This window comes from Erythranthe guttata, chromosome 2 (genome assembly GCF_056151865.1).
Source record: "Erythranthe guttata isolate IM_541 chromosome 2, IM_541, whole genome shotgun sequence".
NCBI lineage: Eukaryota > Viridiplantae > Streptophyta > Magnoliopsida > Lamiales > Phrymaceae > Erythranthe > Erythranthe guttata.
Window position 1 is genome coordinate 2,137,822 of NC_142534.1, and position 133,990 is coordinate 2,271,811.

The 133,990-nt window shown below is 34.7% G+C and overlaps 24 protein-coding genes, 2 long non-coding RNA genes and 3 other non-coding genes across 34 annotated transcripts; 13 read left to right on the forward strand and 16 right to left on the reverse strand.

Annotated features, from left to right (window-relative positions):
• The first annotated feature begins 5,454 nt into the window (after window positions 1-5,454).
• LOC105957402 (transcription factor bHLH84) lies at window positions 5,455-7,313 on the forward strand. Its single transcript, XM_012981323.2, has 5 exons — window positions 5,455-6,077; window positions 6,169-6,405; window positions 6,509-6,574; window positions 6,674-6,739; window positions 6,893-7,313. The coding sequence occupies exons 1-5, from the start codon at window positions 5,547-5,549 to the stop codon at window positions 6,992-6,994; spliced, it is 1,002 nt and encodes a 333-aa protein (XP_012836777.1). The 5' UTR covers window positions 5,455-5,546; the 3' UTR covers window positions 6,995-7,313.
• A 2,267-nt stretch (window positions 7,314-9,580) lies between these two features.
• Window positions 9,581-15,320, reverse strand: LOC105957476 (vacuolar-sorting receptor 3). The gene is made up of 12 exons (XM_012981398.2): window positions 14,666-15,320; window positions 13,233-13,925; window positions 13,061-13,149; window positions 12,913-12,982; window positions 12,742-12,825; window positions 12,587-12,663; window positions 12,425-12,506; window positions 11,191-11,273; window positions 11,031-11,100; window positions 10,662-10,790; window positions 10,457-10,566; window positions 9,581-10,247 (listed from the first exon to the last, which is right to left on the reverse strand). The coding sequence occupies exons 1-12, from the start codon at window positions 14,973-14,975 to the stop codon at window positions 10,149-10,151; spliced, it is 1,896 nt and encodes a 631-aa protein (XP_012836852.2). The 5' UTR covers window positions 14,976-15,320; the 3' UTR covers window positions 9,581-10,148.
• Window positions 15,321-16,282: 962 nt separating this feature from the next.
• LOC105957341 (protein CORTICAL MICROTUBULE DISORDERING 6) lies at window positions 16,283-18,615 on the reverse strand. Its single transcript, XM_088814896.1, has 4 exons — window positions 17,788-18,615; window positions 17,423-17,692; window positions 17,243-17,334; window positions 16,283-17,164 (listed from the first exon to the last, which is right to left on the reverse strand). The coding sequence occupies exons 1-4, from the start codon at window positions 18,568-18,570 to the stop codon at window positions 16,357-16,359; spliced, it is 1,953 nt and encodes a 650-aa protein (XP_088671022.1). The 5' UTR covers window positions 18,571-18,615; the 3' UTR covers window positions 16,283-16,356.
• Window positions 18,616-23,063: 4,448 nt separating this feature from the next.
• Window positions 23,064-26,717, forward strand: LOC105957475 (Radical SAM superfamily protein). Of its 3 annotated transcripts, none has more exons than XM_012981397.2 (8): window positions 23,064-23,420; window positions 23,625-23,735; window positions 23,857-23,991; window positions 24,328-24,432; window positions 24,530-24,699; window positions 24,805-24,904; window positions 24,990-25,240; window positions 25,374-25,615. In XM_012981397.2, exons 1-7 carry the CDS (start codon window positions 23,163-23,165, stop codon window positions 25,230-25,232), a joined length of 1,122 nt encoding a protein of 373 aa, XP_012836851.1. In that variant the 5' UTR covers window positions 23,064-23,162; the 3' UTR covers window positions 25,233-25,240; window positions 25,374-25,615. The 3 variants fall into 3 exon arrangements, with proteins under 3 accessions (XP_012836851.1, XP_012836849.1, XP_012836850.1); XM_012981396.2 differs by lacking the exon at window positions 25,374-25,615 and adding an exon at window positions 26,458-26,717 and having other exon boundaries at window positions 23,070-23,420; XM_012981395.2 differs by having other exon boundaries at window positions 24,990-25,615.
• A 2,480-nt stretch (window positions 26,718-29,197) lies between these two features.
• Window positions 29,198-30,638, forward strand: LOC148772099 (uncharacterized). Its single transcript, XR_016030048.1, has 3 exons — window positions 29,198-29,635; window positions 29,719-29,754; window positions 30,260-30,638. It is a non-coding gene; the product is annotated as an uncharacterized LOC148772099 (long non-coding RNA).
• Window positions 30,639-34,255: 3,617 nt separating this feature from the next.
• On the reverse strand, window positions 34,256-38,115 carry LOC105975399 (DNA/RNA polymerases superfamily protein). Of its 2 annotated transcripts, XM_013000599.2 has the most exons (14): window positions 37,915-38,114; window positions 37,599-37,771; window positions 37,124-37,297; window positions 36,906-37,029; window positions 36,718-36,818; window positions 36,485-36,571; window positions 36,226-36,321; window positions 35,991-36,111; window positions 35,673-35,801; window positions 35,491-35,582; window positions 35,298-35,409; window positions 34,971-35,209; window positions 34,669-34,877; window positions 34,256-34,592 (listed from the first exon to the last, which is right to left on the reverse strand). In XM_013000599.2, exons 1-14 carry the CDS (start codon window positions 38,000-38,002, stop codon window positions 34,472-34,474), a joined length of 1,866 nt encoding a protein of 621 aa, XP_012856053.1. In that variant the 5' UTR covers window positions 38,003-38,114; the 3' UTR covers window positions 34,256-34,471. The 2 variants fall into 2 exon arrangements, with proteins under 2 accessions (XP_012856053.1, XP_012856052.1); XM_013000598.2 differs by having other exon boundaries at window positions 36,718-37,029; window positions 37,915-38,115.
• Window positions 38,116-38,220: 105 nt separating this feature from the next.
• TRNAP-UGG (transfer RNA proline (anticodon UGG)) lies at window positions 38,221-38,292 on the reverse strand. The gene has a single exon. It is a non-coding gene; the product is annotated as a tRNA-Pro (tRNA).
• Window positions 38,293-38,370: 78 nt separating this feature from the next.
• On the reverse strand, window positions 38,371-38,442 carry TRNAP-CGG (transfer RNA proline (anticodon CGG)). The gene has a single exon. It is a non-coding gene; the product is annotated as a tRNA-Pro (tRNA).
• Window positions 38,443-38,520: 78 nt separating this feature from the next.
• On the reverse strand, window positions 38,521-38,592 carry TRNAP-UGG (transfer RNA proline (anticodon UGG)). The gene has a single exon. It is a non-coding gene; the product is annotated as a tRNA-Pro (tRNA).
• Window positions 38,593-39,000: 408 nt separating this feature from the next.
• On the reverse strand, window positions 39,001-43,496 carry MEE13 (myosin heavy chain-like protein). Its single transcript, XM_088823864.1, has 18 exons — window positions 43,361-43,496; window positions 42,998-43,060; window positions 42,682-42,775; window positions 42,462-42,570; window positions 42,329-42,367; window positions 42,049-42,132; window positions 41,895-41,956; window positions 41,564-41,666; window positions 41,269-41,418; window positions 41,087-41,155; window positions 40,949-41,005; window positions 40,584-40,853; window positions 40,406-40,489; window positions 40,213-40,323; window positions 39,979-40,049; window positions 39,711-39,872; window positions 39,537-39,630; window positions 39,001-39,432 (listed from the first exon to the last, which is right to left on the reverse strand). Exons 2-18 carry the CDS (start codon window positions 43,056-43,058, stop codon window positions 39,202-39,204), a joined length of 1,851 nt encoding a protein of 616 aa, XP_088679990.1. The 5' UTR covers window positions 43,059-43,060; window positions 43,361-43,496; the 3' UTR covers window positions 39,001-39,201.
• Window positions 43,497-43,953: 457 nt separating this feature from the next.
• Window positions 43,954-48,073, reverse strand: TRB1 (telomere repeat binding factor 1). Its single transcript, XM_012981394.2, has 7 exons — window positions 47,933-48,073; window positions 47,201-47,401; window positions 46,897-47,114; window positions 46,427-46,511; window positions 45,528-45,611; window positions 45,071-45,415; window positions 43,954-44,546 (listed from the first exon to the last, which is right to left on the reverse strand). Exons 2-7 carry the CDS (start codon window positions 47,348-47,350, stop codon window positions 44,523-44,525), a joined length of 906 nt encoding a protein of 301 aa, XP_012836848.2. The 5' UTR covers window positions 47,351-47,401; window positions 47,933-48,073; the 3' UTR covers window positions 43,954-44,522.
• Window positions 48,074-51,088: 3,015 nt separating this feature from the next.
• Window positions 51,089-52,235, reverse strand: LOC105957400 (uncharacterized). Its single transcript, XM_012981322.2, has 3 exons — window positions 51,991-52,235; window positions 51,693-51,876; window positions 51,089-51,430 (listed from the first exon to the last, which is right to left on the reverse strand). Exons 1-3 carry the CDS (start codon window positions 52,040-52,042, stop codon window positions 51,385-51,387), a joined length of 282 nt encoding a protein of 93 aa, XP_012836776.1. The 5' UTR covers window positions 52,043-52,235; the 3' UTR covers window positions 51,089-51,384.
• A 2,610-nt stretch (window positions 52,236-54,845) lies between these two features.
• LOC105957473 (Xanthine/uracil permease family protein) lies at window positions 54,846-58,332 on the forward strand. Its single transcript, XM_012981393.2, has 14 exons — window positions 54,846-55,073; window positions 55,268-55,365; window positions 55,496-55,672; window positions 55,767-55,867; window positions 55,963-56,038; window positions 56,220-56,279; window positions 56,400-56,584; window positions 56,776-56,872; window positions 56,997-57,083; window positions 57,190-57,248; window positions 57,392-57,483; window positions 57,592-57,669; window positions 57,810-57,970; window positions 58,068-58,332. The coding sequence occupies exons 1-14, from the start codon at window positions 54,965-54,967 to the stop codon at window positions 58,284-58,286; spliced, it is 1,599 nt and encodes a 532-aa protein (XP_012836847.2). The 5' UTR covers window positions 54,846-54,964; the 3' UTR covers window positions 58,287-58,332.
• Window positions 58,333-59,093: 761 nt separating this feature from the next.
• On the forward strand, window positions 59,094-60,845 carry LOC105957399 (cyclin-D1-1). Its single transcript, XM_012981321.2, has 4 exons — window positions 59,094-59,558; window positions 59,671-60,049; window positions 60,142-60,251; window positions 60,370-60,845. The coding sequence occupies exons 1-4, from the start codon at window positions 59,319-59,321 to the stop codon at window positions 60,619-60,621; spliced, it is 981 nt and encodes a 326-aa protein (XP_012836775.2). The 5' UTR covers window positions 59,094-59,318; the 3' UTR covers window positions 60,622-60,845.
• A 9,245-nt stretch (window positions 60,846-70,090) lies between these two features.
• Window positions 70,091-71,360, forward strand: LOC105957398 (hypothetical protein). Its single transcript, XM_012981320.2, has 4 exons — window positions 70,091-70,699; window positions 70,799-70,876; window positions 70,992-71,047; window positions 71,136-71,360. The coding sequence occupies exons 1-4, from the start codon at window positions 70,217-70,219 to the stop codon at window positions 71,149-71,151; spliced, it is 633 nt and encodes a 210-aa protein (XP_012836774.1). The 5' UTR covers window positions 70,091-70,216; the 3' UTR covers window positions 71,152-71,360.
• Window positions 71,361-75,606: 4,246 nt separating this feature from the next.
• LOC105957470 (serine carboxypeptidase-like 18) lies at window positions 75,607-79,420 on the reverse strand. Of its 3 annotated transcripts, none has more exons than XM_088823891.1 (15): window positions 79,270-79,420; window positions 79,020-79,165; window positions 78,539-78,615; window positions 78,328-78,450; window positions 78,084-78,186; window positions 77,941-77,978; window positions 77,757-77,858; window positions 77,571-77,657; window positions 77,328-77,483; window positions 77,173-77,244; window positions 76,939-77,057; window positions 76,684-76,797; window positions 76,517-76,571; window positions 76,296-76,392; window positions 75,607-75,625 (listed from the first exon to the last, which is right to left on the reverse strand). In XM_088823891.1, the coding sequence occupies exons 1-14, from the start codon at window positions 79,383-79,385 to the stop codon at window positions 76,309-76,311; spliced, it is 1,392 nt and encodes a 463-aa protein (XP_088680017.1). In that variant the 5' UTR covers window positions 79,386-79,420; the 3' UTR covers window positions 75,607-75,625; window positions 76,296-76,308. The 3 variants fall into 3 exon arrangements, with proteins under 3 accessions (XP_088680017.1, XP_088680015.1, XP_012836843.1); XM_088823889.1 differs by lacking the exon at window positions 75,607-75,625 and adding an exon at window positions 75,774-75,854; XM_012981389.2 differs by lacking the exon at window positions 75,607-75,625 and having other exon boundaries at window positions 76,127-76,392.
• A 3,617-nt stretch (window positions 79,421-83,037) lies between these two features.
• On the reverse strand, window positions 83,038-86,298 carry LOC105957469 (serine carboxypeptidase-like 18). The gene is made up of 14 exons (XM_012981388.2): window positions 86,068-86,298; window positions 85,818-85,963; window positions 85,337-85,413; window positions 85,126-85,248; window positions 84,869-84,971; window positions 84,733-84,770; window positions 84,543-84,644; window positions 84,357-84,443; window positions 84,112-84,267; window positions 83,957-84,028; window positions 83,720-83,838; window positions 83,466-83,579; window positions 83,324-83,378; window positions 83,038-83,226 (listed from the first exon to the last, which is right to left on the reverse strand). Exons 1-14 carry the CDS (start codon window positions 86,250-86,252, stop codon window positions 83,143-83,145), a joined length of 1,461 nt encoding a protein of 486 aa, XP_012836842.2. The 5' UTR covers window positions 86,253-86,298; the 3' UTR covers window positions 83,038-83,142.
• Window positions 86,299-88,431: 2,133 nt separating this feature from the next.
• LOC105957472 (uncharacterized) lies at window positions 88,432-89,063 on the reverse strand. Its single transcript, XM_012981392.2, has one exon. It carries the CDS (start codon window positions 88,800-88,802, stop codon window positions 88,602-88,604), a length of 201 nt encoding a protein of 66 aa, XP_012836846.1. The 5' UTR covers window positions 88,803-89,063; the 3' UTR covers window positions 88,432-88,601.
• Window positions 89,064-91,665: 2,602 nt separating this feature from the next.
• Window positions 91,666-95,567, reverse strand: LOC105957471 (methyltransferase). Its single transcript, XM_012981391.2, has 9 exons — window positions 95,188-95,567; window positions 95,007-95,080; window positions 94,196-94,338; window positions 94,052-94,098; window positions 93,848-93,956; window positions 93,688-93,749; window positions 93,414-93,528; window positions 92,680-92,842; window positions 91,666-91,852 (listed from the first exon to the last, which is right to left on the reverse strand). The coding sequence occupies exons 1-8, from the start codon at window positions 95,374-95,376 to the stop codon at window positions 92,691-92,693; spliced, it is 891 nt and encodes a 296-aa protein (XP_012836845.1). The 5' UTR covers window positions 95,377-95,567; the 3' UTR covers window positions 91,666-91,852; window positions 92,680-92,690.
• Window positions 95,568-96,069: 502 nt separating this feature from the next.
• Window positions 96,070-97,085, reverse strand: LOC105957397 (thymocyte nuclear-like protein). The gene has a single exon (XM_012981319.2). The coding sequence runs from the start codon at window positions 96,971-96,973 to the stop codon at window positions 96,512-96,514; it is 462 nt and encodes a 153-aa protein (XP_012836773.2). The 5' UTR covers window positions 96,974-97,085; the 3' UTR covers window positions 96,070-96,511.
• A 1,031-nt stretch (window positions 97,086-98,116) lies between these two features.
• Window positions 98,117-101,229, reverse strand: EGY3 (ethylene-dependent gravitropism-deficient and yellow-green-like 3). The gene is made up of 6 exons (XM_012981387.2): window positions 100,520-101,229; window positions 100,219-100,416; window positions 99,425-99,649; window positions 99,090-99,328; window positions 98,847-99,001; window positions 98,117-98,584 (listed from the first exon to the last, which is right to left on the reverse strand). Exons 1-6 carry the CDS (start codon window positions 101,015-101,017, stop codon window positions 98,229-98,231), a joined length of 1,671 nt encoding a protein of 556 aa, XP_012836841.1. The 5' UTR covers window positions 101,018-101,229; the 3' UTR covers window positions 98,117-98,228.
• Window positions 101,230-101,691: 462 nt separating this feature from the next.
• Window positions 101,692-111,722, forward strand: LOC105957466 (F-box protein SKIP22). Its single transcript, XM_012981386.2, has 2 exons — window positions 101,692-103,156; window positions 111,701-111,722. Exon 1 carries the CDS (start codon window positions 101,741-101,743, stop codon window positions 103,154-103,156), a length of 1,416 nt encoding a protein of 471 aa, XP_012836840.2. The 5' UTR covers window positions 101,692-101,740; the 3' UTR covers window positions 111,701-111,722.
• Window positions 111,723-118,304: 6,582 nt separating this feature from the next.
• LOC148772103 (uncharacterized) lies at window positions 118,305-118,816 on the reverse strand. Its single transcript, XR_016030049.1, has 2 exons — window positions 118,598-118,816; window positions 118,305-118,497 (listed from the first exon to the last, which is right to left on the reverse strand). It is a non-coding gene; the product is annotated as an uncharacterized LOC148772103 (long non-coding RNA).
• A 183-nt stretch (window positions 118,817-118,999) lies between these two features.
• Window positions 119,000-120,728, forward strand: LOC148772104 (uncharacterized). The gene has a single exon (XM_088814897.1). It carries the CDS (start codon window positions 119,181-119,183, stop codon window positions 120,591-120,593), a length of 1,413 nt encoding a protein of 470 aa, XP_088671023.1. The 5' UTR covers window positions 119,000-119,180; the 3' UTR covers window positions 120,594-120,728.
• A 2,863-nt stretch (window positions 120,729-123,591) lies between these two features.
• Window positions 123,592-124,918, forward strand: LOC105957339 (F-box protein At1g70360). Its single transcript, XM_088823920.1, has one exon. It carries the CDS (start codon window positions 123,828-123,830, stop codon window positions 124,782-124,784), a length of 957 nt encoding a protein of 318 aa, XP_088680046.1. The 5' UTR covers window positions 123,592-123,827; the 3' UTR covers window positions 124,785-124,918.
• Window positions 124,919-125,413: 495 nt separating this feature from the next.
• LOC105957337 (F-box protein SKIP22) lies at window positions 125,414-127,056 on the forward strand. The gene has a single exon (XM_012981264.2). It carries the CDS (start codon window positions 125,884-125,886, stop codon window positions 126,919-126,921), a length of 1,038 nt encoding a protein of 345 aa, XP_012836718.2. The 5' UTR covers window positions 125,414-125,883; the 3' UTR covers window positions 126,922-127,056.
• Window positions 127,057-127,830: 774 nt separating this feature from the next.
• On the forward strand, window positions 127,831-128,989 carry LOC105957336 (F-box protein SKIP22). Its single transcript, XM_012981263.2, has one exon. The coding sequence runs from the start codon at window positions 127,909-127,911 to the stop codon at window positions 128,893-128,895; it is 987 nt and encodes a 328-aa protein (XP_012836717.2). The 5' UTR covers window positions 127,831-127,908; the 3' UTR covers window positions 128,896-128,989.
• A 401-nt stretch (window positions 128,990-129,390) lies between these two features.
• On the forward strand, window positions 129,391-129,951 carry LOC148772105 (F-box protein SKIP22-like). The gene has a single exon (XM_088814855.1). It carries the CDS (start codon window positions 129,391-129,393, stop codon window positions 129,949-129,951), a length of 561 nt encoding a protein of 186 aa, XP_088670981.1.
• A 604-nt stretch (window positions 129,952-130,555) lies between these two features.
• On the forward strand, window positions 130,556-133,170 carry LOC105957465 (uncharacterized). The gene is made up of 4 exons (XM_012981385.2): window positions 130,556-130,835; window positions 130,933-131,172; window positions 131,996-132,061; window positions 132,720-133,170. Exons 1-4 carry the CDS (start codon window positions 130,695-130,697, stop codon window positions 132,867-132,869), a joined length of 597 nt encoding a protein of 198 aa, XP_012836839.2. The 5' UTR covers window positions 130,556-130,694; the 3' UTR covers window positions 132,870-133,170.
• The last annotated feature ends 820 nt before the right edge of the window (window positions 133,171-133,990 follow it).

The window sequence follows — 133,990 nt, forward strand, 5'->3', positions numbered from 1 at the left end:
AAATAAATTGCAAGGGAATGAGATCATCCAACTCACGGAGCAATGCAGTGAAATTCTTGTACGACCACTTCCACAAAAACTCGGCGATCCAGGTAAGTTCACTATCCCTTGCACTATTGGAGGTAGAAATTTTCGGTCACTCATTGATTTAGGTGCTAGCATTAATCTTATGCCTTATTCCATTTACAAAAATCTTGGGTTAGGTGAGATTGAACCAACGGCTATAACTCTTCAATTAGCCGATAGGTCTCTAGTTTACCCAAAAGGTATTCTAGAGAACGTGCTAGTGAAAGTGAATAAATTTATTTTCCCTGTGGATTTCGTTATACTTGATATAGATGAAGATAGGGAGATACCTCTTATTCTAGGAAGGCCGTTTTTAGCCACGTCGAAAACTCTAATTGATTGTGCTAGTGGTGATCTTTCAATGACAGTGCACGATCAAACGATCAAATTTAACGTTTTTAGCGCTAATAAAAATCCATGTGATGATAATGATTGTTATGCTATTGATCTTGTGGATTTTACGAATCATGACGATTTTGACGTTTTGATCTTAGACCATGGGAAAGGATCTTTGAGTGCAGGAGATGGTGGCGGAAAAGATAGTCGGACGGAGCAAGTTTATTGTGCGAGCCCAATTTTAACTCCGCCGAGAGACAGTCAAAAGAGTTGGGATGATAACAATGATGAACGTGCAAAGTGGATGTGGCCACCTAACGAACCAAACGAGCATTATCATGGAGGGGAATGCAATCGCCAAGTGACTTCGGTCACGTTAGCTTGAACAAAGAAGCAGACAAAGTCCGGCTGAAGACTGTAAACTTAGCGCTTCTCGGGAGGCAACCCGAGCTTTTTTTTTTTATTTTATGTTATTTTAAATTTTTAGTTTGGCTTTTATTTTATTTTATTTTTCAAAAAAAAAAAAAAAAAAAAAAAAAAGTTTTGGGGGCACTAATAGGAAGTTTTTATTTTGCAGGGACCTAGATGCAATTATTCACACGGCCGTGCAAGAAAAAGGGAGGAAATTCACACGGCCGTGTGAATTTCGGGGATGCTACTGTATAAAATCCGGAAATGGGACGGCCGTGCGGATTTTTCCCTTAAAAATCGCACGGCCGTCCAAAAATTGAAACAACCACTGCCCAAATATGCAAAATGGCACGGCCGTGCAGATTTAAGGCCAAAATTCCGCACGGCCGTGCGAAAAAAAAAAAAATAAAAAAAAAAAAAAAAAAAAAAAAAAAATTCGGACATATTAAATAGGGGTTTTCCAAACCCCAATTTTCACAATTCCAATCCCCACTTCTCTCCTAATTCGAACCCTAACCCCATCTTTTCAAAATTTTCGACTTTCTTGAACAATTTCACCGAAAATTCACCAACTACGACACACATATTGTTGCTTATCTCGGTTGTTTGTTGCTGATTTGTGCAAGGAGGGTTCAAGAAAGTGGGGAAACGAGGACGTGACGGGGAGGGCACCTCACAAGGCGAATGCACTTCAAAGAGCAAAGGGAAGGGCAAGAAAACCGATAAAAATCCAACAACCCGACGATGGTCCCGACGCTTAAAAACAGGTGTTTTCTATCCTTAAACTCCGGGCGAATCACATTGAGGGCAATGTGAATTTTAAGTTTGGGGGTGGTTAACTACTTGTTTTATTTTATGTGCGCCTTATTTGTGTTTTTTTTTATTTTATTTTATTTTGCATGCTTTAGTTTTTGTTTTAGTTGCCGTTTTATTATTTTCGTTTTTATTATGAAAAAAAAAAACAAAAAAAAAAAAAAAAAAAAAAAAAAAAAAAAAAACAAAAACAAAAAAAAAAAAATTGTTCGATGCATCGATGAATTACGATGATGGTAGATGGTCAATGTTTGATGATGAAACTACTTGTTTTATGTTGATAAGGAGTATGTATTTGTCTAGCTTTCGATTCAACGGAACGTAGAAGTGAATTATTGCTAGGAATCACACCTTGTGCTTTGCTTTGGTTGAATGTTTTGCATTTTAAATTTGGAATTTATTTGTGCTCAATCATGCTTTGTTCGGTTTTAAATCTCACCTTAGGACATTTATGAAACGAAGTGTTGGGTAATGAGTGATTTGGGATATGATTTGGGCCTTCTTTGAACCGTTTGAGCCTTTCAAGCCTACCTTTAAATTTTTATCCTTAGAACCTTGATTTGAGCCTCGGAGAAAAAAGGTGTTCTTTCTTTTAGCTAATATGTAGAAGGTGGAAAAGTGGAGATTTTTGAATAATTATCCCTTGGAGTTCGGTCGAAATGTTTTATTAGATCTTTCTTCTTCTTCTAAAAAAAAAAAAAAAAAAAAAAAAAAAAAAAAAAAAAAAAAAAAAAAAAAGAGAAAAAGAAAAAGGATAGATATATATGTGCATCTTCATATATATATATATATATATATATCTAAATCCTTCGATTCGAAAAAAAAAAAAAAAAAAAAAAAAAAAAAAAAAAAAAAAATAAAAAGAAGAAGAAGAATAGATTAGAAGGGAGAAATAAGGACTAGTTGTTGAGTTGTGTTGAAAACTCGATCCATTGCCTCAAGGCAAAAGTGCTGACGTGTGAATTTTGGAGAATCGAGTTTATTTAAGTCCCTAGAGGTGAATTCATTGTTTCAAACGCCTATTTTTCAAATTTTGGCGTAATCACCTCAATTCAAGAAAATTAGCCACATATACCCATATTACCTACCTCGGACCAAAGAGCCTAACAATTGAAAGCCACAAAGTCCCAATGATCCCAATAGCTTATTGTTCAATATTAGTTGAGTAAAATAATTTGGTGAGTATTTGGAGTCAAATATATGCATGTAAGTATAAATTCTTTCTATCTTTAACTTGCAAATATTGGATACTTGAAGCAATTGTATGATTTGTGGTTTTTGGTAATAGTGAGTGACTAAGTGCCGTTGAATGTTAAGCTTGCGAATACCTATGAATTGTCATCATAATTGCAAATTCTGAAAACGCTAAGTTGACCCATCGATCTATGTAATGAGATGCATGGTTTTGGTTTGTGTTCTTGATTTGATTTTACTTGAGGACAAGCAAAAGTTCAAGTTTGGGGGTGTGTTAAGTGTATATTTATACACTTAATTATACCTTTTAATTGGAGCTTTTGGTGTGTTTTTACGATAATTGGTGCTTAATTTGGTTATTATTTGTATTTTAGGTGCAAATTGAAGAATTGACAACTTTTGGGGTGAAAACTGCAAATTCAGAGAAAAAGTGGGCCAAAAGTGAAAAAAGCAGATTTCTGAAGAATTAAAAGACCGCACGGCCGTGCGGATTTTAGTTCAAAATCTCACACGGCCGTCCGGGTGGACGTGAAGGCGCAGTGAAGGAATTTTAATTACACAAGGAAACCCGCCCTATTATATTTTTGCACCCTATTTAAAGGCCAAGAGCACACAATTAGATCTATCTTTTATCCATCTATCTTTATTTTTAGTTTTTAGCTTTCATCTTTCGACACGCAATCAAGGAGCAAGAGAACGAAGACGAAGACTTGACGACTCTTCATCCTAGTTTTCCTTTTTCCTTTTCTTTTCTGATTTTTATGAATTTTCGTATTTTTATTATGCTTTTCGTTACGAACATGAGTAGCTAAGTTTTTATTCTAGGATTTTATTGGAACCCTATGTGGTGATTCGAACCTCTTTTTCGACTTTTATGCAAGTTTAATTCTTCGATTATTTCTTCTATCTTGATCTTATTTAGTGCATGAGCGTAGCTAACTTATGTTGCTATTTGTTATTGTTAGAATTGATTGACAGATCGTTTTAATAATTAGAACAGAGATAGAAGAGCCTTCGAGTAGTTTTTCACCGAATGCGTGTGTTGATTGCATGTATTATCGTAGACATACAGATAATACCTTAGGTAGCCGTTGTCGAGACTTGTTATTTAATGCTTTATTTATACTAGGTTTGCATAGACATATAGTGAATCTTTTATGAATAATAGGTTTATAGCGCAGCGACAGCTGGTTATGAATAATTTCGTGTCTTGGGTTAATAATCGGGAATCGTAACTTGCATGATAGGAGATTAATTGGGTGAAGAATTATCGCATAGGGGGAAGATAAAATCCTAGATCCATTTTATATTGATATTTTCTCGTGTTTAATTGCTTTCTTAATTAGTTTAATTTATTTAGTTAATTAATTTGACAAACTTGCGTAGGCTGGATAAAAATCGTAATTGTTAAAATTTGGTACTTAGGATTAAATAATTTGCGTATTCCCTGTGGGATCGACATCCGACTCTCACGAGTCTACTTTACTACTTGTTTGCGATACGTACACTTGCGTGTTGGTATTTAGCACCCAACAAATACCATTGTATATATTCTAAGTGCTGGTTGACGATTAAAACCGAATCCTCTCCGAAAATTTTACCGTCGTATTTAAGTTGTATATAGCTACTAAAATGGGAATCGTCTCGGAGTTTGATGTTTTGATGTAATTTGTGCGTACCCTTCTCGTTCTTGGACAAAGATCTGATGCATGTACCAATTTTTGCAGATTGTTTTCCCGGAGGTTTTCGATTTCCACGGCACAACTTATCAGAGTAAAAAAAAAGACTGTTTTAAAGATTCATATTAACAGAATCATTATTTGCCAATCATTGCATATATCCTCGATTTCCGATGATTAGGCCGATTGCCAATGATTATTAATGAAAAGGGAATGTTTTATAGCTCACAGCCTGTTCGACAGGGTAAATGTTTTCATTTTTCAATCATTTATAAGAATTTCTCGAGATTCACCGGGATTTATATGCTGGCTACATGATTTAGTAAATTCCTCATCTTAAAAATTCAAGAAAACGAAGATCGACGAACTCCTCGTAAAATCCCCTGTTGTCTGACAAATTTAATTTATTTGAACTTTCGGTTTGGAGGATTAAAGACAGGAGCTAAGCTGGAAAAGATTATGTCTGCTGTATAGTTTCGAAATAATTTTTTTAGAATATCGACTCAATTCCACGACCATTCTTTCCTATAGATGAAGTCATCCTCCTTCAAATAATTATCGTATTATTTTAATGTTTCGAAAAGGACCCCCACGTTCTGTAGATTGCCAGGTGTCATTCCTTACCCCCCCTCCGAACCCCGTTTCCGAACACTAGGCGATGGCAGTTAATGCAATATGCAATATTACGGGTTTGATCGAATGAGTGGATTCGTATTATAATATTCACAATCATTTGAATATTGGGCTTAATGTGTCTTTTAGAGTTTGAAAGGTTGCATAATTCAGCATATGATTGAGTGAACTCGGTCTTCTGTGAGTTGTACACAGAATCGGGACCCCATTTGCGTAATATTTTATCGGCATTGACATTAATAATATGTTTTTTCCCCAGCTTGTCAATCAGTTAAACTATTCTTTATTCGAGCTAAGAGTATAAATATGTCTTCGTTTTCGCAAACCTAAGGCAACTCAGAGCTTCGATACCGAAAAAAGAAAACCTTTTTTCTTTCGTCTCTCCTAAATCCTAAAAAAAAAAAAAAATTAAACATGGAACACATCGGAGCTATTTCTGAAAGAGAATGGACCTCGTTAAACGGAATGTGCTCCGAAGAAGCCGAGTTCATGTCCCAGTTTCTCGGGAATTGTTCGTCATATCCGAACGAGGTAACGGGTTTTTCTAACTTTCCAGTTTCTTGTGCATTTTGGCCCTCTCAAGAGTCGACGAATGAGAGTGCAATGTACTCGTCGGACGAAACGAATACGAGCGTGTACTCCTTTTCGCAAGGGAGTGGCTATAGTGGCGGCATTGTTTTTCCGTTTTCGAGCAACGAAAGCTACCACCACCACCACCACCCTAGTGGGCCCCACCAAGTTTTCTTGACTAACAGCAATTTGATGACGATGGATTACTGTACGACGGAGAGTAAGGAAAAGGACAGTGACGATTTCCTTAACCATGATGTCAGCAACGACAGCGTCGAGTCCATGTCTGAAGCGATTCAGATGCCTGATTTAAAGAAGGAAGAAAAATATATCGCCCCTTTAGAGTCGAAGAAAAGATCTCGTGTCAGTAGCGAAGTAAGCAAAAAAAAAAAAAATCTTGTTCGTCACCTTTTTTGTTTTTTGACTTTTTTTAAAATTTCTTACGATTATTTTATGCGAAATTCAGGTCCAAAGGAACAAGAGGAGCACGAAAACGAAGAAGTGTGCGAAGATTGACGACAATGAAGAGGATAATTGTAGGAGTATTAAGAGGCAGAACTCGAGCAGCTGTTTTTCAGAAGACGAGTCGAATGTTTCGCATGAAATGAATTCGAGTTCGAAGCTAAGTGGGGCCCTCAACTTGGACGGAAAAACACGAGCAAGTAGGGGTTCGGCTACCGATCCACAGAGCCTCTATGCAAGGGTATTTATTTTCAAGAATTCGATTAATTAACGAGTCGTTACTTGGATTATCTAATCCATGCACGTTTCGCTAATGATGTGTTTTTTTTTTCCTAATATTGTAGAAACGAAGAGAGAGAATAAACGAGAGGTTGAGAATCCTGCAGAACCTCGTCCCGAACGGAACTAAGGTAAAAACATCATCGAATAAAAGTCCGATCGTAATATTGTACTGCATTTTTTGGAAGATTTAATCTGAAAAAGAAAAAAACATTTATTTATGATGATAGGTTGACATCAGCACAATGCTTGAAGAGGCTGTTGAGTATGTAAAGTTCTTACAACTTCAGATTAAGGTAATATTTGTTTATTATTATTTTTCTTTCCGTGTATATTTCGTAGCTATTATGGCAAAGTTGGTCGTACGAAACTCTTGGTTCGATTTTCAAAATAATATTATTTTATGGCATATCTAATATTATTTTTTTATACGTTTTATTACGATGCAGCTATTGAGCTCCGATGACCTATGGATGTATTCTCCGATTGCATATAATGGAATGGACATTGGTCTTGATTTAAGAATTGCCACTCCGAAACCGCAATCTTGATCGAAGATGACGGTGTCATTTTCTGTGAATAAAACACAGTTGCCATATTTATATTGGCATTTGTTTTTATTTTTTTATTTTTTTATTTTTCGAACGAGAACGTAACTCGAAACAACGGCTATATACATCTCTTTGATGAGGACTGATCACACTCTTTGTTTATAATCCAATCACTAAATAAATAAGCTTCTCTCTCTGGCTGTAATCTGAACCTGATGAACAATATTGTATCTATTTTTATTTTATTTTTAATTGTTTTTTCTGGCTATTCTGAGTGGAGCCATGAGATTAAATGTATAAATGATGATCCCATTTTATTGCATCGTTGTTTTGTGTAATGATAATTTGACTGTATATTTGTGTTTTTTTTATATCATGTGGTTGTAAGTAATGTGTGTAATGATCTTTAAATTTATGTAATTTGTTAGAGACATATGCAATAAAAATAATATTTTTACTATTATAGTTTTATTTTATTGGCCACGTTAAACTTAAAGATAAAAGATTAATATTTTTATTATACAAAAAGGTATATTCCTGTGAAAACTTTAATTTAAGGTGATGAATGGTTATGGACTAGTTGTGGTTGAACCCTAAATTTGTGATTGAACCCTAAATTTGACCTAGATCTAGATCTCAATAAATAATACAATCCGGATCGGATCCGAATCCATATTTTAAAAGTGATTTTCGAGATTTGAATTTGACTCGAATCCGATTTGTATAAAATTCCGGATCCGGATCCTGATTCGGATTCGGATTCAGATTGAGATCCGGTTTCGGTTTCAGTTTCGGATTCGGATTCGGATTCGGATCCGGTTTCAGTTTCGGATTCGGATTCAGAATGAGATCCGAATTCAGTTTCGGATTCCAAATTGAGATCCGAATTTGGTTTCGGATTTAGATTGAGATCCGAATTCGTAAAGTAAACATCCCTTATTCACAAGTGATTCGGAAACGAGTTGTATGTTATTTTGAATCCGGATTCAAAGTCGGATCCAAATTCGTAAAGTGAGTTTTGAGATCCGAATTCCACTCGAAGCTAAATTTGAATATAATTTGAGCTACGTTCATATTCATATTCATATTCATATTCATATTCATATTCATATTTCATACTCAGATCTAAATTCATGAAATTAATTTAATTCGAACACGACTCCAGATTCATCCATACAAATTATTCAAAAAAAAAAAAATGTTTTTGAGTTAATATTTGAAAATATGATCCAGCTAATCAAGATTTAATTTAATTTAAAAGTAAATAGAATTAAATCATTCCAACTTGACCAACTCTTGGATCTGACAAAAGTAATAGAACTCAATTTAATTTGTGATTATAATTTTTAATTAAAACCAGATTAAATATATGTTGGATGTCTGTACATTATCCATCCAACTAATTTATGTATTCACATTAGATCCAATTGACCGAAGTTTAACATAGACCCGATAATAGTTCAGATTCAGATTAGGATCCAGATCCTCATTCTTATCTTAATCCAGATCGATACGAACCGGGTTCGGGTCAATGTTGAAACTAAGTCCGGATTTTTTGATGGATCTGACCGTTTCCTTTCCGGGTTCGGATTTGGACAAACGTGGATCTACATTTAGCCACATGCACCAAATAATTCGTATATTTCGGATCCGACTGGTAACCCGATTCATTAACTTTCATTATTCATATTTTAGACCCGCATCCAAATGCATACATATAACCAAATCACATTTGCAATGAAATGCTGTAAAACATAATAATCAATAGACCATTACACACACACACACACACACACACACACACACACACACACACACACACACACACACACAAAAGAAAAAAAGAAAAAAAAAACAATGGATAAATAGCACTTACCCCCTTTGGTTTGCACTTTGTGCACATGACCCCCTTATACTTTTTATATAGCACAAAACCCCCCTCGTATTTTAATATAAGCACATAACCCCCTTGTACTTTCAAAAATTTCCTCTTCCTAAAAAACATGACTATTTATTTACCAAGTGGAATATCAAAGGGAGGTTATGTGCTTATATTAAAAGTACAAGGGGGTTGGTTATGTGCACAAAGTAGAAACTATAAGGGGTCATGTGCACAAAACTCACACCACAGGGGGTTAAATGCTATTTACCCAAAAAAAATTACAGTTCAATCATAAAATCCTCATTACACAAAAAATTCCTGTTCTATCATCGAATTAGATGTAATAATATCTACATTTCACATTATGACATCGAAAAACGCATAACCGAAATCGAGCATTTCAATAGGAATAAAATAAAACCCTAATGTCAAGAGGGATCAACAAAACATGCATGGAAGTGAATCATAAATCAATGTCCTAATCATTTAAATACTGCAGACTACTTACACACAAGACATACATAATTCAAATATTGAGATTATTAAAACCACTTCTAATTAACATATATTTTTACTTATTATATAATCTGCTCAGCAGATCTATATACTCCAGTAATAAGTCCTCAAAGCCACATTCTGTGTCAGTAATTCTTGAGATCTATGCAATCAATGTTCAAACAAGTGCTACGAAAACAATCACACAAAAAAAAAAAAAAGACATTATCTTTGCATGTTCCGAAAACGAAAATACAACCATTACTCTTCCTAAATTACACATTATTAAAAAAAAAAAAACACCATGATGACGACATTTGAACATCATTCCACGAGGAACAAAACCATTAAATAACGGTACATAATTTCTAACAACTAATAATAATGTTTGACTGTCCCTTCATCAAGAAAACATGCAATCACGACGAAGATACATTTCTAAACATAAATAAAAATAAAAATAAAAATAAAAATAAACAACGCACCTCATTACACGCTCTTCGATTAAATTAGGGAGGCATCACCTGTCACATGATACAACATACATGTATCGACCCCTAATCAAATTTTTTTATTTTTTTTTTGTGTTTCTTAAGTGCCCCGAAAACACGGTTCTGACTCCGACATGTTTGTATATTTAACACCTACATTTCCAACAAATCATTTCATAATTATTGAATTTCTACCTCAAAAAACCTTCTGTTGGATATAGAAAGGTAAGTACAACGAGTCACCGCATCACCCCCCTAGGAGAAGAATAATGATTGAGCGTCATTTTCAAGCACGTTCGTCGTTTACGTGATTTTGAACCTCATTTTGGCTGTCTAGAGGCATATATTGCGCCATTATAGCCCTGATCTCCGAATCCATATATGACTGAAAAAACATTGAAACGACAGAAAAAATAAAATATGTGATAAATATCCAATTATGAATCAATGATCCAAAGGGTTAATCAAGAATCTCACTATTGATCAGAAAAAAAAAAAATCAATCTTCACAAAAGTACGTGTACCACTCACTAAATTTAAATATATAGAAAGAATCAAAATACGTAACATTCAAATGTCGAACGGAAAACTTACCCTTAACCTATGTTTGTACACGAGATAAGCACCACCGGCAGCCATACCCAATCCGAGCAAAATAATCCAAACAGCAGTCCAAGCAGACTTCACCTCACTAGCCCTTTTACCTATACAACGAAAAGGTGTAGAAATAAATTGAGGATTTAAGCGCACACCTTATTCAGATACATATACAGTAACTAACGAAGGAAAATGAACTAACTTATGCATGTATCGTGGTCCCTAATATATAACAAGTCCCCTCCACAAGTGCACTCGTAACTTCCCCAAGTATTTTTGCAGCTGCAATCTGGGCACTGACAGGCTTTCTTCTCCTTACATTCGTCAATATCTGTAAATTATTTAATTAAAAAAAACGAAGGCAGATGTTAAACAAGCGAATTTCACCAAAAAATCCTTGATCATTTAATGCATTTTGCATTTTAGCAAAATCCTGATAGGCTTACGAATACTTTTTTCTCTGCGATTTTAGTATCACATATTTGTATTATAACAAATCGACATGTAACATAATGCAGATTGTACTGGAACAACTCGAGGTCATAAGAATGTTATACAGAGAGTTATTTACCTTCGCAACTTTTAGCACCATCATCACCTTTAAATCCTGGAGGACATTGGCATTTCCCTTCCTCGTTATCCTGTTAACAAAATATCTGACAATTTCAATCCAATCTAACATTTACCTCAAGATTAAGATATTAATCGTTAAATAAAAAGGAGGCACTAACCACACAAGCAGAGAAAGTTATCCCATCTTTTGTTTCATGCCAACAGCCTCCGTTACTTATTTTGCATCGCCCGGGCCCGCTTGCTGCATATGGAAATATTTACTTGAGTAATAGTCTACTCAGAATAGCTTAACATGTTTCGAAGAAATGAACAACTTTACTAACATAATAGAGTTAGTAATTTCGTTCAAGATTACTGACATATATGTTGAAGCAAGAAATCTTATTCAATCTGTTGGTTATTTAATGTCTCTCGTTGTTTACCGCAACTTGAAAAAACCAAATCATGAAAATCATTGTTAATTACATGCACCAAGACAAATGGATATTAATAATTTGGTTCACATCTGAACCAAATTGCCATGTTGCCATCAAATAGACACTATGAAGCCTTGTCAATTATGCCCAACAAGTATCAAGATGTGCATAAAATGCAACTTTAAGAAAAATCGATTTTACAAAAAGGTCACAATTACTGTGACCCGAAAAGGATAACTAAATTATATTTCTAATTACCTAGTTTTATGGTTATTGAAGGATCAACGAGGCATATCAGATAATCAGAATCTTCAAAACCATTCTTGGATTCTTAATGATGTTAACCTGATAAATACCATATGCTTTTCCGAGATGAATCCTTGTTTGTGATAAATCACATTCAAGAATACTTCTGTTAAATCCTTTTAATCCCAATCTAACACAGAATCAAAACTCGTTTTAATTCTTGTCTCCCTTAATCATTGGTGAGTATGGCTAATGATATTTCTATCACAAATTGTGCGATGCTATGGATGAACTATAACTACCCATTTGCTAAATGCAGCTATACTTGTTTAACCAAACTGAAGAGGTGACTCAAGACAGGAGTGGGCTGTCTCCCTTTTATAGTTTTTATTAAAATGAAATAATCTTATATTACACAGAAAATAAAAAATAACTGAATAAGAAAAACAAGAGGATATTTTCGTGTTCATATTAACCTTTTGAATTCATACGAGTATTTGATGATTTTTAAGTAGTTTAAGGGGTGTTTGATGCATATGATATAATCTAGGAGGGTATTTGATGATTTTAAAAGTTTAGGTGGCATTTGAGGCAGAGGGTATAGTTCAGTGGTGCAAAGTGCATTTAAGCCAAAAAACAAAGAGCTGTTTGTGGACTACTAGTGGGCATTTCCTAAAATATTAATAGAAACTATTTTCAAAAAACAAACAAATAAAACCAATTTACATACCAACACAAGATCTGTAACCATCTCCTTTAAACTGCACACCGTTAAGCACAGGGCATTCACAAACTCTTCCTCGAAAAGTGTCCTAAATGTTGCACACAAAATTGTTAAGAATATGAAAAAGGTTCAAAATAAAACTTCAAAAAAAAATCATATCAAAGAAACCTTGCAAGCCGTAATATTAGTTGTCTTGTCTTCCCAGCACCCACCATTATTGTCCAAACACTCATTCGTTTCTACATCTGTAGCAAGAAATTATCAGGTCTATGTTCGTTTTTTCATACCGTACAGCATTTCAATTAACTCCGAAAATAACATACCACCACTCAAACAAACTGATGGCTCGGTAGTTTCCTCAAAACCAGCACATATCGCCTTCAAAACAGAACCTTTCTCCAATTTCCCTGCCCAAAAAAAATTTAAAATGAAGACGCATCAGAGAAGATGAACTTTAAGTTGATCGATATAACTACTACATAGATTCAACAGACCTCGATATTGATGACTATTCACAACGAGTGTAGGTAAAATGGTTACATCACCACGTGTTCCTTTTCCAATCTACAGAATTTCCACTTCTCAGGCATCTTATATGATGATTATTTATAAAAATGCGCAAAAAAATAAATAAATACTGACTTGGGCATCCTGCTCTTCTTTCAAAACAGGATTTTCCACATCGGCATCGGGGTCACCCATGCATTTTTCAATTTTTTTCAGATCAAGTCCTGATAAAAAAATGCAAAGCAACCTATTATCACAAAGTTAAAAAGACTTGTCTATGACAAAAGAATATAAACATTTTATTTACCCAAAGACTTAATAACACCCTCAGCACAATCCTTATTATACTTCTTCTCCTTCATGGGGCATCTAATTTGGAAATCCGTAACGTAATCCCACCACACCCACGGCTTCTGCGTCTCGTTCGCCACTCTAAAAACACACAACTGTCTCAAATTCTCAAGAACCACGTCTTTCCCATCATAACCAGAGCTAAAATCCTCTTCAGGATCCGGCGCACAATATCTACCATGGTTAAGGCACTGAGACTTGCACTGTTTGCTAACAGTGAACGCCTGAGGGCAATACCAAGTTATATAGTGAGGCGTAAACTGGGTGTAACCGCCTTTTTCGAGAACTTGTGCAGCACCTTTGAAATCCTTCAAGAAATTCATCAACATATCGCATTTAACTCCACACTCGTCGTTGCTGTTAGTCCACAGCTCGTATTCCACTCGGTCGTCGGGGTGGGGTACAGCTTCTCTCCAGTCAAGATTTACGTTGACCATTTCGCCATCGGTGACTGCTTTCTTCAGCTTTTCGCCGAAGCTTTTATCAATTAGTGCAGATGGGATTGTTATGTTTGCGATGTATTTTGCAGATGCACCGCTCTCTTCGGGTGTGTCCATTGTTATCAGTGCTTCATCGAGGTTGTCTGCCACTAGTACTGCAGCTGCACCGGCGTTTTGGGCATTCCATACCTTCAATGCGAAAAAGCAATCTGCAGCACACGTGCAAGTTGTCAAATAATTTATACAATTAACCTAAAATAACTCAAACCAAAAGGATCCCTTTTCTACAATCACACGTGTGAGCAAAAATGTGGCACAAACAAAGAAATCATTACAAGAGTGATTCCAATCCAACCTAAGTTATAGGCAATACATGGATCAAGAGAAAATTAATCAAGATTCAACAAAAGGTGGAGAATCATGATTTTCTAAAAATCGACTGATAGCTAAGTTTTACAAGTAATCATAATTCAGTTCAACCCCGTGAGACAACATGTTCAATTAAACCAAAATTCCACCACCATAGGATTACCTTAACAGTCTTAAAAACCTCAAAAGGAAAAACTACAAATGTAAGACAATATTAATCCCTCGAAATTCGAAGAGTTCTCCGACCATATAATATAGCTAAAAAAATGTGTATCCTACGGTTAACGATTAGCTTGAGAAACGCAATTTCCCAAGTGCTAACCTAACTAACACACGAAAATGAAATTACAATCTGAACTAATTAAAAGAGTAGGCCTAAAAATCAAACAAAAAGACCTAAAACAAGCCAAGCCGCTGAACTAAAATTAAAGAAAGCAAGTTCAAATTCCAACCCCAAATTAGCAAATTAACTAGGTCGATTATTAAATTGAAGCCACAAAAGGGGGAACAGTACTAAGAACTTAACTAAACCAGTAAATTTGGGGGAAAAAAATAAAAAAATAAATAAATAAAGATGTACCTCCACGATCAACAAGAACAAAATTAGGCAAAGCACCAGCCTTAGCCTTGAACGAAATCCCAAAATCATCAAAATTTTTGCATCCCTTCTTATTATCCTTCGGGTACAACACGGTGCCGGACATACTTCCCCCATACTGAGGAATTCCGAAGTTTCCAATGGCACTATCGTGATTTCCCTTAATACTCTCCGGCGAAATCACCCTCAAGCTGTTCTTCTCCACCACAAACCGACACGCCGCTAATTCCGCCAGAATTAGCAGCGAAAACCCAAGCAAAACTGCTGCTTTTGATCTCTCGGAGCACCCCATTTTCCTAATTTTTTTTCTGTTTTTGCTTGGACTTCCCGAAGAAGCAAGAGAAGTCCGGATTCGCTGTTTAGATTTTTGGGGGATTTTTTTTTTGAACGTTTTTTCCTTAATTTTCTGGGGGTTTTGTGAATGTATACTGAAACACGCGAAATGTGTGTGTGTTTCTGTGTGTGTGAGTGTGTGTGAGAGAGAGAGAGAGAGAGAGACTTTGGGTCTGTGTGTGAGACTTGAAAAAGACGGATATCTCTGTAAATTATATAATCTTTATTTTAAAAAATTAAAAAATGTAAATTATATAATTTAGTGATTTTTTTAGTAAGGGGAATTGAATTTTAGTACATATTTGACAATTTTATAATTGGGACTTGTCTGTTTTATGTCGTGAAAAAAATTAATATTATTATTTAGTTGCTTAATATATAAAATATAGAAAATTAAAAAATAGGCACTTTATCCAAGAAATAAATAGTAATGTATGGGATAGAGTATCGAATATGATATTTTATTGAGAGAAGATGAATTTATGGTTTTGCAGATGCTATACCCGATGAAATATATCGAGTGATCCTGAACCATTAATTTACACATAATAATACAAAAACTAATATAAATATATGAGTGTCTTTAATTGTATTTATCTATGGCGCAGAATCATTCGATGTTTTTCATCAGGTGTAACGTCTCGTAGACCTTGAATTGACATATGAATTAGGTGCAAAATAAACTGTGATCTTCTTGGTCCCTCTTCAGTCTTCATTGACCTCTCAATTTTTTGGAGGATGAAAAGAAAAGTAAAATGTAAGTGTAAATTTCAATACTATTTTTTATTCATTAAACTTTTTATATTATAAATAATTTATCATGAAATAAAATATTAATATTATGTATAAAAAAATTAAAAATTAAAAAGAAATAAAAGAATAAGAGCTGAGCTCGACAAGCTCCACGAGTTCACCAACTTTTCCTTGAGCTCGAGTTTGAAAAGTTTGGCGAGTTCAGCTCATTTACACTAATCTAAGAATTTGATGGGCTCAAGCTCATAATTAAAGCCCAAATTCACTAAAAATTCAAAAGTCTATATATGAAATTTGAATTACTTGTGGGTTTTCTTTAATTTATATGTGGGCCTCTAAGCCATTATTAAATTAATCAAACCAACGAATAGGTTATTGTTAGTCAAATTAAATTAATTCACTTTTAATTATAATAATTCTTGTGTACTTTAAAATTTTATTTTTTTAATTTAAATAATTGTTATTCAAGAAAATGTGTGATATCCAAAAAAAAAAAAAAAGGCCACGTCACTGATCGAATTACACGTCACTAATATTTATTTACATAATATTTTTTGATTACATATAAGACGACTCGTTTAATTAATTTAATCACGTTCGAAAGCCATAGCAGCGTTCCTCTCAACATGGCTCAACAAAATCCCATAAATCTTATCCCGCACCCTCCCACAGGCGATCCCACCTTCCGATTCTCCGAAATTGCTATTGCCACACCCCGAACCTCTATTGGCAGCAAAGACACTCAACCAATCACTCACCATCTTCACTTTATACATCATCACCGCCACCTCACGCTCATTATCACAACCAATCAGCGCGCTCCTCTTGTCCACCTCATCAAGGTACTTCTCCACGTAGCTCAAAAACAGCTTCCTATATTCCTCCTGCAACGACCCAGCCAGCTCAGCAGCCGGGCCCATCGTGCTCCCCTTACTCCACTCCACCTTATTATTATCCTTTTCCGAAGAAGCCAATATTAATCGAATATTATTATTATTATTAGTATTCGTATTATTATCTGCATTAACACTCCTCTTATTCTTTTTAACTGCGCATACGACCTTCGGTTTCGACGGGCTCTTTTTGGTGGGGCCCGCAGGGGTGATGATTGTGGGCCCCACTTGAGCAGGGCCCGGTTGGAGATCGAGGGCTACTGCGGATTTTATCCATTTGATTGCGTTTTTCTTGCGCTCGAGCGCTAGATTTAGGGTTTCCTTGACGGAATTAGTGGTGGTGCAATTCGATTCCGTTTCTTCGTTATTTCTAAACGGGGTTATGCTTGTTAGTGACTGCATTATCAATCTCGTTCGAGCTAAATCTTCTTGAAGGTCGAAGAATTTGTCCACATGTGGCTGAAGATCGTCTCCTTCCGCCAAAGGAAACTGCGATAACGTGCTGCGAAATTCGATAAAACAATTGTAATTAAGATCAATAATTACCCAATATATATAAGTTTAATTAAACAATAATTACCTTAAGGAGTTGAGCAATCTCTCCGAAGCACAAGCCTCTTGCAGAGCATCGGCTGCAGCCAATAGGGCAACGTCTCGTTGCCTTACGACCTCCTACATTATTACATTTCGACGAAAAACGTGACTAATTAATTAATTAATTACTCGTTTTGTTTTTTATTGCAAAATAAATTATACATACCTTGCCAAATTTCACTAAATTGGATGGAAGTGAGCTCCACGAAATTCCAATTTCGGCCCCTTTTCTTTCGTACACTAAACTCGTGCACAACGAATTCGAAACCGGCTCATTGTTCGCCTTTGGTGCATTATTATTATTATTATTCTCTTGGCAAATTTTGTTGGAATTTTTAATTAATCTCTTTGGCGAACCGCTACTTAATCTTCTTCTCGATATCGTACTCGAATTGTCATCCGAGCTGTCGTACCTCACCGAACGAACTGGCGAAGCCTATACATTATTAATTCACAAACCAATAATCAACAACAATTAATAATAAATAAACACTTTCACAAAATAAATATATGAACAAATAAAAACCCGACATTTGCGCTACGGCTGCGAGGTGGAAGCTTAATCTCGTGTTTAACAACCGAAGAATCGAAAATCTCCTTAGCACCGACGATTTCCAATTCGTTCCAGCTCCGTCTCTTCGTCAAATGATGAGTTTTCGAAGCCACAACATCAACATCGCTATCATTATCGACGGTACTAACAGGCCTACTTTTTGCCGAAATTACCCCCGCATCTTTACAAGAATTAATTTTCTCAAAATCTCGTGCCCTAATTTCTCCCCGGCGAGATTTCGAGACGACGCCCTTCAATCCCTCAATTCCTCTACCGCAATACGACGACGTTTCGGAATCGGAAGAGTTACGATGCGCCGATTTGGATCCCGAGATTTTATTCTCCAGGATGACGCCCTTTTCGACGACGGCGGAAGCTTCTAGAAGCTTCGATAGGTTCGACTGAGAGACGATGTCTTCGGGGTTTCCTTCGCAGCGACGCCGCCCGGGGATGGGGGTGACGCCTCTGAGCAAGGGTACGGGGTGGGAATTCTCTAATTTTGACACGTGTATGAGTTGGCCGAGTTTGAGTTTGTTGGAGAGGATCAACTCGTTCTGTTCGTCGGAGAGAGACGCGTAGAGCGCGTGAGATGAATCGGAGACTTGGAGGAAGAAGCCTCTGTTGGGAAACAGATCGCCTTCTTCTAGAACGGGTATTATGCTTCGGATCTGTAATATTAGGGGCTCGTCGGCCGTTCTGGTTTCGCCGCCGCCGCCGCCGGCGAGGAGCTGTAAGAGAACACCTTCTTTTAAAGAATGCATTTTTATTTAGCAATTAAAAAAAAAAACCAATTTGATTATGGGTTTGGAAATTATGAAGGGAAAAAAATAATTAAAAAAAAAAAACCCCACTGAAAATAAGGAAAATATGAGGCGGTGAAAGATCAAAAACCCAGTAATTTTCCGTTTTAGTAGCGATTGCAGATGAAATTATCCGTTGGTTTTTTATGCATTATTTTTTTATTTTTTTTAATAACTCTGCAAGAGACGAGGACAGGTGGCTAAGTTAGGGTTTCTTAGGTTAGGATTATACGTGCATGTGCATGGAGTTCACAGAATCACGACTAATTTAGGGTTTCTTAGATTACGGACATTGACTACAACTAAGTATAGATTCACAGATTTATCAAATAAAAAAATAAAATAAAAAATAAAGAGAGAGAGTACATATTCATACTTAAAAAAAAAAGAGTACATATTCATAGCATTTGATTAAATTAGTATAAATTAGACTCTTGGGATTTATAAAAATATAATTTAAATTTTATATCAAATTACCTAATTGTAATTCCCAAACATTGTTTAAATTATATTACAAAATCTTCTGGACTCAATTAGTAAAATAATTGGTAAGAAGTTCGAACGTAGATCAATTAGCACAGACTCACTTGTTCCAATCGCTAGGTCATTCCTTGTTGGACGATCTGCTATATATACTGAATTTACTATATATATGTAATATGATTATAATCTTCTGAATTCCATTTTAGCAAATTAATTATGATAATATTGTATTGTATAGTATTTGTAATCTACTCACTGTTGTTTCAGAAAAGAAAAAAAATAAGACTTAGAGGGTGTTTGGCTAAGCTTATTTTAAACACCTGATAAGCTCTTATGTCTGATAAGATGTTTTTAGAGCTGATAAGCTGTTACATCTTATTTTTAGGATTAATTTTTAGAGTGTTTGGATAATCAGCTTATTTCATTTTTTTACTCATTATAAGATCTTAAATAAAAAGGTGGGGTAGAGGTACTTATTTAAAAAGATCTTATTTCCTCTCCAACAGCTTATTTTAAAAAAAAATAAGATCTTTCTTTAAAAATTTACCAAACACTTTGGAATAACTTATAAGCTCTAAAACATCTTATAAGCTCTTTTTAACATCTTATAAGCTTAGCCAAACACCCTCTTAGTATTAGATTTATTGAATGTCGAAAATACTCTGTAATTTTTTTGGATTAATTAGTCATTAGCATTATTTCTTAAAATATGACCATACATGGTAACTATTATAGGCATATGAGAATCAAAATTAAGATTAAGTATGTTTGGATTAACTATCATGCATATATAACAAAATAAATAAATGTTATTTATTTATTTGGATTATATATATATATATTGATTGGATGGTAAGTTGGTAACTATTAGAACCAAACTAGGATTCTATCAATAACGAAAAACTGAATTTTTTTATTTCTGTTTTTACAACCTGGTTTTATGAACTGTGACAATACATTACGCAACAGTAAAGAAAAATTAAATCTGACATAAATAATTAAAATTTACACGAAATAAATTGAATTGTTTAATTTGCAAATAGCTTCGGATCGGATAGAGTATGCGTGAACGGTATAGTAGGGGTTGATTGCTCAATGTCAACAGTTGGATCGTGTGATAAATATTGTTACGGAGCGAGCATATGTAAAGAGTTATGTCGCCTCTTATTGCACTATGGATTGAACATAACGTCAAATCTTGTAGATGCTTCCATTATTGTGAATTTAATTTTGTTACGTTTCAAAATAAATCAATTTATTTAATTTTGCTTTGTTTCGAAAAATTAAAATAGTATGAGGACGAGTAACAATGAGATAAATGAGACTTTCGACCAACTGTCAACATCACGCTAATCTGTAGGACAATAGGCCCATTACACGCTAATCCGTGGGATAGTTAAAGTCAACAACCTCGACTTTTTTGCAATTTTACCAATTTCACCCAAACAGCCCTCTACCTTTTCAGAAACTTATACGCAATCGGAGGATAAAAATGTCATTACGCATAATTTTATTTATGTTGGCAAAACGAGGCCTTGAAAAGGTATTGGGCCGACTTTCATAACAGTCCAGCCTTAAAAAGGTATATGGGCTTATACTTATCCATATCATTACAAAATACAGTAAATAGCACTTAACCCCCTGTAGTTTGAGTTTTGTGAATATGATCCCCTAATACTTTCAATATAAGCACATGACCCCCTTATAGTTCAAACTTTGAGCACACAACCTTCTTATACTTTTAATATAATCACATAAACCCCCTATAGTATTCCACTTTGTAAATAATCATGTTCATTAGGAAAATAATTTTTTTGAAAGAAGGGAGTTACGTGCTTAAATCAAAATACAAGGGAGGCTTATATGTACTGTATTGAAAGTATAAGGGGTCATGTGCACAAAATTCAAACTAAATGGAGATAAGTGCTATTTACCTATAATTTTATTTACAAAAATCTCACAAATAGATCTATGTAAGATTTTTAGGAAATAAATAATAATTAGTTTTAATGACTTTATCAGTATATAATCACTGCCACAAGCACCAATCATTACAAATAATTTCCACATCACAAATGGGAAAGCTTCTGTATTCAATTTTGGGTCTCCTACTCCTCTCCACTCTAATATCTGGTACATGAATTTTAGTTTTCATTTCATTCAGCTACTTATATTGTATTTTAATTTATATTTCAACAAAAAAAAAGTCAATTAATTGTTGATTATTTGATTTTTTTAATTAAAAAAACATATGTAGTTGCATTATAATAAAAATTGATAGTTTTGAATTTAATTGTTTACACTTGACAGATAGTCTAGGGGATAGAAATGTATGTGTGAATAATATAGTAGGAGTGGAATGTTACGTGTCGATAAAGGGATCGTGCGATGGACTATGCGGTGGAGCTTACAGAGGAAACTACATAGGCGGCGATTGCATAATTGACCAATATAACGTCCGCTCTTGTAGATGTTCCTATTATTGTTGACCCCAAATGCAATTTTATTTAATTGAAATTTACTTTAGGGGCTCCAATAAAATAATTGCGAAATTTCATTTTTCTTTCCGCTTCCTTTTTCTAATTAATCAATAAAATTATAGATTCTCTGTTATAAGATAATATTTAATTGATTTTTTTAATTAAATTTTTTTCGTGTGCGATGCGCGGGATAACATTTCAACACTAAAATTCAGAGATTTAATAGAGAAAAAAAAAATAAAAAATAATTTGACTTCAATTTAAAACAACGAGTTAACAGCTAGATTCCACCCATTAACAAAGAAGATGCTGGTGAGAAGCTACATTTCAAATTTTCAAATTTGTCTTCTGTTATGTTAATTACTTAATTGAGGTTTCGTTTCAAACTAAGCATCTTCCTAATAGTGCTCAATTGGTGCACTTCAAATTAAGTCAAATTTTAAAACGTGGTGGTCAACGCCAGCTGTGATAACGAGCATGTGTTTTATTTTTTAATTTGATTATGAAAATATAGCCGCCGCATAATTGTTGGATTACTATGCAAATTGCAAAAGGTCAAAATCAATTCATGAAAAGCGGTCAAAATCAGCCAATTCTTATCTGCGAGCTAATCTGTGGATGAGCTTTGACAATTAAAGTCAACAATTTTGACTTTTTGGCAATTTTCCAATCGAATTTTACCCAAAACAGACCCCTACCTTTTTCAGAAAATTATATTCAATCGGAGGGTACAAAAGTCATTAAGCATATCCACTACCCCTGGTTTCCCATCGTTTTCAGCTAAGCTGACCAAAAAAACCAGTATATAAATTCATATCGGCCTTCTGTAAGTTTAACAAATCACATTTTATCTACTTCAATTAGCAAAGCACTTAAGAAATCTAAATCACCCGCCGCCGCCGCCGCCGCCACCCGTTGCTTGAAAATGGAAGGCTTGATACCGTTCCTCCTCCGCGCCGTGAAGAAGCAGAAGCCGCAAAATGCTTACCGCTCCCTGTCGGAGAACTCCATCGGCCGAAGCTACCACCTCCTCCTCGCCGGAGATTCCGTCGACGGATCCTCCCACCGCCGCACCCGATCCGATTTCCAGCCGCCGCAGACCTCAGCCGGTTACTTGTCTTCGGCTTCCCCGCCGCTGAGTGCCGAAAATGGCTTGAGGCAGAGGGGTTTTGCTTCTGCCAAGCATTACCAAGTTTCCGCTAAATAGAAATGAAATTATAAAATATGGAATATTTTGTTGAATAATTAGATTGTGCTATTTATTATTATTTTGTGTGTTAAAATTAAACAAGTGTAAATTCTTCAATTTCCAGCATAATGTATACATTTAATTAATTACTAGTGATTCTTTGAAAGTGTTGTGTTTGTTTAAGTATGAGTCTTTAAATTACTATTCTAATTAAATTAGGCACAAAATAAAATAAAATAAAAAAATAAAAAAACCAAAAAAAAGATGTTATTAGAGGGTAAAACAGTAAATATCTATATTTTCAGAGACCAACAACCGGTTAACTGAGAAAAAAGGAAAAAGAAAAAAAAAAAAGAAAACCCTAACAAATTCGAACTGCGAATTTTTAACGAACTCCGGCGATGGCGTACAAATCAGTATTCGACGCTTCCGCCATTAAATCGGAATTCGAGAGCGCGGGCCTAAACCCTAATTTCGTGCCCGTAATCTGGAAGCACATCTTGAAGAACCCTAATTGTCGCCGATGGGACGAAATCCCGTCTTTGCCCTCAGCAGCTTACTCTCTCCTCGAATCCAAGTTCAAAATCTGCACTTCCACTCTCCACTCCGCCGTGAATTCCTCCGACCAGGTCACCACCAAGCTCATCATCAAATTGAAGGTATATAATAAACTCGCGTTTTGTTTTTCGGCTTAATTTTGTTTTGTTTATAGCTGAAAGCTTCCATCTGAATGAAATGAAATTAACTTGAACTTTAAATGTCTTTATATACACATAATGCGTACAACGGATGTATATATGTTGATGGTTGTTATCGGGTAATATGTGGACTATAATACCCTTGGCTCCATTTTTCGTTGCTAGAATGGAGAATTTGTTGAGGCTGTGATAATGCGATATGATTCGCGATTGGGTATATGTGACGGAAAGCCTCGTTCCGGTGGTCCGAGGTCAACTTTGTGCGTATCTTCTCAGGTACTCGATAAAAAAATGTGTTGGTCAAATGGCATTATTGTTAATTTAAGTGTTGAGATGACTTGCTCTGTGTTCTGTCTGAATACTACTGGTTTAACACTTTATTTTTTTCCGAATTTAGGTCGGGTGCAAAATGGGTTGCAATTTCTGTGCAACGGGAACCATGGGATTCAAGAACCACCTTTCAACCGGAGAAATTGTCGAACAATTAGTACATGCTTCTCGGATATCTGTTATTCGGAATATTGTTTTTATGGTACCGTCCTCCCTACTTCACTATGTTAATGTAATTATTTCGGAATTTATTGGTTGTTAAGTAGGAACTGAATTATTTTGAGAATGTTGTTGAAGTAACGAACTTTTCATGTGTTTTTAATCTGCACTTGGAGTTTTTGTCGTAGCCGTAGGTAGGTATTATAAATGTGGTTGATCATACGTCTAAATTTAGCCAAAAAACGAACCATGTTTGATGAAACAACTGCTTCAAATGTTTTTGCTTATCCTCAAAATCGAAACAAGATTGTCTCGTTTGGTAATTGCTGTGCGGATTTGTGGTTGATAATTAATCTTTTCGTGATTATTTGTTCGACAGGGAATGGGAGAGCCACTGAATAACTACTCTAACGTGGTGGAAGCGATAAGAGTTATGACAGCTCCTCCATTTCAGCTGTCACCGAGGAAAATTACTCTCTCGACGGTGCGATACAATATCTCGTTTTCTTTGCTAGATACTTATTTTTTTCGTTTTATTTTTATTTTTCATATAGCATACTTATACCATCTTAAATATTCAGGTCGGCATAATCCATGCCATTAGCAAGCTGCACAAAGACTTACCAGGAATTAATCTAGCAGTTTCGTTGCACGCACCGTTACAAGAAATCCGCTGTCAAATAATGCCAGCTGCTAGGGCGTTCCCTTTGGAAAAATTAATGAATACTTTGCGAGAATATCAAACTAACAGGTTTTTTTTTTACTATTTTATTTTATATTCTTTAAGCTGCAATCTCATTATTTTGCCTAGATTACAATTTCCCCAAAATATTTATTCATTCGGTTTCTTCTGTAGTCAGCAGAAAATATTTATTGAGTATATAATGCTCGATGGAGTGAACGACGAAGAGCAGCACGCCCACCAGCTCGGAAAATTGCTGGAGAATTTGGAATCTGTAAGCTTTTTTTTTACACAACAAATTCTGCTCTACATTCCATAGACAAAATCCTAATTTCGATTTACGCTTGAATTTCCGACAGGTTATAAATTTGATTCCTTTTAATCCGATTGGTTCTTTGAGTTCCTACAAAACTAGCATTGATATGAAAGTCACGAAATTCCAGAAGATTCTAAGAGGCACTTACAACATCCGAACAACAGTTCGGAAGCAAATGGGCCAAGATATAAGTGGTGCATGCGGTCAACTAGTGGTCAATCTTGCGGATAAGATATCGTTGAACAGTGCAAATCTCTTGCCCGACATTGAAGATCTCCGTATTTGATATCTCAGGTTATACGTGCACACCGTTTTATTAGGTCATAAAACAATGTATCATTTTTTTTAAGTGTTTTCAAAATCCGTTTTGGCTTGCGGTATTCGATTTTGCTCTAATTTGGTGTGCTTGAAATTATAAATTATATAGGATTGCAGAAGAGCGAAATGGAGTTTGTCATTTTTTACGAGAGTCTGCATAAAAACACGACAATGGATAAATTATATCGATGCCATTGAATTGTGGACTAGAATCTTCGACGTTTAAATTCCCAAGTTAACGAGGAAAATATGTCAAGTAGCCTTTTGCTAGGTCATAATGCATTTTGACCTAATTTTGTAACATCAGCTGTTTTATGGATTGTGCTAAGAAAATTTGCTCTGTTCTTCCAAGTTGTTTTGATAGATGCATAGATTTGAAGTGAAGTTTAATTTGATAGACAATAGCAGTTCCCCTGTTCGAACTTTGTGCACATGACCCCCTTGTACTTTCAATATATCAGACGACCCCCTTGTATTTTCATACAAGCATTTAACCCGTTTGTATTTTAAAAATATTCTTCTTCCTATTTAGCATGATTATTTACGAAGTGGAATACAATAGGGGGTGATGTGTTTATATTAAAAGTACAAGGGCGTCGTGTGCATAAAGTTCAAACAACAGGGGTTAATTGCTATTTACCCAAAGAAATATGTGCAATTTACCTACCCAATATTCAAAAATATATTTTAGTATTCTTTTGGTTTGACACTCCGAGTGTGGCAAATCAGCATCAAATACTTTTTTCCAAAATAATAAACCATATATATTTTTATGTATCCTGGATCCTGATTGGCAAAGATTTTTAAATCCTCATAAACCATATATTACTTATTTGATTTGTAATTGGCAATATGTTTAGGAATAATTGCACTATAAAAAACAATTGACAAACTGCAATTTCAAATTCAGAATAAGCAATATAAAACTAATTAGCTAATTTCATCGCAATACAATGGCAAAGCTCTTGGAATTATTTCTGTTTGTCACAGTCTTCATTACACTCCTCTCCGGTAATTCCTCAAACAATTTTATTTTTATTTCAACCGTTAATTCTATGCTATATTCAATGAATTTCATACATGCGTATGTTTTTCATCAGATGTAGCATCTCAAGGATCAAAAACAAGTCGGATAATTTTCCAACTTAAACTTGATATTATTCAGTTTTTTTTATTTATTTTTTATTTTGTAGGTACTTTGGGTTATGGAAAACTATGTCCAGTGGATTTGATTGGATTTGACTGTGTACTGGGGGTAGAAGGGTCATGTGACTCAGTTTGTGCAATCAATTTTGGTGGTTCAAGAATTTCTAACACCGAATGCAGAATGGGTAGAAGAGTCCCATTCTGTAGATGTTATTTGAAGTGTTAATTATTTCTTTAAAATAAATGTCACCCTTTAATTTTGCAAGGGGATTATTATTAATCAATAAAATCATTCGAAATTACAAAATTATTTAGTTAGTAGAGAATTGATACAAATCCAGCCTAGGTTGTTTGGTTGCCAATATAACATTAATCAAGATAAAATTGAATAATTTAATTAAACTCAATTATTTTATTAGATTTGGCGACGTCCAACAAAGAAAACTCCATAGAAAATAAGATAAGGCAAGATAAGCAATGATAATGTAATTTTGACGAGTCGACCCGATAATTAATTGGGAATATTAAATATCAAACAAAGTCTTATTATTTAGTTAATCATGGTTAATCTCCCAAACCAAGCAACACCGTCTAACTAATTAATTTGTAGATACTTAATGAAGTGCACTAGGTAAGCCACGCTCACGTACAATAAAATAATTAGGGTAAATTACACATACACACTCTTGAGATATGCTAAAATTACTTTAATGTCCTTATGATATCGGTAATTATAATCACCCCTGAGACATTGTTAGAGTTCTAACGGATTATTAATTTCAAGAAATGGTAGAGATAATACAGAGTTAGGGGTTAAGAAATGTTGTGGGAGCCATGTCATCCACTAGGGGGTGATTGTAATTACCGATATCATAAGAACCTTAAAGTTATTTTAACATATTTCAGGGATGTAAGTATAATTTACCCAATTAATTAGGTGTAATGAAGGTTCGAATTCTCTTACTAAAAATGGTTCTTGGTTCTCAATATCCGAATGAAATAACAAAAATGTAATTGACCAATCCTTACCAAAGAAAAAAAAAAAAGCAAACCAATAATAAATTATGTTGCAGTTTATTAAATTAATCTAATTAGCATAACATAATCTTTAATTTCCAGTATCTCCTGATTAGCAATGATTAATAATGTGAGTTACCAAATTATATTATTTAAAAATATTATAAATTCTAATTTGCAGACCAATACCAACAAATTAAGACTATTCCCAGGACCATAAATAAAATGGCAAAGCTCTTGCAATCATTTTTGTTTGTCACAATCTTCATTTCTTTTTTCTCAGGTATATATATATACACCAAAAATTGTTACTGAATTTTATAATCTTTCGATGAAGTTCGGTTCGAATTTCGACAGAAAAAATCGATAACCGACTCTCGATAGAGGAATTGGTACATGATCTCAAGTAACAGGCATCCAAATTAAATCACGAGATGTGATGATTCATTGATTTAAATTCGTACATAATTTTCACCTAATTAATAGTAAGGGCAAATTATACGGTCACTCCTTAGATATGGTCAAATTACGAAAAAACTCTTTTGTTTGGGTAATTACAGTCAACCCCTCATTTTAAATATGTTTACATAATTTCTGTAATTTGGTTATTTACTGAACCTAATCGTATATTTAGTTCAGTAAACGGTACGAAATGTTGGCGTACCGAAATTTCGGTTCAGTTTTACCGAATTAACACCCTTAAATTTACCTATGAAGGGATCTTTTCATAAGATAATACATAAGCTGAGTGGTGGTTGTAATTACCCAAACAAGAGTAGGGTTTTTGTAATTTGACCATAACACAGAGTTGGCCGTAATTTGCCCGAAATAGTAAAAAACTGTAATTATTAAATTTATTTATTATTCTCTAATTATTTATGGAAATATTAGGTTATATGGGTTCGTCGGAGTACACGTGTACGGTGAATCTCAACTACCAGTGCATAGAGGAACTCCCAAATGCGTGCGTGAGCACGTGCGCCTATTTTGTTAAGGGAAGACGTCTTTACGAGACATACTGTAGACGAGTTGGTGGGACACGTGGCAAAACCTACACTTATTGCCATTGCGTTTTTGAGTGTCCGCACGCGACTTTAGCCCCAACTTCCAACTGAAATAACGACTTTTTTTCATATGTTTGTGATTTTGTTTCCTTGTTGGGATTTAGGTAACGATTTGTTTTTCCCATGATAAGAAATAAGCATCGTTCTTGATCAATAAAAATATATTCTCTCTAAAAAAAAATTCAATAAAAATAGGGCAAATTGCGCGTCATTCCCTATAAATTTATAACTTTTGCACTTTACCCCCTCAAAAAAAAAAAAAAAATGAGTGTCCCCTTCAAAATGTTATTCTTGTTGCACATTGCTCTGATACAAAAATTCGGATGGATTATTCAACGGAATTGAGTGCTTTTGTTGCACTTTGTCCCTTTAAATGTTCATTTTTGTTGCACGTTGCCCCCTAAAAACATTTTTTTCTACACATTGCCCCTTTAAAATATTAATTTTGTTGCACGATGCCCACCTAAAATTATCTCTTGGGGCAAAGTGCAAATCGAAACAATATGTTGAGAGTGGGTTATCTCTTTTTTGAATTTTTAGGAGGGAAAAGTGCGAAAATGCAAAGTTAATAAGGGGTGAAGTGCATTTTGTCCATAAAAATATGGGGCAATTTGCTATAGGTCCTTCTCTAAGAGATTTTATATGTATAAATCCAACTACTAATTCCCTATTTTTATTATATTTATTATTTTTATAGTGTCTAAAATACCCCTAATAAAATATAGAAAATAAAAATCTCCAAATAATAGTCAATCTTATAGAGGTTTTAATCCCACTTTTTTCTCCCGAGACAACATCGTTGCAAATCTTCAAATCCCAAAATACGATTTTATATTTCTTTCATCTTCTCCAACGCAAAAGCAGAAAACACAAAAAATTGTGTTCGTTTGTTGTTCGTTTATGGTTCCTTTAATGTTTTCGTTTGCTGTTCGTTTATGGTTCCTTTAATGTTTTCGTTTGCTGTTCGTTTATGGTTCCTTTGATGTTTTCGTTTGCTGTTTGTTTATGGTTCCTTTGATGTTTTATCGTTTTTTAATTGAAATAAAAAACCCTAGATTTGTTTGTTTGCTGTTCGTCATCCTCGTAACGCCAAATTGAAGAACTTCAATATCAAACAACATGGTGCGGAAACGTAAAAGTCCAGGTAATTAATTCCTTTTTATTTCTCCAATTTTTTTAGATGTTTGATGATGATTTAACGACCCATTATTGGTATTTTTATCTCAGGAGAAAAAAATGTTGATATTGGAGCATCGATCTGAGGTAATTATTCACACATTTTAAAGGTTTCGATTTATATTTTGTATGATTGTTTAACGTATTTTTTACATTTTTGTTTCCATTTTTTTTCAGTCAGTTGTTGATGTTTATTTGTTGTCGTTTGTGTTGCTATTTGAAATTTGCATTTTATTGTGCATTATTGAAACATTGTGTTTTTGTTTTTTTGTTGTTCTTGTGGTATGCATTTTGTTGTTCTTGTTTTCTTTATTTTGTGGATGTTCACGTGGTTTGCTATTTGTTTGCACTTTGTTTCTTGTTTGCAATCGAACCATTATTTTCTTGTTTGCAGTTGCTTGTTACACTTTGAATTTCTTATTTGTAATTTTCTATTTGAAATTTTCTTGTTTGCATTTATTTGTTTACACTTTGAATTCCTTGTTTGTAATTGCAGTTATTGTTATTAATTTGCCATTTTTTGTTCATTTTTGCAATTTATTGTTTGCAATTGAAAGTCTTATTTAGTTTTATTTTGTGTGTGCTAAAACAGCTACGTCAAAGAAAAAAAAAGAAGCAAGGTATTAAATGACTCTTCGACGTCTTCCAAAGGAGGAAAAACAAGAGCAAATTAGATTGCAAACAAAGTCCTCAAAGAACAAGTTATTACAGAAGATCCATGGATCACACAATATTCACTCAAACCTCGTTTCACTTGTTTACATCTTCAACCGACATAAATTCAAAGTACACCAAATTAAATGTGTCAGAAAAGTTGTATCTTGAAGTATTTTGTACTTAACGTACTAATTTGCTTCTATACCAAAATTAGCTTTTTGGTGTTTGTTATAACATCTTTTATTTTGTATTTCGTGTTTTGAAACTATTTCATATTGCTTGAGTAAAAAATGCACTAGGGGCAGTGTTGTTTATTGTTTTTGTCTACTATGTTTGTTGTTTATTATTTGTGTTTGCCGTTTACTATTTATTATTTGCGTTGTTATTTATTGTTTATGTTATTTTAAGTTATAAATTGCAATTTGCATTTTTCTATTATATATTGTAAATTTATTTTGATTGTTAATTTTTTATTTTTTATTTGGTTTGCTGAAGTAAAAAAAGTTAGGAAATGCAAACATAAAAAAATACAATACCGTCCAAAAATACGAAATAAAAATTAATATAGAAAAATATATGGTTTCAAACAATTAATATTAAAAAAAATATGGTTTCAAGAATAACTAATGGCTCTCTTAAGAGAGAGAAAAAGGTATAAGAGAGAGATAAAGAGGGTAAGGGGCGTGGGGTGTGGGGGAGAGTTGGGATTGTGGAGAGAGAGAAATATATATTACGTGTGTGTTAGAAAAAGAGAGAGATTTGTGGGATTTGTTCCCTCAATTTCCCAATAACTATTTATATATAAATATTAATTGAAGGTTATTTAAGTCTATACAGTAATTATTTTATTTTATTTTATTTGTCAAGGACCTACACCTATATTCATCTAATAGAATGGATCTCCACCTATATAAGTTCAAAATTAGGGGTGTCTAGCCAATTTCCCCTAAAAATATATGCATTTGATCAATGTAATTAAAATAAAAAGCATTTATTTATGATAAAAAAACATTTTTTTTTTAAATCAGTATAACTAGGGATTTCTCAGAATATTTACTAAGATATATACTCCCCTTAATTACTCATCATTCTACAGACAAAATATAATTGCATATTCCATGTGACATCAATTAATACCTAAATTAACTAATTGCCAGAATAATTAATTACCTTAGTAAACCTTACCTTAATTAAATTGCATTATTAAAAAAGATCCAATATAAAGGGTGCGATAATACAGTCTTCCAAACCTTCATTAGAAATAAATAAATAAATAAATAAATAAGAATAATGGCAAAGCTCTTTGCTTCATTCTTCGTTACTTTAATGGTGTTCTCCACACTTTTCTCAGGTATTAAAAAAATTACTATTTTCAATTAGGCATTTTTTAATTATTTTTATATATAAAATAAAATTCTAGCAATAATCATACGCTCTATATTTTTTTTTTCTTCTAATGCAGGTATTTTAGGAGCAAACACGCAAACTTGCCAGATAGAAATAAATTATCCATGTGGTGCCGGTTCATTTACCGATGTGTGCGATAGCGTATGCGAAAGTGCGATCGGTGAAGATGTCCTGATTAGTTCAGCTTGCCATATACGACCGAAGGGTCAATATCGTCGGAATAATGTTTACTTTTGTTATTGTTTATATAAATGCCCTCCAAGTTCAAAGGCTACCAATTTTATGGCTCCTCATAATATGGTCAATTAATTATTAATTACTAGCTTGTAGTTTATGGAGTATTTTCTTTATTAAGTAATTTTTATATATAAAATCGAATAAACCCTTGGCAACCCTATAATCCTGATGTCATTTTTGTAATTTTCTTGTGTTATTTAATGTCTTTAAATTTTGAGTCTTTAGGTATATTTGTAACCTCTATTTGCGTATATTCATAAAAAAAAAATGAAAAATCATATTCGTAAAGCAAAAATGAAGACATACGCCAATGAAGATGGAAAATATAAATGAGTGGACGATTCGAATTGAAGTTGTAAATGCTGTGATTTAAATTTCATGACTAAATATTTCAATTTGGTATAATATATTCCTTTCTATAATTTTTATTTCACATATTTAAATAATTATTTTCTTCCATTTTTTCTCTAATTTATAGTATCTGAACCATAATTTTGGGTTCAGAGAGGCAATATTAAAAATACATTTTTATAGGGTATCTATTTTCGCAAATTATTATTATTATTATTATTATTATTATTATTCATTTTAGCATTTGGGTACACGAACGATTGATGACCTAGTTAACTTAGCAGCCAGCTAATTTTTATATGTTAATTTGATTTTTTTTGTCGGCAAAAATAATTCTAAGATTCATCAGTATTGAAAAGTAGTATACTGTATATGTATGCATTCATAGCAAAGTATTTTATCGGCATGTTCAATTAAAATAAAATATCCCTAAAATTTCATTTAAAAATATCTAAAATGCATGAACTTTAATTAATTATAATAATTAGTATAATATTTTCGAGTGCTGAATTGCATGCGCCAACAACACTAGTATATAAGAACATTCCATGCAACAAGAATTATCAGAAATAGATTGGATACATATATTATATATTAACTTTTACTAAGAAAAATATATATTTTTAAAATGGCGAAGTTCTTTGCATCTTTTTTGGCTATTATTATCTGCTTCGCCCTAGTTTCTGGTATGATATGTACTAATACTACATTCACCCATATAAAATAAAATTCTGAATTGCATTATTTATACATTTAATCATATTTTCATGCACAAATTTACAAAAATTAAGTCTTTATGTTAAAAATTTTATATTAAAAGAAATCACTCATACCTAATCTAGCTACCTGAGAATATACCAGTTTATTCTATGTTACACTCGATAAATTTTATCGAATTATAGTGTTATTTTTCTTATAAGAAAGATAGTTACTAATCCGCATACGTATGTTTATTATTTGTGGTTTGCATAAGTTAATTAATTAATTAATTAATTTATATTTAAAACGGTGGAAATATAATGCAGGTTGTTTAGGGCAGCATCGACGGCACATATGCTCGTTTGACCTACACGGTCAACGCTGCATATCCGGCGATCCAGATTCTTGCACCAGTATTTGCAAAAGCACTGGCGTCGGTGGCTTCGATTTCGCCGGTGGAATTTGTTACACAGACCTTTACGATAAAACTAATACTTATTGTACTTGTAGTGTTTATTGTTGAGGCTCAAATTCAGACCCCTAATTAATTAACTAAATAAATATTTATTGTAATAGTTAAGGAAATTTTATTTTTAAGGTCAATTCAGACCAAAATGTTTGATTGGCATGTACTATTAATATAAAATATCCGAAAAAAATCATTTCGAGATCTCGGAAATCCATTAAATTTAAAATATAATAAATAGTGCAATGTCATATATAACAGTATCTCTCAATTCAAAATTGGTTTAAAATATTTCTCAAGAAACAAAAATTGATAAAAATGGAGGTGAAGCCCTTGTCATATTTTTTGGCTATACTTATCTGCTTCGCCCTAATTTCAGGTATGATATTCATACTAACTACATTTACCTGTAGAAAATCATTTTTTTCGGGGGCCCTCACATTTCGGTATGTTCGGCTCGTATTTAATCCGCCTAGGGATGGGTCGGTTTATTCTACACCGATAAATTTTATTGAATTATATATCATATTATACATGCGTATAGATCAATTTTTTTTTTTTTTTTGATTGTATTTAAATTAATGGTGAAAAACTATTTTGTGTATTTCATCAAGTGTAGGAATATAATGCAGGTTGTTTGGGGCGACAAATTTGCTCGTTTGACCTACCCGGTCAAAACTGCGTACCGGGGAATCCAGATTCTTGCACTAGTATTTGTAAAAGCAGTGCTGGGGCTTTTGATTTTGCTGGTGGAATTTGTTACACAGATACTCACGACCAAAAAAAATATTGTACTTGTAGTTATTTCTGTTAAGGTCAATTCTAACCCCAAATTACCCTAAATAAATATTTGTTGTAATAAATATTTATTTGTTACAGATCTCTCTCTCTCTCTCTCTCTCTCTCTCTCTCTCTCTCTCTCTCTCTCATGATGAAATACTCAAAGAAGAAAATTAATTATTTACTATAAAAAATAAAAAATAAATATCAAAAATTCTGACTGGTTTTCGCAAAGAACATATGAATTGGAATGTGTTTACCCTCCGACGGAGATGCTTTCTGCTTCTTCTTAACTCCACTCTGCCTCGTTTCATCCTTTTCGAATAACCTATAACAAAAACACAATTTATTATTTTTTAACATCGTAGGCTTATATATGTATGTCTATATATCGAATTGATTACCGTTGCTTAGGCTTGAGAATTGGGTTACGATTGCTCGATTTTTCTTCATCTTGCAGGCTTTGAGCAAGATGAAAATCGAAATGCTCTTGTCTTTCCTCAACAAAACTGGGAGGCAGTTCAGTTCCACAAACAGAGCACTCGTAGTCGTTTAACCAAAACATGGCTTGTTTTGTATTTATTGAAGACATAATTGACTCATCGTTGACAACCTACGTAAATGAATAAAAAAAGAAAAAAAAAAGTTTGTACTTATTTCCGAGTTTTGATAGTCAAAATAATAGAAGGAGATTTAGATTTAGTACAGTGTCTTTGAGGTCAAAACTTCCACTAGTTTCTGCTTCATTGAGGCGATGACATGTGTCGGCTCGATCAAGATCCGGGATTTGAGGAGTATTTACGGGATTACATGATTCGCTTGGGTCGTGTATATCGAAGGCTGAAGTATTGTTACGAATATTGGATTCTGTGACTATGAAGTTGGAAAGTGTTTTTTGTTTAGCATCAACTGCAACGCCTTCGTTGAAGTGTGACATACGCAGTCCTAGAAATAGATAAACAGCTCAACGTTTCGAAAAAATGAAATAAAAATCTGAAAAAGTAAATAAACAATTCAAACATAAATGTCTTACCGATGAGTCTCAGAGACACAGGGAGTTCAGCCTTGAGAAGCTTTGTGGCATGTTTAAGAATATCCTCAGTTGAGCAAATACAATTTGGTAGAGTCACTGCTCGAGTTCGAACCTGCCGTGCTTATATATTTTATATATATATACAATAAACTCTCGAAGAATTCATACGCTCAAAATTGAGGGCATACAATACCTCAAAACATGTTGTTTTCAACTTCAGTGTCAAAGTTCGTCCTCGAAGGCCTTCTTTATTCAGGTCAGATGAAAGATTTTCCGAAAGATCGACTGCAAAGATGTATTTTCCTCGATTAATTTGTTTATATGATTTTTTTGGAAATTTAGGAATTTTGGTTTTAAGCATTTCTTGTTCGTTACCTAGTTTCTGGTGAATTAATGTCTCGTCTTCGGTGGGTGAAAATGTTCTCTCGTTACTCATACTTTTTCTCTGAGTCACTTCAGGTGTATCGGTCCTACCAATCCCCAACCCGACAGATAAGAAAAAATCTGCAAAATCATGCAGACGTATCAGTAACAAACTTTTCATTACATCTGATTTATACTGTTAGAGAATATGCAGAAGTAGGTAACCAGTATCTTGTTCTAATCAAGTTTGTGTAATATAATTTTTGGATCTGAGCAGCTTATGAAGTCAGAAATTAGAAAGTCAAGATCACCGATATTTGTACTACAAACCTGCTGATGAACGAGAAAATAGCGCAGAGATGAAACTTCTTTTCTGCAGCATTTCCTCGCATGTTGTGATTCCAAATACTCCGTTCAAAATGTTTTCGGTGACTTTACCAATGCCTCCAATCTACGAATGGAAACTCTTCAATATAAGGATACGAGATGTTTCAAAACGAGCACACCAATAAAAATAAATTGGAAGAGTTTACCACAACAATATCAAGAACGATTGGAATAGTACCTTCCTTATAGGTAGTGAGGATATAAATGTCACGACAGCTGCACGTTCATTTGGTAACACAAACTGGCCGTTTGGCTTATTGATGTCTGAACAAACCTGATTTAAAAAAAAATGAAAAACACATAATTAAATAAAAATTAAAATGTAAACTACAGAGATCAACATACGGTGGTGACAGATAGATTAGTGTGTGCTCGAGTAAAAATCTTGTAATTTATGAATAAAATAAATATAGTCCTTAGCCATAATGCGCGAACACCTTAGCAAGCAAGCGATTTGGCGCTACCCCAGCACTGCATGTTAGTCCAGTCTCCTTGTGAACACTTTCTCTGAGCTCTTCAGCCACCTTAGAAAGCATAATCAAACGATTTCACTATCTGAGTAAGACGAAAAAATAGAAAAAACTACAGGTACATGAATGGGGAAAAAAACGATGACAAGGACAAGACACAAATGAATGTCTGATAACATATAGTTCATGTTCTAACATACTTCTCCAGAAGTCATTCCCTTGTCATTGCAATAGTTTGTTATGTCTAGGTATGCCTCGTCCAAGCTTGCAGCTAAGAAGTTGGGATCATACTTCTCGTAAACTAAATAAAAAGCAAGTGAATCAGAGAATTCATCGAGCAAAAATAATTTTAATTCCGTATCAAAGAAACCACGGGTGAAAGCACAACCTTTTCTCGTTAAGTCACTATAGTAAGTGTACTTCTTGAAGTCCGTCGGTACAAAAATCAGTTCAGGACACAATTTACGTGCAATAAATCCAGGCATTGCAGCTCTAACTCCAAACTTCCGTGCCTGAAAACAAAAAATTACGTCTCAAAGTAATCGGTAATAATTACTAAGCTGTTCAGAAAACCTTCAAGGTCAACTCGCGGTCAACAATATTAACCTCATAATTAGCTGTCGAGATCATGGACATGCCACCGACAGCCATTGGCTTGCCTTTTAGAGACGGATTACTCAGCGTTTCAACAGCTGCGTAAAAAGCATCCATATCCACATGTAACCAAATTCTCGACAAATCACGCGCGGCTTCCAGTTCTAGAATCCTCTTATCGGAAATCTGTAAACGATATTAAAAGTATCAATTAAAACTGTTCATATTAATCCAATTTTTTTGTCACTATAATCGATGGTCTTCCCCCTTACGACTTCACAATCGAGCCCTTTACAAAATGAATGAAACTATACATTGAATACTGAATACTAATAACGATAACCGTAATAAAATCCAATTTCTCGTAGATGCACAGTGGAACAAAAAACCAATGTGAGACGACAAGCATATTAGGCATATCGATCAGAAATTTCTACTTATTCGATATTTTTTTCTTCGTCTATGTCGAATTTGAACCGAACATTACCGTTTGATGATGTGATAAATCATGCGGAGTAAGCTTGGCAAGCTGCGCCTTCATACTATCGACTTTCTGCTTCATGTAAGCTTCTTTCCTTTCCTCATTCTGAAAGTACTTAGATCCTTTGCTCATTTCATAAACTACTCTCTGCACTTTTTCCTTGTCCACTCCTTCCATACCTAGTACACATCAAAACCCTAGGTGCTCAATCGAACAATTACATAACAAAATCTAAATTGAAATCTCAATTGAGTAAATTGAGATAAATTTTAACAGTAATCGAACAATTTCATGTTTCGAACTAAAAAATAATAATAATTACCTGCTTTAGCGTTGGTATAAACCGTATTATACGATTGCCATGGACGAGCGGAATCGTCCCCGGAAATTGAATTTTCAGTCGTCTCCATTTCTGTTCTATTTTTCTTCGAATTAGGGATTCTGGGTGTTGACAACTGAAAATTGGGGAAATATGTGAAGTTGACGGAGGGGAAATTTTAGAAGGAGGCGCGAAAAATAAATAGTTCAATTTATAAGGGCGGAATATATACTATCTATATTTGCAAATGAGGACCTTAAATATTAAAAAAAATATTTATCAAAAATTAAAATTTAGAGAAATAAAAAAGGGGCATTCCGAGAATCGAACTCGGGACCTCTCGCACCCAAAGCGAGAATCATACCACTAGACCAAATGCCCACTTTAATTTTGTTGTTCTACGTTGATTAAGTAATCTGTGTGTGTTGAAATGGAAAAATAAAAACTAACGTACACAATGGGGCATTCCGAGAATCGAACTCGGGACCTCTCGCACCCGAAGCGAGAATCATACCACTAGACCAAATGCCCTGGATGTTTATTTCTTCTATTCAAAGTGATGTAATTAATATTAAAATTCAGATAAAATGCGCAAATGAAAAATTAAAAGGGGCATTCCGAGAATCGAACTCGGGACCTCTCGCACCCAAAGCGAGAATCATACCACTAGACCAAATGCCCTCAGTGATAAAACTGTAAACAAATAAAGAATTCGAATACTACATCAAGCAAATGTACAGTGATAATACTTTTTTTTTGCACTCGATGTATAGTGATAATACTAATAGTCTGCATACAAGAGGAGAACAAATGCAATCACAGCATAGATCAAGGAGGGTGGGGCAGGGCATATTGCCCCCCAACATTTCTCAAATCCATATTATTACTATAGAAATGTAAAAAAATTGTGTATAATAAATAACATTAACGGCCCTCCATAATTTTTTCAATAACATTAACTGCTCCCCATAACTATCTATGACATGCAGATATGATACTGTAGTTTTGCCTATGAATACGTAATATGTAACCCCTCGCTTACGAATTTCGCAACAATTATCACTTTTAATCATCTAATTCCAATATATCTTATTCTCCTCGAAAACAAGGTTTTTTTTCTTTAAAACGAAAAAAACGAAATCTGCTACAAAATGTTGTCATTTTTAATGTACAGTTCACAAACACAACAAATAATTTACACACAGCCACCTCTCTGCATAAATTAAAATGTAAAAAAAAAAATTGCATACTTATAGTTGCTATTTCACAATGCAAATCTCACAAGTTCTGTTATGAAATTCGATCCTTGAGAAGGTGAGCAGCAAAAATCAAGAGCTCGACCATCTCAAATCCAGCACCCGAAACAAAATCCATTTTCTCATCGTACGATCCATCCGTTTCACCGCACCAACTTATCGGTAAAGAGCTTCCAAGTGCAGTCTTCACTAAATTCGCTTCCACTATTATTCGCTCCACACTTTCCATACTATTCTCACTTTTCCCTTCCCCTAATTCCTTCACCTGTTTATAAATTACATCAAACATTTAAACACGTTTATCTCATGGCAATTTTATGTTTTTTTTGTGTGTGTGTGTGTGTAATTTAATCTTATTTGAGTAATCACCTCCAAAAGCGAAATTCGAAGTCTCCTAACTGAAGAAAGTAGATGCTCCATACTTTCTAGGCTCTCCTTAAGTGTTGCATTTTCAATCTTCATCCTGCACGTAAGTAAGATGCAATATTTCTTTATTGTTAATTATTATCATTAAGCAAAACCGTTTTTAGTATGTCTACAGACCTTGCAAAATCCATGTGATGACTTGGCTTTTCGTAATCATCCGAACCTCCAACCCAGCGTGTTAAGTAACTTTTCTTCAGCAAATTTTTCAATCTTCCGTCTTTTTCCTGTACAGTTCTTCTTTCTACAGTTTCACCCAAATGCTTTCCTTCGTTCATCTTTCTGCACGAAATTGCATCAATCAAATAAACGACCCATGAATTAAGGAACTCGTAAAAAAATACTCAATTAAAAAAAATCGAAAATGAAAATGAGAACGAGAACGTACTCTTGGAGAGTATATAGTTCCTGCTTCAGTTGTGCTAGTTCCATAAGTGCTTTAACCTTTTCGTTTGTCACCTAAAACGATTAAAAGATAATCAAATATCATTTAATCAATGCAAGAATAGAAAAACGAACAAATGTTTTCCCTCTATACATTCAAAAGAGACTTTCAAACTGTACATATATCTTTAAATAAAAAAAAAAAAAGAAAAATTGTCTAATGCTCGCTCGATATTACCTGCAATAAATTTCTCTGAAGTTCCTCGATTTTCTTTTGCAAAGCTGCACTTACATTCCTCTCTAGCAGATGTCTTTCATCTTGCTGAGATAATAGTAATAACGTCTCAACCTAAATAACAACAAAACATCTATATATAAATAAATATGAAACTTAAAATGCTAAAATCAGGTACGAGGTTTTCTAGAACAACCTTCTCATGCAATGCCATGGCAAGTGCTTCAGAGGTCTCACCACATTCAGAGGCACTCGAAGTCAAAAAACCGGGATCATTAATCTGAAAAAATAGTGAGATAAAATAAAAAATAAATAAATAGTACTTGCGTAAAACCCGATTGTAGCTATTTTGTGTATAAAGCAAAAGAATGTACCTTGGTGATTGAAGCTGGACCGGAATCAGCATTAATATGAACATCTCTGCATTCGTTCTCGTTGGATTCTTTTTCTTGTACTGATGAAGATTTTGAATTACATTCTTTTTCACTCATTTCAAACTCGTTGATTTTCTCGATTACTGAATCGGTAATTGATTTCAGCTCTGAATAACCCTCATCGAGCAAGTTTGTGATATCAATCTTGTACTGAGAGTGGTCATTGAGTAATGCTGATATCTGCTTCTTGATTTTATCTTCTGAAAAGATCTGTACATTAAACTCTCCGAAATTAGTACCGACTATAAACTGTAAGTTAGGAGTCGTTTATCCAGAATTTAAAAGGGGAAAAAAAGAAATCTTACTTTATTTTTCTTTAAATTGGAAACTTTCTTCTTCAAATGATTTTCGATTTCCATTCCCTAATAAACCATCATGAATTGACAAGACGATGAACAACGGAAAAGGCATGTAATAAGAGGAGAAAAAACAGAGAAACTCACCATTCGAAGCTTGTTCTGCAAATTATTCGCGCTTTTCCTTAGAGTGTCAATTTCAGCTTCGAGAGAATTCTGTCTGAAGAGAAGTTAATCAGAAATTAACTCAAATGGGAGAAATGAAACATCTGAAAACTAATCATTAATTAATCATTAGCTCTATAGCACACTTTTTTATAAGAACTTACAATGTAATCAGATGTGGAAGTATCATCATCATTTTGGAACCTCCACATTTCATCTGAGTCATCTAATATACACTCGCATTTCTCTTCCCAACTCGCATCAGTAAAAATATCCAGGGAACTTTGTCTGATGTGGTAAAATTTATCGATAACCTGTAATAAACAAGAAACAAATAAATTACATTATCAGGACATGCTTGTCATTTTTCATTACAGTAAAATATTTGTTAAAGATTTCTTTCTTTTCCAAATGGGTATCATCTGGTATCAGATAGGTAGTAAGAATCTAAACGAATACCTGTTTGAAAATCTTATTCTGCCTTTCGTGGTTTTCTAAATCGGTTTGGAGAGTTGTGACTAGTCTTTTTTCTTCAACAAGTGCGGCAGTCAGCTCTTCAACCCTGTAAGAGAAAAGAGTATGTTTTAATCTATTGCACAAAAAGAAAAAGAAAAAAAAAAAGTAATTTACCAGAACAGAAGGCAATCAAAGCACGCACGCTTTGATATGATAAACATCAAAGCAAGCTGCACAATATACTAGGATTGGCACAGTGTCCAAAATAGTATAATTTCTCCAACTAACATGTTTAGTTTGATAAAAGAAAAGGTCATAATATTCAGGAAAATACCTTCTTTGAGATTTGTTCAGCTCTTGCGGCAAAAGCTCCTCGTTCTCCTTAGCTTTTTCAGCCTGTTACAACCATAATCAAAATCGAACCGGTGCCAAAGAATGATGTGGTTCGGGGGGGGGGGCGCGAAGGACCAAGAGAAGAAAAAGCCAACCTCCATAATAGCATTATCTCGTTCGGCAAAAGCAGCAGCAACACAACCTTGGAAAAATTTAAGCTGTTTCTCAGCTTCAATATTCTGGTATAGGAAAACAAACAATAAACATTGTCAACTACTTTACATATGAGAGTTTCGAAGTATATTCTTAACCTTTTCAATGTCTAAAGCCTATATGATAGTGATAGTTGTCAATCATGCGAGAAATGGTATTTGGAATAAGCATCATAAAATAATAAGATTTGCATGCATTCAGACATGAGACAGAGATAAAGACCTTTAAGACTTCTGCGCTATGTAGATCAGCTAATTGGCTCTGAAAATAGCAGCATGTGAGATAGGGTTTATTTAGAATGAATAAGTGAAAATCACAAGAGTGATGAATGAACGAATCGAAGAGCAGATCTCACTTTAATACGATAAGCCTCCGACAGCTCCTCTTCAAGATTTTTATTTTCTCTTGTGCAGTTACCCAACTTTGTCTTCAATTCCTCGATCTCCTGCTCCAGTCCAGCCGTCCTAATTTCAGAAAAAAAAATTAAAAAATAACAATCAGTCGAGAATCCCATCATTTGAGGTGAAATCAAAACTATAATATGCCAAACTAAATCATTTAACATTTGCCCGCACCTCTGAAAATGCATTCGAGTTGCAATTCCAAGATAGGCGGGTCCTGCTTGTTGCATACACAACTGTTCGATATCTTTGTACAATTCATTACGTTCTGCAGAAGAAGAAGAAAAACTAAATGAGCAAATCTCGACTTGTAAACTCGAGTAGTAGCATATAAACATCCGACTGCACAAAGGAACCGTCGTTTATTTCCTAGCACAGTAATCAATCCTCTCCAGCTGGATTACACTTGTAAATCATACAAACAAAACTAATATTTTCTTAGGGCACGAAAAATGTTCGAAACAAACACTTGAGCTTTACGAAATCATACCTTGCTCCAATTGTTGAACACGAACAATTAACGATTCGTTGCCAGTAAAACCCTGATCCATTGCTGAAAAAAAAACATTCAAATCTTCAGCACATCAGAACTGTAATAATCTAAACAAGCAAACCACACCTGCGTAGTAAACTACAGTTTTAGGAAGAAATACAACAGAGATTGCAATTTAATCACAGCCCACCACGATTCTATACTGGGCGTAAACAATTTTAACCAATACTTCGAATTTATATACAATTGGAAATGGATTTCGTCAGATAATTCGAAACCCACCCAATTCGGCAATAAACTAACGGATATATTTAAAAAAAAAAAAAAAAAAGGAAAGAACACTGAATCAGTAATAATTACCGGGAAATCAAAAGGAGAAGATGAACATCAGAACACGGGGTCTGTTATTCTTGCTTTCCCGGGATGATGTGATGACGATTGTGCTCTCCCCGTCTTTTCAATCGACATTCGTCTGTAAATTGTAAAATCGTTTCCTTTTTAAGTTTATCGAAATTTCATTTCTACCCACATAAAATGTGAAATTGTAAAAATGCCCCTAGGTAAAGCAGTAAATCCGTTTTGCACCCCAATGATGAAATGTTGCAATTTTTTCATGCAAATTCGAAATTTGTCACACTCGTCAATTACATTTAAAAGTATACAAAATAAATAAGGTTAATTCATCAGTAGCTGGCAATCAATAATTTATATACACTCATGATTTTGGTTTATATATTTTGATCAGGTGAAATCCTTAGTTTACTTTTGTGATTTATATCTGTTTAAATAAGATTTGCAAGATAAGAAGAAAAAAATAAACCGGACTTAGGCCGGAGTTAACACTCTAACGGCCGAGTCAGTGTTTAATCCTGCTAATTACTCCAGTAAAAATATATCCTTCATTAAATGATTGAACATCTAATAAATAAATCAACTAGTGCAGATTCAATATATATATGGAAAAAAATATATAAGATTTTGGAGCCTCGTCGAAAACGTTCATAATCATCGTTCCGACTTATACAACCGATTAGATCATAATAAAACTAAAAAGACAATTCAAGTAATTAACTTATAACTGCTCGTACATTACAAAAACGGAATCTGGCTCCTAACATTATTCCCAATAAAAAGACTTGTTACAACAATTTCGACCGACACACAATACTTGCCTTCACTTGATCGAGTACTGAATGTTCTCTTTATCTCCCGACTTTTCGTTCCAGCAATTTCCTTTGCCAGATTTGTTCGATTTCTTACAGGAACCTTTCAGCAAACAAGCAACGAACGGTCTCTACACTAAAGGCTAAAATACATCTATAAAAAAAATGGCCATTGCACGAATGCCTCGACTTGCTGTGCACACACCCCCCACCCCACCCCACCCCACCCCACATATATTAAGCTAAACATCGTCTTATTCTATTTACATTTTGTAAAGCAAGACTATAGAAGACATACAGACAAATGAGCTTCGATCACAGAAAAAATACAAAGTGGCTAGTCGTTTTAGCAAACTCCGTCACGTGTGAACCATCTGTACATTCTGTTAAAAACAACCCCATCATGAACGAGTATTAGTTCAATATAGGCCTTTCAAGTGGAACAAAACCGATATGAATTAAAAATATACAATATTATAACACTCCGATAAATAACAAATCTCTGTATAAAATACTAGCTTTTTTAATAACTGTCGGGGCCATGCCCCCCGCTGTCAAACGATTAGGGAATTTAATCTTCATTGCATCATTTAAAAAAAAAAAAAAGGTTCAATTTCCGTCTTAGCCTTGCTTTCTTTAAGATGAGGAATCTGGAGATACGCAAAACTCTCACTTAAGCCAATTACCAATAAAAGATAATTGACATAGAACTTTCTAAGGCAAATATATGAGAAAATAACTGAATAAATCCCTTCCTGAACATTTTGTATCTTCCATGTTCGACAAACTTGTCTAATATAGCAAATTTTGAGAGTGATTTCTTACCCTAAATGGAGTTATCGAAACTAAAAGCAAACAATAGACATTATTTTTCTGGCAATAAAAAAAAGTACCATAAATATCTCACCATCCTAGTAGCGCTTCTTCCTTTAAGCGTTTTTAATGCTGCCTCTGCGAAAGCCTGTGCTGCTTCAGCATCAGCTTCGGCTGCCTCAGCCTCCCGAGCTGCCTCTTCAGCTTCAGCCATTGCAGCTTCAGCTTCAGCCACGGCTTGAGCTGCAGCTGCAGCAGCTTCTTGAGGAGTCATACTCCTCATCTTTGCTAACTCTAAATCAATCTGAGATTTCATGAGTTGACTTATGTCGTCACGGTCAATTCTTGGAGATATTCTCTTTCTCCCTTCCATGGGATCGGAAGGATTCCTTCTCTCGGATAACGCGGAAGCTGAAGCTATTTTATACTTGCGTTTAATCTGTAAAAGGCAAGCAATTTTAAGGATTCAAGAAAATAAATCAGCAAATGAAAGTAAAAGTTAAGGCAAGAAACGGAAACAATAAGGTTTTCAGCATGCGCGTTAAGGACACCTTAATGAGTTTCCCAGCTGCAGCCAAATGCTTCAGCTTTGCAGACAATATCCTCTTGAAGTTTGGAGGTGCCCAGTATTGATCCTACGGGAGAAAAAAACAAAGAATTTAAATAATTAGAAGAAGATACCTAACAATAAACTCATTACTCATTTGCTTTCAAGGTATATGTTTCCAGATTATGTTCTACAAGACTAGAACTGTAGCGATGAAATAGAAGGTGCAATGTGTTCAGAAGATGCATATATTACCCCACATCCACTCATCAACTTAATCATTCTAAAGCACAAAAGAAGCACCGTATAAGATCATAAAATATTCCACTTCTATTAAAAATGTAATCCAGCGTAAATTCAAACACATCGTATTTACATACTTAACATAAGAAACAGAACCATATCCCCGTTAAATAGAGGAACAGTTTGGCACTTACATCTACTTTCACAATGAAGGACCTATGTTTTAAGACTTACAAGTTACAAGACACAGTCACTCCAAAATCAATCAACCGTATAGCCATTTCAAGAAATAAAAAAGCTCAAGATATTCTAATTTCTCATTTCTGGCAAAAAGAGGCAATTTGAGGCCCAACAAGCAAGTATTATGTTAAACTCGGAAACTAAAAGAGCTCTTAATTTTTAATATCAGAAACAACATGCATTTACATTGCCCTAACCCTAGAGACCCCGGGGAACATAATCAACTCACGTCAAATAATACAAGGGGTTTGGTCCTTGTGGAAGAAAAATAAACTATGACGAAACTTGCATCAATGAATTCGATAGACATGATAAATCATAATCGAGTCAGCCCCGAAGAACGTTGTTTGAGGCAAATATACAACTAGAGACAGGCGGTTAGGTTAGGCTTCAATTATAATTAATAAAAAAAAGAAGTACCTCTATGTATGCAGCTATGGATGTCTTGTTAGAACCACCAGGCTCCCTCAAGTTGTTTATAGCCTCCATTATGAGATTGTCCAGCCTATTACAAGACGCATAAAAAACATCCACCGTCAGTGATCCCTGACATTTCAAACAAAACTACCTTACCACAATTTTTTTGTCTGGACCACAAACATAATAAGTAACACACCAACATGCAAGTATAAAGTAGAAGAAACGTAAGTTCTGAGCATCACCAGAAACTTTAAGAAACATAATCTCAGGATCTTTTGCATAAGCAGATGTCAGTCACAAATTGATTATGATCTAGCAAGAATACTATCAACGAAACTCATCTACAAATTGGGAATACTTGTCTAAAAAGTTGAAATAAAAAGAGAAATGATCATGCACAACACAAGTGGACCAAGTCTTGTAACTTTGAATTGCAAATGCTGCTAGAGATTGTAAATAAAATCTCTAACCTCATAATAGATCTCTTTGGGCCATCGTTTGGTGAAGAATCGCCTGAAGGGGCATGAGGCCTACCATCGACTATTTCATCGTCACTTTGACTTGCGATTGACTGAGACATAGAGCTCTCCCCGTTCCTAGGAGTGCGGTGTGTCCTTTTTAGTGCTAACCTGGCCCTCTCTCGTGAACCCCATCCATTCGCCATTACACTCATGTTCCGCCACTTGTCCTAACCAACATCAATCAAACAATATTATGAAATCGGAAACCAGTGAATTTCTATACCTCTTAATCCAAGGATATAGAAAACTATACCTTAAGATCAACATTAGATCGGAGATACAAAATTCCATTGAACTGTGGGTCCTTCAGAATCGTACGCCATTTCCCAGGCCCGTGCTTTAGGACTCCCGCTTTAAGAGCTGCTTCTTCTTCTGGAGTCCACTTTTGTTTAGGTGCCCCCATTGGTTTGTCAAGAGCAATCAAATCCCACAAAAAACAAAAAAAAAAGATCAACTGCACAAAAATAAAAGATATTATCTCAAACATTTTCCCCAATTTCACACAATCTCAAACAGCTCAATGTTACTCCAATTACCAAAATCAAAATGCTACAGAAAATGCCCATGCCACCAAATGAACAGCTATTTCCTAGCATTTATTAATCACAAAAAAAATTTGAAAAAAAAAATATACACACCTGAAGAATTGCTTGGGATTAATAAGTAAAAACAAAGCAGAACCAAAGATTGTTACTTTCTCAGAAAATCCTATTGGTTTAAAAAATGCAAAAGAAAAAGGAAAATGAAAGATCACTAATCAGATTTTAGTGTTCTCCCTAATCAAATTACATTTGAAAAACAAAATCTCGAATAATAATTACCAAAATTAAGCGAAATTGGGTACTTTCACGAAAAATCGGATTCGCTAAGCGGCAGATGTGGAACCCTAACCCTAATTTCGCAACAAAGCATAGCTGTATCTCGAAATTGGTCTCAACGCACAGTTGAATTCAAAAATTGAATGAGGATAAAGATGAAATGTGACCTGAGACTGGAGAATATTGTTCCGATTTGAAGATCCGATCACCGGAAATTGGATCACCGTATTTTTTGTCAATCTTATTGCCTATACGTATATGTAACTGTGTGTATAGTTTTGAAGGTGTGAAGTTAACGGTGTTTGTGCTTATTTTTATCTTCTTCTTCCACGTGGATTTTTAGAGCACCTATTTATATTTTTTTATTTTTTATTTTTAAGCTCAATCCAAATTGGTCAAAGGCTTGACTATAATGAAAGTTAGTAATAGATTTGCATATTCGCTATTAAAAGTTTAAAGTACAATAAACTGCATTTTATTACTATATGTCTATATGTATACACTTCAATAAATTGTCTCTAGTTTTGTGAAACTTAGCACGGAAAACTTCAATTTCGTAACGTTTTCGTGTTTAATGTTTCGGACACGTTTTTCGTGCAGGAGACTGGAGGACACGTGTTGGACGTTATGAATCATTTTGTAATTTCTAAAAAGTTAGAAATATACTTGAATAACAAATTTTCAAATATTTTATTGTTACTTCACTAATTATTTGCATGATTTAATGAAATCGTGATCAATTACAAACTGATGGTTGATAGTAAAATTTATTTTGAATATGTTTTTATGAAACTAAATAAATAAAATTAGGGTAAATTACAACCACCCCTGAGGTATGGTCAAATTACGAAAATCCCCTTTTTGTTTGGTTAATTACAACCACACCCTTAACTATAAAATTTAGTGGAATCTTCTAGATTATATGAAATATTATCACTTTTCTACCCGTTTTATCCCATTCGAACTTCACATTATGAAGTACGATGATCATAATATGTATTTTTTGGCTTGTATATATCAGATTTTGATGCATCAGAGACTGTATTTTACACAAAATGACTACAAACTAGAGCACATTCCACGAAATCTAGATGATTATGTTGAATTTGACACAATAAGGGTTGAGGTGTAAGAAAAAATCATGGTTGAGGGGTAGATGTAATTATGCAAACAAGAGGGGTTTTTCGTAAATCAACCATACCTTATGGAGTGGTTGTAAGAGTTAAATGCAAAAACCCCCCCTGTGTTAATCCTAAAGACCAAAAACCCCCCCGGGATAAAAAAAGTGACAAAAACCCCCCTAATAAGTGTTCAAACATGCACACTCGACCCATTTTATTTTTATTCGTTGACTGTTCGTGAAAAGACAAATACACCCTCAGATAAATCTGTCCAACATCTAAAATTTTATGACCCAAATGAAGTTTATAAAATTTTCAATTCAGTCCCTAATAGTTTCAATTAAGCCATCTTCCCCAAATGAAAAAAACACACAGACACACAAATACACACACTTTGATTTTAATTTCTCTGGGCACCTCACCCCACCCCACCCCACCACTGCCGTCGCCGGCTCCGTTCATGGACCGAAACCCCTCTCCGGCGACCAACCAAGCAGCCACGTCACCGTACGGATGCATCCACGTATCATCTTCTCCGGCAACAAACTCCCTCTCAACTCAAAATTTCTTACGAAATTATTTCAAGAAAAATAAAAATCCAAAGTTTCTTCGGTTTCCCCAAAAATGGAGTATAACTCCAGATACGGCATTCCCGTTTGCCATTGCCGTGGTTATGGAAGGTGGGTGGTTTTTATCTATTTAAATATAATTTATATTTTTTCATTTTATTTTATTTGTTTAGGTGGGTAGGTGGCAGGGGTGGAGTGGGGCAGTTTGGGTAGCAGGGGAGGGGTGGGGGGCAGTATGATATTTTCAGTTTTTTTTTTCTTTTTAAATTATTTAAATATAATTTATATTTTTTTCATTTTGTTTTTGAATTTAAATATTATTACAAATTCATAAATAGTTTAATTGTTTTATGAGTGTAGAATCAGAGGGGTAAATTTGTCTTTTCACGCACAAAATGTATAAAAATCGCACAAGTAGTCGCACATTGGGCGAGTGAATGGCACGCACAAAAGTTAGGGGGGTGTATGGCTTTGACTATTGATTACAGGGGGATTTTTGTCACTTTTTTTATCCCGGGGGGGTTTTTGGTCTTTAGGATTAACACAGGGGGGGTTTTTGCATTTAACTCGTGGTTGTAATTTACCCTGAAAATTATATATAAATAACGACTTATATATATTTAATAGCATATTCTTAAATATACCCATATACTTTTAATATTTACAGATTTACCCCTATTCGTTTTCTTCTGTGCTATACGCCGTAAAACCAACAATCCCTCGTATGAATTAAGCCAATTTATGGGCCAGAAAGACAAATACTAATAGTCAAGGCCCAAATATTTGAATGATCCATGTTAAAACCAATTTTGAGGCCCAACAAAACATTTCAATTTGAGGACGAGTTTGTAATTTCTAAATTAATGCATTTGGAATATATATAATATATACCATCAAATTAAATATTTAAATTATTAAATATGTAATCATCAAACAAGATGCTAAATACGTAATCGGACGGCCGATAATCTGAACGGCTTTATTTAATTAAGGCATAACTTGTTAATACTTGATACAATTTCACAAGTTGCTAGTATATGAAAAAGTCTTTGTACTTTTAATTATTTATTTATTGAGAAATATAATTAATTGCGCATAAAAATAACCCCAGTTGCTCGGAATATTCGTGCAAGCAACATGTTGCCTTCGGAATACGACAGCGTATCGTGCAAATCGAAGATTGTTTATTGCTATTCTAAGATATTTGCCAGTTTGAAAATATACATGTCGTTCATTACATAATATTGAATCATAAAAAAATATATAACAAATAATGGTATTTTTATTTATTTAAATATTATTTTCTACTAACTTTTTAAAATTAAATTATATTGCCTAAAAAAATTGAATATTCATGTGAAATGCTTTTAATCTCCTCCTCTTATTTTTTCAGTTATTTTTCTCTAATTTTCTTCTTCTAATTAATAGCATTCACCGACGTAAAATCGTTAATCCATTATCAAAATAACAAATTAAGGTATCATATATCTATACATTTTTTCTAAAATTAGAGAAATTTTATTTTTGAATTTTTAATATTTACTTTTCATATTTTGTATTAACATATCAATAATAATAAATAAACAAAACTCACGAGCCAGCTCCTGAACTATTACAAAGTGAAAATTGCATGTTTTCATCACAAGAAACTTTATTAGAATCCCACATTGTAAATAATCACCACCACAAACAAATTTAAGAAGCAAATGTTACAAACAAATTCTTCTCAAAAAAAAAAAAAAAATGTAACAAACAAATCAAATCAAATCATCAACATGACAAGTACAAGAACAAGAATTCACATATACATACATTATAATAAGCAACCAAGAAAAATTGCCCAAAAATGTACACACATTTAATCGAACGCCGAAAATCGACATCGTTCGAAATAATCAAACAAATCCTTCTCCGTATTTTTTCTCATCCTTAGAAGAATGCATCAAGTAGGCAACAGCAGCACAATGCAGCCATACTGCACAATTTTACATCCAAAAATTAAAAAAAAAAAAAAAGTCAACTATTTTTTTTTTAAATAAAATTCAAATCCAAATCCAAATCCGAGAATTCTACCGCCACCGTTTCACCACCGGATCATCAACGAAATTGATTTACTATATTATTTTATTATTTTAAAAAAATTATGTAACAACATGCTTTGAAAATTGAAACGAAATAAAAAAAAATTGAGAAAAAATGTTGTAATACATATATATATATATATAAAAGCGGCGTACCATCCTTCGATGAAGCCACCTTCTTTGTCCTTTTTATGCTTCTGCTGCGGAGGAGGAGCACCGTATTGTGGGGCGTACTGCGGCGGCGGGTAACCCTGCGGCGGGTAACCCTGGGGTGGGTAACCCTGGGGTGGGTACCCTTGGGGTGGATACCCTTGGGGTGGGTACCCCTGCGGCGGATATCCTGTACGATCAGAATCCAAAAATTAAAATTCAGGACGATTTATTTTCATCAGATCACAAATAATCAGATTTAAGAAATGGAAATACGAAATTAAAAATAGGAATTGAATTTTGCCTTGAGGAGGAGGTACGCCGACGGGGGGTTGATTGTCCTTGTAGTAACTCATGATGATTTGATTGTAATGGAGGAATGAATGGGGGTTCTGTGATTTTTTATTTTATGGGATTGGAATTTTGGAGAAGACAACCGAGAGAGACGACTATTTGTTCATATTTATATATATATATATATATATATATATATTATATTATTTTGAACTGATTAGCATTTGATTAATCTTTGCTTACGGGGATGGGATTAATTAATTAATCTCAAATAAGTCGTGGTATTTTGCAATAGAATATTCGTTATGTATGCAAAAACACGCTTTTAGAAACAAACAAAAACACTATATAAATTTATTTAGATTCAATCGTAACTAGCTAAGCTTATAAGATGTTAAAAGAAGCTTATAAGATGTTTTAGAGCTTATAAACTCTTTTAAAGTGTTTAGTAATAAGCTGTTTTGGAGCAAATAGGATTTTTTTTTTTAAAATATCTCTACCCCATCATTTTATTTAAGATCTTATAATGAGTAAAAATAGGAAATAAGTTCATTATCCAAACACTCTAAAAATTAATCTTAAAAATAAAATGTAACAGCTTATCAGCTCTTAAAACATTTTATCAGACGTAAGAACTTATCAGTTGTTTAAAATAAGTTTAGCTAAAAAACCCTATTAGCTTCAATAAACAATAAGCATTAATTTAAGTTGGTAAATTGCCTTACAATTACTTGGTAGTTCTTTTAAATAATTGGTGGGTGACGTGTTCTTCATTGTGTGATGAGATGATTATTTGTTTTTTGGTCAATTCTCTAAATTTCTTTTCTGATCGTGAAATTATATAATTTTATTTTGATTTAAAAAAAAAAGATAAATGAGAATATTTTATTTAGCAAAGTGTTGTGGTGATTAAATTAATGAGCTAATGAAGTTTATTGACTAATCCAATATTATAACATATGACTACCGGTTAGTGGTGAACAAATGGCTCCCCACCCGTGGCCGATGAAAGATAGCCCATTTTACTCTATTTTCACGGGCCCAAGGCCCGAGACAATTCATATAATTATATAGAATGAGATTTAATTATATATTTACTTTAAAGTTATTATATCAGTAAAGATACATATTTACTAAAGTACTTTTTTATATTTTATTAATAGAAAATAAAACAAAAAAACTCATAAAAGTAGAAACTTAAAGAAGAAAAGTTGAAAGTAGAAACTCATATTTATTAAAGTTCAAAGTTGTAAAATAAGTGGAAAATAACAAGAAACTACCGAAGGAAAAATTACATAAGAAAATATAAGGAAAATTAAAAGTAATTTAAGAAAATTACACGGAGTAAAACCGATGCCTAGCCCATGAAATTAAATTACTGGGTCGGGCGGGGCTGAATCTACGTGCTTGGTGTGAGCGGGCTTCATGAGCCTGGGTTGCGGGCGGGCCGACGGGCCTGGGCCGAATTTGTTCACCAATACTATCGGTTGTGGACTTATGGTATATGGTGGTAACGTTTAATTAGTCAACGTAACTTTGCATTCATTATTTTTCAGCCCAAAACTAGTTTTCCTTTTTAGTTATTGTGCTTTTATTTCAAATGTCGTTTCAATTTAATCATGAGCCGATACGGGCTCAATTGCCGGCACCCGGCAACGGCAACATGACGTGGATCGGGGAGATGCCTACCTGTGGCACAATAAAGGGCGATCACATCAGCGGACTCTTTCTATTGAACTGATTAATTAGATCGCATGGAATAGGATAGTTCAGCCTCATCAGACAAACGCAACTCGTAGTAGTCACATCACTCCCACTTGTTATTTGACCAAACACAGAACAGTGGACCCGTCACCCATACCTATGACATGTATAAATACAGTATTGAAGCACATGCATGAGAACGATGACTCTCCTAAGTATTTCTAATACACACATTCTTATTATATTTCTCAAAATTAATACACTTATATTGGTTCTGCACGATTCCGATTGATTCGGCCGTCGGAGTCCAAATCCCCGAAAAACCTCTCCGGACACTCATTTTTGTAGCTCTCTCACAACGTGTGCCTTCTTTTATGTGGGTTTTTTTTCTTCTCACATCAGACCGATTCCGCTTCTTGAATTCGCGATTGAGCAATTCATGCTATACATCATAAGCATACTTCAGATGAAATTTCGACAATTGTTTAGTTCAAATTTGACAAAACTCAAACAACCAAATTTGTAGTTCATTGAGTTAGACTTTCTTATTCGATTTTTAATTATATTTAAGGGAATAACGTGCCAAAAAAATTCAACAAAATTAATATAATTCAGGAGTTTTGGTTGGTGAGTTAGGTTATATTATGTCACTTTTTAGTGATAAGAAGAAGGTCTTATTCACCACATTGGTTGGCTTCCGGTTCTGAATTCTCAACTTCTTTGCCTAACCATACTGATTTATTTTTTAATTTTCTATTATTTTTAAGACACACTCTAAAAGTTTTCTTCATATTAGAAACAATACATTCTTTTTAATCAAAAAAAATGTTTATTTTTCCAATTAAATTTAAATAAAATGACCAATATATGAAAAGTTTGCACTAATATACATATTTTTATTTTATTATAATTCAAGTATTCGACCAACTAAAATAATAAAACTTTTAGTATTTATTACGATATTTAACAATGTTCAATAAATTTTATAAATTCATTTATAGCAAGAAGGTGTAACAATTTCATTTAATAAACAAACAAACACAGATTTCGTTGACCAAAAAACAAGAAAAGAGGTTGACCAAAGATATCTGCAAAAATTGTGCATGGGTACATAGTGTGTACAGTGTACGTACAAATACAGTATCAGTAATTTGAAAACCTGATTATTTTTTATTTTAATTAATTATATATATGTATGGTGAGAGGGCTTGATTTCTTCATCACTTCATAACAGTTGGGGGTTTGGGTGAGCTGCAGAGAGAGAGAGAGATAGAGAGAGAATGACGGCGGCGGAGGCGGCGGCGAAGGTGGCGGACGAATTGGTGCCTCACCCTGTCAACGAACAGCTTCCCGGCGTCGATTATTGCGTTAACAGCAATCCTTCATGGGGTATCTCTGCACAATTTTCTCTCTCTTCCCCCCTCTCTCTCTCACGCACACACACCACTCATTTTGTGCGTGCTTGTATCATCTATGGCGGCGACGTGTCTAATTTTTTTATAAAATAAAAGGAATTAATTAAAAGTGAAATTCTCCCAAAAATTAGAATTGTTTCTGAATTTTTACCATTAATTGAGATGCAGCTGAAGCAATTGTTCTGGGGTTTCAGCACTATTTGGTAATGCTTGGGACAAGTGTGATTATTCCCACCATAATTGTTCCTTACATGGGTGGCGGCAATGTTAGTATTGATTGATTTTTTTTTTTTCCGCAATATTTAAATATAAATCATGAATATATACATGTTTGTGTTAAAATTAAAAACCCCCCTTTGTTGAAATTGAAGCTATTCTGTGTTGAATCTTGACCAGGTGGAAAAGGCTCAAGTGGTACAAACATTGCTGTTTGTTTCTGGAGTGAACACATTGCTTCAAACATGGTTCGGTACTCGTTTGCCGGTTGTCGTAGGCGGTTCGTTTAGATTCATAACTCCGTCTCTATATGTTGCATTTTCACAAAGATACTATATCTATCTTAACCCTTATCAGGTTAGCCTTCAACCATCTCTTAAAACTCCAGTTGTTAAATGAAATCCACGTTCGTTTGATAACTCGATAGTTTCTCCGTTTTAATTGATTTTAGAGGTTTATAAGAACGATGAGAGCAATTCAAGGCGCTCTCATGGTTGCCTCTGTACTGCCTATGCTGCTTGGTTTTCTTGGAATTTGGAGAATTGTTGTGAGGTAGGTAGCTAGATATTAAAAAAAATTATTTATACTATTTGTTAGTATTTTCTTGAAAAATCAATAATTAAGTCCCGATAGTGTTAACATTGTAGGTTCATCAGCCCTCTTTCGGCTGTGCCGCTAGTAACTCTCGTCGGACTTGGCCTCTACGAACAAGGTTTTCCACTGGTATGAAATCTTTCTAGCACTGTAAATCTGTAATGTCTCAAACATTACTACGAATGTGAGTTTGATGGTTTTTTATATGCACGAGTGCCAAAAAGTGATACCGATGGAGGATTTTAGTACTGATCAAAAGCATCTTACAATTTCTCACTAGTCGTTTTTGTTGTGGTACTGCTTTTTGTAGCTTGCAGAATGTGTGGAAATCGGGCTCCCGGAGCTGATTATTCTTATATTGTTGTCTCAGGTAAGAGAGCATAGAGTGTTCTGTTTGAGGCGTATTAATGTCTTTCTTGTAAAATAGTCTGTTAAGCTCTACGAAATCTTAGTACATTAAGTCACGAGCGATTTTTAACATTTGGTTCAGTTTATCCCTCATATGTGGAGCTCCAAGCGTCCCGTGTTTGATCGTTTTGCTGTTCTGCTGTCTGTGGGGATAGTATGGGCTTATGCAGCTCTTCTGACAGTAGCTGGTGCATACAAAAACAGGCCCTTGAACACGCAGTTGAGTTGCCGTGTTGATCGTTCTGGACTTGTAAGTGGATCTTCATGGTATGTGAACAAACCCCATTTGCCATCTTCGAATTCTTGTTTTGTTCTTCTGCTCAATAAGCGACGCATTTTCTCATTTCCTTGTAATAGATTTTGGCCGATGAAGTTATGATAACGTAGTAAAAAGCAAATATCAGAGGCTTTCTGCTTCGTTTATTCCAAGTGCTTATGCTATTGCTTGACGTATGCAGGGTTAGCTTTCCGTATCCGATCCAGTGGGGTCCACCCAGCCTACACGCTGGAGAAGCTTTTGTCATGATAGCAGCAGCTTTCGTCGCTTTGATTGAAGTTCGTACCATTTCTTTCGAATTTTCCTGGACAATTTGATATATTTACTTCACTAGTTATTTAAAGAACTTGCTCAATCAATGATTTTCTGTTTCTTTTTTTTACTTTATTTTTATTGTGATAGTCCACAGGGGCATTTATTGCTGCATCTAGATACGGGAGTGCTACGCACGTACCATCATCTGTTCTTAGTCGAGGTGTTGGTTGGCTGGTAAGGATAGAGCTTAATATACGTCAAATTATTCTTTTACCAATTTCGATCGTTCGTTCGTAAATATTTTTAATTCTCAGATTCTTTTGCTTCATGTGAGATACAGGGAGTAGGCATTTTTCTGGACGGTTTATTCGGTACAGGAAGTGGATCTACCGTTTCAGTGTAATACATCTAACCCTACGAAAAAACAACAGAACCGAGTTATAGAGTATTAATTTAACTCAAGCCATTATATAACACCTTCATCAATCCTAATATCTCCTTTTTTTTTTGCATAAATTTTTATTACTTTTCTTTCGGTGCAGCGAAAATGTAGGATTATTGGCTCTGACACGAGTTGGGAGCCGAAGGGTGATTCAGATATCAGCAGTTTTCATGCTCTTCTTTTCAATATTTGGTTCGTTTCTTGATCGCCATAGCATATGCTCTTCTATTATATACAAATACAATACTAAATACTTCTTTACTCATACTGTATAATAAAGTCTTGTATGGCATTAAACAGGAAAATTTGGAGCTATTGTCGCTTCGATTCCATTGCCAATTGTTGGAGCTCTGTATTGCGTCCTGTTTGCTCTCATGTGTACGTATCCCTTTTTCTAATACGAATGCTCCAAATATTCTGTGTATAATTGCTTTTATTAATCGCACCTAAATTTGATTAATCTACTCATTGAGAATTATTGAAATTGCAAATTCTTTTTTATTAATCACTCAATGCAGCTAGTGCTGGTCTTGGTTTATTGCAATATTGCAACCTAAACAGCTTCAGAACAAAGTTCATCATCGGTTTCTCGTTCTTCATGGGCCTATCAGTGCCGAGGTATTTCACTGACTACGTCGTAACTTCCGGTCACGGCCCCGTTCACACTCATTCCGTTTGGGTACGTCAAAAATTACCAATATACCCTCGACTCGCATTTTCTAATTAACATTGATGCATTTTCTTTTACTAATTTTGTATCGGAAAAAAAAACGCAGTTCAACAAAATGGTGCAAGTGATATTTACATCACCAGCCACAGTAGCAGGAATGGTTGCTCTATTTCTCGATCTTACTCTTGCTCGAAAGAACGAATCCACAAGAAAAGACAGCGGGCGACATTGGTGGGCTAAGTTCAAGTATTTCGATAAAGATCCGAGGAGTGCCGAATTTTATTCTCTTCCTTATGGCCTTTCTAAGTATTTCCCTTCACTCTAAATATAAATGTTTTGAGTTATTATTTGTAAAGAAAGAAACTTGTCTCGTATTTCTTGGTAATTTCAAATATACAAAAAATATATATTATATAAATTAAAATATAAATACAAAACTAGTTCCCTTTTGAAAGCAGCCTTACACACATATATATTATACCAGGTGGGCACCAAAGAAAGCACATGCAAAAGGGAAAACTGAAAGTAGGTACTCAGCTCCTCTCACAGAGCATTAAAATCATAAATAAATAAACCCCATGCATTGCTGTAAATACAGAACCAAAGACCAGTCAATCCCGAATATCAAAGTATTACTATCTATATTCTATATAAGTATATTGCTAAAAATTTCGAAATTTATAATGAAAAATATTGTTTAAATAATTAAATTATTTTAAACTGTAATTAGCAACATTTAGATTTTTCTTCCAATTGCCACCCCTAAATTCGGTCATCGGAATCACGATACGGTGGACCCGCGATAATCGATAGCATACCCCAGCCCTATCTATACCTACCAAAAGTAATTGCATTTGAACACAATTTTATCACTTAGATTCAATAAATGTATCTAGTGATTATATTCATCAATTGAATTAATATTACGTCAAATTATACCATAATGTTACCTAGTTTCGTATCGAGATTGTATTGTTTAATCTGAATACACATCTCTCGTACGATTTGCAAATTATTTTACGATATGGAAACGGAGTTTAGTCGGTGGACTCTGACTCACGCTACGCATCGGACCGGACCACATCTTTTTCCCCAAACGGTCAACACCCAATGCGCGCAATTCCTTCTCCTCACAGTTGAGGATTCGAGATTAGATTACTACTTATTTAGATTTTTTAGAGAGAGAAAAAATGCACCACACACACACCAACGGTGAGAGAGAAGTGAACAGCAAAATGTCCTTACTAGTAGTACTCCTCCACAAACCATAATCGGACATGTGTTTTTTCCACCCAATCCCTACCACCACCACCAATGCCCTTCTCCCGCCGCCGCTGACTATCCTCATTCATCCGTCATGTCCGGCGACTCCTTTTACTGCGACGAGGAACTAGACGCCGCCGATTTCCTCAGATCCGGCGCCAACGAAACCTCGTCTCCGCCGCCCCAACAATATTTTTCCGATGAATCTTCATTCATCGCCCGACTTCTGGATTCGGAGCCCCACCACATGCCCCGACCCGATTACATCCGTCTCTGTCAAAATCGATCCGCTCATCTCACCTCTCGCCAGGACTCCATCAACTCTATCCTCAAGGTATACATACATACATTTTGTTAAAAATCTATACATACACCGCAGAAGTTTTGTTTCGGGTGATTATTCGATTAATTAATCAATATCAGTTCCAATTGATTACAATTTACAGGTTCACGCGCATTTTCAATTCAAGCCTGTGACGGCGTTCCTCTCCGTCAACTACTTCGACCGTTTCCTCTCGTCGCACACACTTCCGTTAACTGGATGGCCGTTTCAGCTTCTGTCAGTGGCGTGCCTCTCACTAGCGGCGAAGATGGAGGAATTGTACGTCCCGTGGCTTTTGGATTTGCAAACGCTCGAGTTCAAGTACGTTTTTGAGCCCAAAACGGTACAGAGAATGGAGCTTTTGGTTATGGCGACTCTCGACTGGAGACTACGTTCCGTTACTCCGTTTGACTACCTCCGTTACTTTATCTCCCTTCTCCCCTCCGATTCGTTTCCCGCCGTTCACTCCGCCGCTTCAGACATCATCGTCAACACCACCCGTGGTATAACCCTAGATTCCGTTATTATGTTAATTTATATACCTTGTGACGTTTTCCGATTTGCCTAATCGCGCTTTTTAATTACGATTCACCAGTGGTGGATTTTTTGGTATTTCCGCCGTCGGTGATTGCAGCGGCCGCCGTGATTTCCGCCGCCGGCGAGGGTGTGAATTTGGCTGATACCTTCGATGAGAGAATAAGCAGAGTAAGTTTTGGGTTAAAATTGAAATTATGTGATATTTTTCAGGGGTTAATATTGAATTCCCAACTTCTTGGGGGATGGGAGTGCAAATATACTTATTTTGGTCATTTCCCGGGAACAGGAACAGGTGAGAAGCTGTCATCAACTAATGGAGGAATACCTGTTGGACACGTGTCCCTCCGACGGAAATAAATTCATGCGCATCGAGCCCCACGCGCCGCCGAGTCCGATGGGAGTCCTCGATGCGGCGGCTTGTGTTAGCTGTGATATCCACTCCGAAAATCCAGCCTCGGTTCCCGGCTCGAGCTCAACCGAAGCCGAGCCAGATATCAAGCGGATTAGATTATCTACACCGGATGTACAGGAATCGTAAACTATAGATAAGCATTAAGTATTATTTTTTTTTTCTTCCTGAAAATCCGAACCCCTTTTTTGAAATTTTATTTATTAATTAAGGGTAAAAAAGGAAATGTTGCCATTGTTCCTTGTTATGTTTTCTGTTTTAATCAGTAAATGAAATTGCATTAAAAATTAAGAATTAATCATTTACGATGTTACCCCATATAAATATTAATTTATTTGATTGGCTGAAAGAAAGGTCCTTTTATTTTTTTCCCTCTTTTAAATAAACTCCAAATTATTTCTGGACTCCAATAATTTTAGCATAGAGTGCATTCCTTTTTCAATTTTCTTTCAAATTTTTGTTTATACCTTTATCAACATAATGCTGTAACCCATTTTCTTGGTTTTATTAAAAAAATAATTAATCTTTTTAATCTAAATCTGAATACAATTAAGTCATAAAGTCATGCTGTTAATGTGCAAAATTAAATAATCGTGAAGTTATGTAAAATGTGACAATCAAAGGTGCAATGATTGATGTATGTTGGAGGGATTGTCTTTAACAAGCACCAATGAATATATGTAATGATTGAACATATTGCAAATAATTCATTAAAAAACGTAAGTTTTATTTACAAAAAAATACATTACATAAATTATTTACAAAAAATACATTACATAAAAGGGCACAATCGACTATGCACTAGTGTTTCTCTGAGAAGCATTTTTTTTAATTTATTTTGTCTAATTAATTACGCGATATATGGTAGTAGCAGGAGCGATGGGGCGCTGCCACGTGTCGAGCCCCCATGGCGGGGTAGGTGGTACACCTGATTGTCTGATTTGGACGTATTAGAATACAGAATTCCCCACTTGCACTATTTCTTGAAATCTCCCACTCTCATAGCCCCATAGGCATAGTTATTATGCAAATTGCCTAGTCATTCAAATCTTAATTTTTGGGATTAATGGCAGAACCGCTATTTTTGTCTTTTTTTTTTAATAATTAGAAAAGAAAATAATATATTAGATAAACCTAAAATACAAATTAGGGAGGAAGTTGATCCAATAAAAGTTAATAGAAGAGGCCCATTAGGCCCACGTGAGTTAAAATATATAGTGGGCCGGATCAATTTCAACCATATTGGCCCATGCATTAGCCATTTCCGGCCCGAAAAATGCGTATAAGGGTCAGATTCCATATGAAATAGTCGCCTCTTATACCCGTGAAATTAGGCTCCCGCGAGGAACTTTCCACGAGCCGCGATGGATATGTGAGAAAGCGTCGACCACAAGCTAGCTAGAGGATGGTCGACTGCGAACTAGCGAGAGAGTCTGTCGGCTAAGTTATGTCCATTTGACAAATTTAATGCATGTCTAATGGACGGACAATGTTTGATACTTTTGGCATGTACAGTTGTTTTACTGTCCACCTGAAAAGATAGTATATGTCCGAATATATTTTCACTCGACCGCGGGTTGGCGTGCATTCTTGGCCCTATAAATACCACAAAGGTACAAACCATGTAAGAATCCAACTCAATACAAATCGATCACGACACAAAGTCAATCAAGGGTTTGACTTTGTAACAAAAAAGAAAGAGTTAAATTAAAAGATACATATTATAATGTTGTAAATATTACGTATGCATGACGCAAGAAAGCCACGTATAAACAAGTGGGAGACAAAAGAGGACTAATTGACGGTGGATGACAGCCGGCGGAGGTGACGACGAACAAGAGCCGTCGATCTGTAAAGCATAGATCACGATTTGACGGCTCAAAGGCAAACAGTATGTCTCTTATCATTCTCTATTATCACATCGTTATGTCACTTCACCAAAACCTAATTTTGCACTTATCATTTTTTTTTTTAATTATTTTAGATAATTAATTAATTAAACCCCATCGACTATTTTTAGATAATTAATCAATACACCCATTTTATTGAATGGAGATATGAATTTTTGTGTATGTATTGGATTTTTAATATTTATTAGTGAAATTTGGTCCCAATTCCCAGCAGCCTGTAACCTCTGCAAATATATATCCATGCATGCATTGGACCCTTTAATTACTTCAATTCATTTTATTTTATAATTTATCCCCACAACTGCAGCAGCAGATACTTTTTCTGAGGTATATAATAATAATAATAATAATAATAACTAAAAGTTTATTCACTCATAAATTAATACAAGATATGCAATTAACTAAATGTTCATAAATGTATTTAACTACAAGATCATATTGAAATACATTTATAGTGCCCAAAGACCGTCTCACCCACTATAAATGTATTTTATAATGTTTTATTTCAACATATACATTTTATAATTAAATACAATGTGCATGGTACGATATTTCAATTTTATCGAATACGTTGTTTTCCTCGTTATTATTCGGCCGTCGGCATCGGAGAAAACCCGGCCCTCTCGCGATCAGGTCAGCTCTAAACAGATACTAATTCTCTGATTCCACCTAAATAAATACTAAAAAAAGAAACTTAAGAATAAAGGTTTCCATTTAATTATAACCAACATGATTAAAAAAGAACAAAAACTAGAGTTTTAGTCCTATAGTAGAAGCCCACATGGCAGAAAAGTCAAACCTAAGATCAATATTTTCAATAAATGTGATTTGAAATCAAGAAAATGTATTTTAAATTATATTACCAACAATCAACAGTTGTTGAGATTTCGTGTGGGATTAATGTTTAAGCGCGCTTTTACGATTTTATAAGATCGTGTTAGTATGTTAAATTGTTAAGTAAGACAATAATAATATACTCCAATCATTATATTGTTGAACAAAGACAAAATTTAATCCTGCAAAACTCGAATTCTTATAAATTATAAAAAGAAAAAAGAAAAAAGAAAAAAACAAATAAAAAATCCTGACCAAGTTGATGTAGAAGCTAACCAATAGAGAATTTTTTTTTGTGAATGGGCTTCATTATTTACGAAACCAATTAGATTTGGGCTCATGGGCTAAACTATTCAGTCATTTAATTTTAGACCCGGCCCAATCCTAATTGGGTATGACCCGTGCCACGTGTTATTGAGCCCATTAGTCGATGTATCCACTGTCGGCTGTGATTGTTTGTGCAATTCTTTTATTCCGATTCATTTAACTACAGTTTAATTTCTATAAATTAATATATTTGGGATCAAATTTATTTGTTTTATTTTAATCAATGTAACATGGAAAAGACCTCGATAATAATTAATCGATGATGTTAATTTTTCACATTGTCTCTCAACATAAGACATATTAAATTAATAACTTGTAATAGTTGAATATATAATTATTATGTGACATATTTATTTATTTAGAGTCCCAAAGGTACGCAAGTAATCCGTACGGAGTACTTTCCTAAAATACTTAATAAAATAAAATTAGATGGTAAGTAAAGGGGTGACGGTAAGATATTATTTAGATGTGGGACCCACAAAATTGAACTCATCCCACGTGGCGCAGGGAGCAGTTGCCAGAATATATTTTCCTTAAATGGAAATCTCACCATTAAATTACCCAAAAAAAAAAATTAAAATTAAATGGAATTCGAATTCCCCAACAAACTTATTTAATTCCATCATGTGGTCACATGATGTGTGTACAATGTATGTATGTGCGTGGCTATATTTTATTTCCAACCACTCGTGCTAACCATGAAAAAAACCCTCTCATTATTGATTTCTTTTTTAAGGATTAATTTTAATTATTTTTGTTAAATTAATTAATGTGACAATTGCAAATATGGCTCACAAGAAACACATTTATTTTATAAGTACTCTAAACATCTTACATAACTTGAGGTGCATGATTTACATCTCCCAAACAAATTCCAAATTCTCCAAAATTATAGAGTAACCTCATTATGTACACTGGCGGAACTACACTAGGGCAAGGGGGGGCTGTTGTCCCCCCATAATTTTTTTATTTTTTTTACTACTATTATATATATATATATATATACTAATATATATAGATATTGGATAGATATATACACAAATAATTAGTAATTGGTTGGTATATTAACTTTTATCTACTATTATATATTAATTTTTTATTTACAAATATTTATATATGGCCCACATTAAAAAATAAATTATTATTTCCACCTTTTAAATTTAATTTTCTTTTATAATTTATTATTCTATATTTTTTTTTTTTTTTTGCAATCTCAAGCCCTAATCTCTATTAAAGCTTATGATATAAAAAAATAAAAAAAAAACATAAAAAAGAAAGTACTTTTTTTCTTTCTTTCAATATTTAACATTTTCACTCTATCGAATTTCTATGTATTTGAAGATTTTATTTTTTAAGACACTTTTACTTATTCAACAAAATGTTACTATATTGCAATTTATTTTATATAAGTTTATGAATATTGGTTTGACAAAAAGATCTATTACTCATTACTATCCCTAAAAAAATCCGGGGGTGCTACCCCCGAACCCCCGCCATATTTTTATTGATTCTCTAAATTTTTCGGCCCCCCCTACCGAAAAATCCTGGTTCCGCCCCTGATTATGTAGAGTTTTTATTCAATATATCATATTATTATTTAGATTGAGTTCAGCACACACAAGCGCCGCCCGATGATTGTGGACCGTTCATACTCAGTTCTCCGTCACGTGGACAATTGCTGCCACATTCAGACTAACGAATTTTAGAACCCCTAACGAGCGTTTATGAACAACAAAAAGTTGAACTTTTAATATAGTTTGCAGACAATCGTTGGTGGTGAAATCCGGGTTTTTTTCCCCTTCAATTTAATAATTAAAAAAAAAATCTTCATCCCTACTCTTAAGATTACCTATTCACTCACACTCAACATGAAACAATTGGTCCATAAAAATAATAAAACATTTTCTTTAAAAATATATATTTATGTAATTTATACATAATATGAAATGACAAGGGGTATGTAATATGTATGTATGTGTATGTATTTTGTAAATAAAGGTAATTAAATGATTAATGAATATGGGAAAAAAGGGGACAAGAGAGGCAAAAGATGGGCCCAAGGTTAGCAAAACAAAGGGACAATTGTCTGAAAATGGACCCATTTATTAGCTGGATTTTTAGAAAGCCCATTATCATTTTGTATGGGAACAAACATCTTTGTACCCTATTCTATTGCCTTTATTACTTTCGACAAAATTCCATCTTTCTAAATAGGTTCAATGTAATATTCCAACCACACTATTTTAATCTTTATAATAATTTATGTAGCTTCAAATCATATGCAAAAGAGCATGTGAATAATATACAATATACACATTTTTAGTGGCTAGATTTTAATTTAATTATTGGGGTATGGAATAAGTTAAAAAAGTAGCTCGACTCTTTTTTCTTTTCTTCGGTAATGAAATAACACGCAACCAATTATATAAGTGCACTGTGTAAATCTACAGTCTCACATAATAGCTTCCAAACCATATGAGAGTAGTAACTCAACTTTAGATTCTAGTAGGGTGAAAGAATATCAAATGAAGAATTTTGAATATATAATAACATATACATTTAGTTTGTCTTCGAAGAATTAAGAACGATTTTAAAAATACTTTACAAAAAGTTATTTAAACTATTTAGGATATATCGACTCAACGTTAAAATAAATCGCTTTGTTTGTTTTAATTTCCGCCAAACTATTATATACTTTTATTTTTGAATTAAGTAATTATGCATCTAAATATAATCATATTAATTAAAAACTAAAATAATTGATATTGACATTATGTCTACGTCCAAAGTCTCATAATAATTACTACATTTAGAAATTGACAATACATCTATATTAAAAATAAAATAAAAATATATTCCAACATTTTTAATTGACACAACTTTATGCAATTCTTCTTTTTCGTTTCACCATAAAAAAAGAAGTCTTGAGAAAGTATTTCTCAAAAGAATTGAAAATAACACCAAACAAAATTACTTTGACTGTCGTACTATAGTTGGCTCAAAGTAAATATATATATAAATGTGGAGTAGGGATGTTGTTCCATAGATACACCATGTGCAACAAGTATCTAAGTAGGATAAACATATATACAAGTTTAAAAAACTATTCGCAAAAGAAAAATTCACGTCGAAACTTCCCATGAATAACTGGCGAAAACCGAAGAGAAAATAAAGAAGAATTGAAGAAATTCAGAACTTCAACAAATCACGTGCCCATATCGCCATATGGCATTCTTCAAACATTATAGATTTCTTCTTACTATATCGCGATATAGGATGGAATATCTTGTGATATGGGAGAATTGCAAGCTAATATATGTTTCGTTTTGTCCCATATCACAATATGGACACTAATATCGCGATATGATCACTGTGTCAACTTCAAACTCCGATTTGACTAAGTTCCCGCTCGTATTGGACAAAATTGTATTTCTTGAACGTTGCAGTCTTGAAGTTGGCTTTCTAACTTCATTGAATAATCTCAATCGTAAGTCGTAGGAAGGAGTACTTATGCTTGAAACATCAAACATTGCGACAGTCCACTAGAATGCACTGTTACATATAGTTGGATGTAATTCGCTTCTGAAATCATTTCGAATCGACAAAGAATATTATATAACATTTTTATCAAAAACTGAAATAAAACTAAGAATTCATAAGATATACACAGATAAAGCCGAACACAGCTCGGATGAACGAAGACCAAAACTCGAGGATATGATTACACAAGTAATAAGTGCAAAACAAAACACTTAATAAAATTTCAAATAAAGAACATTTATTTTTATAGTTTTATATAATAATAACATCAAACAAAATAAATAGGCCAATTAAATTGTAGTCACATTTGTGGGTGAGTGATCCGAGGGTAAGAAGAGCACATGATCATGCATGGTGGCATTTAACCCCTTTGACTGTACTTTGACGACGACGATGTAACCAAAGCCCCATCATGCTCATCACTGCACATTCCCATTAACAGCTGACAGTAAAAACTAAAATTAATTAATTAAATTAGTAAAATTAATTAATTTAATTAACGTTGTAATCCACGTCTTAGTGTAATTGCCAGATAATCACTGTTTAGATCAATGTTTGTCTGGAACTATTTCCCAAATATCTTTCATGTGTCTTCATGACACCCTCGTGTTTCTTCTCTTTCAAATTTCATTGAGATTTTCAATTTCATTTATATATATATTTATAGAGTAACTTTCTTTAATAAATATTAAATAATAATAATCCACTCCAATTAATTAATTTATAGACCCCTTCAAGAAACATCCTTACCTTTACCATAACTCAAGTCACATATTATTAATAAGTAACATATTTTAATTGGACTATACACTTGATCATGAACACTAGTAATAATTAATTTGAAATATTATTTATTTTTTAATGAAAAATTGAGTAGTCTAAGAAATGAATCTATCAATATTTAAAAATGAGTTAAGCCCAAAAGAAGAAGGACCTAATTGTTGTAATAAAAATGAAGGCCCAAGAGAAAGGCATTAAAAAGATTGAAATGTGTGCGCACGTGCATACATGTGTGCAAATCCTGGTGGGAATTCTGAATTGCCATATGCACACGTGCAGACATGTGTGTGTGAGTGCGTGTTTTAATTTTTTTTGGAGTGGAAAGGAAGTGAGTGCATGTGAATTTTCCCACTTAAAAACACACATATGACATAACACATTTAAGAAAAAAATAAATATTATTTTTCCTCAGTTAAAAACGCATTAATTACTACAAGATAAGTACAATTAGGCCTGGATTAATTTGATTGTCAATATAAAATTGGTGAAAATAAGATTAAATAACCTAATCACAGTCCAATTATCTTGCTAGGGCAAGATAAAATCAAGATAATATAATATTTGCAGTTCGACACGATAATTTATCAGCGATACCAAACATCGAACAAAGTACAATAATTATACAAGGACTAATCTCCCTAATCAAACGAGGCCTTCGGAAATAATTTAATCTACGTTTTAATGCTCCTACTACACAATAAAAAAAAAAGAATCCTATAGGAATTTCTTTACTATATTAATAATACAATGATTTTTTTTTTTAAATAGAAAATACTGAATAAAATAGATCCATAAAAGAATCTGATGCACAGTTTAGTTTTACTGAAGTACCATCTTGCTGATAAGTACATATTTATTTCTTTTTCAGAAATAAAAAAAATTAAAAGAAAAAAGAAGAAAAGCAAAATTTTGAACATCTAGTGGTCAAACTGACCTAGTTTTTTTTTTGACTGGCTGCATTACCATATGTCTTTTCTTGATCCTATCCCTTTTTATTTTAATTTTTTTTTTATCTGGCAACATAGTACAATTAACTAATTATTAATTAGTTAAATGTTGATCCAATTTTGGAACTAACACTAACAAGTTAATTGTTTAATTCCGGAAAAAGAATAAATAAAATTACAGAGTTTTGATATAGAATTAAAGAAAGCAGCTTTTTTCAGACCTAATAACCAAAGAATGTGATATTAAGGCCACATGCAATTTCATATATAGTAATAAAACATGAGAAATTCGAATTTTGAATTAGCTAGCTGGAGGCAATATATATCATAGGTCTCAATCCTTGTGGGATTTAATGATTTATTCAAGAACAGAATAATAATTAGTCACGTTTTATTTATTTTTCTGATAACGAAAAGAATGCATAATCAACTATATATGTGTACTGGATTAACATACACTCTCGTATAATAGCTTGCAGACTTGGTACGAGACGTCAATCACACTTGACTAACCATGGGTCACGTTTTATGTCCGAAATCGTGTTTAGAAATTCCATGCCATTCAATTGGAGAATTTTTTTCAAGAGAATTAAAAAATTGATCAAAATCGACATAATTAATTAATTGATTAATATTTAGGCCAAGATACATATAATCGAACGGTATAGGGATATACTCACATGCAACTCTAATCATTATCGACAACCGTAACCTTAATTACTACATTATTGAGATTTTTGTTCGAACAAAATAAATTTCACATATGTTTAGGCCAATTTATAATGAGATTATGATCAAATAAAATAAATAATTTTTTCCCCTACAATTATATCATCTATTTTTGTTAAATTTTGTTTATGACATAGTGATCTCTCTCTCTCTCTCTCTCTCTCTCTCTCTCTCTCTCTCTCTCTCTCTCTCTCTCTCTCTCTCTCTCTCTCTCTCAAAAAAAAAAAAAAAAAGGAAAAAAGAATTGAGTAGGGTAGTGTACCCCGTTTTAGGTTATCAATCCTCGCTGTCTTTGCATGTGAACAATAAACCCATATTCATTCCCTCTTCTTCTTCACCCCCCACCCCCTACCCCATGATATATACATATACATATGAATCTATACATACACGAACGCACACACACACACAGTAGACGGTGGCCAACTGGCATTAATGTTTTTTGATTCATTCTTGAAAAGAGTTGAAACATATAATTGTGTTACGTCGCGACAAAACCCTCACACACACACACACACACACAATTGTTTATTAGTATAGGATTTTCATTCGTCGTCGTTATCTCTCAGTCTCTCACTTTCTCTCTCTATATATATCTCTAGAGAGAGAAAACATTAACACACAGTATCACAAAAACGAAAGCGAAACAAACAAATAATGGATTACAACATGTTCGGAAACGACGTCGATCGAGAATGCAGCAGCGGGTGCGAGTCCGGCTGGACTCTCTACCTCCAACACTCTTCTTCTTCTCCCTACCTTTCCTGTAATATTAATAATAATTATCAAGAACACGATTCCGCCATTGATGCTGGCAGAAGAAGAAGAAGAAGAAATATTACAGAAGAAGCCAAGAGATTAAAAGAAGAAGACGATGAAGAAGAAGAAGACGAGGATTTGTCAATGGTTTCCGACGCTTCTTCTGGGCCACCACATAATAATAATTTGCACGAACAAGATTACAGCTATGGCGGGAACGGGTTTTTCTGTAAATACGCCGTTGATGAAGACCGGAATAACAGTAACGCCGTTATTAGCAGGAAAAAGAACAGAGATAACCGACGTCGTATTAAGCCTGGTCAAGACCAGTCAACGTTGCTTGACGATACTGCTAGTTCTCCTTTCTTCGATTTCTCCGATGTAAGTTCTATTATTATTATTATTATTATTATTATATTATTATATATTATTACTATTTATTATAATTACTAATTTTAGGTTAATTTATCTTCATTACAGAAAACGTTCACCCACCACCCTCCGCCGGAGAATATACCGGAATATTCCCAAGGATATTCCTCCACCGTACAGTTTGAAGTACGTTACATTATAAGTTGCTACATTTTAATTAAAAAACACGCTTTAACTTATTCTGAAAACACGTTTTTAATTAATTACCATTTTTAATTTTTTTAATTTTTAATTTGCTTAGGTGAGACCTCCATATCAAGAGCACTACGATTTCTTTCAATCCCCACACCAAAACCAGTTGAGTTTCCTTTAATCTTCTTTTTTTTTTTTAATTTGGAAATAAAAAAATCATTTATTTATTTATTTATTAATTTAATTGAAGCAGGTGGTTTGAAGGTTAAAGAAGGTGATGGATGCCACGAGGGCAGGTTTTCTTACAAGGCAAAAGGAGAACTGAATCTTTATAAGGGATTTTTTTTTTTTTTTTTGTCTCTCTTCTTTACTTAAAAGAGAAAAAGAAGAAGTTGAATTTCATTTTAAATTTGTTTAAGGAATCAAGATTTTCTTGTCTGCAAATAATTGGGAAATAATTATCGTATATATTTATTTATTTAATGTAATTAAATTTAATTATCGAAACTGGGATTCTTCTACCAAAGGTAACGTTAATAATTGTCAGAAAAAACACACGATTTAATTATTCAGTATATATGTCATATATAATTGTCAGCTACTAAGATATATATTAAGTGGGCCAAATATTTTTTTTTAAGTGGGCCAATTCATTGACATATCCATTACGAGAGAGATTTTTTAATTAATTTTTTTTGGTAATTCAATTAAGGGCAAATTACGGCCACCCCTGAGCTATGGTCAAATTACGCAAACCCCCCTCATGTTAGGGTAATTACAGCCACCTCTCAACTATGTATTTATCTTACGAAAAGACCCATGCAGAGGTAAATTTAGAGATGTTAATTCAGTAAAACCCGGACCAAAATTTCGGTACGCCAACATTTCATTCCGTTTACTGAACTAAATATACGATTTGGTTCGGTAAATAACCGAATTACATAAATTTTACGTAAAAATATTTAAAAGGAGGGGGGTGACTGTAATTATCCAAACAAGAAGGGTTTTTTCGTAATTTAACCATACATTAGGGGGTGGCCGTAATTTGCCCTTCAATTAAACAAACTAATCCAATTTAATAAAATGACAACAAATTTCACATTTCCACCCAATGAAATACATCAAATAATCTTGAACCATTAATCTACACATAATAATACACATACCTATATATATGTATTTAGTTTAGTGGCTGATTACTTATATAGATCATTGGTTCAAAACCACCGGATGTGTTACAAACTTACAACACATGAACCTTTTGCACTAAACAGAACGAAGCCACATGTGCAATTATGACAACACATTTGTTAAGTAGATCAAATTATAGTATTAGTTAAAATTAGTTAGTCACCAAGTATATATAATGTGGTTATACTTATAATTGTATTAAAAGTTAAAATCTTGGTGAAAAATGTTTTTTATTTTATTTTATTTTTTATTTGCTATAATGTGGACAAGACCTAATTGTCTCTTAGTGTGCAGACAATTAGGCTCCACCTTAGTAGTTTCTTGTAACAAAATGATATTTTTTGGGAGATACTATAGTTAATATATGATGAAATAATCAATAATATAAGGGATTAATTAAAAAGGTTGTAATAATATGTTGGAATATTTCATATGCATCTTTATTACTCTTTACAAAGTTGCAGAGATCCTGCCTCACATCTTCCAGACCCAATAATCCAATATATATATATATATATATATATATATATATATATATATATGGGATTATATTATTATTTTTTTGTTGACAAATGAACTCGCAATTAATACTCAGTGAAAACTAATAATTTCTTTTAAATAATAATTGATTTTGATCCGGACTAAATAAAAATATACTGAATTATTAATTCGATAATTTAATACTTCACTACATTAATACAATTTTGTTAGTTTCGACAATATTAATTTATAATGGTTTAACTGTAACTCAATTATTAAAGTTAAAATCAGATATTTAAATATGAACTATGTATATAGTATTTATCAACTCTCATAAGGGGAGTTGTTACACGGTCTCAATTATTAAACTTAAAAAAGAGATATTTAAATTATAATATTCACCTATTCATTGGCAACATTATTTTAAATTTAAAGTAAGACAAGAAAAATAAATAAATAAAAAGGTAGCAAAGAAACAAATACAATATGGTAGAGAGATGATTAGACTGTTCCTCTTTGATTGCAGTGATTATGTTGGATAGGATCAAGAAGAAGGGTATGGGAGTCAAAGAAGTTGTCTTGCCAACACCCCACCAACACAATTATTTCAAAAATATTAAATAATTATCTTATAATTTATGATAAATTACGAAAAAAAACTACTCTTATTGGATAAATTACAACTACCACCGAACTATGAATTTTCGTACACTTCTACCCTTACGATGTCAAATTTAATGAAATTTTCTACATTATATGGAATATTCCGAATCAAATTTTGAAACAAGATGATCATAAGATGTGTCTCTTGGCTTGTAAATATATCAGATTGTGGTGCATCATAAACTGCATTTCTGAACAGCACGAGTACAAATTGGAGTACATTCCACATAATGATCTAAGCATAATGAGTTTTTTTTTCCTCGTAATTTGACTTTACCGCAGGGGTATAGGTGTAATTGAGCATATATAATAAAGAAAATTAATTGAGGGTAGGAAGACTGTTCCCAATAGTGATGACAAGAAAGAAAGAGTAAAAGTGTAGAAATAATATCTTGTTGTGAAAAAGAAAAAAAAAACTCCTTATCTCAATATCTCTTCTGGTGTATACAGAGAGCAGCTGCTGCTGTGTGTGTAGCTATATTTTGGTAACAGGCCCACAGAGGGAGGGGGAGGCATGTGTTTTGAGGTCAGTTGAGCTGGATTTTTGTACTAGATCACACACTACCACCTAGTACTCTTTTTCTTCATTTTTTGGACAAATCTTACTTTTTATCCCTTCCTATTTTACCCTTTTCCCCCTATTTTCCAACAATATTGTAAGGTGATTGAATAAATTGCTTGAAGCTAAGGGCATACTCACTCGGTTTTGTGTGTAGAAATTACGGTTGATACGTTCACTTTTACGTGGATTTTTGTTTATATTTGTAATTTAACTGGTGGATTTGTATGTGAAAGATGCAAAACGAGAATTAGAGTCTAACATGGTCAAAATCACGTTATAAGTTGCATCTTCTTTTAAAGAGATCGGTATTTACGTTGGTAAGCTCTATGGAAATTCGAACCAAATTTTTCGAGTATTGATAAAAAGAAAAAAAAAAGTTCTGATTTTTCAACAGAATTGGGATTAGTTTTTCACTTACGAAAATTGATTTTTTTCTAAAACTGTCTTAATATCAATGTGATCCGCCTGATTTCCACATCTAGTATTGGTTACATGAAATCAAATAAAAAATATATATGATTTATTTTCCCAAAATCTGTATAGCATGGGTATTATATTATATGAAGCACAAAATGAATAGAGAGTACAAAAAAGAATGATGGTATGAAGAAAATACAGATGGGGATGACATAAATAATAAATGGGAAAGAAATGCAAATTTTGTAGAGACAGTTGTCATTGCCATCTTAAAGTGTCGTGTCAGGGTATATTAGGGAGTCTACTGGACCACAATTAAATTTTTAACTTTATTTTTATTTTAGCAAATCACAATCACAATCACAAAAAATAAAAAATAAAAAAAAATGATTCTTGAAATAAATAAAATATGTTCTATGCTAGAATCTGGTACGGAAATTCAGTTATTTTATGAAGTAATATTGGAATTTATTTTAGGGCCTTATAGAAGCGATGGGATTAATGGGCCAATGCATAGGCCTAATCTACATTTATTGGGCCGCCCCGTTTCTAAAAAATAAAAGTACTAAAATAATTATGGTAAATTACGGCCAACCCCTAGTGTAAGGTCAAATTACGTAACCTCCCATCATGTTTGGATAATTACAACCACCATCATCAACTATGAAATTTCTTACACGTCCACCATTGCAGTGTCAAATTTAGTGTAATCTTCTAGATTATGAGAAATATTTTCCAGTTTGTACCTGTTTTATTGCATCCGAGCTCCATATTTTCAAACGATCATAAAATGTGTCTCTTGGCTTGTAAAAATCAGATTGTGATGTATCAAAAACTGCATTTTTGCACAAAACGAATACAAACTGGAGAACATTCCACGGAATGTAAAATATTCTGTTGAATCTGACACCATAAAGATGGGCGTGTAAGAATACTCATAGTTGATGAGTTTTTTCATAACTTAACCTTACGTCGAGGCCGTAATTTACCACTCCAAATGTACAATCATCAAAACATAAAAATTTCTACACAAAGGACGTTAAAAAAAACAATTGATTACCAAAACCCCTTTAGTAAGCAATACTCCTCTTCCTAGTAACAGCATTACTATTCACAGACCTGGAATTCCATAATTTGTGAACATCTGCCTCACTAAAACAACACGGCTTCTCTTCATCAATCCTCCCAATTCTTCCTACTCCGGTGCCGTAGCTCACCGCCACCGGTTTCCTCCAAACAAGATTCCCTTCCGAATCAACATCCACCCTAGCTCCGCCACCGCCGCCTTTTCTCATGGAAATCATCGGCATGAGATCCTGTATATCTGCGCCGCCGTTATCTATATTTTTCAACGAGCTAATAATTGTGTTGTCGTTTTTGGGCACAGTGCACTCCACAACGCCGTTGCCTTGATCGCAGTGGCACAGAGTCTTGGAGTACAAGTGTTTTGCTCTTGTCAAGATTCCATTTTTCTTGGCCATTTTTTTTTTGTTAATTCAATAAATCAGAAGGGTTTGCCGGAAAGAAAACATGTTACATTAATTTATAGCTTGCGAAAATCGGGTAATTGTGATGTTAATTTATCACTTGGGACGATTTGAATTATACGGCAATGCTGTGAAATTTGGCTGTTTCAAGGGTCATTATAAAATTTGCTGCCTAAAGTTCAAAAGAATGGTCAGATAGATAATAGACACATAAAACAAAGGGTAAATTACGGCCACCCCTCAGGTACTGTCAAATTACAAAAACGCCCATCATGTTTGGGTAATTACAACAACCCCTCAACTATGTATTATCTTAAACGTGGTGTTTGTAATTACCTAAACATTAGGGTTTTTTTTTTCTTAATTTGATACCAATTAGGGGTGGCTGTAATTTGTCGAATAATAAATGATACGATACATCACATGTGACATCTATATAGGGAATTTTTATCAAGATCCAAAATCACTCTGTTTTTTTTCTTTCTTTATTCTCTTATTTTATTTTCTTCTATAGAGTGTTACCATAATCTCAATTTTATTTTATTTTTTTTTTGACAAAAATATATATATATTTTGTTAAATAATTAAATACAAAGATAATAAAATCCAGAACCTGCAGTATTGGATCAGAGTGGGTACAAAGAGAGCCATCTCTCAAACATGACAAAACATTCTTTAGGCTTGTACTCTGGAGCTGTATGACCTGCACCCTGCAAATATATATAATTTAAATAAATTTTTATTAAGTTAATTTTATTATATTACATTCATTCATCAATTTTTTTTTATTATATTAAAAAAAAAATAAAAAATTGCAAGAGTTTAAGAAAAAACCTTCACTGTAGCAAAGGTGATGTAGGCTTGATTGTTTTTGTATTTCTCTGTGTATCTGCAAAACGATGAAGACAAAGTTCAATAGTTCATACTAATTTAACACGATAAAACAAATCATTATTTTTACGATTTCTAGACCGAATCTAAAATCGAAAAAAAAAACGAACCCTGCAACTTGTCCGTTGGCAGTCCACGGCCTCCATTCATCGTCAACGGTGAGATTTAATTCTCGTATCCATTTTAGAGTGCTCATGTAGGGTATAATCATGTCATGATCGCCACTGAGAAAACAAACGAGGACAATTAATTCAAAAGCATTAATAATAAATAAAAATTATGCCAAGGATTAAACTCGAGAGAAAATATATTAGATATAATCATATAAATCAATATTGTGTAGCTAATTAATAAGTAGCCCCCACCTATATGCCAAGGCTTGAAAGCCTTTCTCGCTGAGAAGCCGATGATCTTCGAGAACACTTTCCACATCATACTCGTAAGTTAAGCTCGTATTGCATCTTTTCCAATCGGGTATCGTTCCCTAGTTTTTAATTCCAATTAACATTATGAAACACGAGGAATATATTTTTTTTTCTTAAATACTGGAAAAAAGATGTCAAACTTCAAAATTCTCGGTTTTTTTTTCTTCGTATTACCTTTCTTATGTGAAGAGCTTCTTGGACACTTTCATTATTCGCCCAAACGTAAGAGCTCGCATAATTATAATTCTGCAAACAGAATGACTATATAAAAAGAAAAAAAAAACGAGGAATATATGAAAGAATATTCCAGACAGAAAAGTAGAAATTACACGGCATAACGAGTCGTCTTGTGTGGACATGAATAGGAAGTCCTCGACTGGATCATCTTCTACAAATAGTGGGTCCCGTTGAGAGTTATTAGGGTTTGGTGATAAGAATTTGCACATCGGTTCCAGAATGTGGGCATTGTTGATAAGCTTTGTGCACTGCACTAGTATAAAAACAAGAACAAAATTTTTTTACAGATGCCATGTATAAATGTTAAGTAAGAAAATAATTTAAGTGTTATCGACCTCATTAACAAGACGAAGAGCGTATTTGCATTCTATATTATCTGGATCCGGATTCACGTACTCTCCGAGACAGCTGCTTTTTGCTAGCTGAAATATTTTTCAACTACTTTATTACGTTCGTATTATCCAAAAGTGTAAGTCATTAATCATCTAAAGACCATATAGTAAAAAAGGGAATGAAAATACCTCGAAATATTCATCGGATACGAGTCCCATTCTGTGAGCATAAGGAATCTTTTCATTGTCATCCTTATTTGCATCTGTCCTTGAATTACCAACAATGTATCCCTGGTTTAATTTTCTCAAAAAATGTTATAATGGGTAACAAAGATTATATAATCGAAAAAAAATAAATAACAATATCATTTACTTGGAGTAACATTCGTGGCTGAAGTCCGGCTTCATTACCTGGATTTACGAGCACACACTATTGTCAGCTTAATCTTGATGATGTAAAAAAAAAAAAAGAAAAAAAAAAATTATTATCAGAACTTAATTATCTTGAAATTCCACCTTCTGATATGGCACGAGCTACCATGGGAGTGATTTTGCCTCCGTAAGAGTCGCCTGCGATGTATAGGCGATTTTTGAGAAATCTAGGGTGGAGTGACAACCACTGCATTTCAAAATGACATTAGCCTAACTCAGGTTATTTTCCACCGATTATAAATAATAAATAGAAATCGGTTTTATAGAGCCATCAACTTCCTCTAGGAAGAGTAAAAAGGATAACGATTCTTATTAGAAACTAACTAACCTTCCTCAAGAATACGTAATTATCTTCTGTTGATTTAGTGTCGGACGTAGCGTAACTTTCTGATGTGTTGGTATAGGAGAATCCGGTTCCGACAGGGGAGTCTATGAATATAATGCTTGCGATCTATATATAATATGTATGTATGATTGCAAAAGGTAAAAGTCAAAACAATTGAAAGATGATGAACAAAGTAGCTGCTTCGAAATCGAACCTTTGTCCATGAATATGGATTTAAAGTGAAAGAAGGAAAGCTTCCATCGAAATCTACCACATCAAACGCCAACGGACCTGCAAATATATTTAAAATGAAATAAATCCAATTAATTTAGCCTGGATCTTGTTTTCAATTACTATTTTTCCTTAAATGTCAAACTTGTTCTACATCAAATATACCAGAACCTATGATGGCACAATAAATAAATCCAATTAATTTAGCCTGGATCTTGTTTTCAATTACCTAATATAGTTGGGATAATAGCTAAATCTATTTGGCAATTAAATCTACAAAATTCAATTTCTCTTGGGCAAAATGTCAAACACATTGCGGGCAGAAAGCTTTCTGCATGCGTCACTCAAATGCGGCGGCCAACAGCCACCACCACCACCGCCGCCGCCGACAATAGGCAACTTAAAAGCAGACAATGAAGCAGAGCTGCAGAGTTAGTAAGTATCAACAACAGAATTAAACTCACCGATTTCGTAAACGAGGCCGGAAAACCCAGAGCAACCGGGTCCGCCGGTGAGCCAAAAAATAAGAGGGTCCTTTCGCGGGTCTCGCTCCGATTCAACGAAGTAGTAGAACAGTTGAACTTCATCGTCATCTCCAACGCCAATGTACCTGATTCCAACAAAGTTGAAATGAGATCCACAGCAAATAAGTTAACAAGCAACAACTTCCATGGAAATTATATAGAAGAAAAAAAAAAAAAAAAAGAACCCGACCCGGTTTCGAGTTTGAAAGGCAGAGGTCCGGGATAACCGGGTAGGGTATTGACGGTGGACTGAGAAGCGGCGGCGGTGATCAGTAAAAGAAGCAGACAGTACGAACAAGTGTTCATGTGATGCCTTTTGCTAATCTCTTTTTAAAGGGCATATTACAAATAAGCCCATCAGTGGGAACTTATTCATAAAGAGATCCAGACAATATTCTCCTTTACCAATAAGTCCACACATGGTCCAGATTTATGTAAAGGACTAAAATAACCCCTCTTACTTTAATATGCTCCAATTTCATCCTTAACTTACTTTAACTTCAATTTGACCCCAACTTTCACAAATTATTCAATTTTGACCCAAAACTTTTTTTTTTTCACAAATTTTTTTTTTTTCAAAAACTTTTTTTTCCCGCCGGATTCCGGCGTTGACCGGCAGTCAACGCCGGTCTCCGGCGTTGACTTTTTTTTTTTTTTTTTTTTTTTTTTCCTTCCGGATTTTTTTTCCGGATTCCGGCGTTGACCGGCGGTCAACGCCGGTCTCCGGCGTTGACTTTTTATTTTTTTTTTTTTTTTATTTTTTTTTTTATTTTTTTTTTTCTTCCGGATTTTTTTTCCGGATTCCGGCGGTCAACGCCGGTCTCCGGCGTTGACTTTTTAATTTTTTTTTTATTTTTTTTTTTTTTTCCTGTAACTTTTTTTTCCGTTTAAACAGCAATATTGCTGTGAATGACAGTAATATTAACTATATTACTGTTAAACACAGTAAAATTAACTAAACTATAGTTTAACACATTGATATTGCTATATTAATCTCTAGCACATTAATATTAACACAACAAAATTCATTATTATTGTATAATAAAGTAATATTACTATGTTGTCCGTTCAACAAATGTAAACAAAATAAAAAAAACCAAAAGAATTAATATTACTGTGAGTGACAGTAATATTACTATAGCAACAGTAATATTACAATAGTAGACAGTAATATTATTACGTTACTTCGTGAATAACTCGAACAAAACAAACACCCCAAAAAAATAATAATATTGATGTTGTTGACAGTAATATTATTGTGTTTACAGTTATTTTACTGTCAACGACAGTAATATAATTACGTTGACTTGTCAACAAATCAAAAAAAATAAAAAAAAATAATAATAAATAAAAAAAATATAATATTGCATTAATTTACTGTCAACGGCAGCACAATTACATAAATGTAATGTCAACGGCAGTACAATTACGTTAATTAACTATCATTGACAGTATAATTACGCTAAATTACTGTCAGTGACAGCACAATTACGGTCAACGTGTAGCGGCGGGCGTGGAAAAACAAAACAAACCAAACAAAAAAAAAAAAACTTAAAAAAACACTAAAGAAAGAGACCGCCGGAAACCGGCGAAAAAATCCGGAAGAAAAGAAAAGAAAAAAAAAAGAAAAAAGAAAAAAAAACAAAAAAAAAAGTCAACGCCGGAGACCGGCGTTGACCGCCGTAATCCGGAAAAAAAATCCGGAAGAAAAAAAAAAAAAAAAAAAAAAAAAAGTTTAAAAAGTCAACGCCGGAATCCGGCGGCAAAAAAAAGTTTTTGAAAAAAAATTTTTTTTTGAAAAAAAAAAATTTTTGGGTCAAAATTTAATAATTTGTGAAATTTGGGGTCAAATTGAGATTAAATTAAGTTAAGGATGAAATTGGAGCATATTAAATTATACTCCAAAAAAAAGTCAAAATTGAATTTTTGTGGTCAAAATTGAACTTTTATGGACAAAATTGATTAATTTGGATTACAATTAAGAATTGGGTATAAATGATTGAGGGTAATATTGGGATATACATGAATGTTTCCTTTAGTTATAATAAATATTAAAGGGATGGGCTTATTGGTGAAAGAGATATGTCCCCTATACCTAGAATAATAAACATGCTTGGTTGGGGACTTTTGCATAAAAATCCCCTTTTTAAATAGATAACGTTTCTGGTAAATATATTGCAAAATCATTATCCATTCGTTGACTATTCTAATGCCAATCATTCAATCCAAAATTTTATAGATTTTATTTATTTATTATTATTATTTACTTTTTAAATAGCCTGTTTAGTATATCTACACAGATAACTACTCACTAAACTAATATACAATTTCAACTTAATTTGTTAATTTATTGAGTACGCATACTCAATACCTCAAAGTTCAGAGCAAGCATCATTCCCAATTGATTTGTATTTACAACTACATTCAAACCTCTGTAAATTAGTATTAATATAGTCAAATATTAAATTATTGTACTAGTGATTTAATAAATTTTTATCGAATTGGAATTTGAGAGATATTATTATTTAAATGAGATTATTAGTTTATCGAGGTTCTACAATAAAGTTCTAGTAACGAGAATTTGGTGATGAATGCGTAGTAAATTTTGAACCCAACTAAATATGGTAGGTGTTACCCCCTTAGACGGAGACATCGACTATAACTCGAGTGTGGCCGAGTTATAGTTGAAGTGGTGCCAAGAAGTGTTGGCACAAGGCATGCTACACATGGGCCAAACGGTGGCCGAGAGATGGGCAAGTATTGAGGTGCTTGGCCGAGAACAACTAGGCAATGCTTTCGAGTGATTGGCAAGCATTGAGATGCTTGGCCGAGAAAGGCATGACAAGTGTGGGTAAGGCAAGCGGGCTGAATAGCACGCGTGCGGGCATAATCGATCCTTAGGGGCGCGCGCGCGCCGATTGGGCAAGCCGGGCAGCTAATTGACTTGGGAAGTTACGGAAGGCAGTTGTGGAGCGGTTGGCATCAGCAACGGCTTAAAAACCGTCCCTTATATGTTGTACTAGTGAGCCAAGTGGCTGGCCTGCGTGCCGCCATGTGTCCCTTGGCAGTTTAGTGTGTAAACTGCATTGTACCTTGTATTTATAGTCCCTTGAGTGCACAAATCCGACCCATTCAGATAGAGGGACTCAGATTGCAATTGTTAGCATCTGTTGTGAGGATTCTTTGTGTGCACCAAGGGCTTTCCTTGTATTATTCGTGAGTGAATCAATAAAGGTTGAGCATTGCTCGTAAATTGCTTGTGTTGTTCGATTTCCACTGCATACTTGTGATTGTTGTTGTTTATTTGATACAACGATGGTGCAATACGTTTGTGTGAAGAATTGTTGAGTGGGCTGACTGATTTAGTGCGTAAATCAGGCCGTACGGTGGGAAAATTTTCGATTTGGAAGCAAGATTTTTAATTTGTGAATTAAATAAATCAGAAGGGTTTGCCGGAAAGAAAACATGTTACATAATTTATAGCTTGCGAAAATCGGATGATTGTGATGTTAATTCATCAATTGGGACGATTTGAATTATACGGCAATGCTGTGAAATTTGGTTGTTTCAAGGGTCATTATAAAATTTGCTGCCTAAAGTTCAAAAGAATGGCCAGATAGATAATAGACACATAAAACAAAGGGTAATTTACGGCCACCCCTCAGGTACCGTCAAATTACAAAAACACCCATCTATGTTTGGGTAATTACACAACCATCCCCTCAACTACGTATTGTCTTACACGTCCACCCTTACGGTGTTAAATTTATCTACTGAAGGAGTGGTTTTTCGAGGGTGGTTGTAATTACCTAAACATTAGGGGGTTTTTCGTAATTTGTCGAATAATGAATGATAGTTACATCACATGTGACATCTATACAAGGAATTTTTATCAAGATCCAAAATCACTCGGTTTCTTTTCTTTCTTTATTCTCTTATTTGATTTTCTTCTATAGAGTTGTACCATAATCTCAACTTTTTATTTTATTTGTGACAAAAATAAATATATTTTGTTAAATAATTAAATACAAAGATAATAAAATCCAGAACCTGCAGTATTGGATCAGAGTGGGTACAAAGAGAGCCATCTCTCAAACATGGCAAAACATTCTTTAGGCTTGTACTCTGGAGCTGTATGACCTGCACCCTGCAAATATATATATGTGTATATATATAATTTAATTTAATATTTATTAAGTTAATTTTATTATATTAATTTTTTTTGCACGAGTTTAAGTAAAAACCTTGACTGTAGCAAAGGTGATGTAGGCTTGATTGTTCTTGTATTTCTGTGTGTATCTGCAAAACGATTAAGTCAAACTTCAATAGTTCATACATTTTTTTTACGATTTCTAGACGGAATCTAAAAATCGAAAAAAACCGAACCCTGCAACTTGTCCGTTGGCAGTCCACGGCCTCCAGTCATCGTCAACGGTGAGATTTAATTCTCGTATCCATTTTAGAGTGCTCATGTAGGGTATAGACATGTCATGATCGCCACTGAAAAAACAAAGAGGACAATTTTAATTCAAAAGCATTATTAATAAATACAAATTATGGATTAGAAACTCGAGAGAAAATATATTAGATATAATCATATAAATCAATACTGTGTAGCTAATTAATAAGCAGCCCCCCACCTATATGCCAAGGCTTGAAAGCCTTTCTCGCTGAGAAGCCGATGATCTTCGAGAACACTTTCTACATCATACTCATAACTTAAGCTCTTATTGCATCTTTTCCAATCGGGTATTGTTCCCTAGTTTTTAATTCCAATTAACATAACGAAACACGAGGAATATATATATTTTTTTCTTAAATACTGGAAAAAAGATGTCAAACTTCAAAATTCTCGGTTTTTTTTTTCTTCGTATTACCTTTCTTATGTGAAGAGCTTCTTGGACAGTTTCATTATTCGCCCAAACGTAAGAGCTCGCATAATTATAATTCTGCAAACAAAATGACTATATATAAAAATAAAAATAAAAGGGAATATATGAAAGAATATGCGAGACAGAAAAGTAGAAATTACACGGCATAACGAGTCGTCTTGTGTGGACATGAATAGGACGTCGTCGACTGGATCATCTTCTACAAATAGTGGGCCCCGTTGAGAGTAATTAGGGTTTGGTGATAAGAATTTGCACTTCGGCTCCAGAATGTGGGGATTGTTGACAAGCTTTGTGCACTGCACTAAATATAAAAAGGAAGAACAAAAATATTTTACAGGTGCCATGTATATATGTTAAGTAAGAAAATAATTTAAGTGTTATCGACCTCATTAACAAGACGAAGAGCGTATTTGCATTCTATATTATCTGGATCCGGATTCACGTACTCTCCGAGACAGCTGCTTTTTGCTAGCTGAAATATTTTTCAACTACTTTATTACGATCGTATTATCCAAAAGTGTAAGTCATTAATCATCTAAAGACCATATAGTAAAAAAGGGAATGAAAATACCTCGAAATATTCATCGGATACGAGTCCCATTCTGTGAGCATAAGGAATCTTTTCATTGTCATCCTTATTTGCATCCGTCCTTGAATTACCAACAATGTATCCCTGGTTTAATTTTCTCAATAATTGTTATATTGGGTAACGAAGATTATATAATCGAAATTAAATGAATAAAAATAATAATATCATTTACTTGGAGTAACATTCGTGGCTGAAGTCCGGCTTCGTTACCTGGAATACGAGCACACACTATTGTCAGCTTAATCATGTAAAAAAACAAAAAAAAAAAAAAAAAATTATCATCAGAATTAATTATCTTGAAATGCAACCTTCTGATATGGCCCGAGCTACCATGGGAGTGATTTTGCCTCCGTAAGAGTCGCCAGCGATGTATAGGCGATTTTTTACAAATCTGGGGTGGAGTGACAACCACTGAATTTTCCAAAATGACGTTAGCCTAACTAAGATTAATTTCCACCGATTATAAATAATAGATAGAAATCGGTTTTATATAGCCGTCGATTTCCTCTAGGAAGAGAAAAAACGAAGTAAAAAGGACAAGGATTCTTATTAGAAACTAACTAACCTTCCTCAAGAATACGTAATTATCTTCTGTTGATTTAGTGTCGGACGTAGCGTAACTTTCTGATGTGTTGGTATAGGAGAATCCGGTTCCGACAGGGGAGTCTATGAATATAATGCTTGCGATCTATATATAATATGTATGTATGATTGCAAAAGGTAAAAGTCAAAACAATTGAAAGATGATGAACAAAGTAGCTGCTTCGAAATCGAACCTTTGTCCATGAATATGGATTTAAAGTGAAAGAAGGAAAGCTTCCATCGAAATCTACCACATCAAACGCCAACGGACCTGCAAATATATTTAAAATGAAATAAATCCAATTAATTTAGCCTGGATCTTGTTTTCAATTACTATTTTTCCTTAAATGTCAAACTTGTTCTACATCAAATATACCAGAACCTATGATGGCACAATAAATAAATCCAATTAATTTAGCCTGGATCTTGTTTTCAATTACCTAATATAGTTGGGATAATAGCTAAATCTATTTGGCAATTAAATCTACAAAATTCAATTTCTCTTGGGCAAAATGTCAAACACATTGCGGGCAGAAAGCTTTCTGCATGCGTCACTCAAATGCGGCGGCCAACAGCCACCACCACCACCGCCGCCGCCGACAATAGGCAACTTAAAAGCAGACAATGAAGCAGAGCTGCAGAGTTAGTAAGTATCAACAACAGAATTAAACTCACCGATTTCGTAAACGAGGCCGGAAAACCCAGAGCAACCGGGTCCGCCGGTGAGCCAAAAAATAAGAGGGTCCTTTCGCGGGTCTCGCTCCGATTCAACGAAGTAGTAGAACAGTTGAACTTCATCGTCATCTCCAACGCCAATGTACCTGATTCCAACAAAGTTGAAATGAGATCCACAGCAAATAAGTTAACAAGCAACAACTTCCATGGAAATTATATAGAAGAAAAAAAAAAAAAAAAAGAACCCGACCCGGTTTCGAGTTTGAAAGGCAGAGGTCCGGGATAACCGGGTAGGGTATTGACGGTGGACTGAGAAGCGGCGGCGGTGATCAGTAAAAGAAGCAGACAGTACGAACAAGTAGTGTTCATGTATTTAGCCATGATGCCTTTTGCTTTTAATTTTTCTGGTAAATATATTGCAAAATCATTATCCATTCGTTGACTATTCCAATGCCAATCATTCAATCCAAATTTTACAAATTTATTTATTTAATTTTTTTTATTTTTCTTCTAAATAGCCTCTTCAGTATATTTATACGAATAACTAGGGCTGAGACTGGGTTGGGTCGGTCGATTACCAGTCTAATAACCGACCCATCCGTCAAACCATTTTTGCTCAAATTTGAAAACCGTTGCCGACCCAACCTTTGTGGGTCGGTTGATGGTTGGCAACCGAATATTTGGTTACGAAATGGGTCGGTTGATGGTTTATACCCACCACCTAGTTCACTTCAAAAAAAAATTTTGGAGTAAAAATATCCACACTTTGCGTAATGCCACGGTGCGATCATCATTTATCAGTTCAAAATAATTAATAGCAATTTAACGAAAAAATATAATTAGGAAATTCAAAGTAATTTCAAACATGCACTAGAGATTTAGTGGAGTTTTGTGGGCTTTTTGTGCTTGGGCATAAAGAAACTGGTTGAAGATTTATGTCAATTTTTTTCCTTTGTTGATTGTTTTAAAATATTAAAATCCTAATTATTTTGATAATTTCAATAATCACGTAAGAAAACACGGCATTTATTTTATATTTTTAATAAAATTTTAATAGTATAGTTGTATAACCGATAATTATCGGTCAACCAACTTTTGATAATATTAGAAACCACCAACCGACCCATTACAAATGGGTTGGTTGAAATTTTTGACCCGATCTAATAGGTAGGTTAAAAATTGATTATCCACCTAAAAATATGGTCGGTAATAGATCGGTTTGTGGATAAAAACCAATCCAGTCCCTGCCCCACGAATAACCACTCACTACACGCGTATACAATTTGAACTTTATTAATTTATTTATTCTAGTACATATACTCAGTACCTCAGAGTTCTTAGCAAGCATCATCCCAACTCATTTGTATTTAAACCTCTATAAATTAATATGAACATGACTAATAAATTTTTATTAATTTAGTAAATATTAAAATATCAGACTAATAAGTTTGATATGTTTTCACCGAATCGTGATTGAGAGATATTATTATTTGCACGAGATTATTAATTTATCGAGGTTCTGCAATAAAATCCAAGTAACGAGAATTTTGTGATGAATGCGTAGTAAATTTAGAACCCAACTAAATATGGTAGGGATACAAATGTAAATTCGTAGCATTGTCAGCTTAATAGTTGAACTCGTCTGCCATGAATGAATGAGCTCGAGTGTAGAAACTCCTCTCCGTTTTAAATTATCTTCCATTTTGAAAAAAAGAAAAATGCATTAACTAATTTTCTCAAATTTGCATTTATTAATCCTTAGAAAAGAAATTAAAAATAATGATTAATTGAACAAATAATTAGTGGGGATGATATTCTGTCATATTATATTTTTTTTTCTAAAATTCATACATATGTATTAGTTTTTAAAATATATTTTTAAACAAGACTTAATATAAGCAGATGAATATGAAATCAGGCCCAAATCCATATAATGATTATGGACCTTAAATTCTTTGATCTAAAGCTATTGGGGCATTTCCTTTTGAAATTTAAGAGTTGCTAAGACAAAATTGAAATGGTTAATGGCTAATAATTTCTTTTATGATAAATTATTGAGAAAATTGTACAATAAGCTTTTCAATATGTACACCATTTTCATAATTAAAAAAAAAATGGCAAAATTACGGTCACCCCATAAATTCAGATTAAATTACGAAAAACTCCTTCAAATTTAGGCATTATAACCACTGGTTCAACTGTGAATTGTTTTACACGTCCAGCTTTACGATATCAAATTTACAAATTAAAAAAAGTGGTTATAATTACCAATAAAAAGAGTTTTTTTTTCTTTTTCCGTAATTTAATTTTAGCTCAGAAAAGTAACTTAATTTTAGCTCAGAAAAGTGACGCGTAATTTGTCCTCATTTTTTTTTTACATATATAATAATGTAATGTAATTTAAGAGTAGTTTTCTTTGTTAAATCCATGAATGAATATTATTATATTGAAGTGTCATTTTGCACCTGCTTCAATGTTTGCAACTGATTCATTCCTCTATTAGTAATTTTCAATATTCATCACTTCATAAACATTTCTAAACTTTTCTCTACATCTCCTTTTTCCTCACACCAACAACAATTATCATAATTAAAAATAAAAATAATAATAATAATTAAAAAAAAGGACCGAAACGGTTTCCTGGATTGAAATTAAACTCGCACCGACGAAACACAGAAATCGGCGACTTGAATAACAGAGTTCTGAATTCCTTTTGAGTATTAAAGTAATAAAATATTCAGAAAAAAAATAGAAATGATTACAGAAGAATCAAATCAAATGAAATCAAGGGAGTTGTTTCTTCCCTGGGCGATCGGCGGCTTTGAGAGTTTTGGTGATGATGTTTTTGGCCTTCCGGCTACGGATCTCGACCCTAACGCTTGCGCTCTTGTCCATCTTTACGTACGGCTTCTTTTTCGTTGATTTCTTCAACGATCTCACCTTCGATTTTATCGATTCCACTATATTCTCCAACTGAATCGCCATTTTTTATTTATTTATTGCTCCGAGTTAGTTTCTGTACGTGTGGATCGATTCGCTGCTGCTTTCTGTAGAGGACTGAGGTAGAATTTTTTCGATTGAGGCGGAGGAGAGAGCAAACAGACGGCGGCGTACGGCGGAGGAGGAAGAGCTGAGGGCGGAGAGGCAGAGGAGTGTGTGCTTTTTTGTAGAGAGAGAAAATGGTGCCAGCTGATTTTAAAGTCTGCTATTAGTAGCGGTATTTATGGATTGGAGGCTCCCTTGCGGCGTGCCTGCCAACGTTTTTGGTTCAACACGTTGACTATAGAGTTTTTTTTTTTTTTTTGGCAATATTCTATTTTTATACTCCAATTTTCATTCTTTTGTTGTTTAAATATTTCTATTTAATTATTTCCGATTGAATTGAAGAGATAAATGTAAAATCTGCGGTGAAAATATTATGACCAATGAATTGAATATGCAGAATCTAGGGAGCACCCGTATTTGTTGTAAGATAAAGGATGGAGTTTGGTATATTATTTAGTGATGGTCAATTATAAAATTAATTAAAAACAAATAGTAAATTTTAAGTGTGACGTATATTTTTAAATAAAATGAGACATTTGATCATTGGTTTATTGGTAGACGTCGTGATATTATGATGTAAATTGCAAGCGCGTGCAAGTAGTAAATCAAGTCGTTCTGAGTTTCCTCTTTCCAAACAAATTACATCAGGAGTGGCTTAATTGATGGAGTAATATGGACGCTTAAGGACTAGGGCTCAACTATTTTTGCTGAACACTTTTTAGATTGAATTCAAGGCACCCAATGCAATTTACATCTTTGCGTGGTTTAATGACTTTGTGAGAGCCTGATTTACAGGATACACATATTTGATAGCTGATTCTTTTGTTTATTAAAAGGAATGCGTGGCCAATATATACTGCTTTGCATTGGAAGTCAAAAGTAGTATGTAATAAGCCTTGTTAGCTTCAGCTTGACAACAATTGTCCACGTTGGGATGGGATGTCAGGGTATGAGCGACCCATAATAGAATGTAATAGGCACTTACGTGTGATATTCATTCGAGCAGTTTATGTGTGTAACGAAAAGCAATATTGATGGGCAAGGAAAAAAAAAAGTTTGAACTTGACGTACAACCCCGTCAATTTTGACAGCCACAAAATGTGTTGAACAACGGTCAATCACATCTTACTCCATAACCACAGCAGCTATATATGCTATTTTCAAGACCATATTTCTATTTTATTTTGAGAAAACATATGATCGCAAAATATTTGACAAAATAAAGAGAAATCATTTGTTTCTATTTATTATTATTATTATTATTATTATTATTATTATTATTATTATTATTATTATTATTATTATTATTATTATTATTATTATTATTATTATTATAAATAATAATAAATCAAAGAGAGAAAAAAACTGACAAACTTTATCAGCCACACATGTAATGCTGTCACCGTCCTCATAAATTAGAGTATAGTGTGATACCAAATATCCACAGTATTGACCTTGATTTCATATTTGAATATAATACACATGCATTACACACACCTTCAATTCATCAGTTGAATAATACTAATAAATACTCTATAATATAAAGTGACAGTGGCAGGGCTATTTAATTAAATTTGAAACTTTGAAATACTGCAAGCTTTTGGGCATCTAAGTCAAACCAATATCATAAATGCCCAAATGTTAGTAGTCACTTTGATCAAGGAAATTGATATACTATATAGTATTTTATGATAAAATCAAAACTTCAGACTGCAGCTTTGATCCGGAACTGATTCATCAGATGAAGAGTTTTCTTCTCTCTTTTAGAGCTAGCAAATATTTTTAGGGTAAATTACGAAAAAACCCCGAACACTTGCGACAAATTATGAAATACTCCCCCACATATCCGTAATTACTAAAATCCCCCTTACAATGTGATTTTTCGCGGAATCTTTTTGAGTCCAAGGAATATTTCACAAAAAATGCCAATAATACCCCTACAAACGTGGAATTTCTTCTATGCTACTTTTTAAAGGTAAAAATTACTCTTAAAGGGGTATAATACTAAAAAGTTGTAAATGAGTCATTATAAGAAGAATAAAGATTATGTTTAAAGACCCCCCGAGGGTAATTTTTATCTCCCAAAATTAGCATAAAGAAACGTTACGTTCACAACGGTAGAATCAACATTTTTTCGGGGAATATTCCCTGTAATAAAAAAGATTTCGTGAAAAATCACATCATAAGGGGGTAGGTGTAATATTGGAAAAAACGTCGGGGGAATTTTGGTAATTACAAATTAGTTGTGGGTGTTTTTCATGATTTAGCTCAAGTCCAGGGGGTTTTCCTAATTTACCCGTATTTTTATTTCAAAATACGGAAAAACAATCTTCTCAAGACTTTAAAAAACCCAAAAAAAAAATGATCAATAAGCTTATGATATCCAACTAAGTTTACTGGTGATGATACAAATTAATAATAATATATATAAAAAAATGAAGTTTATTGATGAAGTATTTCTAATCTTAATCTACAAATATTTCATTGACTTTGACTCAGGGACTAAAAGATGGAACGCAGAAGGTTCATAACTGCAGACTTTTGTAACTACAAATACGTACCCATAATCCTAAATTTCAATGTTAACCAAGACTTTTGTGAACGAAAACCAAGTTTGAATACATGCACAATTAGCCGAGGCCACACTGACTAAAGAACTTTAAACACCTCGATTTTTACCTATTAATTAAATGCAAATTAAATTAAAGACTTCGAATAGATTACCTTTTAATCGAAACTAGTGAATCCCCCTATCACCTTAGAAATACCGAGGAACCTAATTTTCAATGAGCATGCAACAATAAAATCTAGAACCGAATCTTTATCCAAAACAAAATTGCGTTGTGACAAGTTGACCCCACGAATGTGATATAAGCCACAACCATAATTAACGGAAATAAAGTGACAATGTATTGAGTATAGACTCTTACAGAGAAAAGAAGCCAAAACCTTGATTAGTGGGAGCAAAACCGTTGTAAACCTCCAATTTCCTGCAAATAAAGTGAATGAGTTTAGGAGAAAATCGAGGAAGTTGCAGCTAATCTTGAAAAGGCATAACAACAAATTGGTCACGAATTTGAATCATTTAAATTCTTGTCCTGGTGTATAACCAGAGATAAAAGACAATGAAATGACATGCCGAATAAAGAAATTCAACCTAGATCAAACTGACCAACATTAAGGTAACTTAAAAAATGATACCACCAGAGTAAAGTTACAACCCAATAATGCAAAAAAGCAGGAAACTATTTCGATTAAGAATTGAACTTGTTCGATAAAAATGATACTGAGCAAGATTTTCCTACAATTAGATTCTGGTATCGTACAAGGTTTTGATTCAACAATACAGTTCAGTTCGCGAGCATTAAATTCATTCCAGTAGAAACTAAGGTTTAAATTTAGATTGATGGAGTTGATTGTAAGGATTCCAATCCTTGTAATAAATACTTAAGCTCCCGTAACGAGTTATATTTTCAGTCATTATGATGGATTTGAAAATAAAATCCACATAATATCCAGTCATTAGAAATCCTTCTTTCAACTCATCCTCTTAAATTTAAATGTAACCTAAAATTGCCAAACCTAGGCCACTTGCTCTAGCATGGTAAACTGAGGTACCTGGTTTGGTCCTAACATCAGGGTTCTTTGCCTGGTCATATCAAATACATTATTTTAGATATTTTTGGCACTTATTATTTCTAGAATTCATTAATTAATTTCCCGAGAAAAAAATCAGCTGCCAAAAAGCAATAAAATTAAAATGATTGGATGCAAGAAATAGATGTTAATAACTATCAAGAAGAACATAAAAGCTTACCTGAAGTGTGGTTAACTGGTGACTGTTTCCTGGGAGTCGGACCATAGCATCAGAGTTGAAAGGAGAGCCATTGCAGCAGTTTCAACACGTAGTCGATGTGGGCCCAGACCAGTAGCAATTGCACCAGCCTCCGTTATGGATTTCAACTCCTTCTCAGAGAAGTCTAAGTATACCAGGGTTTTTTTTTTCAGTAAACTTGATCTTGAGTAGTCAAAGCTCTCCACGCACAAGCAATAATCATTTCATTTAAAATAATGAAAACGGGTCATAGGGAGATGGAATCTCTAAATTTAATGATCTTTGATGCATCAAAAGTAAGAAATCTTGATGTTTTTAATACTTATCCTTTTATATTACCCAAAGTCTTTATAAAGCCTTTTTTTTTTTGTGATACTTTCATTCACGTCAGAGAATTCTCGTAACTTCTATTTCTTAAGGTCTTGCAGGTATTCTGATTTTTTTTAAATACATACTGCAACAAGTGACTATTTTGGAGATGTACTACATGTTTTAGCTTTTCAATCAAGAATCCTCCTAAAGGTTTTGCAAAGTATGTTCTGTACACAACATGATACAAAACTAAAGGTTTTGCAAGCTCAGAGATAAAGATACTTAAATGGTGAAGTATCCAAAATATTTTGAATTTTTTTTCCGAGAAGAATCACGGATGACGAGAATTAGACTTTTTTCAGGAAAAATAATGGGGATGTACATAGAAAGAAATGGCCACAAACCTCCTTCTGGTCCAATTATAATGACTCCAGTCTGTTCTTTCCTTAAAGAACTCAATGTATTAAAAACAGGAGTAGCCTCTGCTACAGCCACAAAGGATAATCTTGACTGAGCTACCTAAATAGAAATATAGGGAGAAAATCATAAAACCCCACATGAAACGGAAGAGAGAAAATGGTTATCTTAAATTTTCCATCTAAAGAAAACAAGTCACTGCCACAAATTTAAACAAGTTCAAAGTGATCGTTGAATTATGAGGGTATATGAGATATTTACCAGAGGTAGAAGTTCCTCTACTCCAATAGGAGGCTTCAAACTCATTTCATGTAAACGCTGACCTACACGAGAAGTAGTATTGATGGACGATAAAAATATCAAATCATCTGATCACAATAATGATTTGAAATGAGCCAAATATGTAAAGAAAACAATTTACATTGTTTTGCTGCAGCCAGAATAACTCTCTGCAGCCTGTCTACCCTATTTTCCGATATTGACTGAGAACGCTCCGTTAATAAAGGTGTCACGCTGGATGCTCCAAGCTCCTATGATGCATAGATTGAAAGAAAAGGAAATCAATAATTTCACATAAAAAATAAATAAAAAAGATATCACAATCTCAAGCAATGAAATAACATACAGTACATTTCTCGACTAGCCAATCAGCTCTGCCTCCCTTTAACGTGCCTTAAAGGGAACAATTTAAAAGAGTTATAGTCTTATAGAAGCCAAGGAGCAGAAAAATGCATCGGAAGGGAAAAGTATTGATACTATTGAAACTCACTAAAAGCAGCAAAAATATGCCACTGTGTGTTCTGTGGAGAAACTAATTTTGGGTTCTCCAGCGCTTCAAAATCTACCCCTATCCGATCAATCTTCTCTATGCGCCCTTCAACCAAACCTCCCTTCCCATTAAATAACTCTACCCTTGCAAAACAGAAAATCTAGGTTAATAAAGTCGTACTCGTACAACAAGTACAGAAAACCTAGATGATAAACTGATAATACGAGAGAGGAGCTCATGTATGGCCGATAAATCCTGCAAAACTTTGTCACTTGCATGTATGTTTGCCAATTACAAAACCTTAATTCCCGAGCTAAACATTTCAGTGAAAACTTATGTGGAACTTCCATATTATAAAACCACGACATAAAACCTTTCATCTTAAATTTATTTTTTCATAGAGTATTAAATTACTGTAAACCCTCCCCAAATCGTTCACGAGAACAAAATAACATACTTATAGAGTATGGAAAATGCTTATATTAAACCAACACAAAAGACATCACTGTATTTTATCTTAACTCGATCAATTGCATTAATAATTTCCGTCTTCACTCCTATTCCTCAATTGCACACATCAATCCCAAACCAATAGATAGCGGATCTTACGCCAATAAAATAACAACAGTTAATAATTCAACAATATCTCTCTCTCTCTCTCTTTCTCTCTGTTCTTCCATCTTTCTCTCTCTATCTTCTCAATTTCTACCTATGTTGCTCATAATTCTACATTATATTCTGTTTACCCATAATTATCATAAATAAATAAATCAAAATACAAAGAGTAGCCGGATAGTAAACGAAGCCATACCTATCGTTGATTCCTAACCTCAGAACCTTGGTCATGTGCCAGAATTCATCGCCTTTCACGCGTACAACACCACCCTGAAAATATTATCAACTCCGCTTAAAAATACAGATTCCACGCGTGTATACATACATACACATTCAAAAATACAAAAACAAAAAAGCGAAGAGGTAAATAAATGTGCCTTGTAAGGAGGTAGGGTTTCGGAGAAGAAGCGAGGAAGGCCTCCCCGTGACTGATTGGCATAATCTGAAGACGATGATGATGATGATGATGATGATGATGATGATGATGAGAAAGCCCGCAGATTCAAATGCAACGGAGAGACGTTCAGTAGGCTGATTAACCTAGGACTACACCCTAGGGTTTGCATGGGCGAAACTCCGCCTTCCCCCGCCGGCGAGGTTTATCGACCGGGAATTTCTGATTTTCTGAAGAGGGCTTTACTTTTTTTTCAGGATACGGGTTTCAATTTTCTCTCCTAGTCTACTCCCACTACCATTGTCCAATTAAATCGCTAAAGAAAAATAGCGACATTTGACCTCAATGACTAAGAGCAACTCCAAATATTAAAATGAAGCATCAAACAATCAATTAATTGATGCTTTGATACTTTTAAAAAACTCATATGCTTCAATCCATAGATATTAAATAAATTATTATCCATTTTTCATTAAAATTTATTGAGATTTTATTTATTTATTTCTGTGAAATATTTTCATTTTAGGGAATCAAAATGGTAATTTTGTAATTTAATACTCTATTTGATTCTCACTGCTCTAAGTTTCAATAAGTGTAAGCGTATACAGCTACCCGAGATATGGTTAAATTACAAAAAAAAAAAAAAAACTCTCATGTTGAAGTAATTAAAATTATCCTTGAAATATGGTCAAATAAAAAAAAAAAAAAAAAACCCTCATGTTTGGTTAATAACAAGTACCTTCAACTATGAATTTTCTTACATGTCCACTTTTATGTTGTAATTTTCTAGATTCCGTGAAATGGTCTCTTGTTTGTACTCGTTTTGTGCAAAAATGCAATTTCTGACGCATCACAATCTGTTATATACAAGCCAAAAAAACACATCTTATCATTATCTTGCTTCAAAATGTTGACCTCGAATGAGATAAAACGTGTACAGGCTTGAGAATATTCCATTCCCCTAAATTTTACGCCACAAATGGTGGACGTATAACAAGATTCATAGTTGAAAAGTAGTTGTAATTACCCAAACATGAGGGAGATTTTCGTAATTTGACATTACCTCAAGAGGTGACCGTAATTTACCCTAATTATAACTAGAATTTTTTTTTACTCTACTCAACATTGTTTTTTGTTTAATTTTGAGGCAAAATTAAACAAAATTGAACTATTAATCAATTATTGGTTTATCCACCATAGGCCCAACAACCGCTTTACAAATGCCCAATGGGCTATGGGCAACAAAAAGAGTTGGTGAAATTGAACTATTCACCCACCAACCTCCATTGAGGCAAAGCATCAAACACTTAATCTTCACTGTCATCACCACCACCACCGCCGCCATCTCCCTCGTATCCACCGCCCATTTCACAAATCCTATCCCAAACTTCTTTCACCACCGGCAAAACCGACAACCTGGGCTGCCGGAACAGCAAGAACTCCACCCCTTTCAACTCCTTTTTCATCTCCGCCAAGCCCACCGCTGTTGCCATCTCCCCCACCGCCTTCACGTCCACCGCGCCGCCTCCCTCCTCCTCCTCCTCGTACCACTCCCGCACGACCTCGACCACTCCGACCACGCGGCGGAACTTGGCGCCGGAGTGATAGAAGAAGCACAAGTCCCCCGCGGCCATGGACTTCATGTACTTCTGCGCCTGCTTGTTCTTCACACCGTCCCACTTCGACAGGCCTCCGTTCGCCGCCTGATCGTCCCACGACCACTCCCCCGCCTCCGTTTTCAGTAGCCAGTAATTATTCTCCTTTTCCATTTTTTTTTTCACGCCACTCAGTTTTTCTATTTCGCCCTCGGATATTTTAAATGGAGAGGAGAAGCTCTTACGGCGGGAAGTGTGGCTAATATTAATAGGTTTTGGCGCCAAATATATTTTCTATATTCCAATTAAATTCATTACACTTCTTGTTTTTATAATCAATTAAATAATATTTTCGTAGCAAAAATTATTATATAAAAAATAAACCTTTATTTTCAAAAGGCACTAGTTGATTTATAATAGAGGAAATAAATTAAAATATTTCATCATATTATTTCATTATATCCCACTCTATATAAATAAACACTTTAATGAATAATCCAATATTGACAAACCAAAAAAAATTAAACTATTGATGAAGTACACCCAAATTACCATCCAAGATTCCAATCCATACATACACAACCAATTTACTATCCAATCCATATATACACACAACCAAAAATTTTAAAAATTTTAAAAAGTTACCGGGCGATTTTTTCAAGAATGTACAGAGATTAGTATCGTAGAATATGAAATGACGATCTGAAATATTAACCATGGCTTTGCTTTCGTTTATGTGTGTAAATATAATCAATGTGAGCATCGAGCGTTCTCCTCATCAAGCACTCGTCTTCCCCGAGCCCAACGCACCTATCTCGATCTACTGCATCCACCTTCTGCACTTCATTTTCCTAACTCCAAAAATCACAACAATAAATATTCAATTAACTCAAATGAATATATATAAACATACAACACATCACCACATTATACACGCGCGTAAAAAAATATGTGCGTGTTTGCAGAACTCACCCCATGACGAGTCTCCATTGGAGTCACGTCATGAAACGTCGGGTCGGGCCGGGCTAGAACACAAGGGAATGCTACAAGTAGGAACATGATGGTAATTGTCATTGCCTTGCCCATTTTCTCTTTCAATCTGTTTTTTTTTTCTTTCTTTCAAAGTTATAGATTGGAATTGATTTTTTTCTTCTAAAAAATATCTTATAGTAAATATGAGAGGGGCAAAGATGTCATTAAAGTATGAACCGGCCAACACCATATAAATATAGTTGGAAGATCAAATTGGGGTGGCTGGTTTTTAAGCAGCCAAGCTACAAAAATGGTGAGCCTTTATTTCATGGGGAGATTCGAAAATTTTGAAAACAATCTAAATATTATTATTAATTATTATCATACATTTACAAAACAATATACAAATTTCGAAGTACATATACACACAATATATGTATGTATACACACACATTACTTAAAAATCTCCCCTAAAAAATGGCCCCCCAAAATATGAACTATAGAAGGTGCCTCCTCCATTGGGGAAAAGAGTGAGGAAACATATCAAGAAGAGCACACAACCCCAAGCGAAACGGTCATCACCCAACGGGGTAATTTCGTCTTTTGCCGGAATCTCGTCTCCCCCTCGAAAGAAGGTAGCGAAAAGCCCCCACGCCAAACAAAGCACACTGCCACTTAATCCACCGATGCCAAGCAAAAGAGATGTTGTGAAAGACAGTAAAGTGGCCGTACTTCTTCCGAACATAGCTTGAGCAATTCGCCCGCCTTCGAGTCTTCCACACGGGAGCAAGTTTAGTGACGTAACCACCATGCCTACAAAAAAAAGAAAAAAATAATTATAATAAAAAAGGGATAACTAGAAAATTTAAGGTCGTCATAAAAAAATGTCCAAGAAAAGTTAGTGATTGACCAGTGGCAGAGCCAGCATAGAGCCATTGAGGGGCCATGGCCCCCCACCCTTTTTTCAAAAAAATATTAATTTATAAATATAGATTATTTGTTATTTTTCGAGCAGTAGAGTATTGTGGGGCCCGCTATTAATTACGATAAGGCAAGGTCATAGAAATATGATTACCTAACAATCCGGCAAAAGCAAGGGGATCAACGGGCACTCCCACACCTTCGACTGCATAGGGAAGCACATTTCCAAGATCGTCGGTGTAAGGTCCAATCACATATTGGATGAACGAAAGAAGAGGATTATTGTAAAAAAATTGAGGCCTTATATACCTAAAGAAAAAAAAAAAAAATTAATTAACAACCTTAAACACCATGTGAGACCATTATTAAAAAAAAAAAAAAAGACGGGATTTCATACAGTGCGTTATCACCCCCGTTGAAACTACCGTCGGCTATAAAAGCAGCAACTGCAAGAACCAACGAAGTTATATACGCGCTAGCGGTTCTTGCTACAGGAATATCGAATAGAGCTTTTTTATTAGGCAGCAAAGACTCGTAGTTGTTCATGACACCTAGGCACCCTGTCCAGCTGGACGGAACTAGAAACGACGGGCTTAATTTAACTCCGTAACGGGCTGCAGTTACTCTCGTGGCAATCTGAAAAAAAAAAACCAAAACGGATAAAAATGTTATCGAAAAATTTGACACGTGTGCTTTCAAAAAATTTTAACGGCGAACGTAGTAGTGTAGTACCTCGGAAACTGCTAAAATGGTCACGAATCCACCAAAGAGAGGTGCCACGTTAGCTAGGTAGTCATCGATGGTTGCATCGGGCTTGAGGAATAATCCACTTGTCAAAGCGATTGTGCCGAAAGTTGTAACGGATAATGCTATGGCACTAAGGTAACCCCATGGGGTACTTAGTTTTGTGGATTCGAATTGGAGATCCATTTCGGATTTGGGTTGCACCACACATGCCTAAAAAATGAGAAACGGGCACCGGATTAAGAATATTGTTAAGTACCTATACCTAATGAATAAAACTATAAATTAATACAGCCGGGACTAGGAAAATTCTATTAATTTAGCGAATTATTAAATTATCGAGTTAATAATTTAATACGTTCTCACCGAGTCGGGACCGAATGAAACTATTATTTAATGGAGGTTATTATTTTATTGAGTATTAATTTATCGAGGTTCTACTGTACATAGCGACTAACATTTATTCATCAATTTCTAAACAATGGAAGAATTAAAATTTTATTCATGGGGCCAAATTTTGTTTAATTATACTATCTTCTACTTGAAGTTTCTCATAATATGCGTCTTTTTCTTGTTCCGTAATGATGCAGTGATTACTATTTTTTTGCTCAAATTCGACCTTATAAGTTACTTTTAATTTGTCAAGAGTAATTAGTGGAAATAAAATTAATAGAAACGGTGTTTTTTTTTCCTAAAATCAACGCACATTTATTAGTTTTCTTAATACACGTGAACTACCCTAAAACCGTAAAACGACAGTTATTATGAAACAGACGGAGTACCTGTTTTGTGATATTATTAGTTTTCTCCTCCATGAACCACACAACAACATCTCTCTCCGCAGCTTCCGATAATTTCTTCTCCAATTTAGGTATCACTTCTTCGACCGGTTTCCTCAAATTCCCAACGAAAATCCCACCATCTCCGAATCTCCTAACATCCGTCGCGAAGAACGAATCGAACCCGAAACAGCTCCTCAACTGCATTTCACAATCCACCAAAACAAGTATACAAACACTCAAATCATTAATAATGTGTACTCCAAACAAATTTTTTTTCGACGAAAACAAAAATGTACAATACCTTGTTAAGATCAAGAGCCTTGAATTTCTTTTCTGCTTCCTCCAATCTCTGCTTCTCTCTCCACAAACTATCGCGGACCGCATTTTTAAGGAAACCGAGTAAAGGGTTGTCGGTTCTTTCTTGATCCTCAAGCTGTTTGAGTTTTCTATCAGCCCTTTTCTTCTCGAGCTTTATAGCAGCCTCAATTGAAGGATTCCCCATGAAATTCTTGAACTCCTCGTCGGTTTTCCAATCCGTTTCTTGCAGATTCTCTCTCTCCTCCACGTCATCATCAAAATCACCATTGATATGTTGGAGATTTTTTTGGTCCTCAACAGACACAGAGGAGGAAGAGGGCTCGTCTGTATTCTCAGCTTTCGCGGAAAAATTCAATCTTTTGCGCGAAAAAATCGTGGATTGGGGGATAGGGTTTCTTGAAAATGGTGGTGGAATACGAAATTGGTTTTGGGGGATAGGGTTTGTTGAAAAGGGATGCGGGGTGAAGAGAGCAGCTGCCATTGGAAGCTGGTGGAAAATGATCTGAGTTTCGAGCTGGAGAGTGAATACATGGTGTAACAATGGCAGGCTTTTTAGCGAAGGTGGTGACGTGTCTGGAAAGTTGGAGGAGTTTCTGGAGTGTGTATAGGTGTATGTATATATGGGCAGATTGAAGGTAGTGACAGAAGAGAAGAACTGAGAATTTTCGGAGAAATTTTGAAGGATTTAATTGTGTGGCGGATGAGTTTTCTTGAGGAGTTTGATTTGATTGAGACCGTTAAATAATTAATTTATAAAAACTGTTGGGCCACAAGGTAATTAAGCTTTTATGTTGGGCCAAAAAGTAGTTAACCTCTCGTTTTGAGTCAAAAAGTAATTAATCTCTCGTTTTGGACCAAACAGTAATTAACCTTTTGTTTTGGGGCAAAAAGTAGTTAACCTTTTATTTTGGGACAGAAATAATTATCTTTTAATTGTGGGCCAAAAAGTAATTAACCTTTTATTTTGGGCCAATAAGTAATTAACCGTTTAATGTGGGCCATAAAGTAATTAACCTTTTATTTTGGGGCAAAAAGTAATTAATCTTTTATTATGAGTGACAAAGTAAATTAACCTTTTATTTTGGGCTAAAAAAGTAATAAACGTGAATATTTCTCATCACGCCAAGTTGAACCGACCTTTGGTAGATAAAATCCCCAAATTTCCATTTTGTTCTGAACTTTACATTTTCGAAGAAGCGTAGCCATGAAACTCAGATTGAGATCATTTGATTCGAAAGAAACCCTAAAAATCGAAGTTCAAAATTCATGCACACTTTCCCAACTCAGACAAATCCTCTCTCAAACCCTCTTCAATTCTCCGCCTCCCGCTTCAATTCGCCTCTCTCTTAATCGGAAAGACGATCTCGAATCCGACGGCGAAGACTGCCTCCAATCGCTCGGGATCGCCTCCGGCGATCTTGTGTTTTTCTCCCTTGAACACCCGCCGCCGCCGCCTGAATTGATTTCGCACCACCAGAATCCTCTTTCCCAGGTAATCGATTCTACACCGAAACCAGGCTCCACGAGCTTGAATACCGATAATACCCTCGCCGAAGGCCAGGTTTCGAATTCTGTGAATTTGGTTTCCCGGGAAGAGGAAACCCTAGATGGCGGCGGTGGTGGTTCGGTTATGGATGAAATGGAAGTTGACGACGAAAACCTAGAGGGTGGTTATGTTGCCCGTGAGTCGTTTTCTGTACCTGGATTTTTGAGGAAAGTGTTCATGGAGGAGCTGAACGAAGATAGTGGGCGTCATCACAAGCTGATCATAACTGCAATCCACGCGGTTATGCTGGATTCCGGTTTTGTCGGTTTCGATAAGAAAACGAACACCGTAATTAGTGGCTCCCATTTGCGTAATGAGTTGCCTTCGGATCTGTTTAGAGTGTCTCTGTTTTACACACTGCCGGAAACTGGTGGCAAATCCGTCAAGAACGTCGTGTTGAAATTTCAGAGCGTAGGGAAATTCATCAATGTATATGGTACGTTGGAGAACGGTTCGTCGGTGAAGAGGGCTAGTACGCATTGGGTGAAACTAAACGAGGATCAATTGGTTCCGTTTCTAAACGTTGTATGGGCCGACTGTGGGGAAGATGTATTGATGTTCGATACATCTCCGGAGAAAGAGGTGTTTGCATTCTGGAGGATCGTGAAGGATAATCTCGCGTTGCCTTTGTTGATCGATTTGTGCGAGGAATCCGGTTTGGAACTGCCCCCTTGCTTTATCCGACTACCGACCGATCTGAAACTGAAAATCTTGGAGTCTTTATCGGGCGCTGAGTTAGCTAAAGTGAGCTGTGTGAGCTCCGAGTTGAGGTATTTAGCTTCGAGCGATGATTTGTGGAAATCGAAGTGTGTAGAGGTATTTGGCGATGAGAGAAACGAGGCACGTTTGAGTTGGAAAAGGGTGTTTGCTATGGCTTGGGCAAGGCGGAAGAGTATTGTAGCTGCTCCTAGGAGGAGAGGGTTTCCGAATCCATGGATGGTGCCGCGGGTCCCACGAATGATTGGCGAGGAATTTGGGGATGTTTTATTACAACCTAGGATTCTCCATGCTTATGATCCGAGGAGGCGGAATTTTCCTAATTTAGGTGTTCGTGGTGGTGGTAGGTTCGTCTAGGTATGGTGTTTTTTCAAGGTGTTGTAATTTTACTGTTTTGAATTATGTTCATTTGCTTGTTTTCGGACTTCCAAATTTTCCGTTAATATGTTCTCGATGTTCTGTTTTTTGTAATTCAGTTGCTGGGAAAAATAGAAAGAATTTGTTTTTTTTTAATGTTTTTTTGTTTGTCTGCTGTTGGATTGTTCAGGTTCAAACCTGAATTCTTGAACTATACTAGGACTAAACTATGAAGAAACAAGAATCCAATTTTACCATGGAACTATCATGGGTTTAATTGTTAGATTTTTTATTTGGTAGGGGGTCAATTGCCATAAAAATTCAAGGCATTCGACACCGACACCACGTACAAATAAATAAACCTCTATAAATTAATCCAGTCGGGACTAGAGAAATTCTATTAATTTAACGAATTATTAAATTATCGACACCACATATAGATAAATCTCTATAAATTAATCCAGTTGGGACTAGGGAAATTCTATTAATTTAGCGAATTATTAAATTATTGACATCACATACTGATAAACCTCTATAAATACCTCGATAAATTAATCCAGTCGTGACTAGGGAAATTCTATTAATTTACCGAATTATTAAATTATCGAGTTAATAATTTAACACGTTTTTACGGAAACATGACCGAGAGAAACTATTATTTAATCGATATTATTGATTTATCGAGTATTAATTTATCGAAGTTCTACTTTATAATTATTATAAAGAAAAAAGCTGTTATTAAAAAATTCAACAATAATCACCATAATTATGAAGACGAAAAATTTTCTATTAAAAAAAATAATGGAGAGTTCAAAACATACTAACGCTGCTCATCTAAACCGAAAACAAAATCAAAGGTAAATATAAATTACAAACGATACGGGAATCTATGAAATCTTTTGGCAACGAACGTTGCACCTGACTCAAGAACGTAATTGTATCGGCCGGGATCCGAAACGATCGAAAAATCACTTCGACAGCATTGGCACCAAAACTCAAATCGGTAAATTTCGACTTCGAAAGTCGAGTCGATCCCGATTGCTCTTTTGAAACAATAAAGCTTTTCACCTTTGTCCGTGTGCCTATCGCATTTATTGCACTTGAGCCCGAAAGGCATACTCATCCTCACCCTCTTCGCCGATTTCTTCGTCGTATACGGCTGCATGGTATCGATATGCTTAGTATCCATGTTCGAACGTGTTCTTTCTACTAAAACCCTAGAAAATATTTGTGGACGAATATATAAGTTATTCTAGCTTAATAATTGTTGACAATGTCTGATTATTTTATGTGCTGATACATGTATATATAATATGTGATTTTGAGTTGGTTTAGAACTAGGACAAACATTAGTTATAGAATACAATTAGTAAGTGATTTTATTTTTATTTTATTTTTTATGATAAAAGACCTCTGATGAGATTAGGATTAAAAGGTGTTTAATATTCCTAGAAAAGCTTTAATTCGGTGAAGAGATAAAAAATTCTTTAACACAGCAAATTCAATAATTTTCAAATTAAACTTTTATAATTCTTAGGGCAATTACGGCGACCCTTGAGGTATGGTCAAATTATGAAAACACTTATCTTGTTTGGTAATTATAGCCACCTCTTCTTTAAATATTTTTTACACAAAATTTATGTAATTCGGTTATTTACCGAATCAAATCGTATATTTAATTCAATAAACGGTATGAAATGTTGGCTGACCAAAATTACGGTTGTAAAATTAATGATTTGAAAGTTAATTACAAATTAAATGAGACGAAATCTACCAAAATTTCAGTTATCAAATTAATGATTTGAAAGTTAATTTATCTCAAAAAAAAAAAAAAAAAAAAAAGATTTGAAAGTTAATTACAAATTAAATGAGCCGAAATCTTACATCTAAATGACTTTTCTTTCATCTTTCTTTCATAAACTGTAAACCCTACTCATCGATCCATCACAAAAAAAATTATTTTTTTCTTATGTTTCTTCTTCTTTGTTAAATCATACACCATGCTTTTAGCTTCCGTCTTATTTCGACCCTCTTCGTCGTTACCTTCGAGGAGCAACATCATTTGTTTCTTCATCTCATTCATGATGAGCTATAGAATGTATACCACAGCCAAAACTTATGCATAATTCAAATTAATTATTAGTTTCCTCATAGTTTACCGCATGCATAATAAGAAAAATCTACCAATATAAAGAAACTACGGCAACACATCGAACAACCATCACAAAAATTATATAAACAAAACGACATCCGACAAAGACAATAAAAAAGCCCCTGGCAAATAAAATCACTTTTTTTTTTTATCAATCACAATCATCAGAAATTCTACTGAAGTTTTAATTTAATTAATTTCCATCGCATCATCAAATGCATTCTGAAGATTTCAACAAAACAAACCCTAACCAAAAATGATAACAAAGAACAATTTTCAAATTTATCAGCATCAACGGGATTATATTTGCCTAAATTATTATAGCATCACCGCGATTTCATCATGATGTTGGATCAAATGATTTACACATTCAATTGGGAGCAGCAACTCTAGCAAACAAACAGTGGCCGAAGTATTTCCAGAAATAGACGAGAGATCTTTTTTTTTTTTTTTTGAGAAATCAACAAGAGATCCGCCATTGAAGAAATGCTTGGTTTGATGTGATTGAGGCTGGGCTGCCTTTCCGCCATTTCTATTTCATCCGTTACGGAAATATGAAATTTAACAATAATTGTTGGAATTTTCATGATTTCCAATAATTAATATTGAGTAATATTAATTAAATTATGAAAAGATTAATTTCATTTATTTACTTGATCATAATCATGAAGTAAAGTGAATGAAAATTGTCTTGATTAAATGGTTAAAGTTCAAAAAATGTGCGCTCGATGTGATCGAGTGATAGGACTAGTTTGGGTTTAAGTGTCCACAAATATTATTGGTTTAATTGTTAGATTTTTTTATTTAGTAGGGGGTGAATTGTAATAAAAGTCTTAATGTTTATGGCAATTGACAAGGCGTTTGACACCACATATAATTAATTACGAACAACAAAAACTTATTAAAAATTTAACAATAATCACCATAATTATGAAAACGAAAATAATTTTCTATTATAAAAAATAATCAAAAGTTCAAAACAAACTAAAGCGAAAACAAAACCAAAGCTAAATATAAATTACAAACGATACGGGAATCTATGAAATCTTTTAGCGACGAACGTGGCACCTGATTCAAGAACGTAATCGTATCGGCCGGGATCCGAAACGATCGAAAAATCACTTCGACAACATTGGCACCAAAACTCAAATCGGTAAATCTCAACTTCGAAAGTCGAGTCGATCCCAATTGCTCTTTTGAAACAATAAAGTTTTTCACCTTTGTCCGTATGCCTATCGCATTTATTGCACTTGAGTCCGAACGGCATCGTCATCCTAACCCTCTTCGCCGGCTTCTTCATCGTATACTTGTGCATGGTATCGATATGCTTGGTATCCATCTTCGAATACATTTTTTCTACTAAAACCCTAGAAAATATTTGTGGACGAATATATAAATTACTCTAACTCGATAATTGTTGACAATGAATGATTATTTACGTGTTGATAGCATGTGTATATAATATGAGGTTTTGAGTTGGTTTAGAACTAGGACTATATATATAATATGAGGTTTTGAGTTGGTTTAGAACAAACATTATATTATAGAATACAAATACCTATTTTATTTTTATTGTTTTTATGATGAAAAGACACCTAATGAGATTGGAGTAGCGGATAAAAAGGTGTTTAATATTCCTAAAAAAATTATAATTCGGTGGAGAGATAAAAAAATTCTTTAATTTAGCAAATTCAATAATTTTCATATTAAACTTTTATAATTCTCACGGCAAATTACGGCCACCGATGAGGTATGACTAAATTACGAAAAAACTCCTCTTGTTTGGGTAATTACAGTCACTTGTTCTTTAAATATTTTTACATAAAATTTATGTAGCCACATGTTCTTTAAATATTTTTACACAAAATTTATGTAATTCGGTTATTTACCGCACCAAATCGTATATTTAATTCAGTAAACGGTATGAAAAGTTGGCGTACCAAAATTTCGGTTATAAAATTAATGATTTGAAAGTTAATTGCAAATTAAATGAGAAGAAATCTTACATCTAAGTGACTTTTCTTTCATCTTCTTCCATAAACTGTAAACCCTAATTATCGATCTATATATCATTTTTTTGTTCTCTTTTGTCTTCTTTGTTAAATCATACACCATGTTCTTCGCACCCGTCTTATTTCGACCCTCTTCGTCGTTACCTTTGAGGAGCAACATCGTTTCTTTCTTCATCTTATTAACGATGCGCTATATTATAACACCACAGCCAAACCTTATGTATAATTCAACTTAATTATTAGTTTCATCATAGTTTACCGCATGGATAATAAGAAAAATCTACCTTTCGCGAAGCACTTGATGATTGTGGTTTGACGGATCTGGAATTTGAAGGACCTCGTTTTACCTGGTCGAACAACCGGGACCACCCATATACGGTCAGATGTCGACTCGACAGAGTATGTGCTAGTGCTGATTGGTTACTAAAGTTCCCTAGAGCTTTGGTACATCATATGGCGTACTCAGGGTCTGATCACGTCCCGCTTCAACTCGTCCTTGACCCCGCTCAGGCAGATTCTGAACGAAGAAAGAAACGACCATTTCGGTTTGAGGCTATATGGCTACGTCGAGACGATTGTGAGGAGATTGTTCAACAAAACTGGCAAAACCAAGGGATCTCGGACCCAATTGAAGATGTTGTGCAGAAGAAAAAAGGTCTTCGTCTCGCTCTTATTCATTGGAACAAGGCCACGGTCCAGGCTCCGCGGAAACGGATCAATCAACTCAACCGGCGGATCCATTATCTTCGGGGAATCACACAATCGGAAATAACAAAGGAGCAGATTCGGGTTTTGAAATTGGAACTGGAAAGAGCATATGAGGATAATAATCTGTATTGGAGGCAGCGCAGCAAGATTCAATGGATCCAAGAAGGGGATCGGAATACTAAATTCTTCCATGCTAAGGCTACATCGCGTCACAGAATTAATAGAATGGAACGACTTAAAGGAGCGGACGGGGAATGGAAGGAATCCCATCATGAGATTGAGCAGATTATATCTGATTATTTTAATCAGCTCTTCACTTCTACCGAGCCAAACGAGGATGAGATAGAAGAGGTATTGACGAACGTGGAGAACAAGATATCTAGTGCGGCCGGTCACTTGCTTTCTATGCCTTTCACCGCGGAGGAGGTAACTCGAGCCATTTCTCAAATGGCTCCTCTCAAATCCCCAGGCCCCGATGGCCTCCCCGTTATCTTTTTTACTAAATTTTGGCATATTCTGGGGTCTGATGTCCTTTCATGTGTTCTTGAATTTCTTAACCATCATAAACTCCCCTCGGATTTGAACTCTACATATATTGTCCTAATCCCAAAGGTAAAAAGTCCGGAAAGAATCACAGACTATAGACCAATTAGCCTGTGTAACGTTATATACAAATTTGGAGCCAAAGTCATTGCAAATCGTTTTAAACTTATTCTCAACGATCTAATATCTCCTACCCAATCTGCTTTTGTCCCGAAACGCCTAATCTCCGACAATATCCTGGTAGCCTATGAAATTAATCATTTTATCAAGCTTAACTCTAATAAAAATAATAATTATATGGCTCTTAAATTGGACATAAGTAAGGCTTATGATCGTATCGAATGGGGTTTTCTTAAAAAGATTTTGCTTCGTTTTGGATTACCGCCTCAGTTTGTGGAACTTATCATGCTTTGTGTTTCTTCGGTCTCATTTTCGTTTTTATTTAATGGCTCACAGTTTGGCTCGGTTCGCCCAACCCGAGGATTACGACAAGGGGATCCTCTCTCCCCCTACCTCTTCATTTGTTGTGCAGAGGCATTGACTGCAATGATTACAAGAGCAACGGAAAGGGGAGACTTTCATGGGGTTCAGGTTGCTCCTAGTGCTCCTACGATTTCCAGTTTATGTTTTGCAGACGACACGTTCATATTTGGCAAAGCAACTGAGGAGTGTGCTACAACTCTCAGAACGATCCTCACAAAATATGCACGAGTATCGGGGCAGGAAATAAATATCGACAAATCAACAATGTGTTTTTGTCCGGCGACACCTTTAGATCGACGAGAAGCTATTCAACAAATCCTTCAATTTCGGGTAGTCGACGGCCATGATAGATATCTGGGGATGCCTGCATTAATTGGTCGGACTAAAAAAGAGATCTTCTCATATCTGCGCGATCGGGTCTGGACTCGTGTAAAGGGTTGGGGTGAAAAGCAGTTATCACAAGCCGGCAAGGAAGTGCTAATTAAATCAGTTCTACAAGCTATTCCAGCTTATATCATGAGCTGTTTCTTTCTCCCCAACGGACTTATTTCGGAAATCGAGCGAGTCATTCGACGCTTTTGGTGGGGTAAGGGAGACAGTAAAGGCATGGCATGGGTTTCGTGGAAGGATTTATGCAAATCGAAAGAACAAGGTGGTCTCGGGTTTAGGGATTTACGAGCTTTTAACACGGCAATGATCATGAAACAAGCGTGGCGTATTTTAGTCTTCCCGGACCTGCTTATGTCACGGATTATGGCTGCCAGGTACTTCCCTCACGGAAATCTTCTAATGGCTGGAGCTGGCTACCGACCGTCAACGACGTGGAGGTGTATCTGGAAAACCATTCCTTATCTCCAAGCTGGGCTACGACGCCGGATAGGAAACGGGGCAAACACATCTATATGGGCTGACCCATGGCTCAGAGATGGCGGAAATTTCAAAATTATTACCGTTAGACCGATATCCTCAGCTTTCCCAGACCGAGTTTCGGACTTGTTGGAATCAGACTCTAATTCGTGGAATTTACAACTTGTGCATAACATATTTTGGGAAGTGGACGTGGATAGGATCTTGGGGGTTCCATTAGGCGGACCTCACACAAATGATTCTTGGGTGTGGCACCACTCGCCGAAAGGTAACTTCACGGTGAGATCTGCCTATCACATGATTCTTAATAATCATAATTTATCTAGTCCTATGGGTATCGGAAATAATGGTTCAATTAGTGGAACAAATAATCGTGAATGGAAATGCATTTGGCGGTTGCCTATACCACCTAAAATTCAGATTTTTTTGTGGCGATTTTGTGGAAATAATCTACCAACCAATGAGGAGCTGCATCGTCGCCGGATTATTACCTCACCTGCTTGTCGTCGTTGTGGAGCTAGTAACGAATCAACGTTACATGTTATCGCTACATGTAAAGGAATGAACAAGGTTTGGGAAAACTCACCTTTTGGCATCAACCCAAGTGCGGCATTTTCATCCCCGTGGCAATGGTGGCTCCATATGAAACACTCGCTAGATGAGAACATTTTTTTATGGGCCATGGTGATCGCATGGAAGGCGTGGGAGAGCCGTAACAGAGAGATTCACAATGAGGAGGTGATAGGTGCCGACGAACTGCCTAGTTGGTGTAGCCATTATCTGGTAAACTTCAAATCCAATCAAATCAGGCCTAATCCTAGTCTTCAACTAATTCACCCGACGGAGTGGAAGCCACCGGAGATGGGGGTGTTGAAGATCAACTTTGATGTCGCTATACGACGTGGAGAACCAAAGTTGGCGGTTGCAGCGGTGGCACGGAACCATGAAAGAATATGCGTTGGATGGAAAGTGGTACTAATTGATGGAAATCTTAATCCCGTTGAAGGTGAAGCTATGGCTGCTCTACATGCCATCATGCTAGCATCTATGAACGGATGGAACGAAGTTATTTTCGAGGGTGATTCTTTGCAGGTGATTCAGGCACTTCGAGCGGGTGGAGGTGACATGTTACCATTCGGCGCAATCATCGATGAATGCATTTATTTAGCAAATGTTTTCACGAGTTTTTCTTTCTCGTTTGTTAAGCGTTCGGGCAATTCTTTAGCTCACGCTCTTGCTCATCTTCAATGTATTGAGACACTTGAAGGATTTACGCTTCCGTATGATTTGGCCAATATTGCCTAATAAAATTTTCTCTTCTTTCAAAAAAAAAAAAAAGAAACTACGGCATCACATCGAACAACCAGCACAAAATTCATATAAACAAAACGACATCCGACAAAGACAATAAAATTAAAGCCCCTGGCAAATAAAATCGCATTTTTTTTAATCAATCACAACCATCATAGATTCTACTGCAAGTTTTACTTAAATTAATTTCCATCACATCATCAAATGCTGAAAACCCCATTGAGGATTTTTTATTTATTTTTTTATTTTTTTGAAACTTTAGAAGTATCCTGCAACATAGGGATTAATTTGGATTTAGGTTTAATTTGGGGAATAACATTTGTGAGATTTTTAATTTTATTTGATGTTTAAGTTTGTTCATTAATTATTATAATTATAATAATCTTAATGGTTATATTAATCAATCGTTCTATTAAGTATTAGGTCGTAAAAAAAAATCAACGGAATTTAATAAATTTGTACGCTTAGGTATGGTGTTTTTCAATGTGTTTTAATTTTAATGTTTGAATTTCTGTTCGTTTGCTTATTTTCTGACTTCAAAATTTCCATTAAATGTTCTATTTTTGTATATTCTGAATTATTTAAATTTCAAAATCTTCCACGAATCCTATTTTACCATGTAACTATCATGGGTTTAATTGTTAAATTTTTTATATAGTAGGGGGTGAATTGTAATAAAATATAGCATTCGGAACCACATATATAATTATGAAGAACAAAAACTGGTATTAAAAATTTAACAATAATCACCTTAATTATGAAGACGAAAATAATTCTCTATTAAAAAAATAATCAAAAGTTCAAAACATACTAAAGCTACTCATCGAAAACAAAACCAAAGCTAAATATAAATTACAACCGATATGGGAATCTATGAAACCTTTTGGCAACGAACGTGGCACCTGATTCAAGAACATAATCGTATCGGCCAGGATCAGAAACGATCGAAAAATCACTTCGACAACATTGGCACCAAAACTCAAATCTGTAAATCTCAACTTCGAAAGTTGAGTCGATGCCGATTGCTCTTTTGAAACAATAAAGCTTTTCACCTTTGTCCGTGTGCCTATCGCATTTATTGCACTTGAGCCCGAACGGCATAGTCATCCTCACCCTCTTGGCCGATTTCTTCGTCGAATACTTCTGCATGGTATCGATATGCTTGGTATCCATCTTCGAACACGTCCTTTCTACTAAAACCCTAGAAAATATTTGAGGACGAGTATATAAATTACTCTAGCTTGCTAATTGTGGACAATGGATGATTATTTGTGTGTTGATATCATGTATATATAATATGAGGTTTTGAGTTGGTGTAGAACTAGGACAAACATTATATTATAGAATATAATTAGGAAGTGATTTTATTTTTATTTATTTTTTTTTATGATAAAAGACCACTAATGAGATTGGAATAGTGGATAAAAAGGTGTTTAGTATTCCTAAAAAAGCTATAATTCGGTGGAGATCAGATAAAAAATTCTTTAATTTTAGCAAATTCAATAATTTTCATATTAAACTTTTATAATTCTTAGGGCAAATTACGGTCACCCCTGAGGTATGGTCAAATTACGAAAAGACCCCTTTTATTTAGGTAATTATGGCCACCTCTCCTTTAAATATTTAAACGGTATGAAATGTCGGCGTACCAAAATTTTGGTTATAAAATTAATGATTTGAAAGTTAATTACAAATTAAATGAGACGAAATCTTACATCTAAATGACTTTTCTTTCATCTTCTTCCATAAAGTAAACACTAATCATCGATCTATATATCATGTTTTTTCCTTTTTCTTCTTCTTTTACTTCTTCTTTGTTAAATCATACACCATGTTCTTCGCATCCGTATTATTTCGACCCTCTTCGTCGTTACCTTCGAGAAGCAACATCGTTTCTTTCTTCATCTCATTCATGATGAACTATATAACACCACAGCCAAAACTTATGTATAATTCAACTTAATTATTAGTTTCGTCATAGTTTACCGCATGCATAATTAGAAAAATCTACCAATACGAAGAAACAATGGCAACACGTCGATTTCATCATGATTTTGGATCAAACGCTTTACACATTCAATTGGGGGCCGCGAAACTCTAGCAAACAAACAGTGGCCGAAGTATTTGCGGAAATCGACGAGAGATCCGCCATTGAGGAAATGTTTGGTTTGACGAGATTGAGGCTGGGCTGCCTTTCCGCCATTTCCATTTCATCCTTTACGGTTTTAAGTTCTTAGCACGAATCACATAATACAGCCGCAAACCCATTTCCAAATTTTCGCAATTGCTACAATGCTTGTCAAGATAGGGATTTTGGATTTAAATTTTGGGGAAGAACATTTGTGAGATTTTTAATTTTATTTATATGTTTGTTCATTAATTATTATAATTATATTCATCTTAATGGTTATATTAATCTTAATCGTTCTATTAAGTATTAGGTCGTGCAGAAAAATTCAATGGAATTTAATAATTATGTATGCATGGTGTTTTTCAATGAGTTTTAATTTTAATGTTTTGAATTCTGTAAGTTTGCTTATTTTCTGAATTCCAAATTTCCATTAATTTGTTCTTGATGTTCTGTTTTTTGTATATCCTGAATCGTTTAGATTTCAAGATCCTCCAAGAATCCAATTTTACCATGTAACTGTCATGGGTTTAATTGTTAGATTTTTTTATTTATTAGGGGTTGAATTGTAATAAAAATCCTGATTTTTATTACAATTGACAAGGCATTCGACACCACATATAATTATGAAGAAAAAAAAACGGCTATTAAAAATTTAACAATAGTCACGAAAATAATTTTCTATTAAAAAGAATAATCGAAAGTTCAAAACATGCTAAAGCTACTCATCTAAGGTTAAAACAAAATCAAAAGCTAAATATAAATTACAAACGACACGGGAATCTATGAAATCTTTTGGCAACGAACGTGGCACCTGATTCAAGAACGTAATCGTATCGGCCGGGATTCGAAACGATCGACAAATCACTTCGACAACATTGGCACCAAAACTCAAATCTGTAAATCTCAACTTCGAAAGTTGAGTCGATCCCGATTGCTCTTCTGAAACAATAAATCTTTTCACCTTTGTCCGTATGTCTATCGCATTTATTGCACTTGAGCCAGAACGGCATCGTCATCCTGACCCTCTTCGCCGACTTCTTCATCGTATCCATAGTTCGAACACGTTCTCTCTACTAAAACCCAACGAATATATAAATTATACTAGCTTGATAATCGTTGACAATGAATGATTATTCATGTATATATAATATGATGTTTTGAGTTGGTGTAGAACATTATATTGTAGAATACAATTAGCAAGTGATTTTATTTTTATTTTATTTTATTTTATTTTATTATGATAAAAAGACACCTAATGAATGAGATTGGAGTAGTTGATTAAAGGGTGTTTAATTTTCCTAAAAAAGCTATATAATCAAATTTAATAATTTTGAAATTAAAGTTTTATTATAACTAGTATTGCACCCGTGCGATGCACGGGGTCAATTTAAAAAGAATAAAAGTTTTAGATAAAATAATAAATTGCACCTTTGAATATTTGATATATAATATGATATAATGGGTGGGAAAATAATATTCATTCTATTTGGTTCGAATACTTAATTAAAATATAAAATATGAAATTTGTGATATAAAAAATAAGATACACCATATGATACAAATACACCTGACACTGCAAAAATAATTATGCATATAAATAATTAAAAAACCATAATTATACATATAAATAATTAAAAAAACACATGTGTTTAACAGTGCGTACATTATATCAATCCGCTATGCTTAGGGCATCTCCAAGGTGAAGAGCTAAAAATGGAGATGCTATATCTATAATAGCTAGTGAATAGTGTTATGTTATACCACCTCCCTTTTTACTATCCTACTCCAATCATATCATTTAAAATTTAGCATTTTATTATATTTTATTAATTTTCAATTATTTTATGAATTGATATTTGTAAGTAGTGTTTGTTATATATAGTATTTATAATTTGATTTGATTTTATATCTTTGTAATTATTTTATGAATTGATTATTTAAAATAAATAGTAATTAATTTATTAATAATAATATATTTTATAAATTTAATAAATGAATCAAACATTGAAAAATCATAAAAAGATAATTAAACCTAATATACCAAAATTAGATTTATGGAACATGTCTTTTATAAACAAAAAATTGAATAAAATTACCTAAATAAATAAATTAAAACTTAAGTGGAAAGAAGTCTCTGGAACCAAAAGGAAAAAAAAATCAAATACACAAAGTCAGACGTGTGCTTTGTGAATGGGGATAGTACTTTTTATTTATTATTTTAATATTTCTTCATTTAGCTTTCCTGTACAGTAAATGGTATATATAGCTCTTGGGTGATTAGTTTTACCTTGACAGCAAAATTATAACATCTCCGTTGGAGATGATTTTTTAGTTCACAAATGCTAAATTTTTGATTTTTTAGCATATAGCAGCTCCAAAACCCAATGGTTGGAGATGCTCTTAGACTTACTGGATTCTTATATATTGAATTGAAAAAATGTGAATGTTAAAAATATGTAAAATTAGGGAATATTTGAATTGATTTATCCGTCATTATAGGCATTAATTCCTACATTATAATGTTAAAACATACAAATTCCACAAAATCATGTAGATATAGTAATAACTAATATGTAAAATTGCAAATTTATAAAGATCAAGCTTAAGTGATGCCAATCGATTAAAAATGAATGCAATAAAAGGGGATTTCTATTATACTACAACCGCAAGCCCATAATTTTTTATTAAAATAAATATCAAGGAAATATAATTGAAGAAACATAATCACAATAAAAAACCTGTTTACATAAACAGTAAATAGATTAAAAGGACATTAATCCTTCACATCTATTACACTTTGTGTAGATATCTAAATCTTGCTTCAGCCAAACACGGATAATTTATTTCGCCAATCATCTACATTCCTCTTACTTTTTATTAAAGATAATCTATCACCACAAATCAAATGTTCAGACAAACTATCCATTAAAAGTAATTGCTTTCGCAAGAATTCATGAAAGAAAAAGATACATGAAAAGAACCTCGTGGTAATAACATGTGCTGTAATTATATTAACAGCAAAGGGTTCTATTTGTGGCCCGCCGAAAATCGATGAACCATCCACTTGGGCCATAATATCGTTCTTTATAACAACAGCAACACCAAACTACAACCACCAAGAGACAATTTTATATAGTATAGAAATTAAGAATATCAAATCAATTAATATCTACTTAAGAATTAAATGGATGGATGGAGGTGGAAAAACCTCGTCTACTAATTTTTGAAGGCTCCTCGAGAACTTTGCAAGGAGTATTTGTTTGACTGACAATTCACCTCTTCATGATAAATGTGTTCTATAAAGAGCAGTGGCACTATATCTCTACTGTTATGATGGCAAACCTGTATATATGTATATAAGAAAAATATAAGAAATGAAAAATATATAATAGTAAAAAAATTAAACTTACGGTAGGTTTAAATGTTTGTTGGTGTGCAACAATTCAAACATACAACGACCTAAAAATAAGAAACTCACGGCCCTTTTAGTAGTAAAAAACAAAAGACAAAATGTGAACTCACAAAATTCTAAATTTTGCTTACTACCTAGTGACCATATCCCTGCTTAATATACATATGAGAAGATCTGGGCAACCTAGTTTATTAAACAGGGAACATATAATTGGGGTGTTTCGATAACCTAGTTTGTGGCCATTGTATAATTCATAACAAAGAAGCAAGACCTCCCTCATGAAGAAGTGTTGCCAATACAAAATCCCCGGTAAATTCAATACAGTAAATAAAATATATCATTGTTAACCTTGATTATCAATTTAACTAAATAAAATTAAAGATGCTGAAAGGGTCAATAGGATTGTATGATATCAAATGCAAAAACCTGTAAGTAAAATGACAAACATTTTAACATTAATTTATAATCTTACTCACCTATCTAGTAGTCTGTGTCGCTTGAATTTGCATTTCAACATTAATGGACATTGTTTTTCCTTCATCACCACTTTAATATAACGGAACGTTGAAATACAATTACAATTGATAGTAATTTCTAAAAAAAGATAAAGAAACAATGTAGACACTATTAAATAGATGGCTAATGAAGATATATGAAATAACTATACAAAAATCTCAAAATTAGATATAATATATCACCAACCGAGCACAAATCAATCAAAATAGAGAATATACAAAAAAGCAACATTTCAACTGTCACATAACAGTGTTGATAGAAACCAATTCCGACGCAAGAGTACGTTTTGTCAAAAAAGACATCCATTCAGATTTCATATATTTTTCATAAGCCATTGTAATATCTTATAAAACAACTTTTGATTAGTTAACTTCGAAATTGAGGGGTATTTACTTTACTCGGGGTGTTGAAATTTGGGGAATGATTAAGCATAGAATGCACAATACTATATAACATATTCGTCATCTTTATCGAAATTTTAGAAACTAAGGCTATGTTTGGATGCATTTTTGTTTTGTTTTCATTGTTTCCCCAAAACAAAATGGGATTTATTACACTTTTCAAATCATTTTCTCAAAACAATTTCAAAAGTTTCTCTCTCCTTCAGACATGATGTGACTGCTACAATAAAATGATTTGACTGCTACAATAAAAAATGTCTTTACTAAAAAACAAATAAACATCACTTCATCTTTCAATTTTTTTCTTCAAAAATACTTTTTTCTAACACCTTTAAACATGATTTGACTGCTACAGTGTATTTTGTCTCCTTCCAAAAATACAAACAAACATTACTTTCATTCTCAAATTATTCCCCCAAAACATATTTCCTCAAAATGAAATCAAAATAAGATCCAAAACGCTTCCAAACATTGCTTAATAAAGCAAAGTCCTTATCAGACATGCATATGTGCAAAATTGATCTTTTTAAAAACTTCAAAATTTTGTCGTTGGAGGTTTCTCTGTAAAATCACCAAAGAAATTAAAAATAATAATACCCATAACATTGGGCATTAAATATTGTAAAACAAATTATATTGAAATAGTGGGTGTCGTACAAAAAAATTACAATCTGAAAGAACGAAAATCTCAAATTAAACAGAATAAGAAGCCCATCGCAATAATAGTGGGAAATTATGAACAAATCTAAAACAAAATGAGAAATTTCTGTAAATCCAATAGAGCGACTACGTCTTGGTCTTGATCCTGACAACCAAAATTCACAATTTTCCGAAATAAACAACAAATCATATTAGAATTTACTCGATGAAAATTGAAGCAAACATAGAGGGTTCATAAATCTGACATAAATCGGCATCTTCAGCGTGGCGGTGGCGTTCGCCTTGGAGTGGAGAAGAACTGTGCAGAGGGTGGAGATGAATAAGAAAAACTTTGAAGGCGGTAAGAGAAAAGAGACGAGAGAGAGAGGAGACGGTTTTGTGGAAGTTGGGGGAGATTCCTTATGCAGCAGTTAATTTTAATTTACGGGATAGGAATTTTTATTTTTTTTCTAAAAATAGTCCTGGAACTTCCAATTAATTACATAAACTGCCCCTAGGGTTTGCAAGCCTAAATGATGCCACGTGTCAAAATATTAGGCAAGGTATTGTCTTTTTATATATATATATAGATTTCTTACAAAGAAAAACAAAATTCCAAAATAAGTAGGGACAAAAGAGGAATTTACTATATTCTTGTCCGATACGGCCGCCAAATATAACTAGAAGCAAACTACCTAGAAATTCTTTGTTTATGATATTCTTCTCATCCCAGAAACCCTAAAATTCCAAAATCCATCTCTCATCAAACTCTTTTATAATTCACCGGCTGATTCGCCGTCGCCGGCGATATTCTTCTTTTGTTCTCAATTCAATAATCCGGCTACTAACATGAGTACCGATGCCCAGAATTCCGATCGTGCGAATCTGGTTTCCCGGAAAAGGAAAACCCTAGATTGCGATTCAACGATGGCGAAAATCGCGAGCGCGTCGGTCGGCCACGACGACGGATCCGATGCAACCGACAAGTCGTTTTCCGTACCTGGATTTCTGAGGGAATTTCTGATGGAGGAGTTCGGCGGCGACGGCGGCGGAAGCCGACACCGCAAGCTGATGGTCATCGCGACCCACACGATTATGCTAGAGTGCGGATTTCTAGGGTTTGACGAGAAATCCAACGCGGTGGTCAACGGATTTCGGCCGCCGCGCGACTGGCCTCCCTCCGGCGATCCCTTCGCCATGTCATTGTTCTACACTCTGCCGGAGAGTAACAACCGCCCCCGTGACGGCAAATCGGTGAAGAATGTCGTACTGGAATTTGAGAGTTCCGGTGAGTTTATCACCGTTTCTGGTCGATTGGATATCAAACCGGGGATGAAAGATACCGATATGGTAGAATCGGAGAAGAAAGATACTGATTTGGTAGAATCGAAAACGGAATCGGAGAAGAAAGATACCGATATGGTAGAATCGGAAACGGAATCGGGGAAGAAAGATACCAATATGGTAGAATCCGAAAAGGAATGGGAGATGGTAGAATCGGAAAAGGAATCGGAGAAGAAAGATACCGATTTGGTAAAATCGGAAAAGGAATGGGAGAAGAAAGATACCAATATGGGCGAATCCGATAAGGAATGGGAGATGGTAGAATCGGAAAAGGAATCGGAGAAGAAAGATATCGATTTGGTAGAATCGGGAAAGGAATCGGAGAAAAAAGATACCGATATGGTAGAATCGGGAAAGGAATCGGAGAAGAAAGATACATATTCGGTACGAATGAAAGAGGATCAATTGATTCCGTTCGCAAACATCGTAATCGAAAATAAGATCGGTGGAATAGATAAACGCACATCTCCCGGGAAAGAGGTGTTCACATTTTGGAGGACAATAAAAGACGATTTAGCAGTGCCTCTGTCGATGGATTTACGGTACGGTTCGTCTAACTACTTCATGCGGTTATCAACGAAACTCAAGTTGAAGATTCTCGAATTGCTGTCGGTGGCCGATTTAGCCAACGTGGGGTCCGTTTGCCACGAGCTAAAGTGCTTGGCCTCGAGCGATAAGTTGTGGAAATCGAAGTACGAGGACGAGTTTGACGATAACAGGAAAGATGCGCGAGTTAGTTGGAAAATGGCGTATAGAATGGCCCGTTACGGACTGAGCAATGCTGAGTTGGCGTTTGGAGTTGTGGCTCCGTATGAGCTGCAGCCCTATCCTTATCCGTTTGTCGTTCCGTCGGATACTAATGCGGAACGGGATATGATCCTCCGTGCGCAGACGTACGATCGTCGGAGGCGCCGTTAGTGGTAGGGTTTTCAGTGTTTTAGTTCTCAAGACTAGTGCAAGATGGCTTTTTTTTTTCTTTTTATGTCTTTTGATTAAAGGTTCTACATTTCTTTGCCAAAGTCTTGTTAGTTTCAGACAAAAATTCTTGATTAATTCCTTATTTTTTACCTTGCTTTTTATATTTATATTATAAATACTATAATATAATAATAAGTGCAAATTACACACAACCTATCAGATATGGATAAATTAAAAAAAAAAGAAAATATTCTTGTTTGGTTAATTACAACCACCCCTCCTTTTAAAGATTTTTACATAAAATTTATGTAATTCGGTTATTTACCGAACTAAACTGTATATTTAGTTCAGTAAACGGTGTGAAATGTTGGGTAACGAAATTTCGATTCGGTTTCACCAATTTAACATCGGGTGACTGTAATTACCCGAAATTTCGATTCGATGAGTTTTTCGTAATTTGACCATAACTTAGGGGTGACCGTAATTTTCCCTAAAAATAAATATGTCATGATGTTGCAATTATTTTTCTGAAAAAAAAGAAAAGAAAAAAAAAACTGAAATGATTTGTGCAGGCCAAAATTAAACATTCAGGCACATTTTTTACCATTTTTCAAAAAACAAAAAGTAAAAAAACTCAAAACTCTCTCAACCTTTCGATTTTCTTTCGCAAAGCCCGTGCAAATCGTCAACAGATCGGAGGTAATTTTTACGTTTTTACGATCCTCTTGTTATGTAGATTACGAATCCGGAAAAAAAAAACGAAAAAAATCACACGTTGGCCTGCTCGTGTGAATTTACACGAGCGCATCCACTGTGCTCGTGTAAATCCACACGAGCAGGCATTTTTATTATTTTTTTTTATTTTTTTTAATTGCTCGTGTAAAAACACACGAGTGGTTGCAAAGTGCTCGTGTGAAATCACACGAGCAGTTTGCAACCGCTCGTGTGTTTTTACACGAGCAGATTATTATTAGTTTTTTTTTTTTTTTTTTTTGATTTATAAGATGCTCGTGCAAAAACATGCGAGCATTTCAACAGTGCTCGTGTGAAATCAGATGAGCACTGTTGAAATGCTCGTGTGTTTTTGCACGAGCACAAAAATTTAATTTTTTTTTTTTTTTTTATTTTTAATTGGGTAGGAATAGTACAAAAGGTAAATAGTTATGGTAAAAAGGTAAAAAATCATGGTAAAAAAGTGCCTGAATGTTTAATTTGGCCTGCGTATATCACCACCCAAAAAAAAATCTTCAAAAATAGTCCATTCTAGAATCCTCATCCGATACAGGCGCGCATTCAAACTATCAACTCATTCAAACTGGACTCCGTTTGTTAAAACAAACCCTAATTTTCAAGTCCGAAATTCGCGGGATCTTTGCCCACAAATTCCCCAAATCGCCGCCGTAATAGATCGGAAAAGACGATGAATTCCATCTCCCAAAATACCCTCCCCGAATCCCACAATTCCGATTCCGAAGATGAAAAGGAATTCAACTACGATACCGACAAAGACGAAAGCTACTGCGGCAGCTACGAGTCCGAGGAGGAGGACGACGCCGCCGCCGCCGCTGCCGCTGCCGCCGACGCGCCGTTTTCTTTCGCCAAATTCGTGAAGCAAATGTTCGTCGAACAGTGGTGGAGTATACCCAGCGCCTCACACCGCCAAAAATTGATTGTTATTATGGTCCACGCCGTAATGCTGGACTCCGGTTTCGCGGCCTTCGACAAGCGGTCGAAATCGACAGTCGGTTGCTTCCATCTCCGCGACGAGCTGACCAAATTCGATTTACCAAAAATATCCCCACACCTGCTCAGGCTGTTCTACACTCTGCCTCGTGACGAAGACGAAGAAGAAGATAATTGCAACGACTGCGATTTCAAGATAATTAGAAAAGCCGTCTTGGAAATTCATTTCGTAGATGATTACATGACTGTTTGCGCGAATTTGGAGGATACTGTATGGTGTCATAGGCGCACTTACCGATTGAAAGTCTACGAGTACGAAGTGATTCCGTTTCTGAATGTTATATGGGACAAATGCTGGCATTCTTGGTGGAACGACGAAACGTGCGGCGAGGAAGGTTTGATTGTGGATACGTCACCGAGGAAAGTGATTGATAAGTTTCTGAGGAATGTGAGGGGAATTATCGCGTTGCCTTTGTTGGCGGATTTGCGCCTCGCGGTTTGGTTTGATCGATTGCCGAAAGATATCAAGTTGAAAATACTGGATCTGTTGATGATGCCTTGTGCTGCTGACGTGGGTAAGCGAGCTGTGTTTTTCGAGAAGTGTGGCGACGAGGAGAAAGAAGAGGGTTACTGGAAAGGGCGTTTTTTGGAAACGCGCCCGCTTTCGTTGGGAATTTCTTTTGTGACGGAGGATCGCGGTGGTTGATGTATTTTAGGCAGGTTTTCGGTGTTTTCGTTTAATGTTTTCAATTCTTTGAATTTGCTCTCGATAAGCTTGTCCGGTTATAGGTTGTTCGTTTTTCGATTTTTCATTCTCATTTTATTTGTTCGCTTTTTGGTTTTTATATATAAAATCTGTTTTTCTACCGATCTATAAATTTAAATGGGTCTCCAAAATAAATTCGGAGATCCATTTTACTTACTCCATTGAGCTTGCCCTAATGGGTATTTATGTACACATGCACACACGGTAGATAAACGATCGTATATACGACAGTCATTTGGATAGTTCGAGAAAATATTGTAATATTTCCAATTTATTTAAATAAAATAAAATCTTATGCTATAAAAATCATCCAATTTTATAAATAGAATCAAGACAATATTCTTTCTAAAAAATTCAATTTTGTTTTAGTGATGTAAATGTGATAATATATTTCATTTCTTTTATCAAAGCTAAAAATTGTGATTATGTGTATATTTACGGGAACAATCATCTCATGAATTAACCAGATGTAGAATTAATAATGACAAAATTACTAAAATACTATTTTCACTAAATTACTACTTCTTTTGTTGTGTATAATTAATAATGACAAAAATTGGAAAAAAATAGTAATTAATTTATTATTTAAATTAAATAATAAGAGTCTAATTCCGATACGTACGCCAATCCCAACTGTACTCTACATATCAGAGATCACTCGATTCAACGAAACCCTAAAAAATCGAAATTCCCAACACAGAACAAATTTCTCTCTCTAATCCAACGGCGGAGGGCCGCTTCCACTCCGGTGATCTTGTTCTCTTCTCCACCGGCGGCTAATTAATATGATTTCGGACTCAATTCCAGAGTCAGCCTCACGGAATTACGATGATATCCTTTCCGATGCCCGTTCGAATTTGGTTCCCCTTAAAAGGAAAACCCTAGATTGCTCCGATTCGCGGATCGGGAAAATTTTGGAAGGCGTGAGATTCGGTTACGATGATTGCGCACCGGCGGCGGAATCTGCTGCCGATCCGTTTTCCGCACCTAATTTTCTGAGGAATTTGCTGATGCAGGAGTCCGGCGACTATGACGTCAGCAATCGCCACCACAAGCTGGCCGTCATCGCGACACACGCCGTCATGCTCGAGTGCGGCTTCGTGCCGTTCGACAAGGAATCAAACGCCGTGGTCAGCGGTTTTCGCTCTCCTCTCGTATGGCCCACGCGCCGTCTGTTCTACACTCTCCCGGAGAAAAACACCGCCCACGGCAAATCGATTCAGAACGCCGTCCTCGAATTCCGGATCTCCGGGGAATATTCCGTCACCGTTAACGGCAGACTGGATATGGAAACGGAGAAGACAGGCAATCATTCCGTACAATTCAAACAGGATCAATTGGCAACGTTTATGAACAACGTTTTAGTAACGGACAATAATAACACTAACGGAGAAGAAGTTAACGGCGGTGCTGTGTATAGATTTTGGAAGCGCGTGAAGGACAACCTCGTGCTGCCACTGCTGACGGAGTTACGCCAGGTGTCGTGCTACTGTCAGAAGTTACCAGTAGATCTGAAGGTGGAGATTCTAAAGTGGCTGTCAGCCGTTGATTTAGCTAAGGCCACGTGTTTCTGCTACGAACTGAGTTCTATAGCTTCGAAGGATGACTACTTGTGGAAGATAAAGTTTGTGCAGGAGTTTGGTGATGTGGATAAAGACACGTCGGTGAGTTGGAAAACGGCGTTTAGACGGAAGAATATTAATACTAAAAAAGTTTCATCCAAAAAAATTAAAAAAAAATAATGATAATAATTGATTTATTATTTATTAATTATTAATTATTAATTAATTAATTAGCCATGGTTTTGCAGTGTTTTAGTGAATATATTGTTGTCAGTAATTAATTACTGAATATGTTTTCTTTGACACCTCTATTATCGTTCTCTACATCTTCACATTTATTATCGTGAATTATTTTAGGGAACCTAATATTTTTTCCTCTTACAAGTTTAATAAATTACTATATATTTAAATTAGTTTTCGTTTTGAAGATAAAAATCGGTTGCAGAGTATAAGCATTATAATATTTAACTTGCAAAATAAAATGTACCTTTATATTTAAATGATGAATGGGAAGAAATATTTGGTTTATTCCCATAAATTTTTAGTAAGATTTTGATTAAGGACATTTGTGTTGGATTTTCTCTTTAATGAGCATCTTGAGTTAAAACCTAAATAGGCACATCAATATTATTAATATTACATTATTACTACATACTTATATGATGTCTCTCTAAATACAAAAAAAACATTGATATTACTACATACTTATATGATGTCTCTACATAAAAATTATATGTAATGCACATAGTTTTATAGATAAAACAAAAATAATAATAATGTGGTATAATAAAGAGGATTTTTTTTTTTAATGTGCATTCCCCGTTGTACAATATGATCTGCCACTTTACAAATTCAATGCTACATTAATTTGATATATTTTTGTTATTTTCTGCAAATTACCAAAAAATATTTTGGTATGCATATATAATCAATTTACCATTACCACGTGCACACAAGTAATTGTTTTTCCTTTTTAACTTCAATCATTCAATCAATCATTAATCAATAGTAATTCCCTTCCAAAACACTGGGGGTAAAAAGGGAATTTAATGTGTTCCTCATTCTCGCAACTATAAATCAAACTAGATCATCAACATACTGGAAGCCACGAAACTCGCGGAATAAATTAAACCCTACAAATCCAAATTCAAAATTCTCTCCCAAAACCCCCCTCCTCAATTCGCCGCCGTCTCGCGCTTGAATCCGACGGCGAAGACTGCCTCCAATCGCCGCTGGTGGTGTTGTATTTTCCTCCGTTGAACAACAACCGGAGCCAGATATGAATTCAAATTCCGTTATTGCCCTTCCCGTGGCCCAAAATTCCGACCATCTGAATAAGCTTTCCCGGAAAAGGAAAATCCGAGACGGTGATCACGCCGCCGAGTCGTCGGCGGCGAAAAAGGTCGTCGGAAACTCATTTTCCGTACCTAAATTCCTGAGGGAAGTGTTCACGGAAGAGTTAGGTCAGGCCAGTGGCGGCCGCCGCCGCCACTGGCTGCTGGTTCTCGCCGTCCACGCAGTTATGCTGGATTCCGGTTTTCTAGAGTTCGATAAGAAATCGAAAACCGTAATTCGTGGTTTCGGCTTCCACTCTCATGGCGATTCGCCTTCCGATCTGTCTCTGTTCTACACCCCGGTGCCACGTGGCGCATTCGCCGAAAACGTCATCGTCGTTTTGAAATTCCAGCCCTTGGGGAAATTCATGACCGTTTACGGGGCATTGGATAACGGATCATCGAAAAGAAACACGTATTCAGTGCAGCTAAACGAGGATCGATTGGTTCCGTTTCTGAAATTCGTATGGGCTGATTGCGAATTAGACGGAGGGCTTTCAAACACATCTCCGGAAAAGGAGGTGTCGAAATTTTGGATTGACGTGAAGGATAAACTCGTATCGCCTTTGTTGATTGATTCGTACAAAAAATCCGGTTTGGAATACCTACCTTGCTTTACGAGCCTACCGGCGGATCTCAAGTTGAATATATTGGAGTGTTTATCTGGTGTTGATTTAGCTCGAGTGAGCTGTGTGAGCTCCGAATTGAGGAGTTTAGCCTCGACCGACGAGCTGTGGAAATCGAAGTATGTGGAGGCGTTTGGCGATTTGGATGTTTTGATGTTTGAGAATTGGAAAAGCGCGTTTGTTCATATGCGGGACTTTGTTAGTTTTAAGCCGATTACACAGTCGTGTTTGCTGCAGCCTCCTTTCGAATGGGGATATTGTTATAATCATCAACCGCCGCCACTGATGCCGCAACTGTTTAAAGTGCAACTACCTCTATGGATGCAGAATTTTCACAATTATGGTCCATGGATATAGTTTTCTTTTTCTTTTGATTTATGTCTTCCAATTATTATAGGTTCTTTATCTTTTTATTTTGTTTTTCATATCTTCACTTGCATTAGGTTTCTTGATGAAGAATGCTTTTTTTATTTTTTTGATGTGCCTTTGTGGTAGAAGAAAAGCTTGTCTTAAACACATATCTTGAAGGCATCTTGCTAGTAATATCTCTATAAACATATTTCACTATCTACTTTGTTATTGTAGGTTAATTGGCATTATGATGAAACTTATTATTAATTATCTATGTAGCACAGAAACTTCAACTTTCTACGTCCGATATTTGTATTTGTCGGACACCATTGGCCATTTTACAATTTTTGAAAAGTTAGAAACATATTTAAATAGCGAATTTCCAAATATTTTTGTTTTTCCCGTCCGATATTTGTATTTGTCGGACACCTGATGGGCCATTTTGCAATTTTTGAAAAGTTAGAAACATATTTGAATAGTGAATTTCCAAATATTTTTGCTTTTCCCCAGCCGTTTCTGTGTCCGTGACATAGTTGATTATTTGATTATTGATTACTGATTATTTGATCAAGATTATTTGAGGTGTAAACTTTTAGATGGTAAATTATCTTTCTAAAGCTAGCTATTTGAATAAACGATAATAGAAAATAAATTTAATGCAAACATATCTTGACTCTATATATTTTTATTTTTATTTTGATAATTTATATGTTAAATATCTTTGGTGATCAAGAGATAAGTAGAAATAAAAAAACAAACGTTTTTCCAAAGAGGTGGGGCCAAATAGTTGGTTACATGTTATTCTGGGGCAAAAGAGTAATTTACATATTTTTCATCCTATACAAATTCTTGAGACCAAAACAAACCCTAGATTCCTAAGATCAAAACAAACCCTAAAAATGCGGATTCTCCCCCAATTTAAGCAGATTGTTTCCTCTCACTACTTCCACTCTGATCTTATTCATTTCTCCATTCTACCAATCATAAACCAATATGAATTCGGATTCCGGACATGAAATGGAAGTCGACGGCGATACCGACGGAAGTTATCATGAATCCGCGAAGAAGGCCGCCGTCGAAACGGCATCGTTTTCGCTACCCGAATTCGTGAAGCAGTTGTTCGTCGAGCAGTGGGGAAACGACGCCGCATACTATCACAAGCTGATCGTGATTGTAGTCCACGCGATCATGCTGGACTTCGGTTTCGCGTCTTTCGACACGAGATCAAATTCGATAGTCGGAGCATTTCATCTGCGCCGCGAGTTGAATTCCGATCTGTTCAAGATCTCTCTTTTCTACACTCTGCCGCAAAATGATTGCGGCAAATGCATTAGGTATATTGTGTTGAAATTTCAAATTTTAGGCGATCTCATGAATATTTACGGGACGCTATCGGAGAATGTATCGGGTGAGAGACGAAGGATTATCACTCATTCGGTGCAAGCGGACGAGTACGAATTGATTCCTTTTCTTAATGTGATATGGTCGAATTGTTGGGTAAACAATGGAGGGCTTCTTATCGAAACACCATCGAGACGAGCGATGCTTGAATTTATGAGGAATGTGAGGGATAATCTTGCGTTGCCGTTGTTGATCGATTTACGCGAAGCGAGTTCTTTAATACCCCCGCCTTGCTTTATGAAATTACCGAACGATATTAAGTTGAAAATCTTGGAGTTGTTGCCTAGTGTTGGTTTGGCTAAAGTGAGCTGCGCGAGCTCGGAATTGCGGGATTTAGGGTTGATGGATTACTTGTGGAAATTGAAGTTTTTCGAGGAGTTTGGCGACGAGGAGAACGAAGACGGGCAAAAGGGTTGTTGGAGAAGGGCGTTTTTGGAAAGGTGGAAAAGTAAGCCTCCGTCGGGAGTTTCTATCACCAAACCGAAAATGCGTGATGATAAAGTAAGGCATCGACGGGTGCCGCGAATGATTGCGGTAAATTTGTTTAAGGCGTCGTTTGTATCGAGGAATTTGAAATGAATGGATTTGAAACAACTGAAAATGATACCAATGGATTTGGAGTTCCTTGTCAAATGAATCCCGTAATGCATGTTTTCAGTGTTGTAGTTCAATGTTCTTGAACTGTGTATTTGCTTCCAATAAAGCCTTGAGTTATTATTAGGTTGTTCATGTTTTATAAAAGTTTATTTTTTTATTTGTTATTATTATTTGGGCTCATTACGGCCACCCCTGAGTTATGGTCAAATTACGAAGACCCTGAATTATAGTCAAATTACGAAAACCCCCATCCTGGTTGGGTAATTACAGTTACCTCCCTCAACTATGTATTATCCAACGAAAAGACCTCTCCAGACGTAAATTTAGGGATGTTAAATCGGTAAAACCGAACCGAACTTTCGGTACGCCAACATTTCATACTGTTTACCGAACTGAATATACATTTGTGTTCGGTAAATAACCGAATTACATAAATTTCATGTAAAAATATTTAAAAGGATGATTTTTATCTTGATGATGGTGATGATTTTGATGTTATTCTTAATATCGAACGCTGCGGTTACCGGATTCGGTTTCGGTTCCGGTTCCGGTTTGCCGCTGTCCGGCAATTGGCATTGGGGACTCTTCACTATGTCCCTGTTCTACACTCTGCCACAAACTAGTGGAGAATCTATCGACAACGTCGTCGTTTTGAAATTCCAGAGTTTATGGAAGTTAACGATGAGTGTGTACGGGAGATTGGCGAATAACCGACGACGCAGCACACGCACCCATTTGGTGCAGCTGAACGAGCGTAAATTGTCTTCGTCTCTGAAATCTGTATTGTTCGATTGCGATGGCGGAGTCGTGGGAAGAGACGTAATTGAATTTTCGATTGACGTGAAGGATAATCTTGCAATGCGTTTGTTGACGGATATACGCGAAGAGTCGGGTTTGGAGCCGCCTACTTGCTTTACGATACTACCAAAGGATCTCAAGTTGAAGATTCTGGAGTCGTTTTCGATCACCGAGTTGGCTAATGTGAGCCGTGTGAACTCCGAAATGAGGGGTTCAGCCTCGCGTGACGAGCTATGGTGAAGTTTGTCGATGAGTTTGGCAATGATTGCAAGAAAGAGAGTACTCGAGGGAGTTGGAAAGAGGCGTTTGCTGCCGCCCGAGAGAGTTCGAAGGACGCTGAGCTGGTGCATCGATATCTAGGGGGCCCACCACGGCAAGTTATCGGGGAAGATCATCTACGGAATAGGGACCGCTTCCGACGGGGGCCACCAATGATTGATGAAGATCTTTTACAATATAGGAAACGCGCTAGGGGTCGGGATCGGCTGATTCGACCACCTAACTATCGGTTTTATCTTCGTGATAGGTTTATGTAGGCATGGTTTCACTGTTTTAGTTAATTCCTTTTAGTTTTTTCTTTCATTCTATGATTTTCTTGGCTTTTCTATTGTAAAATTTGGTCATACTTTGCAATAAAGATTAGGGTTATTTTCCTTTATTAATGAAACCTCTCATTCCAACGAGGGTGCAAAGTGCCAAATAATTGGAGGGTGCAATATGCCATTTTTTTCAATTTAAGGGTGCAAAATGGAAATAGCATGTAGTTCAAGGGTGCAAAGTGCTAATTACCCTAATTATTTATGTTAAGTAAAATATTAGAAATAAAAAATAAAAAATTTAGGTACCTCTACTTACATCCCAGTCCTCAAAATTTTCTCAAATCTCATAAGCCCCCCACAGAAGTTGCAAAATCACCCTCCGCCGTGTCAATGCACTGAAGCAACAGCAACCACGGAGAAGCAAAACCTCTTGCCGCCACTGTCATGGCGGCGACCACCGTTACTCTCCGCCTTCATCCTCTCCCCAATCATCCTCGACCACTATCTCGTTCCTCGTTCATCAATTCCCACGTCGGCATCCTACGGCGGCGCCTCCGCACAACCACCCCTCTTCTGCATCTCGAGGTTGAACTCTGTTCCGCAGAAAAAAAAAAACAGTATCAATTTTAAGGTTCCTCTTTTAGGTCAATTTTGATTTCTAATTGATCTGCGATTTGTGCAGAGAGGCCGTAATTCGATTCATGAAGCTCGCGCTTGGGGCGCGAATTCTCGAAGTGGTGTGGTAATGGGCGATTACGGCGATGATATTGATGAAGACGATGATGAAGATGAAGAGGAAGAAGAGGAAGATCGGAGCTTGGATCTTTTAATTAGGTTTGTGGAGAATGTGTTCAGAAAGGTGTCCAGAAAAGCACGCAAGGCTGTTAAATCCGTTTTGCCTGTGCCTATCTCCACTAAATTGGTATTGATGATTTCTGATTTTCAGTTCAATTTGGATAAATGATTGCTGTGATTGAACGAATCTCCATTGTTGGAATTTTAAATAGCTGCAAGTTTTTTAAATGAATTTTGGAAAATGATTGCTATGGTTTTGAATTTTTTTTTTTTGGTAATGAATGAACCCGCAGCCAACCATATAAGTGCATGGGTAAGCCTACACTCTCGTATAATATTTTGCAAATCATACGAGAGACGAGTTTGCAGCTACTGGTGTAAATGTTGTCACAATCTTTTGCTCTTTGATCGGAATTGCGTGCATCTTTGTACAAAGGCGTTTTATGTAATTATCCCGAAAGTAACTTCATTGTTTGCAAAGACGAAAGACTATATTACACCATTTCTACATCTAGGGCTGGTTGCATTTTGGTCTTATTGGCTGTGCACACGGATTTCACACTCACTGTAGTTGAAGATGTTAGTTAATTTAGGTAAAGTAATTGTATTTTGTTACCGAAACAAGTACATTTGATCTGTTCTTACATTTCAACTCTATTTGATAGAACATTATATTATTTGATTCATTTTATTTTCGCGATGCATTTGATGGTAACTCGTTCTAATATTTTATTCTTTAGCAATCTGCCGTGTAGCTGCAAGGCAAGGCAAAGTGTGCCCTTGCCTTATTATGTTCATGAGCCTCTCGATAATAAATTTACTTTTTGTGTAACTGCGCGTTCTGTTACAAATGAAATAAGATTCTCCTGTATTTGAAATTTTCTTGTGTCGTGGCAAGTTGGATAATTTATTGTATTTTTGGATTAAGTGTTCTTTCCTTTTGCATGTAGGTGGGGTTTGCAGTGAATGGGACCATAATTTTGACATTTTTGTGGGTTCTCAGAGCTTTTCTTGAGGTAATGCCTTCTCTTCTCGGGTCTCATCAACGAATGTTAATCTTCTTTGTACATTAGTTCATTGAATTGTTGCTGGTTAACCTTAAGTCGGAAGCATAGATGAATCATTAATCATCTTTTACCTTGATCTTTGCTGGGCTGATTCTAGGTTTGATTATGTGTCTGTGACAAGGCATTTCAGAGTGTCGTAGAACCTTGTTGTCCATAAACTGGTAGAATTTTTACAACGATCAGCGTGTTTATAAAGAGTTGCTCGGCATATATTTACCCTATTTGCAACTTGAACCCTTTAAGTTTTAAAATACCATAATTTGTTCTGAACCAATTATTTTTTACCTGCTGGAGCTTCAATTAATAACGAGTGGTTAAAATACGTCTGTAGCTCAAATTACTATGAAGGGTAATAGTGAAGTAAGACTGGTTTGTGGCCTTGTCTTGCCTCTCTCTCTCTCTCACTACGCAGGCTTTCCGACTACCTTTCCCTAGTTACATATATAAGTAACAAGCACCTTGGATGTATATACTCTCTTTTGCCTCGAGCATATTGTCGTTTTTATTGGTTTAATTTTTCTTAATTGGATTAGAAAAGTTTTTTATTTCGAGTCTGAATTGTTCCAATTCCACGATTCTTGATTCTCCTGCACGGTGTCATTTTCAGGTAATTTGCACCCTCGGGAGTGTGGTGTTTGCGAGTATATTGCTTATCCGTGGTGTATGGACCGGGATTTCCTATTTCCAGGATAGCCGTAGTTACAGGCCAAACGACGAAGATCCCCAATCATGGCCCGGCACCAGACCAGCTATTTAAAATTACCATTTTATCCCTCTTCAACAATAAAAGAGTCGAAAAAAGGTCTCAAATAGGCTCAAGAAGCGACTCCCAACACACACACACACACACTATATCAACCATACAAGTCCATTATTCAGGTACATACAAATTTGTGGAGAAACACAAGCAAATTCTGCTGTACTCTGATTTTTTTTTTTTTTTTTTTTATAAATATTTTGTAAAAGGATCTTTCTTGTAATATGTAAAACTAGCATTTGGTGCAACAAGAATGTTCTAATTGCATGTGGTGGTGACTAATAATTGAGCTAGTTGTGAATGTGTGGACCCTACTTCTCATAATTCATACATAAACAAACAGGAGAAAATATTAGTTGTAAGAAGAAGACTGTTCGTGTAGACATTTCATGTGCTCTTAAGTTATCTCTGAAGCAGTTGTTGTGTCCTTTTTTTCAGGCATTCTTTTATTTGTATTTTCACAATCTTTTGCCAGTTGCCACACAAATTATAATATTACTTAATGAAAATTAAAAAAAATAGAAAAATAGAAAAAGAAATGAGAACAAAGTTTGGATTGTAATTGAATTTTCCTATTAGTTGAGGTGTTAATGTTAATGCATTATCCCCAGATATAGGGATGTAAATGAGCTGAACAGACTCGACAAAATCTCGAACTCGAATTTTTTTAGATCAAGTTGTCTGACGAGTCGAGTCCAAGCCGTCTCGTGATTTTTTAAAATATAATTAATAAAAAATAATATAAGTTCATCAAATTTATTAATTTTTATAATAATAAAATTCTAATAATATTAATAAAAATTAAATACTCGTAGAGCTCGAGTTCGGCTCGTTAACACACCCACCCAAATGTCATTTTCTAGTAAGTAGAAGATGCCAATTGATGCTTGAATTCGAAGGTAGAATCCACCGAAATATAATCTCAATCAGGCGGCAATTATTATTTTCTTTTTCAAATTTAAAGAAAAACGAAAATCTCGCAACCATGGTTAGAAAAATTAAATAGGCCGGTCCCATCCAACTATCAGGATCATATCTCAGCCGTCCGTTTCATTTCAAAAATCTTAACCCTGGTTAACTCCCGCTACTTCCCCTATAAATACCCACCCCTTAAGCTCCCC

What these genes read in the sequence shown, in the direction of transcription:
- LOC105957336 (XM_012981263.2), top strand. Translation starts at nt 127,909, where the DNA reads ATGAATTCGGATTCCGGACATGAAATGGAAGTCGACGGCGATACCGAC.
- TRB1 (XM_012981394.2), bottom strand. Translation starts at nt 47,350, where the DNA reads ATGGGGGCACCTAAACAAAAGTGGACTCCAGAAGAAGAAGCAGCTCTT. An exon ending in GATCTAATGTTGATCTTAAG is followed by an intron (nt 47,115 to 47,200) that starts GTATAGTTTTCT and finishes GATGTTGGTTAG; the next exon opens with GACAAGTGGCGGAACATGAG. An exon ending in CAGCTGGGAAACTCATTAAG is followed by an intron (nt 45,416 to 45,527) that starts GTGTCCTTAACG and finishes TGCCTTTTACAG; the next exon opens with ATTAAACGCAAGTATAAAAT.
- LOC105957339 (XM_088823920.1), top strand. Translation starts at nt 123,828, where the DNA reads ATGATTTCGGACTCAATTCCAGAGTCAGCCTCACGGAATTACGATGAT.
- LOC105957398 (XM_012981320.2), top strand. Translation starts at nt 70,217, where the DNA reads ATGGATTACAACATGTTCGGAAACGACGTCGATCGAGAATGCAGCAGC. An exon ending in CTTTCTTCGATTTCTCCGAT is followed by an intron (nt 70,700 to 70,798) that starts GTAAGTTCTATT and finishes TCTTCATTACAG; the next exon opens with AAAACGTTCACCCACCACCC. An exon ending in CCTCCACCGTACAGTTTGAA is followed by an intron (nt 70,877 to 70,991) that starts GTACGTTACATT and finishes TAATTTGCTTAG; the next exon opens with GTGAGACCTCCATATCAAGA.
- LOC105957473 (XM_012981393.2), top strand. Translation starts at nt 54,965, where the DNA reads ATGACGGCGGCGGAGGCGGCGGCGAAGGTGGCGGACGAATTGGTGCCT. An exon ending in ACGAACAAGGTTTTCCACTG is followed by an intron (nt 56,039 to 56,219) that starts GTATGAAATCTT and finishes TGCTTTTTGTAG; the next exon opens with CTTGCAGAATGTGTGGAAAT. An exon ending in GTCGAGGTGTTGGTTGGCTG is followed by an intron (nt 57,084 to 57,189) that starts GTAAGGATAGAG and finishes TGTGAGATACAG; the next exon opens with GGAGTAGGCATTTTTCTGGA.
- LOC105957472 (XM_012981392.2), bottom strand. Translation starts at nt 88,802, where the DNA reads ATGGCGATTCAGTTGGAGAATATAGTGGAATCGATAAAATCGAAGGTG.
- LOC105957470 (XM_088823891.1), bottom strand. Translation starts at nt 79,385, where the DNA reads ATGAACACTTGTTCGTACTGTCTGCTTCTTTTACTGATCACCGCCGCC. An exon ending in CTCTTCGTCTTGTTAATGAG is followed by an intron (nt 77,484 to 77,570) that starts GTCGATAACACT and finishes ATACTAGTGCAG; the next exon opens with TGCACAAAGCTTATCAACAA. An exon ending in TTTCAAGCCTTGGCATATAG is followed by an intron (nt 76,798 to 76,938) that starts GTGGGGGCTACT and finishes TTGTTTTCTCAG; the next exon opens with TGGCGATCATGACATGATTA.
- LOC105957469 (XM_012981388.2), bottom strand. Translation starts at nt 86,252, where the DNA reads ATGGATAATGATTTTGCAATATATTTACCAGAAAAATTAAAAGCAAAA. An exon ending in CGGCCTCGTTTACGAAATCG is followed by an intron (nt 85,414 to 85,817) that starts GTGAGTTTAATT and finishes ATATATTTGCAG; the next exon opens with GTCCGTTGGCGTTTGATGTG. An exon ending in AGCCACGAATGTTACTCCAA is followed by an intron (nt 84,645 to 84,732) that starts GTAAATGATATT and finishes AAATTAAACCAG; the next exon opens with GGATACATTGTTGGTAATTC.
- EGY3 (XM_012981387.2), bottom strand. Translation starts at nt 101,017, where the DNA reads ATGGCAGCTGCTCTCTTCACCCCGCATCCCTTTTCAACAAACCCTATC. An exon ending in AGGCTCTTGATCTTAACAAG is followed by an intron (nt 100,417 to 100,519) that starts GTATTGTACATT and finishes TGTGAAATGCAG; the next exon opens with TTGAGGAGCTGTTTCGGGTT. An exon ending in CTAATAATATCACAAAACAG is followed by an intron (nt 99,650 to 100,218) that starts GTACTCCGTCTG and finishes CTCATTTTTTAG; the next exon opens with GCATGTGTGGTGCAACCCAA.
- LOC148772105 (XM_088814855.1), top strand. Translation starts at nt 129,391, where the DNA reads ATGGTGATGATTTTGATGTTATTCTTAATATCGAACGCTGCGGTTACC.
- LOC105957475 (XM_012981395.2), top strand. Translation starts at nt 23,163, where the DNA reads ATGGCGTACAAATCAGTATTCGACGCTTCCGCCATTAAATCGGAATTC. An exon ending in TTCGGAATATTGTTTTTATG is followed by an intron (nt 23,992 to 24,327) that starts GTACCGTCCTCC and finishes TTTGTTCGACAG; the next exon opens with GGAATGGGAGAGCCACTGAA. An exon ending in GGAAAATTACTCTCTCGACG is followed by an intron (nt 24,433 to 24,529) that starts GTGCGATACAAT and finishes TTAAATATTCAG; the next exon opens with GTCGGCATAATCCATGCCAT.
- MEE13 (XM_088823864.1), bottom strand. Translation starts at nt 43,058, where the DNA reads ATGGATCAGGGTTTTACTGGCAACGAATCGTTAATTGTTCGTGTTCAA. An exon ending in TGCAGAACAAGCTTCGAATG is followed by an intron (nt 41,006 to 41,086) that starts GTGAGTTTCTCT and finishes ATGGTTTATTAG; the next exon opens with GGAATGGAAATCGAAAATCA. An exon ending in GTCCAGCTTCAATCACCAAG is followed by an intron (nt 40,490 to 40,583) that starts GTACATTCTTTT and finishes CTATTTTTTCAG; the next exon opens with ATTAATGATCCCGGTTTTTT.
- LOC105957465 (XM_012981385.2), top strand. Translation starts at nt 130,695, where the DNA reads ATGGCGGCGACCACCGTTACTCTCCGCCTTCATCCTCTCCCCAATCAT. An exon ending in CCCCTCTTCTGCATCTCGAG is followed by an intron (nt 130,836 to 130,932) that starts GTTGAACTCTGT and finishes CGATTTGTGCAG; the next exon opens with AGAGGCCGTAATTCGATTCA. An exon ending in TGCCTATCTCCACTAAATTG is followed by an intron (nt 131,173 to 131,995) that starts GTATTGATGATT and finishes TTTTGCATGTAG; the next exon opens with GTGGGGTTTGCAGTGAATGG.
- LOC105957476 (XM_012981398.2), bottom strand. Translation starts at nt 14,975, where the DNA reads ATGGGGTGCTCCGAGAGATCAAAAGCAGCAGTTTTGCTTGGGTTTTCG. An exon ending in TAACTTTCTCTGCTTGTGTG is followed by an intron (nt 11,101 to 11,190) that starts GTTAGTGCCTCC and finishes TTTTGTTAACAG; the next exon opens with GATAACGAGGAAGGGAAATG. An exon ending in GGACCACGATACATGCATAA is followed by an intron (nt 10,567 to 10,661) that starts GTTAGTTCATTT and finishes TTCGTTGTATAG; the next exon opens with GTAAAAGGGCTAGTGAGGTG.
- LOC148772104 (XM_088814897.1), top strand. Translation starts at nt 119,181, where the DNA reads ATGAGTACCGATGCCCAGAATTCCGATCGTGCGAATCTGGTTTCCCGG.
- LOC105957399 (XM_012981321.2), top strand. Translation starts at nt 59,319, where the DNA reads ATGTCCGGCGACTCCTTTTACTGCGACGAGGAACTAGACGCCGCCGAT. An exon ending in CCATCAACTCTATCCTCAAG is followed by an intron (nt 59,559 to 59,670) that starts GTATACATACAT and finishes TACAATTTACAG; the next exon opens with GTTCACGCGCATTTTCAATT. An exon ending in TCGATGAGAGAATAAGCAGA is followed by an intron (nt 60,252 to 60,369) that starts GTAAGTTTTGGG and finishes TCCCGGGAACAG; the next exon opens with GAACAGGTGAGAAGCTGTCA.
- LOC105957400 (XM_012981322.2), bottom strand. Translation starts at nt 52,042, where the DNA reads ATGAGTTACTACAAGGACAATCAACCCCCCGTCGGCGTACCTCCTCCT. An exon ending in CGGCGTACCTCCTCCTCAAG is followed by an intron (nt 51,877 to 51,990) that starts GCAAAATTCAAT and finishes CTGATCGTACAG; the next exon opens with GATATCCGCCGCAGGGGTAC. An exon ending in GGTGGCTTCATCGAAGGATG is followed by an intron (nt 51,431 to 51,692) that starts GTACGCCGCTTT and finishes AAAATTGTGCAG; the next exon opens with TATGGCTGCATTGTGCTGCT.
- LOC105957341 (XM_088814896.1), bottom strand. Translation starts at nt 18,570, where the DNA reads ATGCATTCTTTAAAAGAAGGTGTTCTCTTACAGCTCCTCGCCGGCGGC. An exon ending in ATTTAGTGAAATTTGGCAAG is followed by an intron (nt 17,335 to 17,422) that starts GTATGTATAATT and finishes GTAATAATGTAG; the next exon opens with GAGGTCGTAAGGCAACGAGA. An exon ending in AGATTGCTCAACTCCTTAAG is followed by an intron (nt 17,165 to 17,242) that starts GTAATTATTGTT and finishes CGAATTTCGCAG; the next exon opens with CACGTTATCGCAGTTTCCTT.
- LOC105957397 (XM_012981319.2), bottom strand. Translation starts at nt 96,973, where the DNA reads ATGGAAAAGGAGAATAATTACTGGCTACTGAAAACGGAGGCGGGGGAG.
- LOC105957337 (XM_012981264.2), top strand. Translation starts at nt 125,884, where the DNA reads ATGAATTCAAATTCCGTTATTGCCCTTCCCGTGGCCCAAAATTCCGAC.
- LOC105957466 (XM_012981386.2), top strand. Translation starts at nt 101,741, where the DNA reads ATGAAACTCAGATTGAGATCATTTGATTCGAAAGAAACCCTAAAAATC.
- LOC105957402 (XM_012981323.2), top strand. Translation starts at nt 5,547, where the DNA reads ATGGAACACATCGGAGCTATTTCTGAAAGAGAATGGACCTCGTTAAAC. An exon ending in CACAGAGCCTCTATGCAAGG is followed by an intron (nt 6,406 to 6,508) that starts GTATTTATTTTC and finishes CTAATATTGTAG; the next exon opens with AAACGAAGAGAGAGAATAAA. An exon ending in TCTTACAACTTCAGATTAAG is followed by an intron (nt 6,740 to 6,892) that starts GTAATATTTGTT and finishes ATTACGATGCAG; the next exon opens with CTATTGAGCTCCGATGACCT.
- LOC105975399 (XM_013000598.2), bottom strand. Translation starts at nt 38,002, where the DNA reads ATGGAGACGACTGAAAATTCAATTTCCGGGGACGATTCCGCTCGTCCA. An exon ending in AGGGAATGACTTCTGGAGAA is followed by an intron (nt 36,572 to 36,717) that starts GTATGTTAGAAC and finishes ATGCTTTCTAAG; the next exon opens with GTGGCTGAAGAGCTCAGAGA. An exon ending in ATTCTCAAGCCTAAGCAACG is followed by an intron (nt 34,593 to 34,668) that starts GTAATCAATTCG and finishes TTTTTGTTATAG; the next exon opens with GTTATTCGAAAAGGATGAAA.
- LOC105957471 (XM_012981391.2), bottom strand. Translation starts at nt 95,376, where the DNA reads ATGCAAACCCTAGGGTGTAGTCCTAGGTTAATCAGCCTACTGAACGTC. An exon ending in AAACCCTACCTCCTTACAAG is followed by an intron (nt 95,081 to 95,187) that starts GCACATTTATTT and finishes TAATATTTTCAG; the next exon opens with GGTGGTGTTGTACGCGTGAA. An exon ending in TATAATTGGACCAGAAGGAG is followed by an intron (nt 92,843 to 93,413) that starts GTTTGTGGCCAT and finishes TGGTATACTTAG; the next exon opens with ACTTCTCTGAGAAGGAGTTG.